Below are 144,179 nucleotides of genomic sequence, written 5' to 3' on the forward strand. Positions count from 1 at the left end.
GTGCCCGGCCGGGCCCCGTGGGCAGAGGCCCGGCCACCAGATGCTCGCGTTCGGGCCCCAACCCCAGGTCTGGCTCCAGGGTCGGGCCCCGGCTGCGCCATGCCGGGCGACGTCTCGGTCCTTGAATGTTTCACGTCCATAAGAGTCTTTTGAACTGCTCTTCGTCACGTGTCACGTGCCAAATCATATAATCAAATGAATGAATGAATAACAGAGGCCAGGAAACTGTTTATGTTGAACAAAACTTTTTAAAAGTGAGTTCAAACTAATAAAGTTTTGCGAGAAAAGAAAAAAAAAACTATGCTGCAGTGCATCATGGGTAATTTCAGCTCTCCGAGGCAGCGGAGGATCCACAGCTGTATCCTTCGTAAATGAGCCAAATGGAGGAGTCGAGCTGCGAGGGGGCGAGTGGTTCAGGTGATATGGAACACCACTTGGAGGCGCTATGATGACGTGAATGACGTCCGAAGTGGTCGAGACGCCGAGGATCCTGGCAATTGGGAAACAGCCAGCGTCTCAGACCGGACGGCATTGGCCTGTGGTTTTCCCTAAGGGTCCATTTTGGGGCCCCTCTTGTTCTATTTGTACATGCTTCCATTAGGTCAATTGATGTCCAGTAAGAACGTGTCCTATCATAATTACGCTGACGATACTCAGGTCTATGTTTCACTGACAGCGGGTGAACAAGGGTCTGTAGATACACATGTCACTGCATCAAACAGATTAGTGTGTGGATGCAAAACAACTTCCTCCAGTTAAATACAGATAAAGCACATAGCGCTTTGAGATGCACTGCGTGCGTGAATAGCGCTTTACAAATATATTGATTGATTGACTGATTGATTGATTGATTGATTGATTGATTGATAAAACAATAAAAGCAATAAAAACAACTACCTGTTTTTGGCCCAAAAAAAACAGGGAGGTTGTCATTGGTCATCTTGAAACGCTTTCACTGGGACCGAGAAGTCAAGTTACAAATCTCGAAGTAATCATGGACTCAGACGTGAATTTTAACAGTCATATTACAGGAACAGGCCACGTTTTTTCCATACTGAGATATGTTCTTACCTGAGCTTAGACGAGTTGATGCGTACCTGTCTGGTCTGTGTGCGTGCCCGTGGAAGAGCGTGGTAGCTTCCAACTTCACCCCATTTGGAGTTAGGAATACATTGGGAGAGGCCAAATGCTAACAACATCTTTGGTCGTTTTGCGTGACTGAGAGCATGCACAAAGACCAGACAGGTACGTATCAACTCGTCTCAGCTCAGGTAAAACGGTGGCCTGTTCCTTTAAGTCCATTACATCAGCAGCCTATTACCATTTAAAAACATTGCTAAAATAAAAAACATAGTGTCTAAACAAGACTTGGAAAGATTAATTCATGCTTTTGTTTCACGTAGATTAGACTACTGTAACGGCCTGTTCACTGGCCTTTCCAAACGAGCTGTTAGACAACTGCAGTACACCCAAAATGCTGCTGCCCAAGTCCTGACGAGAACCAGGAAATACGACCAGATTAGTCCAGTGCTCCGGTCTCTGCACTGGCTCCCTGTCACTCAGAGAATAGACTTTAAAACACCTCTGCTTGTGTACAAGTCTTTTCATGGTCAGGCACCAAAGTACATCTCTGTCATGTTAGAGCCGTATGAACCACTTCGGGCCCTGAGATCTTCAGGGAGGGGTCCTGGTGGTTCCCAGAGTCACCACCAAACACGGTGAGGCTGCGTTTCAGTTTCACGCAGCAAAAGTCTGGAACAGTCTCCGTGAGGACGTGAGACAGGCCTCAACTCTGACAATGTTTAAGTCCAGGCTGAGAGGACACCTTTTTACTGCTGCCTATGGCAATTGATTCTATTTCCATATATAGATATACATGTTTTTTAATGTAATTTTTAATGTATTTTATTGTGTTTTTAATGCTTTTTGTTGCATTTTTTATTGTTTTTATTGTGTTTGGGTGTCATGTACATGTACATGAAATGTGCCATACAAATAAACTTGCCTTGTCTTGCCTGCCTTGCCTAACATTAACAAACAGACTTTAATTAAGCTGCAACATCACTGACTCACTGATCCACATTGGGGCACAGCTCTTGCTCCATGTTTTCCAAACCTGTGCCTCCCTGTGGTTATACTGTAGCATGATCTATATCTTCACTTATTGTACAAGTTCAAATCATGGCAATGTAATGGTTTTACTTTTAACTTATTTTACACTGTGGTACTTTTAGTCAATAAAGAACTGAACTTTTACCAGAGTCGTTTTTACATAATTATCTGTACTTTTACTTATGTAGTGAACTACTTTTGAGTACTTTTCTAATTTTCTAATCCTCAAGTATATTGGTTACATATTGGAGTGTTGTCGAATATACATCCACACCATTTGACTCTGATGGCTGCAGAGGGTCGACGTGAACAGACAATGTGCTCAGCTGCTGAGCAGTAAGTGGGCTCTCCAGGTCTGGTACTTGGACCCTAACATTTTCCTCGAGGACCTCCCCAGTCTCGTCCCAATCAAGGTGAGGAATGTTTAAGTCCTTGAGTGGATAAGTGAGCAAAATCCATCCATACATTTTCTTCCACTTGTCCGTTCCCGGGTCGTGGGGGGAACTGCCCAAATCACAATGCACCAGCCCCTTAAGGCTCCTCCTGCAGGTGGTGGGTCCACAGAAGGACGGCCTCACGATTCAAACCGGGCCTCTTGGTCCGGTTCATAAGGGGCTTCTGAACCGCTCTTTGTCTGATCCGTCACCTAGGACATGTTTGCCATAGGAGACCCTACCAGGGGCACGAAGCCCCCGACAACAGAGCGCCTAGGATCATTCAGGTGCTCAAACCCCTCCACCACGTTAAGGTGGCGGTTCCGGGAGGGGTAGTGAGCAAAATCAGTGTTAGTACTTTAAATTTACAAAAATATTTGCATAACAGTAAATCATTCATAACACCATTGGAATTGAAATGTGGTGATGCATCTGCCCAGCCAACCACAACTGGTTAGGAGTCATGTTTTGCTCCATTCTTAAAGGAACAGGCCACCGTTTTTACATACTGAGATAGAGCTTAGACGAGTTGATGTACCTGTCTGGTCTTTGTGCGTGGCCTCGGTCACGCAAAACAACCAAAGATTAGCATTTGGCCTCTCCCAATGTTTTCCTATAGCTCCAAACGGGGGTGAAGTTAGAAGCAACCAAGCTCTTCCACTGGCACACACAAAGACCAGACAATTTGTTGTTTTTATTAAAGCTGCCCCCTAGTGCCTGGAATGACCACACTGGTTATACACATCAGGGCGGGGCAGGCAGGTAACGAGGGAAGCAAAGCAAAGTCACAAGGACAGAATACATGTCAAAATAAAAACACAGGACAAGACCAAAGACAAAACATACAAAAACAGGAGAACAAAAGACAAATCAAGACATCCGTGGTCTGGCGTTGTAGGGAGTGCATTCAGGCACGTGGAGGCCACACACACTAGTGAGGATGATACAGACTCGTTTTGAGGCTGAGAATTTGATTTCCATTTATCATTCTTATGTTATTTTGTTCTCAACACATTGCCCTACACTATGAATCAAGATTTTCATCTGAAAAACCAAATTGATTGACATCTAGGATGTGTTTTTTGAGTGTGCCCTAAGTTTTTGTGAGCAGTATATTTGGACAGTAGACGACAAACTTACATTCGATCAACACATCACGGACATTCAGAAAAGAACTCAACAAAGGCTGTCAATAATCTGGAATTTTTAACCTGTCATGTTGTACTGCTCCACCTCCTCCTTTTGTCAAACATGCACTGTGTGCGTGTGTTTAGTCGTGTGTTTGTGATGCTTTTTTTTTTTATTGTGTTACTGTTACCGCTGTTACTACTGTGACCGCACTGAAGTATTATTTCAAGTATTTTGGTGAAATCTTAGAAAGCATTTATGAGAGAGTTAACCCTGCTCATCTCCCCAGTGTGCGTGTGTGATTTGGAAGTCAAAGTGCGGCCTATATATAGATGACACATGAAATCTGAACACTTGTGATTATTTACTACTACAAACAAGCCATAAAACTTCTATGTGACTTGGGGAAATATATAAACAAAACATGCAGTTAGTGGAGGTCTGCAGGGGGGATGGATCTGTTATTAGGCACATGTCCTGAAGGAAATTAAAGGAGATATAGTCAATATACAGTAGCAAAGAGGAGTGTCAGATTCAGGTGTCGAGCCACAGTGCGGAGCGGCTCGACACCTGAAATAAGCATAAGGATATTGGGATCAGTAGCCTATAGAACGTTTTATATCAGTGAAGTGGTCATTTTATGGAACAGAAGTTTATTTGTATAGTGCTTTTCACATGCTTAGCACAGTAACAGATATTAAAAAGAACCACAGGTTCGTTCATTGAAGAGGCAAGTCGTTCCAAAAGTTTTGTACAATTTATTTCTAGGTTAATAAGTTAAGTTAATGTTTAATCTTCAGTTGTTTCAGTTCCAGTTCAGCTTGTGTCTTTTAACCAAAAAACCCCAAAGGATGGCAAACGTCTGATTGTCCCATTTCCTCGTCATTTCAGTTCACACAGACACTCTTCGGCATCACGTTCGGGTCAGCAAAGCAGCAGTGGTGGTTATTGTTATGCCGGTGCTAGATGAAAGTTTCCTAAAGATGAATGAAGCGTTAGCCTCTAAACCTACGCTGGTTTACGTTACACATGTGCAGCGCACATACTGCTTTTCCATCATTCACGCGGGGACATCATGCTTCGTGTACTGGCCCGTGGGGAACCACACCTACAGCACCGCCATCTCGCACTGCGTCTGAAGCGCACCCCAGACCCATAGCAGCTCATGAGAGCCCGAAGCTACACCACCTCCACACCTGGCAGACACACGGAAGAACAAGAGGTCAGAGGTCGAACACAGGTAGGCTGTGCCCCAGCTGATGGGCGGCGTAATACAGACAGCTCGTACTGTTACAACACAGGTCACCCAAAGCGCTTCACACACAGTAATATAAGGGGTTTTGTTCTTCATTCACTCCACACAGAAAAAAAACAGTCAGAGTTATAAGCAACAGAGGCCGGGCATGAGCGGGTCTGACTCCACATTTTACCCTCGCCTCCGCTAAACACACGCCGTCTGGAGCCTGACATTCACTACGATCAACTTTGGACGGAGCTACGATTCTCTCTTTGAACCATCGCACAGTGGAGACAAGTGCAGATCACGGTTTTACAATCCCAGAGTCGTGCGAAGTGACATCTAAAAATAACACAGTGGACACCATCTGTTGAATGATCAGTTACTAAAATTTTCTTTTTTTTAAATTGTGGTGAAAGCAACCTGAGTGCTGAAATAATCCCCACCTCAGGACAGTTACAGCTAAGTGCTTTTTGAACTCTTAAAGGAACAAGCCATCGTTTTTCCATACTGAGATATGTTCTTACCTTAGCTTAGACGAGTTGATGCGTACCTGTCTGGTCTTTACACGTGCCCTTGCTATGCCAGTAGCATAGCAAGGGTACCAAGGGGCCCCAAGCAAGAATGTCCGTAGGGGGCCCTCTGGTGGCCGCTCGGTGTACTGTGCACTGGGAAAGAGGACGCCATTTGACAACTCCCATAATGCAGTTCTCTGCATAAGTTTTCCTCAGAACAGAAGCTGAGATTCTTAAAATCATTAAGAGTGTCACAATAAACTGGTTTCACATTATAAATATAATCTGGTGGAGCCATGAGTAAAAAAGTCTGTCCACTGCTCATTATAAATTAACATTAGGGAACCATGACTCACTAAAGCAGCAGCAGGATGGGGATGAACAGTGCCACAGAGCATTGGTGGAGAGGTGATGTAACTGCATCACCAAAATCATTAGAAAGACTGCGTTTAGCGTTTAGTGCAGGTAACGGGTTTGGTCATTGGGGCCCTTGACTGTTGTGGGCCCCAGGCAGCTGCCTATCTTGCCTTATGGCAAGCTGCGTTAGCATAGCCTCTCCTCTTCTCATCTATGGATCCAAATGGAAGTCAAGTTAGAAGCGACCAAGCTCTTCCACGTTGTCCCTATTTAATATGTCTACATGAGCCTTTACACGATCCAAGTATAGTCACACAAAATTAAACATGTCCATTTAAATGAGGAAAATCAACTCATCTATAAGGTAAGAACATAACTCAGTATTTAAAAATGGTGGCCTATTCCTTTAAAACCACAACTCTGGTTATATGTTCTTGATGAAAGACTGACAAAACTAATGGCTTAATGCTATAGCTTTATTTGAAAACAGAAAAAAAAAAGATTTAATGTGAGAGTAAATATTGTAAATACTGTATATTGTTTTCTATGGCAAATAACAAAGCTGTTGGTCTGTCAGTGGGGTGCTGTAATGCCAGTGATCTGTCCCTGAAGTGGGGTTTCCTCCTCTGATGGTGCGTGTGAACTTTCCCGCCGGGACCTTGGCCTCTCTGACCTGTTTCCTGTCTATACCCTGCGGACCGCCGCTCTGTCACGAAACACACGGATCCACTCGGAAGCCAAGCGTCTGCGGCATAGCGGCACGCAAACAGCACATCACAACCCAAACTGGACTGAAAAGTCAGGAGCCGGGCAGCGTTTTAGGGGCCTCAGCTGGATTGTGAAATGTTAGCTATTTGGGATGCCTAAACTAAACATCCAAGTCTACGGGAAAGTCCAGTCGGCCGCATAGTTTCATCAAGCCAAGAAACATATTTGTGTAAATCGCACTATGATATATTGTGTAGATCGTATTATTTTATTTGGCGCATTAGTAGGCCCGTGTGATTGGTGGTGGTGCAATTTTTTTGTCCATGTCAAAAGACCAGGGGCTGAACCTACAAACCGTGGCCCAAAGTCAACAAACACTTCCAAATCCCAGTGCTGTACATCACATATGACCAAAGAGAGGCTGTGGGGTGATGTGCCCAAGGAAAGGACAGTATTTCCTTCAACTGTTATTTGAAAATACCTATACCTGCCTGCGGTGGTGTTCATGGGTGGGACACTTTACCCACGTTGCAAATTTTTGGCTTGTCACAGCAGAATGGACTTGATAAGGGATACAAATATAATGCCTAATCCGAGACTGCTCCTACGGGGGACCTCTAATGAAAAGTTTGGGGAGAGTTGCATGATATTGTGTTTGCCATAATATGAGCTTTTAATGTGTTATTCCCTCATCAAAAACATATCTAGGAGTAATTACTTTTATTAAAAGGACTGTATGGAGTTTAAAAATATTAAAACTAAGTATTTTCCTCCCCCTACATCAGGGGTAGGCAACATCAGGCCCGGGGGCCTAAAACCGGGCCTTAATCATCAAACTCTGGCCCTCGAGATGATTTTGAGAAATATTATGACCCAAATCAGAGATCAAATGCCTGTTAAAGTACTCTAGAAATGTGGAAAATACTGTTAACTCCTTAAAATGTCTCAACAGAGCACCCTTTAGGCCATAATCCTAAAAGAATAATCATCTAAAGGAAGAAATGACTTAAATCTACTTGAATTAAGAGATTAAATCTAAAGTTTGAGTAGATTTGGTCTGGCCTTAGAGCAGATAAAATCTATTCTTGCCAATGGAACAAGCACGCTTTTTTTTTTTTCACGTTTTTTCTTAATTCAGATTATTTTGTATAATTTCAAGTGATGAATAAACATTTTTAACAGTAAAAGTTAATTTGTCTGATTTCCAGTGGGATTTCTATTTGTTCCATTGGCATTAGCGTTTTGTCTGATCTTAGATTAGTTCAAACCGACTCAAATTTATTCAAGCGATTTTAAGAAATTTATTTAATTTAAAATGGACATTTTCCCAGTGTATATGATGTACAACACTGGCATATGTAGAAAGTGATGCTTTACGTCAATTGCTTCAATTGGAGGGTCTTTGGCCCTTGGTCTTTTGACGATGAAGAACACCGGCCCTTCACCGAGCAAACTTGCCGACCCCTGCCCTACATGTTCCAGCCATGTCCTAATGTGTAGAATGAGCTCAGACCTGTTCACCACAACTGTCACTCAACAAGGTATTACTTCAGGTTTGAAGTGCCGTCATGCGCAAGCTTAATATAGAAGGTGCAGTTACACATATGACCTGAGGTGGCAGTAGTGAGTATAAAATGACTAACTTGCATCTAGCCCCTTTAAAGTTTAGACTGTTTACTTTATTTAACCAGGAATGTCCCACTGCGATTTCAGTATCTGATTTTCAGTGGAGTCCTGGCCCCAGAGGTCTCTGCAAAAGAAACGTTTAATAGAGATTTAGCTACAATAGCAACAAACAAATATGACAAACTATGCACATTTATAAATAATCCATTGACCATCACAAGGACGATGCAAATAACACCCATCCCCTCCCTAACTACGCCCCAATCCTTCCTGTGACATAATGAGAAATGCAGCATTAGATAGTGCTAATCACAGCACCATTGATGTGCTAGCCTTTGGTGGCTATCTACCATAATCTACCATAATCAGTTCAGTGATTGATTGCTTATTCCCAGTTCAATGTGAGTCGTAATAGGGCTGCGTACATTTTTACTGTTTTCTGAACACTGTTTTCGATACCGATACCTGAACGAAACCTTTTGAAATACCTGTAACAAGATATTTTCCATCTAGAACCAGAAAAAAAGTGTGTGGAAGATCTGAACATTTACAATATCGGGTTCATCTCTAAAGTCAGGAAATGTGTGAAAAATGGGGAATCATTTGGGGAAAAAATGGGAGGAGATTTGGAGAAATTGTGGCAAAATAATGAAAATGTGTGTTAAAAAAAAAACAAATGAGGGGAAAATGGGGCAAAAATAGGGGGGAAAATTGTGAATAATTAAAATGGGGGAAAATTGGAAAAAATGGGGGTAAACAAGGAAAATATAAATTAATAAAAATGAGCAAAAATAAATAGGGAAAAATTTTAAAAAGTTGAAAAAAAAAACCCCCGCCTTAACCAAGTGCATTTTCTCCAGTTCAGCTTTACCCAAATCTAAAGGGTTACAGCCTACAGGCCAGTGTAACGCCTCATTTGAAATTTCCATCGCTTTTTTGTTATGTTTTCATCAAATCTTTCTCACATATTCATCGCCTTTTGATTTGTTGCTCTTTTGTTGCATTTCATTCTTGTTTTTGTTGATATTTTAACACTTTTTTCAAGACGTTTTTAGATTTGGGTACTGCCAAACTGGAGAAAATGTGCTTGGTTCAGGTGCCGTCCCTGGACCAACAGCCTCAAAACTTGGACCAAAAGATTGAAGATATTTTTCCGTACCTGCATTTGATATTTTTTTTCCCCGATACCATACTGATATTGTTTCACGGTACACAGCCCGAACCCTAAAAGCTGTAGAGTTGTATTATCCTCGATCCCCTTTTGCCCAGTGCGTGCCGCCCCACGCTTAAACCATCCCCTCCTGACCTGACCGTCTGTAGATGACCACAGCGATACGGCGCAGTCACGCTTTTCAAAAATGCCCCACGTCACAGCTTGTCCGCGCCACGTTAGCGGGATGACGTCAAAGTTTTCGTTATCGTGTTTACTCTCTCAGCACGGGGACGGTGTATTTATTGACAGTGCCTGAGGCGGCGGGGGACCGTATCAAAACAAACCATTTAGCATTCTGCTGGTCCCATACACACAACAATAGAGCAGTAATACGGCACATGTTTTTACTGGGATCTGCTGTGAGGAGGCCATTTATGTGCACTTCAGAGTTTTATAGTGAGGAGGCGGATCCCAGGAGATACATTTTTGCAACAGATTTTAAATGAGTCGAGTTGCCTCTGTGATCTTTTGATATATTGCATTAACTAACAAATTTGGCAATGTATTATAACAGCAGTAATTCAAACCTCTCACCAGAAAACCTACAAAACAATTGACCCTGGAGCGTTGTAGAGACCACTGTGATGGAAAGTAAAGGCGCCATGCTGACCACTCATACAGCCACTGGGTCAATACGCACAAATATCAACTTTTTTTTTTTAAAAGGTGGAGCAGCAGCGGAGTCATTTGTGTATTGTGTATCAGAAAGCATTTTCTTATTTGCATGTTAGATTTGTGTGATATATTTCAAATGTTAAATCAGGAAATTATTTTTGACCCCCTAAAAGTATTACAAATGAAGTAGAATGTATATAATTGACCTATATTTATGTATTAGCTAATAGTGTAACGTGAAATCATATTTTTTCCAAAGTCTTTCTCTTTGCTGATCTCAGCAACTAATCTGAGTCTGGCAGGATTCACACGGACCAATGAGACGAGCTTTCTTGTGCACAGGGAATGAAGAGGGGCTTTCATGTCCAATCAAAGGGGAGGGAGCCTGCTCTTTACTTTTTAAATTTCTCTCTCTTGCCTCATTTTGCAATCTTACAGACTATCGCTCTAACCAAGGGTTGATAGACAAAGCAAAAAGTCATATTTAAATCTTTTTAATATCTTGTGGAAACCCTGTTCACTTTAAAATGTTACTGTAGTACAAGTAAAAAGTAGTCTTGCAAATATATTTTAAGATTTGTTTGGCCTGGAGGGTTTGTGAGGCAATACAAATCTACAACCCTGGCATACTTTGGCATCGCCAACATTTTTAATCAAGTAAGAGCACTGTTAATATAATATAAGGGTATAATGTGCAAAAACTACTCTCAGAAGAACAATTTGTTTAAAAAGATACTTCAACTACATCTGTTTATGACGGTGCCGCCCACAGTCTGCTGTTAAGAGCCATTTGTGGGCACTTCTTAGTGTTATTGTGGTCATAATCTGAATCACAATCAATTAGATGTAATGAGAAACAGGAGCTTTTTATTACATAGGGACATGGGGGCGGTGGAGCCGTAAATCTTCTTCCATTGAAATAACTGTCTGCAATAGATTTGTTATGAGCTTATTTTCCTACTCTTTCCTTGTTACTTCCAAAGCAGATTATTATTATTATTTTTTAATCTATTCCAAAACATTTCTGATTTTTATTTTATTATATATTGTAAAAGTAAAAATCTTTACTGACCCCCTCAGTCCTTCTGTGGCCCAATCAGATTCCAGTGGTGACCTGTCCCCTTCGTCAACGTTTACTTTAACATCGCCCCGTTTACATGTAATGGCTAACTTTCTCTCCAAATTTCACCTGTTTTCAAACCATTTTCATTCAAAGTCGAGTGAAATCCCTTTGTTCCTTTTTCTGTTTATTGTGTTTGCAAAAGCTAAAAGCTTCTTAAACAAAGCGTCAAAATAGCGACAAACACAGGCATGAAATTACAACAAAAAAAGTGGTGAAAAGCCCCACGATAAACATGCGACAAAAACACCATTAAAACGTGAAATGTTCTTATAAACTCCTCAAGAATCTTGTTTGGATTGTGTTAGGAAATTTAGGAATGAGTTTGGACAACAACTAACTATTTAAAGATAAGTAGTTCCCTTTTTTGGGTTTGAAAACAAGGCCTTGCAAGATTGACACACCTGAAGTTGTTTATCAATAACACGTGTCGCTCCTGCTATATCCATCCTTAGCATGAGGAAAGATGCTAGCTTCTCCCATTTGCAGCTAATCCTCCACTGGTATTCGTCTTCTATCTTCTTTTACTTCCTAGAAAAATGAGTTTTTAGGGCGAATGACAAGTAGCTTTTTAGTGAACATTAGATATAAAACAACCACCTGCTGCTGTTTTTGCTAACAGTAAACACTGTTCCCAGTTGAAAGCCTTATTAGGCCCTCTCCATGGCTGCGTGTTTACAGGCGAGTAATCTGTTTTTGGCCTTTCCTTATCATTTATTGTAAATGGTTTTGGAATGCTTTGAAGAGGCCCCAAAATTCCACTAAATACAGTGTAAACATTAGCATAACTTCCTCGTTATTATTTCATGTGAACAAAAGCCCTGGTGTTCCTTGTAATTGGTATTTGTAGACACTGATGCAACATTGACGTCACTGCCATGTGCCAAAAGCAGATTTGGAAGTCTTGCACATGACGGCGCTGACCCTCTAATGGTTATGTACTGCTGAACGAGGAACTGTTTCGGTTTGGTTTCTGGATTTCCTCTCGCATTCCGTAATAATAAACCAATGGAGACTTTAACACTTTAACTGGTGTACTGAGCAGTCAGAAATGTGTTTCGGAAAGTACATGAATGTAAACTCAAACTTTTCAAATTAGAAAGGGTGAAGGGTGCCTCTCTGCCTTCTGAGCATCATAACTGTTATTTGTTTTCTTTAACCTCTTACCCCCCGTCTGAACCGAGTGCATTTTCTCAAGATCGGCTTTACACAAATCTAAAAGCGTCTTGACTGGAGAGCAACAGTGTAATGCCTCATTTGAAAGCTAAGACCTAACTTAAGATTTTTTTGTTGCGTTTTAGTGACTTTTTATTACATTCTTGTTGTTTATTTCATTTCATTTTTTGTTGCTTTGTACATCAATTTTTTGACACCTTTTTTGTTGCATTTTCATCCTCATTTACATCTTATTTTTCTTTTAGAATTGGGTAATGCTGAACTGGAGAAAATGTGCTCGGTTAAGGGATTAACCTGAAACCAGGAGGAGCAATTTATATTTTTTTATTGTTTGGGTTTGTTCACAATGTATGAGGAAACAAATATACCTGTCACTATCCATTTCATTTTACTCACTCTTTAAAATCAGTTCAAGATAGGTCAAGGAAAAAGACTCGCACAATATCAAAATGTAAAAAAAAAAAAAGAAGAAGAAGAAAAAGAAGGGAAAAGCTCCCAAGCCTGGAGTGGAAAGAATCCAGCTCAATCGTCAGACAACAGTGACACCAAGTGGTTCGGCTTTGTTACTGCACAACAGTGCTCTTGAAGAAATGCAACAAATGATGATGAATTGTTTTCTCCAGTACAAAAGTGAGTCATTTCGGGCTTGGCGTGAAGCTAATACTGGCTAAATTTTCCAATTACATGTGAGACAGTAATTTGAATTAATTAATTTTCTGTCTTTTGTACTTTAGCAAAATCAGAATACTTTAATAAATCCCCATGGGAAATTCATCAGTTGCTGCTGCTCCAATAAATATCAATACTATTAATACTACTTATACTTTAAGTTTATATATATTTAATTCATATTCTCGTCCAGTCAGCATGTTTTGTATCCAGTTTCTCTGTCGCATATCAATCTGCACTCAGACTGAAGACCTGAACCTTGGACCAAACTGGGTTCAGTTGGAACAAACAGGTTATGAACATTGAGAGGATATTTGTACCAAATTTTACGCTTATACAGTGTCACCAAGTGAACAATTTTTGGTCAAACAGTAACACCTCTCCAGATTTTAAGACCTTTTCCAATTTTTTCTCTAGTCTGTGAACTTAATCTTGAAAGTAAAATTACATATCAAATATATTTAATATTTTTCAGAATCTTCGCAACAGTATACATTCTAAATAAGTAGCAATACAAGCACAAAGCACAGAGTCCATTGCTGATGAGATGTTTTAATGTCCGATGCAGTCACACTTGTCCATTTCTTCACAGTATTGCATTTTGCACAGTGTTCTAAAACAGACGACTGGGTTTTCAAGTGAAGGCACACAACTAGAGATGATTCGGAACCAAACTGGACAAAACATGGAAGAAACCCAGGATACACACCTGACCAAACACAATGCAAAAATCGAATCTCATCTCTACCCACCAGTACTGTTCCACATTTATCTAGTAACACTTCAGCACAAAACACCGCCGCTTCTCAGTCTGTGGGGCTTTTCTGGTGCAGTCCAGTAAGGTCTATTTTGGTCAATGTAGTCTTCATGTTTTAGTCACATTTAGGACTTTGGTCAGACTAGGTTTTATCCTCTTTTCGACCTGATTGATTGATTTTGTGAAGCGCCTCATGGTCATTTTTAGTACAAATCGTTCACTTTGTAATACGAGTTTGGTTTGAATGTTGCTGAGGACCTTCTGTTTCAGAAAAGCTCTTCACCCCCAAATATATTATATATATTTTCAAATATGGTTTCCTATGATACCTGTGCTGTAAATAGGCCAGGAGAAAGACACCTAATAATGGCAATTCACTTTTCTTTTGTAATTTATAGTTTGAGTTGACCACAGTCTTGCTAGCCTGGCCTCCAGCCGTAAACTCCGCTCTATTATAATTTCCCTACATGTACGTCTGGGCTTTATCTCAGTGGCTGTGTTGCATCGGTTGACTTTCTACCTACTATTCAGTGAGCGGGGGAAGCGGGTGTTGTAGGTGACCTCAAGCATTTGCGCCGATTTGCTGGTTGCAGTTTGGCAAAGGCAGCGGATACGAAAGTAATGGAAGCTCTTCAATCCGTCCAGGCTCGGCTCCCAAATATCCAGAAAATAAAATTGAAGCCTTGGAATGTGCAAAGAATGCCCCCAAGAGTTATGAAGAGCTCGCTTAACTCACTCGGGCACATTACACACGTCACGACCAAACGCTAGTGAAAATCAGATCCAATCGTTTCAAAGGAGTTCACCCCTCGCACCTGATAACGGAGCTCAATTGAGAAGTTCCAGACCCTTATACAAAACTAAGTAAGTACGAGGGTGTGGTAAAACCAGGCTACAGTCTTGTAATCTTGTCCCTGTTTATTTTCAGGACCCAAAAACCTTTTCTCCTGGACCTTTTCTGAAAGAGTAGAACCCAAATGATATTAATTCCAATTTTGGGACTTAAGTCATACTTCTACTTTATACTTGTGTCACCAAGTGAACAACTTTTGGTCTAAGTCTTAGTCCATAAATCGTCTTTTACTTTAGTCCTGCTGTTTCAATGTTGGTTAATTTCTCATTTAGTCTTGGTTATGACCTGGTTTAGACGGTTCTGGCTCAGTCTTGGTTATATCCTGGTTTAGACGGTTCTGGTTCAGTCTTGGTTATGTCCTAGTTTAGACGGTTCTGGTTCAGTCTTGGTTATGTCCTAGTTTAGACGGTTCTGGTTCAGTCTTGGTTATGTCCTGGTTTAGACGGTTCTGGTTCAGTCTTGGTTATGTCCTGGTTTAGACGGTTCTGGTTCAGTCTTGGTTATGTCCTAGTTTAGACGGTTCTGGTTCAGTCTTGGTTATGTCCTGGTTTAGACGGTTCTGGTTCAGTCTTGGTTATGTCCTGGTTTAGACGGTTCTGGTTCAGTCTTGGTTATGTCCTGGTTTAGACAGTTCTGGTTCAGTCTTGGTTATGTCCTGGTTTAGACGGTTCTGGTTCAGTCTTGGTTAGGTCCTAGTTTAGACGGTTCTGGTTCAATCTTGGTTATGTCCTGGTTTAGACGATTCTGGTTCAGTCTTGGTTATGTCCTGGTTTAGACGGTTCTGGTTCAGTCTTGGTTATGTCCTAGTTTAGACGGTTCTGGTTCAGTCTTGGTTATGTCCTGGTTTAGACAGTTCTGGTTCAATCTTGGTTATGTCCTGGTTTAGACGGTTCTGGTTCAGTCTTGGTTATGACCTGGTTTAGACGGTTCTGGTTCAGTCTTGGTTATGTCCTGGTTTAGACGGTTCTGGTTCAGTCTTGGTTATGTCCTGGTTTAGACGGTTCTGGTTCAGTCTTGGTTATGTCCTGGTTTAGACAGTTCTGGTTCAGTCTTGGTTATGTCCTGGTTCAGAATGGTTCAGTCTTGGTTATGTCCTGGTTTAGACGGTTCTGGTTCAGTCTTGGTTATGTCCTGGTTTAGACAGTTCTGGTTCAGTCTTGGTTATGTCCTGGTTCAGAATGGTTCAGTCTTGGTTATGTCCTAGTTTAGAAGGTTCTGGTTCAGTCTTGTTTATGTCCTAGTTTAGACGGTTCTGGTTCAGTCTTGGTTATGTCCTGGTTTAGACAGTTCTGGTTCAGTCTTGGTTATGTCCTGGTTCAGAATGGTTCAGTCTTCAGTCAATTGTGATTTAGACCATTTTCAGTGCTGGTTTTTCTTCATCTAGTCTTCATTTAGTCCTGTTGTAGCCCTCACAGAGAAGCACATTTTTTAAAGTTGGTGTTCAAAAACCTTTACAACCACTGTTTCAAACTCTCAAAAAGATTGTCCACTAGTACTTTTGTCAAACTTCAAGTGCTCTGAAATATAGTGCAACTCTACCAAATACCTTGAAAAAGTCCTTCCTCTGCTACAAAGGTACACACAGGAGTACAAGATAACAGGAGAGTATATTTGCTACATATGAAGCATGCTTCCACAGTAACACAATAGCTACATACAGTATGTAGTAGGAGTGGAAGTAGTAGTAGTAGTAGTAGTAGTAGTAGTAGTAGTAGTAGCAGCAGTGGTGGTAGGTGTAGGGCTGCCACATGCATCATTATTCTAATTTGGGAACAAACCATGAGCAGGACACACTTGCTGCTGCAGTGTCATAAAATATCAATGCTTTATCAACTTTGGGACATCTTAAGATATCTTTGTTTCTATAGCTGAAAGATTAAAGCTGCACTAAGCTGTCTTTAAAAAGAAATATATCAGTAGGTGTCAGTAGTGAACCCTGCTCACCTGACTTCCCTCCCTGACCCACACCCCTCACTTCCCTCCACACATTGTGAGGGGCAGGTGAGGGTGAGGCGTGTGGTGGGGTGTGTGCTGTTAGGGAGGTCTCCTTCTGCAGCACAAAGTTGCCTCCCTGTTTGTGACAGTAAGTGATGCGATGTGGGAATGCAACCATGCCGGTCCGGCAAAACGGGATCTCTTAAGAGTAGCTTTAAGCGGTATTATTGGATATAAAAATTTGGAATGCTAGTAAAAGTAACTCTTTTTGTCCATATTTCTATCAATAATCGTCACACTAAAGTTAGACAGTGAAGCGTCTCCAGATAAAATAAAGCAGTGTGTCTCACAGAAATATAATCCTGTGTAGCTTTCACACGCTTTACGTTTTAAGCTCAGTCTAGACTCTAGACCAGGGGTGGGCAGTTCATTTTCATAAGGGGCCACATGAGGAGCCTGAATTGAGTCGGAGGGCCGCACCAACAATAACTCAAACTTATATCGGGATATAAGTATAATATATCGGGAGTGTATCGCCGGGGTCCATAAACAAAAGCTCCAAAATAAAAATAAAATGTTTTGATTGGGAAAATACATTGAGGACTTTTTTTCAATAAATCTACAATGATGAGTCTGGCAGGACTGTAGCCTCATTAAAACGGCTTACACTTTACAAGCCTGTGTCACAAGTCTCTGCTACATTGTAGTCAATATTCATTCACTCCGCACTACGTGGTAGTAAGCTACTATTGTAGCCACAGCTGCCCAGGGGCAGACTGTCCATTTCCCACTTGTCTACAATGTGTTGTTTATATCCTTATATCTTATTATGCCCGTGCCCTTTGCTGGACACCTGTGGAATTCTTTACTTTTAATCTTATTTACTCTGCCCCCTAGTGGCTGGAGTGAGCATTCTGGTAATAAAAAAAAAAATCATAACTCCGCACAGGAATGAGCTAGAGACTTACTTTTTTTTTTGACATGCTTATGATTTTATGTCCTACAAGTTATGGGCCGGACTGAATCATCTCGCGGGCCGGATGTGGCCCGCGGGCCGTACTTTGCCCAGGTCTGCTCTAGACTGAGCTTAAAACACAAAGCGTGGTTGTGTCTGGCTGTCCATTTTAAGTCCATTAGCAGGATGAGGCTTTCTCTAACCATGAGAGAAAGTGTTTTATTTCTTTTAGTAGCATCCTGCAGTTGCTATATATAAACTGCTGGTTGACTCCAGTAACATGACTAATTTTGGGCTAATGTGTGTTACCATGGCAACAGCCACCAGTTGGGTAATGGGCCTGATTTCATTTGACCAGTTTTCTGTGCAGCACCTGCACCTGATCAGTCAGTGATCAGAGCTTGTAGCTGCGAGTAGCCAGACAATGATTTTATCATGTACTATCGCTGTGGTTTGTGCAAAAAAGTATTTTTCTAGTTTTCTGTAAAGTCTGCATGAATAAGTATGGGATAGTATTGCTGTTAATATTTCCAAACCACCTGCTGCTGGCTGCTTATTTAGACATTATATTGGTTATTGTTTCACTGTTTGGTGCAGCCCTGTGAGGAGACTACTGTTGTGATATGCCAAAATGAAAAACTTAATTAACATTTCTGGATTTAGATGGCCAATGTTTCGAGAACATTACATAGATGTAATTGTGGTTTGCCTGTGTACTGGTATGTGTCATGCCAACTCTACAATTTGGTGAGACTTAACATCTCTGGTCCTGTGAAGAAACGGTGTTTTCTCAAAAGGTTGGCCGTCTATCGTTGGCCGTATCGATCAAATGGACTCATCATACTGGATGATTTAGTATTCTTGTTTGAATAACAACAAATAATAACATTATTAAATCTATTTGCCTGATTATGTTACACGTTTTTCAAGATGGTTCAGCTCAGACTTCCAATTAAAATAAAGGCAAACTCCAGGTTCTGCAAATGAGCCCTGCTCGAGTTTGTATCACCGCTGAGGGCCGATAGCACAGGCAGTTACTGCTTACACACTCAATGTTATCAGAGTTGGGATATTTGGGATGCATAAATCGTCCGCACCAAATAAAACGCCAACATTTTCAATTATTCTATATTGATACCATTTTCAAAATAACCCTTAACCGTCACATTCAAATAAAAGGTGGATCATGCTTTTTAGTGCACCCGGTTGAAAATATTTCACGCTCTTATCGTTTAACACTGTTCCAAGAGTTACGTGGGACTACTACTTCCACATGACATATAGAATAGATTTGTATACAAAATATCTATTAACACTGTCCACAAACCTAAGCCAACGACACAAACACAGCCTCGCACATGTACATTCAGATCGTAAATGAGTGCAAAGATGAGGTGTTCACTGTCCCACGCGCCATGGAGTTTACTGCAGAGAACTTCAGTCACTGTGTCCAAGGGCATTTGTGTATGATCGGAGAATCTCCACCCGTTTTGTGTCACAAGAGCCATGCCGGGTCCGGACCAAGGACTTCGGCCGTGGCTCTCTTCGGCAAGCTCGAGGTCAAGCTCAGAGTTACATTCTTTAAGTGTGGCGCGAGCTGCAGACCCGGACCAGACCTGGTCTAGTTTCACAACCAACCGTGCCTGCTTTTACTGCGCACAAAACGACACAAGGAAACCATTGTACAGTACAGGTATGAATGTTAGTTTTGCTGTACGATTCGAGGCGGCTTCTTGTATTTTTGAGCGTTCAACCTTGTTATAACGTCTTCTCATCAAAAACAGTGGGGAACATTTGAGTAATCCTGTTGCATGTCTGGTCCCTTTCTTCCTACAGAGCTCATAACGATGACCACATATCGACAAACATTGATCGATCGAGTTTTTCGAGAGCGGGTCTCTCCAAACTCTTTTAAATCCAAATTGATGCAATTGGTACAAAGCGGTGGTGGTTGCAGTTGTTTCACCTAAGATGTATTTTGTCTTATCTTTGCTGTGAAGAGTTTTATGCTTACACCATTAACCGACTTTGAACGTTGAACTTTCCTGCGCGATACAACTTGGTGTTTAACTTAGTATAAAGTGCACTTAAACCTTAACCTGACTTTGTTTTTAGATTCTTCCAAATCCAACTTTCATCTGGACTAGTTTTGTAAATAAAATGGTCTCCTCTGCTGGTGATTCCCAGAATACAGACCATACTATGGAGAGGCTTCATTTTCCTTCTACGCTTCCCAATTGACCTTTCGCAAAAGCCCTGCCCACTTAGTTACTGTTGCTAGGTTTGTCAAACTTTCTGATGCCAATGCTGGCGTGACTCGTGTTTGTGACTATTATTGGAGCGATACCTGCACGATATCCTCCAGGCAAAAGGGTTTGCAATATGCAGCAGAGTGATATCTTCAAGGTATTAGAATATCAAACGAAGAGGACAGTACAGAGGAATATATTTAAGATCTTAAACTATCTAACGATGGGTACAACTACAGGTCTCATGCGAAATCAGAGAAACCTCATGATTTCTTCCTTAAATGCAACCAGCACAGCGGTGTGCTCTTGCACCGCCAGGTAAGCACTCTCTTATTTTGGTTGTATTGTTCAAAATATGAGCATTGCTTCTGTTTGCTAAAGTTAGCTAACACTAGCTAAACCTACAGGTGCCCAATGATAATAAGCTGCAGCCAGTTATTGTTAAAACTGTGACAAAATGCACAGTATATTCATCATAAAGGGAGACAGCTAAACGTTTGACAAAAAAAAAGAAGTGTACGATGGACATTTTAGGACATTTGTTTAACACCACTGTAAGATGTAGACTCAGGCTTGTAAATGTTCACCGGCGCAGTTAAAGTTAAGCCAAACAGCTCCGGTTTGTGTAACTTTATGTGACTGTCAGTAGTTAGTTAGTTAGCTAGCTAAGGTGTTAGCCTAGCATTACCTTAGAGTAGACGTATGGACAGTATGCTTGTTTATTTTTGAGACATTTAGCTGGGCGTAGGCTGTCTACATTGTTTGATCCTTTGTAGGCAGTGCTCCAGTTGTGTTTTCGGCTTTGGGAAAGAACTCGACTCCCTCATATCTTGTTGTGCCCATTGTCTGATTTATATACTCCATAGGCAGATCACGTCAACATTTTTCTTGTTCTTCTTTGTCTGGTAGGGTTTTTGGAAGTTGGCAGCAAAAAAAAGTGCTTCTGCTCAGTGCTGGTATGTATTGTACCATTGTTTTGCAGTGGAGTCTGCAGCTTTATGGAGCTAGCTTTGTGAAAGGTCAATTATGGCAGGTTTATCTAGATCCATGAAACTCATTTATGGAATTGTTACTTGAAATGTCTCTGAGGACTTCTGCATACAAGGCCATAGGACTTGTCCTACACACTTACACATTATTCTAAACTCCAAATCCAAGTTGTCTGAAAGTGTTGTGGTTTTATGTTTTGGATATGGCCCTTAAAGCAGTAAATGTAGGCGCGATGTGAGGTTTGGCCCAGGTCCGAGCTCGACCTTTTCTGTCTGTGCTCGCAAAGACATCTGATTTCGTTCATTATATTTACAGTATGATGGTTTTAAATATGTTCTTCGTGGTTCAGTGCAGAGAGGAGGATGTAAGTGGCTGGCTTGCTCGATGGAGCTCAGCAGTCCCGTCCACCTTGAAGCCCACTCTGTCTTCAAAGCACAAATTAGCATGGATTGCAAAAATAACAATATATAGCCTATATAACAAGCAATACTATATATAAAAAAAGTATATATATATATATATATATATATATATATATATATATATATATATAGGATAAAACCCAGAATATAAGCTAAATGAATAAAAAAAAAAAAGCAAATGGATGTAAAACTGAAACAACTAAGAATTTTAAACAAGCCTTACAAGCATCAACAGAGGAGGCTGTTTTTTTGTTTGTCCCAATAAAGTCTACATTAGAAAAGTGCATGGAAGGTTTACTTCTGGGAACAGAGCTGGAGTGTGGAGGGCGTGCAATGCTGAGCTCCTTCTTCACCTGTCTACAAACTTGAAAATCAGTCCATGACTTAGAAACACCTTCCCCATTGCCTCTCCTCTCGTGGCCTGAAATTTAACCATGTTTTTTTTTTTTAAATGCCACTTTTTCCTTGTGAAAGTCCTGAGGCCCAGAGACCAGTAAGCGCTCCAAACCTCCAGCTATCACAGAGACATCTTTCCGACAGAATCAAAGCTCTCGGTTGTCTTTGAAAGCGCAGACAGGTCCTACAGAGTCCGGAGCAGATGTGCCAGTTTACTCACGCCACGCTGCAGTCAGACCTGCAGCACACAGTGACGCCGCTCCGCTCTACGCCTCGTACCCGGTAGAGCGCCGCCTCTGGTAGTTCCAGATGTCGTCTCTGTGTTCCGGTCTGCAGAAGAGTCTGGAGGAGTGTGCCAGCCTCTCCCTGTGCTCCCGCTCCAGGTCCCGCTCGACACACGCTTTACTCAGCCCCGGCCCCCGAAACATGTGGCACTGGCTCCTGTGCTCGTAGAAACCAGAGCACAGCGGACCCCCGGCCGACCTGACGGACGGTTCCAAAATGGGCAGAATAATCAGAGATGATAATGATGAGTGATGGTCTGATCAGCCAAATTCAAACTGAAAGTAATTTAGAAGGAGGGGCATAAATTGAATTGAAGGTTAAAAAAATAAATCAGATGCAGTGGTTATTTAAGCAGTCCTAATAACACATTTTTATTTAGTTTTAGTCTTCGCCATTTGACGAAAATGCCATTTTAAATTTAGTCAAGATTTTGTCAAATAATACTTTTCAATTTTAACATAGTTTTAGTCGACTAAAATTGCGAAGACATTTTGTCGACTAAATCTAAGATTAATTTGGTCAACTTAATATTTATAACATTTAGTATAATGTTTCACAGAGCTGTTCCTTTGACAGAATGAAAATGACACAAGGGTTTTTCAAACTGTCACTGCATGTTTTGATTTTTATTTAGGTAGTTAGAAATATATTTTGACATAATATCTGTACATTTTAGTCACCGTTTTAGTGTCATAAACAACTTTTAATTTAGTTCATCAAATTTTATTCAGCAAAAATATTACTTTGACTAAAATTATGACAATAAATTAAGATATTTTAGTCGACAAAATGAACACTGCAACACATCCAACATAATTCGATACATTTACTTTATGATTAGTAAAATTCTATAATATTAATTCCCAAATTTTCCATCATGAACGCAAATCACCCGAGTCAAATAAAAGAAATCCCAAAAATTAACAGAAACATGAGTTCTTGAGTAGAATAGACAATCACAATCAACATACAGTAATATTAAGAATTATAATATTATTAATGATACATTTTTTATATTATTATTTTATATAGCGCTGGACACTCAAAGACGCTTTACATTGCATTATTCATTCACTCCATAATTGGTGGTGGTAAGCTACTATTGTAGCCACAGCTGCCCTGGGGTAGACTGATGGAAGCGAGGTAACCAGTCTGTGCCATCGGCCCCTCCGCCCACCACCAACCACTCACTCACTCACAAACTACATTCACCCAGGCTTCCTGGTGTTCCCAAACCGTCTCCCATCCAAGCACCAACTGGGCCCTTGCTGAGCTTCCGAGGTCTGGCGGGATCGGGCACCTGCTACAACTGCTGCCGTATAGTTTAAAGGACCAATATTATGTAAATCGTTACTACTTTGGTCACATCTCGTGGTTTCGTAAGCATTTTTACCATGCGTTGCCTGTTTGTACTTAGCTTTCATTGAGGTGGATCGAAAGTTAGAATCCGCCCTAAGCTTTGGGAGATACACGGGATGTGTGGCCCTGGCCTAAGAAGAAGTCCGCCCTCTACTGGTGTTGTAGTATAATTGCATATAACTACACCTGTAAACCTAGGCCAATTTTCTACACATACTTCAAGTTATATTCCAAAAATACTCAGGCAAAGGAATCTCAAGCACACCATGTCATTCAAGGCTGTTTTAAATGTCTTGGTCCTTCTTATCTTTCAGAATTGCTTTTACCTTATAAGCCTTCACAGTCCCTGCGCTCATCCGGTGGGCATCTCTTAGTTATTCCGAAAGTCAACAGAAAGACCATCAGAGAAACTTATGGGGCCCGATCTTGTGTCTCAAAACGCAGATGATTGCATACCATTAGGAGGAGCGTACTTTGTGATCTTGCCACTCCAGACTTAGCACATTTGGGAAGTACAGGGGTGGAGACACTTTTTTTCCTCCAACCAGATCGACTCCGCGGCCTGGCGAGGGGTTGTAGGGGAGTGGAGGGTGAACATGTTTTGTTTTGCGTTGGCCACCATGGATGGCTGTAGCTCTTTCTCTCTCGAGACATGCAGAGAGCGGATGCTTCGCACATCTGTTCCAGTAACAGGTGCGTTGGAGAGGTCGTGTAACATGTGACAATTTGAATCTCCCGCGCACTGTGAATCTTGCAAATAATGACGCCCTCTCACAAGTGGCGAAGGTGCAAAGCACATAGCTCTGCCATTTGGAAAATAATTGGCCCAGAGCCTGCGCCCCTCCGAGCGCCAGCACAAGATCTGGCCCATGGTGTGTCCGTATCTAGACTAGTATGGATTACGCAAGTTATAGAGAATGAATAAAAAAGCTATCTCGTGGTACTTACTTGCTTTTAGTAATTCTGTGAGGTCCATTATCAGTCGGCGGTTGGTGCTGCTGAAAGGTAAACAGGTAAGTTGAGACGACGCCCACTCGTTTGTTTGCCGTTTACGTGTGAAGCCTGTGTTTGTACCTTGTAGAGGTTGCTCTGTGGTGGGCTGCCGTTCACCTGGTAATACTCCACCAGCTTCTCCGCCAGAGCGATGCGGCTCAGCAGGTTCTCGATAAAGTGCTGTATCCGAACTTTGCCGCTCGTCTCCTGCCTCGCCGCGGCTTCCAGGAACTTCTGAATGGTGATCACCTCTCTGCAAGAAAAGGGATGTGCAAAGGAGGCTTATAGTTCAATTCGCCTTTGATGGGGAAGGAGGAGCGCACTTTGAAAGGTCACAATTAGCAATCTGTAAAGCCTACAAAAGCTGTACTTTAGACTCCTACAAACATGTTCTGTAAAGACAACTGATCCTTGTGAATGCTTCTGGACATATTTAGGATGTGTGTACTGAAAATTGCATTTTGATTTAAAAAACATCAATTGCTGATTTGGGATCTTTTCTATGATAAATCGAAATAAAAGTCGCATTTCTTGAAAAGACTTGTGAAATTACAGAAATCTTCCGCACACTGTCTGACTCTTTTGTGATATTTATTGTAGTGTTTTGGTCCCACTTTCACAAGACAATGTCAAAAAGGAGTCGTGCAGGAGTTTTTCTTGTATGTCTCCTGTTACATATCCTTGTCTGGTAAAGTAAGTAATCTTGTAATATATATATATATTTAAATAGATATACACCAACTTCCTGCTTATATGGCTTAAGGGAATACTGAGGCAATAGTTATCTAACTGTGTCTACTTAATATACTGACTGACACTTAAAAAAGAAAGATAGCTATCGCTTGGGACCGCTGTCTCACTGTTTGAACCTGCAGACTTCATTGAAATTGATAAAAAGATATAAATCCCCATCCCTCGTCTCATTCTCGTGGACTCAATGGACAGTCTCGCTCACGGAATTTGAATCTCAGACCACCCCTAGGGATTATTTATGAAGACAGGAGCTAAATCGTGAGTGCAATTTGGGAAATGGCAAATTCGCTATTTGTGAGGCTGTTGCACCTAATATACAGTACTATTTCAAATCACATACATTTGGTTGTTTTTATGCCTTCTCAGGAGTTTTATAACCCTAACAAAATCAGGAAAACAACTCGTAGAAAAAGCTTGTGCTGGTCTGCGTTAGGGATTGTGAGTCATGATGGCCAGATGATAACCTCAAAGGGTGTGTCACACACTTTCAAAATTGTGTCACCCTGTTCCACACAGTGTTGGTAGGCTTCATTGTATCGGCGCCATCTGTTGGTGAAAAAGCATTGCAGCAGTGAGCCTGAAAAAAAGCGAACTCAACACCAAATAGTCAGGATTGACCATGCTTTAGAAAGAGGAAAACTGCTCACATAGTTTTGTTTAACCGTGGATGTCAAGTCAAATGACCAGGCAGATTCGTCTGGTGTCCAAAGATTTGGATGGCCCGGGGCGGGCACTCGAGCACAGCAGCACCTATGGGATTGGCGCCCGGTGCATAAGTCCCAAATGACAAAATGAGCCAGGTGTTGCTCTTGCTCACCTGGCACCCCCTGCTGCTCACTGCTGCACGTTGCGTATGACACTACATGATACTACATGACACAGTGAAAGTGCTGGTCATGTGACTTTTCTTAAAATGATACACACATGACACAGCTCAGCCGAGGTGTCGCTTTCTGTGCTTGACACGTGTGTCGATACCTCGACTGATTTAGCCTAGAGCTGTAACAACTAATCGATTAATCAACGACTAATCGATTATTGAAAGAGTCAACAACTATTTTAGTAATCAATTAATTGTTTTCTGGTTCATACAGACTTAAATAGAGCAAAAATGACATGAAAATGTAGTATTTTTGATGAAAACTTACTTTGTTTTTATAGTTAGAGTATGTAGTGTTTTGTTCATTGTAAATTCCATAAATATCTGTCTGTGTCTCATCCAGTCAGAGCCACTAAGAGCCCTCAACAAACATTTACTTTAAGTTTACTCCATCAACACGTCCTCAAGCGGCGCCACTGTAGCTTTATGTGATAAAATATATATATATATAATTTTCATTTCCAATTTACAGCCAAGCGATTAATCGTAAAATCGCTAAATCACTAATTGTGAGTTAAGAGCTGCTCATGGCAAGAATTAACATATAGGTATTTATGACGTAACAATAGCCGGATTATATTGTTGCATAATAGTTCTAGATTTGTGTAAAGTAGTTGTTATGTCTCGCTGTAAAAGGAAAATCATCCTCAATCATTTGCAATTTGGTTTCTTTTTGTTCATGGTAATCTCTACTTCTTATTGTGCAAATATTTAAAACATCATGATGTTTTTTATCTTATACAAGCTCATTTATGAACTACAACACTGATAATTGATGAACAGAGCAAGAAGGTCACACAGTTTGGTTGTAGATGATGTGTTCTCAAACAAAGTAGAGTTTACATCAGCAATACCTCTCTCTCCTCTCCAGCTCGTTCTCCGAGGCGTTGAGCTGTTCCCTCAGCGCCGCGATGACCATGACGGCCACGTCCACCTGCCTGCTGAGGGAGCGCTCCCTCTGGGCCACCTCACGCCTCTCCTGGGCCAGGTGCTGGGAGTGGGCCCTCTCGCACAGCAGCTCTGTGTCGGTCTGGGCCAGCTCCGTGCTCACTTTGGCCAGGCGCCGCTGCATAGTGCTGTCTGCGGCCCGCAGGAAGTGGGCCAGGCGTCGGCGCACGGCCGCTGAGGCCGCGGCTGTCTCCAAACCGCAGTATGAGGTCTGATCTGAGGGGACAGACAATATCCAGGTCTACGGTTAGGCAAGGATCTGACCTGAGGTGATCTCGATAATGCTTTAGGCTGATTAAGTAGCTATTCAAAACAATTCATAAAAGACTTTCTGCATTTCTACACACGCTCGATAAGTCACATTTCAGAAGCATCTACCGTTTATTCTGAAAACGTTGATCTGCAAGCATCTACAGTAGGTAAATAGAGTCATGTATAACGACAACGTCAAAAATTGTAAAAAAAAATATATAATTTGCATGGTTGGATCTTAATGAAGAAATTGGAGCGAGACAAAAAAACGGCTCCAGTAACAGCCTTCATTTGGGTCGAGGATCCTCCGGCTCAGTGCTGGGGACATTTTTGGGGGTTTTCCACTTCTTGACTTTTTTGTTCCATAACCCTCAGGATCTTTTAAGAAATTCAAAATGACTGTTTTACTGTGTCCCCCCTCAGCATCGATGGTGTACTGCGAGAGGCTCTGCTTTTGCAGCTCAAGAACCTGACCACAATCTAAACAAGATTTTTTTTGCCTTTACCATTGGGACGTCATGATTTGGAACCTTTACTATATTAACTGCTTGCACATTTCCTGTCTATTTTGCACACCCTGAGTGATCTTATTGAATGCCGAATGTAGTGAATTTCTCCGTTGTGAGCTCAATAAAGGATTATCTTATCTTATCTAACCATGCAAAATGCGATTTTTTAACAATTTTTCAACTGGTCTTAAACTTTTGATCGGGAGAGTATCATCTTGGCTACAAACTCTCAGTAAAATAACACCACCTAAGGCTCATAAGTAAAAGAAGTGCACAGGGTCATTCTGAATACGTGGAAAAGGAATAAATAATAGAACTCTTTCAATCTAAAAAGTTGCGACTGACCCATGATCCAAAAGAAATCTCTCCATCAAAAGACAAATATAACCCGCCCTGAACCCTACTTTTCTTTTCCAAGAGACTTTCTCCAGCTCTTCGGGGGATTGGTGCAACACATGGTAATGATGATGTCCAAGCTCAGTGTGACCTAGAAAAAGTCTGCGTAGCTTAGAGGAGCAGAGACAATATTTCAGCTCTTACACCAAATTAGTCATGACATGCTACATATGAGTCTACCACAGTGTGGTACTTGTACTCCTGGTGGTACATGGGCTTCTACAGGTGGGACTCTGCACCATCGGCAATTTTAAACTTTCATTCATTCATTTATTTTAATTAAAGATGATTTTGTTTAAACTTTAGTGATAAGAAAAGAAACAGTAAGGTGTTTTTTTCTGTTTCAGACCCAGTTAAGACATATTTTATTTCAATTATGGATGGATGGATGGATGGATGGATGGAAATTGAGTTAAAAATCCTCATCAGTATCAATGATGCACATGAACTGTATTTGCTCATCAGCGTGTGTTCTAGGCTCGAAACAGCTATTTAATTAGCTATTTAACTCTTTTACAAATCTATTCGTCATTTACTGGTAAGTACAGACTCAAAAAGAGCAAAAATGACATGAAAATGTTGAAAAAATACTTTTTAAAGTGAGGGTCTGTGGAGTATTTCGTACATTGTAAATGTCATAAATATGATCTGTCTGCAAGCAGCAACTACCCGCTCTGTTGGTACAGCAGTGTTTTTTTATGGATCTGTTGCTTTTGTGTTGTTTTACTGGATACTTTTGTACATCTTTGCTGTGTTTTTGTGTTTTTGTGTGTGTGTGCATGTGCGTGCATGTGTGTATCTTGAAGAGGCCCCCACGTCTGCAGTACACTGGAGGCGTCACAAGGGGCGCTGCAGGAAACCAAAACCAACAAACGAAGAGGTATCTGGGCAAAACTTGCAGGTAAGCCACACATGCCTTCCATCCCTACTATTGTTCTGACTAATGTACGTTCACTGGAGAATAAGACAATAGAAGATTATTACTTAACTCATAAAAGTGTGTTATGGCGAGTGGACAATTGTTTTTCATGTCTTTGTAAAATGTCTTAAATTTGTATTTTCTGTTAATACAGAGCTGCTAAACTGCAAAACAGATCCTTGCATCTGACAATTACGTATTCATCATTCATCACCATTATATTTGTCTGCTACACACTTCCCAGAAGATGGTGAAAGACAGTTATGGAGCGGAGGGAGCTGCGCAGGAGGAAAGGGAAGTAGGAGGTGGAGGAGCTGACCAGTGCAGGACACCACGCTCACACACGCAAACCAAGAGCCATTGCCAAAATAAGTGTTTGTTGCAGCCCTAGTCTGGACAGTAAAGGATTCCTGACATATATTGCAATGTTAGCAATGCTTCTACATTTATCCACCCTTTATCCATTTGTTTGCCGTCCCAACTTTTATTCACAGGCAATTTTGAGTTCATTTGTACGCACCGATGAGCTCCAGGTCATGGTCGGGGTCCGGCGGCGGTCCCAGTGGAGAGGGCGGGGGGTACAGGATGTGCCGGTGGTTGTAGTGATGGTGGTGCTTCCTGTGCGTCTCTGGCTCCTCCTCCTCTTCCTCCTCTGCGCCCTCCTCCTCCGAGGCTCCGTCCTCCTCGTCCTCCTCGTCCTCCTCTCCCTCGTCTGCGTGAGTGCCCACTCCCACACTCTGGGTTCTCCTCCTGACAGAAGGGCATCATTTACAAGAAATACTGTCATTAGGGCTGTGCAAAGAATCACAATTGTATTGAAACTGCGATTGTAATGGACGCAATTAGCAAATCACAGGGGAGATCATTTATTAGCGTTGGGGCATTGGCCTGATTCCCTCGGCATCGGCCTTAGAAAAACCTGTATCAGTCGACCTCTAATGCCTACTTTACATGATTTTTAGTGAGAGGGAAAGTGGGAGGACCTGTCTACACAGAAACAACCGCAAACCATAGGGTTTCCTCCATGACCCTTAACAAAATTACAAAAACTCCATAAACGCATTATTGTCATCATTTTAGCTTGCATAGCTGTGCAGGGAGCCCACGAAGAAGGGACGCCAAATCACTGCCTAATTTAAGGACTCCTACATACGTTTCTTCAAATTCCAAAACTTTTCAATGACAAATTCCATGAGTTTAGTGTCTAGGTCAGATAAAACATAACATAAAAATGATATTTACAACAAAAACACCTAAGAAATAGATTTAAGAAACAATTCTTCTAATAACCCAACAGAAATAATTATATAAAATTTGTATTTTATCCACTTTAAAGCAGTATTACGTAACTTGTTTACCTCAACAAATCCTCTCCGTAGTCCCTCTGGGGATAATACAAGTGTTAATGGGATGAGTGGGGGTCTTTCATCTCCCCCTGTTGTCTCTGGCCAGAAAACCACAATTGCAACTCTCCTGCCTCCCGGTCGGAGGCCCCAATACACACTGATGGAATCATTAAGAAGAAGCTAACAGGCTAACGGGCAAAGCTAACTGCGGGCTAGCACCACTTTAGCAGTATTTACAGCCAAGTTTGAGTGAAAAAAAATATCTCCATTGTGTAATTGGATGTACACAATGGTACACAAAAGCAGTACACGTTACTTAGTACTACTTTAAAAGCAAATTTGAAATGCTGTATGTTGTTATGTAATTATGACATACAGTATAAAATGTGAGATGACTGATATTGTTTTGTAGGTATTTCTTGAAGATTATAGAAAGATAATTGAGGCTCAATCAGTACTTTGGAAAAAATCATCCTTGACACAAAATAATAATGTCTATGTAAAATAATCACAATAAGGACTGAGAGATTGGGCTGATTATGATTTTGAATCTGTGTAGCACCCTCTGCAGGCAGCTGTGAGAATGACACGCTATAAAACAACAGGCTTTCACATTTAGCACACGGCATGTTAACAAATCGATTTGAGCTCAGAGCGAGTCTGGTAACGGATTATGTGCTTTAATAATGCGGAGGAGTTTTGACTTCAGCAGTACAAGAAAAAACTACCTCCAGGTAACGCTGCAACATGGCTAAAACCTAAATATTGTAGCTTCAAGCAACCCAAATGCCTACCTGACGGAGCCGTAGGAGTGTGGGTACCCGCTGTCCCGGCTGTCGCTGAGGGAGCGGATGTGAGGGGGCCGCCCGGTGCAGCTCGCGGGCCCTCTGCGCGTGGGGAGGCTCATATCGTACCAGGGGATGGCGGCGGTGGTGACGGGGTCGGGCAGTTTCCCGGTGATGCTGAAGTTGCTCAGAGAAGTGTCCTCTGGAGAGCAGTAGGAGTGTCGGGCGTAGGCCGGCTCACATGGCGGGACAGGGGCGGGGTCAGCGAGGGCCTGACCGCTCCTGTCCGAGAAGAAGGAGCCAACGCCGCGGGAACACAACTTCTGCTGCATCACCACTCAGCTGCAGAGAGGGAAGAGAACTGTTATAACAGTAAGTGTCTTTTTATAGCAGTGCTTTTCTATTAATAGGAAGTTATTTTGGGAAACGTTATGTTCTCCTCTGGGTTGGAGAATTCAGGTTCATATGGGAAAATTACAATAACGGTGCCATTTTTAGGGATGCAAAGATAAACAATATGCAGTTGTTTGATTGCAGAGAACTGTCTCTCCAAGACCAGTGGAGGAACAAGCAGTTCTTATTTAAAAGAATAAATAAAATTGAGTAAAAACTAAAAACCTCTCATCTTTAATCTGTAAATCAGTTGATTATATTTGAAACTAGGGCGGCACAATTTGGGAAACAATAATAACACAAATTATAATTGAAATCACCATCACCAAAAGACCTTCACTTGTGCATTAATTTAGTTCAGTTTAGTTTAGTTTATTGAAAGGACAGTCTGCAGTTACATTAAAACGAAGGCTGCACCAGATTTAGCTCTATGCTAATTTCCATCTATCGTCCTACACAATTAAAATTACATATCACAGGCAATTTACAACTACAAGTGCAATAAACAAATGCAAAGTGCAAGTTACAAGGTGCAATATTGGCAAGTTACAAATCGTAACGTGCAGAATTATAAAGTGCAACAGTTTTTTAGTCTATACAACACATACACAAGATAACATTAAGACACTAGTAAACTAGTAGCCATCAGACAATACCCGCGACGAGGGTGTCATCTGATGGCCAAATACCCGTCTGGTACTTTTAGTGTGGACAGGACTGGTGGTCTAGAAGCCAGTCTTTGGCTACCTAGTAAATGTGCTTAAAGCAGACTTTAAAGCTACTATAAGCAACCCCTTTTTGCCGGACCGGCATACTTGCATTCCCACATGGTATTGCTAGATGCACCACATTCACAAAGAATGAGCTCCCTGCCTCACTGCACACCGCGCACCACACGCCTCACCATTTAAACACAATCATGTGGAGAGACAGCACATGTTTGAAGCAGCAGAAGCAACAGTAAGGGGCTAACACAGTCAGAGTTTCATAATGACAGAAATTTACAAAAGTAACATCTGAGGGTCCTGCTCTGGTGCAGCTGAAATCCTCATCATATGTCCGTTTGTTTAATAGTCAAACATCTACAGGAGCTGTCAGCTCTTCTTTCTCCTCATGATTACGGAAGGCAATTTTTTTTGTTCTGCCGGTGTGTATGTTGAGGTAGTGTGGCGTTCAAGGGTTGCAGGGAAAAAAAAGTTCTGGATTGCAAACTTAATTCTAAATTTGTGGTCTAATGCCAAAAAAGTTGAAAGTTGCAGTTTAGCAAATAATAACATGTCTTAAAAGTTTACTTTGCTACATATTTTTTTATGCTGATAAATGTGTGTTTCACACAAGATTAATGAGATTTCCGTATTGAATGCAATCAGAGCAGCGTATGGTCTATGGTGGAGGGGAGTGAGGGGCGTGGGTGAGGAAAGCCAGGTGAGGATGGGAGGAGGGGCAGAGCAGGGCTCACTACAGACACCTACTGACAAAACTAATTCAAAAAGACATCACTTAGGGCAGCTTAAACTAAATGTGTTTTTTAATGCAATTTTAGCTGATAGTTGATATGTATTTAAAAGAGTATGTGGCAATGTAGTCCCCTCTATTCTCGGGAAACAATATTGCCGTTCACAATTACAGGTTAGCGCAACAAGCATAGCCACATCAGGCAGCAGGCCCTCATTTGAAACCTTTGAGTGACTGTTCATGTCACTGACTTGCGACAAGGAAGGTTTGCGTTGCCCTACTGGTGGTGGATTTGAGCGTCATCTTTCTGTTTTTGAAGACGCAAAGTTTTATTCACAGCGCTTACAGGTATTTATAATGATTCATACATTTTACTTACGTATTACTATTACAAGTATTATACTGTACAGCAAATACTTCAGTACTTTAACTTTAGTAATAATTTGCCCGAGCGGTTTTTACTTTTATCAGAGTACTGTTTGATCAGTCTTTACTCAAGTCATAAAATGAAGTACTTTGACCACCACTGCTTATAACCAGGAACATGGCAGTTCCATTCCAGCTGTCTTTGTGTCCATGGGCAAGACACTTCACCCACAGTCTTCAGTCTACCTCGGGGCAATAGTAGCTTCAGCACTGGGTGTAGGGAATCTATGAACGATGCAATGTAATGCGTATGAATTAGAGGTCGACCGATAGGGTTTTTTCTAAGGCCAATGCTAATTATTTTGGATTTTTATTGGCCAAAGCTGATATGCACAGCCAATATTTTTGACTATTTTTTTCAAATGTCTGGTCGATAATCCTGTAAAAACATAAATACTTTATTTTATTACTGTACGTCAGGAGTAGGCAACATCAGGCCCGGGAGCCAAAACTGGCCCTCCATCATCAAACTCTGGCCCTCGAGATGATTTTGAGAAATATTTAGACCCAAATCAGAGATGAAATGCCTGTTAAAGTACTCTAGAAATGTTAAAAATACTGTCAATTCCTTAAAATGTCTTAGCAGAGCACCCTTTTAGGCCATAATCCTAAAAGAATGCTCTAAGAATACTAAGAAATGACTTAAATCAACTTGAATTAAGAGATTTAATCTAAAGAGCGAGTAGATTTGGTCTGGCCTTAAAGCAGATATAACCTATTCTTGCCAATGGAACAAGCACAAGTTTTTTTTTAATTCAGATTATTTTGTATAATTTCCAGTGAAAAATTAAAAAAAAATTACAGTAAACGTTAATTTGGGGGATTTCTATTTGTTCCATTGGCATTGGTGTTTTTATCTGATCTTAGATTAGTTCAAACAGACTCAAATGTAAAAAAAAATTAAAAAAAAACTTTATTCAAGCGAATTTTAATAATTTATCTAATTTAAGATGGACATTTTTCCACTGTATATGATGTACAACACTGGCATATGTAGAAAGTGATGCTTTACTTCAATTGCTTTAATTGGAGGGTCCGGCCCTTGGTCTTTTGACGATGAAGAAACCCGGCCTTCCACCGAGAGAACTTGCCGACCCCTGCTGTACGTGATTCAATCATAGTTTCTGTCCCAGCTTTTATTAGCTGCCGTTAGCATTAGCATACTGTTGCTAGCTGAGGCATTTTGCGCAGCGATCAAAAATACAATTGCGGAAGTTACAACTAAAAATGATTCTGTGCTTCAAAATAACGTACAGCATGCTGGAGGAGGTGTGTGTGGATCGGGAAGTTTGGGCATCTCTGCTGAGACTGCTGCCCCCACGACCCGGCCCCGGATAAAGCGGAAGAAAATGGATGGATGGATGGATGTTCATATTGACTGACATTTAGTGAATATACCTAAATGGGAGGACTCGTTTTAAAGCCCTGACTTCGCTCTTTCCAATGCAAAAACTAGAAGTCTCTATCACCTTCGGACCCGGAGATATCGGCTTTCAGTGATGCAAGATCGGCCGATAGGCAACATTGTAAAATCCCCAAATATCAGCCCGATATATCGACCGGCCGATATATCAGTCGACCTCTTCTCTGAATACAAAAAAGGCACCATGCATCCATTGCCTGCTACTAGTATTGAACGAGTTATTTCACAGAATGTCCTCTCTGCTGGGTGGAATTGCCAAGCCAACAATACATCCACCAACGAGGCAAAGTCAAGCCAGCTTCAAGATTTGAACTGGGGCAAAGGTCAAACCTGAAAAAGAGGAGTGAAAATAACAGCACGTATTGACTTTTTGATCTTGCCATTTTGATCTAGCATGAAGAGCTAGCGCAGCCCGAAATAACATATACACATTTTATGATTTGCAATTAAGGCTATTTAACATGCTCCCTCATAATAATATATATCTTCAGCTTGAGAAGAATAGCTTGACAGCGAATGATTTAGCATTGACATCAGCCTTTATGTGGGACTAATACATCCACGGAGCAATGTTACATAAATGGTCATGCAATAATAAAAGGCACAACATAATAGGCAAATGGCCGTGTGACTCATCTCTGCACGCACCAGGTAAAACGAACACGGCTGTCATGTCCTCCTAAAATGACTCCCTTGAACCTATCTGTAGATGTAATGACGGAGTAACAGGTCCATTTAGCGCGTATTAACCGTCTGCGTTGGCCCACTAGCTGCACCTGCACACGGGCTACGGTTAGCTGCAGCAGGAGCACCTTGTTCTTCTATTGTTGTGTTGTTTTGTTTGAAGCTCGTGCTTGTACGGCTAAAGGGCTCACGTGCAGGTGTTGTGCAGGGGGCTCGTGCGGAGGGACCGTGACTCACCGTGAGGAGCAGGGGGACATGGCCGCAGCTGGATCCCGGGCGGAGAGGCACATACACGGGGTGGGAAGAAGGAGGAGGATCACACACGGCTCACACACACGGGCTCGTACACAGCAGCAGACCGCATGATGTCATTCATTCAGCTCAATGGGAACCGCTCAGGCTCAGGACCAGCAGCGGTGAAGCCATTGGTGAAGCGAACGCGACCGAAGCAACTGCGTTTCGCGGCGTTTCCGTAAGGTTTTCAAATTAAAGGCATGGGCGTGACAGTGACTTCCGGTTGCGAGTTTTAAAGGGGGGTATTATGCAAAATCGACTTTTTCAAGCTTTACATCATGTTATTATGTCATTCCCTCATAAAAAACATGCCTGAAGTGTTGCCATGGCACATTCACGTATTTTTGAGTAATCTGTAAAAACTCTGATGGCAGCCATTTTAGGGATAGGTTTGCCTGAGTCCTCCTAGGAACGCCCCCACCTCCTGGAGACGCCTCCGAGCTTTTGTCACCAGCCGAGTAACCAACCACTGCTCCTCAGCAGAGCCCCCTCCCCACTGATGCCACAGACAGCGTGTGGAGGGGGCGTGTCGGAAAGGGTCAGAGGTTCTTAAAGAGACAGAGGTCTATTTCAAGACATTCACTACAGCCATTTTGAGAGAGCAATTTTATACAAGGCAGTTGTTTTAATTTACTGCATTTACAGACCAACAGAAGGTTTCGTCATCATTGTAGTGTGATATAGACTGGTGCTATGTGATTGAAAAAAACATAATACCCCCGCTTTAACACCAATAAATGAAGCTCATAGGTTTTTTGTATATAATTCTATGTTTTTTATGTCCTTACTCTTAACCCCCACTTTAACCGAGCGCATTTTCTCCAGTTCGGTTTAACCCAAATCTAAAAGCTTCTCGACTGGAGTTAATTAAAGTGTAAATGAACTGTTACTTGCCGCCATCAGGGGACTACGGTTAGGATTAGGGTTATGATTGGAAAATGTGATGTCAATTGTGTTTCACTCACAGAGATCTTACACATTTTAGGAACTAGAAGGTCTTGGCTCTCAAATGAGACATCACACTGGCATGAAGGCTGCTAGGTCTCAAGTCAATGCGCTTTGAGATATGCACAATTGATAACTCTAACCCTAAACCAACCCGAACCCTAAGGTAGCAGGTAACAGGTTGAATTATTTGTTTAATATACATGGGACTCATGCATGTTGACATGCCACGCTGGAGTGTAGCCATGGGCCAATTTCCATCCCTCATCGCCCACTCTCAAACACGCTCTCAGTCAACTTGCCCTGTTGTACATGTTTTAAGTGGTTGTGGAAACCGGATGAAACTGACCCAGACACGAGGAGAACATGCAAACTCCCCATAGAATGGCCCCACTTGGCCTGGGGATCGATGCTGTTACATTTACTCAAGTACATGTACCTGAGTAGCTTTTTGAAGAATTTGTACTCCTTATGTATGCAGTACTTTTACTTCTCCTTGAGCAAAATTATAATTAAGTATTTTTACTATTATTAGTAGAGCTAGATTAAAAATAATTGTTACTTTTTCCACTGTGAGTAAATATTTCAGCGGCAAAGACTTTTGATCGATAAGATGTCGATCGTCTCATGCACCTTATTCATGAGAATTATTTAGTTTTTCTGTATTTTTTGACATTTCTTTGGAATTTTCTTTGTAAATATCACAATTTCCACAGGATTTTATGTTTCTTTACACAATTTATGGCGTCATTGATGGGAAGGAAGGCACTGTAAGGAAATCTTATTTTTATCAATTTTGCTATTTCTTTTATTTTTTATTCTCGCTCTTTTCTAGAGAATGGAGATAAACCCAGCCAAATTGCTGGCATGAACAAGCTTCAGTCAGCCCGAGCTAAAGGCCTGACACAGACAGTGAAAGGGGGAAAAAATTGCCATGAATCTATATGAATAAAACATGGTAACCAACAAAAAAACTGTAGGCTATGTAACATGTATTTATCCCGTTCTCCATTAATACCAAAACCAAATGATGAAATAAAATATCACGTAGACCCAGTCAACCTGAGAAAGAGTGTCAAATCTTTATTGTTATCGGCTGTAACATACAAACACATCACAAAACATAAGGCCTGTTTTTCACAGAATGAGCTCAACTAGCTGCCGGTTCAAGCAGTTTCAAGTATTGGTTGTAAAAACGTGACCGTTCTTTTTGTCTGAATTAGCACTTCGTAGTCTGTATATTTCCAACACAAAGCCTACGTAAAAAACTGATGCATGGTTGTTCCTTGACCACCAGATGGCAGCATAGTGCGTGGAAGCAAACTGTACAACATGACGTTTTTTCCAGTGAGTACCTGAGCCAAAAAAAAAAGTCCCTTCACCAAGAAAGAAATGTAGAACTGTGAAATCCATTTATGTTTGTATTGATATTGCCAGCAGAAATTTTGACAATGATTGGCCGTCTTGACAACATAAAATAAAATGATGCATGCTTTATTTTGTTAACATGAAATGGTGATTGAGTAAAGCCCTGTAAAACTTCCCTCCTGCATCCTACACGCAGTGCTCCTGGTACTTCAGCAGGGCTCCGATTCGGGTTCCCTCCAGGTGCTTTTTGAAGGCCTCGTCCATCTCCTGGCTCTGCTGCTCTGTGAAGTGATTCTTCCAGTCTCCAACTAGACCTGAACACAGAAGTTTCCCCTTTAGAATGCATATGCAAATTCATATTTTAAATGGATTTCTGCACAGTGTAGGGGAGACCGGGGCTATTTGTCATACGGGGTTAAACGCATTGCTTTTTATATCCACACTAGAGGGCGCTGTATGCTGGTACTGATATACAGTATAATACTTGTATTGGTATCTGATCTAGAAGACACAGACGTTCAGAGCTAACATGTATGCTAAAGCCGTTTGTGAGCTAGCTTACATTGTTCGAAAAGTGGACACTCGGGGTTATTTGTCACACAGACTGAGGGGTTATTTGTCACATGGGGTTATAAATGGTGGGACATGTTTTCTTTTGTGTCTTGTATGTTTGTATGATCACTTATTTTAACATTATCTTTTGTAGACGCCATGTTTGGGTTATTTAGTGAATTTGTACATTTTACACCACACCGTAGAGCATTTTGCTAAAGATCTACAGTTAGTTGAAATTAGTGCCGTGAACACATTTGGCATTGCATTTTAAAACTTATTTTGTCCTTACAAAGGTTTATCAAATGTCATGTTCCATTAAAAACAATAGTGACAATCAACCTCAAGCATTGTGACAAACAGCCCTGCACATGGGGCACATTGTCAGAGTCAATTTTCTTGTGCTTGACGGTTATAATAACTAATAACTAGTAACTATTCATTGCAGTATGATATTTCTATTTCAAGTTGAGGGTTCAAGCTTTAACTTAATGCAGGTCGGACTCTTGAGGGATTTTCTGTTGATGAGCCGTGAACAGTGTGACAAATAGCCCTGGTCTCCCCTATTTCGTGTGGGTCTACAAGTTAATGTGCCATACTCAATTCTCCACTAGGGTAGCATAGTCTCTAGTGGCTAGATACTATGTGGCTATGAGGCCACCGTTTTTACATACCGAAATATGTTCTTGCCTGAGCTTAAACGAGTTGATGCGTACCTGTCTGGTCTTTGTGCGCGTGCTCAGTCACACAAAACGACCAAAGATGTTGTTAGCATTTGACCTCTCCCAATGAAGTTGGAAGCTACCACGCTCTGCCATGGGCACGCAGAAAGACTAGACAGGTATGTATCAACTCGTCTAAGCTCAAGGAAGAACATATCACAGTATGGAAGAACTGTGCGCCCTCAGTCATGCAAAACGACCAAAGATGCTGTTTGCTGCATTTGGCCTCTCCCCGTATATTCCTATAGCTCCAAACGGGTGAGTCTATCTTGCTTTTAATTAGCGTCCGGACTGTGCGTTACAAATAAATATTTAATGGTAATTGCCAAATGCTGTCACCAGGTCTGATTGAAAGTATTAGTTAGTCCCCGGGGTAGGGGCTGAAACAGTCAATCTAGATGTGGCCCAGCATCCCACTTCTCCCCCGTCCGAAAGGCATGTCAAAGGGGGGGAGGGTATTGAAACAACACCGAGAACGGCAGAGCATTCCTGCCTTGTGGAAATGCCTGACATGTCCTGAAGCATGAGCAAAAACGTTTCCCCCAAAACATCTATCCAGCTCTAAACTTCAACCATTATAGAACCAAGTTGGAAAAATGAAGTGAAGCTGTTCTTCAGGTCTTGACCCATAATTGCAGGGGGTGAGAAAGTCCGTTAAAAGTGAGTTTTGCCAATTCAGGACGCTAACCTTTCCTGAAGATGACGTTGCCCATGCCGCCGTGGGAGTTGGCAGACTTTTCCTTCATGGCGTTGAAGGTGCTCCCCTGTGAGATCTGCTCCACCTGGGCATCAGTCAGAGAGAAGCCGAAGAAAGTGGAGATCTGACGGACGCCTTGGCTCAGGTTCTACATCCCAAAGAAAGAGAAAAAAAACTTGCAGTTGGAGTCATTTGAAGTCCATGCAGCCCAGCAGTCCTACACACCTGTTTGATATCCTCGTAGGTTACTATCATTACATTGGGATCGTCCATCTTTTTCTCCCAGGCTTTAGCGTGTTCGAAGTATGAGCCCCATCCCACTGTGAAGAAATAAATACACACATACCACAAAGTTAGAATTATTATTTTTGTTTGTAGTTTTTACTGAAGTTAGAACTGACGATTAGGACTAGGACTACGAAGATTCGGTCATCTTTAACTTTATTTTGTTGAACAGAACGTAACAATGGCATGGAACAAAATGGAGAGGAGCCAAGACTGATCCCTGGGGCACTCCCTTAAGACATGTATAAAGCTCTGGACTCCAGGATGCAGTAAGATTATCCAGGCCACTTTGCTGTTTCAAGTAAAAATGCAGAAAGATTTATACAACTGTACGGAGAAAAATGTTTCATGCTGACCGTGGAGGAATATTACATACTCTTTGGCTTCTGTGGTTCATCAATAGTAAAAGTCTCGTAAAAACTGCATAAACGCATTTCAAAACGTACTAATTTAGCTTCACGGAATGTACGTGAATCATTTGTTTGGTTATATCCAATTTCCCTTGGACAGCACGGACCCTGTTTAATGTTCCCACTAGCATAAATCCGGTACTTTTGGCTGAAGAATCACTGTGGTCTGGGTTAGCTCACTCCTGTCTCCTGACATGTATGTATAGTTTCATCGAGCTTCAAAGGTGCACCCCAGGGACCTGTCTTGGCTCCACTCCATGTCTATGAAAACAAATGTGTGCAAATGACTCTCGACTAGTAAAAAATAAAGTTGAAGGAAATACAAAAACAATGAAAGGCTTTTAACATAAGTTGAGCTTATTACTTGTGAAGCACTTTGGGCTGCTAAAAGGTGCATTATGCAACTTTTTATGAAACAAGAAATGTTTTTTTTGTGCGTATTTGACCTTGTAGTGACCCAGGTGGTCATCATGGCACCTTTACTTTCGAAATGAACGAAACATTGAATGAAACAGGGTTGCTTCACCAAGGCTTTAGGCGTAATCCTGACATCAAGTTAACATAGCAAAGGTGCCTTGAGGCCCAGGAATTCTGTGTTTTTGGTTGAGGTCTGGCAGGTTCTCCTGGTGTGAAGCTTTTCTAGACACTGGGCCAGATGCATTCACTGAGTGGGACACTCTTTTTACAGCCTTGTACATTCAGCCCCTTTGTGATTTACAAGCAGTCTGCCTGAGGTTAGCTCAGTATGTGTAGTCGACCGACTCTAGACATACTTCTGCTCAGGGTTTAGCAATTACCTGTGCCCACACAGCCAGCATCTCAAGTGAGCTGTGGTTTCCGGAAGGAGTTATTCCGAAAGTATCTGCAACATGTTTTATTTTGGCAAACCTATCATTTATCAGCGTACTATCCCGCAAATCTCAAGTCACAGGGGGTATTTTCCAGACATCTACAGTTTCAGTTTCAAGTTGTAACCCCCAAAAAATAATCATACAAAAAGTTGTTTTTTTTGTCTATTTGACAACTGACACTCTGCACTATTCCTGTTTTTGACTTGCAGTGACTTTTTCTTGTTCTTTTCTATATTTTTTGGGGGGGATCGTGGAAGAAATGGAACTGTCAACCCTCCTCATGGTAAATGGTCTCAACTTATACCGTGCTTTTCTCCCTTTATCAGGCCCAAAGCGCTTTACAGGAAAGAAACCAGTTGATCATTGACACCAATGTACACATACCATAGACATATTATCAATAGACCATCAGTACGCATTCTCCCCGTTTGACAAAATAACTACGTTCGAGGGGGAAATCATGGCAAGTTTACTCCCCAGCTCTAGTGAAGCATGTTCCTAAAAAGGGCATAAAGGCGGGATCATCACTGGAGACTCCGCCCTTGCGTAACGTGTAGTTCACGAAGTTCCAATGCTAACAGTCCTGTCCTCATTAGTACGAGATTTTGAATTTTTTTCTTACGAAAACCAGCCTGGTTTTAATTGTGACTAACCCAGCTTTATCACAGGAGGAATATCTAGCTGTAGAAAGTTTAAGAAAATTAGGGACCAGGATCTAAAGTTGTTTTCCCATGGGAGACTAGTGGCTTTACAGAGGTACTTCACCAATGGCAGAGCAATGGAAAGATAAAAACAAAAATGCCCCAAAAAAGTAGGCAGAATCATTTTGCTCATGTACACCTTCCCCTTTCCATAAGTGTGAGGCTCATTCTTTTTCTCATCGAATACAATATAAACCAAATACCTCTCATCTACTTTTTTGGCATTGTGTAAAATTTCCACCATTTTTATCAGTAGACTTGATATTCAATCTGAACATATTTACTTTTATTGAAGTTTTATATAGGTCTTTCAGGTCATGGTGTACTTTACCTTTAATAACCTTAATAAAGGTTTGCTTGGCTTCCATAAATTATTAGTAGATATTTGAAGTTGCTAGGCCACCTGATAAAAGACCGGAGATAACAACGGGAACATTAGCAGGGTAATATTTGCCCAGGCTTTGAATGAGGTGATAAGATATTAGGGAGTGCCAAAATAACTGCTTTGGTACTGTGCTGAGTTTGGTGTTTAAGCGATAGCCAGACCTAATTATTGCCAAGTAAGGCAACCTCCCACATGGCCTGTTACACAATACAGAATGTTTGCTCTTTATACAAACACACACCCTGTAATACAACAGATGAACAAAATTTTAATCAGGGGATCAAATCTGTAATCCTTTGAAACAGAAAAACGTAGGATCGTGTATCGTTGCCACACTATAGACAAATATTTGGACCATACTTGTATGTAGCACGAGTAAGATTTGTGCGTGTTAGGTGTATAAATCAATTTGGAAGGGAAAGTGTGCACATTATCTTTCGGGCAAGCGTAATTAGATTTGTAATAAATGTAATAAATGCTAATAGATACAGACGGCATCTCTGGAATCGCCCATATATGGTCATGTTTGAAGCAGTCAGAGAGGGAAAACAAAGAGGAGAAAAATCCAAACTTTCTATAATAACTCCAAAGCAAATGCTGAATTATGAATATGGTTTCTACCTAATAAACATACAAAGACATGGAGAGGAGCAAAGTGGTTCAACAGCCCATAATTACATATAAATAATAGAGAACGCTAGCATGATGCTTCAGGTCAGCATCATGCTACATGCTAACGCGAGCTACGACTGCCGTTTTTCCGCAACATCCATATGGACCCGATTTAGACTTGACTTTATTTTATGTGATAAATAAGAAAACGGCTAAAAAGAGTGTAAAATTGTGTCTCATATGACGCAATGCTGCCTGTATCTGTCACCAAAGCAAAACACCTACTACTGCCCTCTACTGGTGAGCCCTGGCCTGTAAGTTGAAACATACTCAACAACGATGCAAATTTGCGATGGCAGGACTGGGGCAAATATTTTGTGTGATTACAGATTTGAGCATAGGACCATTTTAGTCAGTCTGTTTCTACAACATAGCAATTTTATTTCACACAGATGAGCCTTATTATGCAGGGACAAAATGAGTACACACACACGCCCAGATACTATAGTCTGAATGGTACAAAAACAAACCAAAAAAAATCTGCGCATGAATAATTGATGCTTAACTGTCTGGTCTTTGTGCCTGCGCTCAGTCATGCAAATGGACCAAAGACGTTGTTAGCATTTAGCCTCTCCCAGCATATTCCTATAGCTCCAAACTGGGGTGAAGTTTGAAGCGACCATGCTCTTCCATGTTTTCCCTGTTTAAATACGGTTACACGAGCGTTCCAACATGATCCAAGTATAGCTATAAAAAATATAACATTTTTCTAAGCGGATAAAAAGGGGTACTATATTGTAAGGCGCAAGAACACCTTAGGAGCACTTCGACGTCACAGGGTGGACGTCGTTGTGTAACTAGACTTGGATCGCGTAACTAGTACTCACGTATTTAAATCAATTCAACTGTATTTAAATAGGGAAAACGTGGAAGAGCATGGTCGCTTCAAACGTCACCCCAGTTTGGAGCTATAGGAATATGCTGGGAGAGGCTAAATGCTAGCAACGTCTTTGGTCTATTTGTGTGACTGAGCACACGCACACAGACCAGACAGGTACGCATCAACTCGTCTAAGCTCAGGCAAGAACATACTATGTCAGTGTGTAAAAACGGTAGCCTGTTCCTTTAAGTCGTTCACATAAATGTACTTTCTCTCTCTAATAACCAGTCATTACACCTTGTCCCTTAGCCCCAAACACTCTTACCATCTCCAGACATGAAGTCATTGAAGAAAGAGTCCCAGGACTTGAGAGTGGGCAGCACTGGGTTGTTGTTGCAGAAGTGGTAGTAGGAGACCAGGGTGTCTTTAGGATTTCTGAAGATCACCATGATCTGAGCACACACATCACACCATAAACACCAAAGCACTTTTAGATGACGGCCTACATGTCTAGGCTGATCAATGCGTCCCCTTCAAGTCAGTCAAGTGTAGTGTGTGTTTCATTCTTCGGTCAACTATCAAAAAACGTACCTTAGCCTTTTTTTCATAGAAGGTGGCAGGGATGTTGTCCGGGTGCAAGTGCGTTCCCAGGAATCTCGGAGAGGGCGCAGCTTCAACATTCTGCAGAATAAAAGCACAAGTCGTCATGATTTTGTTCAATTTTCCCCAGATTTAGTTTTGTTGTGACACAGTTTTACATCGAGTACATCTCGAGTATAGTCACTCCTTTGGTAATGTTTCTGTTGGGTGTTTCCCGCAGCTTTTGCACAATTTTGTTCCACAACATTAGACTGTGTATTCATTCTTTATACTTGTTTGCTGTACCCCATGTTTTCCATGTCTAACAGGTTAACTGTACGGACAGCACTTGCCTTGTGTTGCCAGTGAGTCTTGGGATGCAGTAGTAGCACCTCATCTATCAGGCTTACGAAAACACACACATGTCCACTTTGTAATTTGATGTGACTGATGATGTGAGGCCAAAGCAGGTCTGTATGAACTGACAACGTAACAACGGCCGATAACTTAATCATTCTTTTGAGCCAATAACATAATAACGATTTACCGGCTGCTGCTGATGTAATAATTATGACATTATTTTAAACATAGTTTTTCTGCTATTTTGTCTTCAGCTTTTTATTTTACTGCTTTTAGTTTGTTTTTTCACTGTCTGTTTTCACTGAAAGTAACTTGTGGCAGCTCATTTGCATCTGACCACGATGGTGGCCCAAACGGTAAAGTGGTTCATTTTGTGACTGAAAGGGTGTTGGTTCCAATCCCTGCTCCCACAAGCATGACGTCATAGTGTCCTTGGGCAAGGCACTTCCTCCCCCTCGCCTGTGTATGAATGTGGAGCATGTGAGAGTGAGCGGCCTGTGGTTGGTCCAAGTGGCTGATGGGACTAATAGAAGTTCCCCACTCCTGTCTCCAGTATCTGAGACTTCCACTGCTGACCGAAACACAGGTCTGGTACAATGATAAAAACATTTATTTGACCTTTATTTAACCAAGAAAGTCCCACTGAGATTAAGACTCTCTGTTACAGGGGTGTCCTGGCCCCAGAGGGAGAGCTTTTTGTGGTAGGGGAAACCGGAGTACCCAGGGGAAACCTACGCAGACACGAGGACGAGGAGAACATGCAAACTCCACACAGAAAGACCAGTCCAGGTGGGAATCAAACCCGGGAACTTCTGGCTGTGAAGCACAAGCGCTAACCACTGTGCCGCCAAAAAGGATAATGATAAATAATAATAATAATAATAATATAATAATGCTATTACTCTTGACAAAACCTCTTAATTTCTGCTGCAGACTACTATTGCAGCCACAGCTGCCCTGGGCAGGCTGCCAAACTGTGCCATTGGCCTCTCCGACCACCACCAAGCACTCACTCACACATGTCCCACATTCATACATCTGAAATGAGAGTGAAGTGCCTTGCCCAAGGACACAGCAACGTCATGCACTTGCACCTCTCCGTTTTAAGAACACACTTTATGCTCTGAGGAAAATCCATGTGCGCTGCCACAAAATAAAACAGTAAAATAAAACAGTAAAATACAAAATGTATTTTATTACATTTGTGAATGATTTTCATCTTGCCAGCCAATAATGTAATAATTATTAATTGTTATTACGTTATTGCCTCAACAGAATTTTTTACGTTATCGGCTTATTACATTTTGAAACTGGCCAAATGATTACGTTTTCAATTCCTACAAGGTCTAAGGCGCATTCTGCTCTGGCTGAAAAGATTGATGGAATTTTAGGTTTCAGTTGTGCTGGTATGTCGTATCATTACTATATTTTTTTCTTGAAAGATTTGAAGGAGGTGAATTGTCAATACAGGGAGATTCAAGCACACAGTCGGCTCCACGTTTAAAAAAAAAAGTCATAAAGTTAGAGTTACAAGTGTTTACATGCCTGCTAACCAAACAAACAAAAAGGAAAGTGTATGTCACCGTTACTCCAGCATATGCCCCATTTCAGTTTACTCCCCTGTTATTTTTGGCTTACATTTTCTCTCTGGTCCATTCAAAGGAGCATACCAGTGTGTTTAGAAACGGGACTAGACCAACAATTATTGCCAAATGTGCAAGCAGTCTGCTGGGAGAGGCCCCTGGAAGTCATGCAGGCGAACAATCACTCGTCGTGGGGGAAACATTAGATCAGAGCTCAAAATCGCCGGTCGCATAGTGAGACAAGGATTTAAAACAAAAACCGTTGAATGGCCAAAGATGAGCTGCAACTGACATGAGGCAGTGTCTGATACTTTGGAAGGCTAATCGCAGAGTGAGCCATCCTCTCGCTACGAGGATCTTTGTCAAGATCCAGTCAACACCGCACACCGCACTATTCCACAGAAATAAACCCTGCCAACATGCCCCTAGACGCCATAAGCGCCACTGCAGGTGTCATTGCATGTTGACATTTTTTTTACTTATTAATTGTTCATGAGAGTAAATACTGCACTGACAGAAAAGACAAAGGGATAGAGGGATGTTGTACAACCAATTACACAATGGAAATATTTTTTTCACTCAAACTTGGCTGTGATTACTGTTTAAGTAGCACTAGCCCGCAGTTCGCTTTGCCCATTAGCCTGTTAGCTTCTTCGTAATTCCATTAGTGTGTATTGGTGACACCTACCCGGAGGCAGCAAAGTTGCAATTGTGGTTTTCCGGCCAGAGACACCAGTGGGAGATGAAAGACCCCCCAATCATCCCATAACACTTTTATTACCCCCAGAGGGACTACGAAGGTAAACAAGTTACTTAGTGCTGCTTTAAACTAATGTTTTACATACATTTTCTACATTTTGTAGAAAAATTGGCAAATCTTTCTCCTGAGCCATTAGTGCGCCACCATGTTTGATTCTTTTGTCACGCCCTCTGATTGGCTACAAGTTATAAGTCCCACCTCCACTTTAAGCTGCTTCACCTGGCTTCATGTCCAGGCTACTCTCCCGTTTAGAATAAATGGAGGAGAGTAGTCTGACTGGACAGGCTACATTCACTGCAGAGTCATAAAAGTTTAGGTCTGAGGGAACAGAAGAAGAAGAAGAAGAAGAAGAAGAAGATCTTTATTTATATAGCGCCTTTCACAGACATATAGTCACAAAGCGCTTTACATGAGACAAGAGGTTGAATCCCTCCAAAATTCACTGTAGGAACACCCCAAGGAGACTTTGTGGTTTCCCAAATGGGACCATGCAGCCTTGCTGCCCTAAAACGCTGTACCTTCATGATGTCTGGTCCAAAGAACTCGATGAGCGGGGGGCCCTGGGGCTCTGAGGCCACTCCTTTCGCCTCAGCGATGATCTGCCGCACCACGCCCACCATCCAGTTAAAGCCTGAACACATAGAACCAATAACAATGTAATATTTCGCATTAAAGGAAGCAATTCTGTGCCGTTGTGATTCGTTATCGTGCCATTAGCCAAAAATTGAAGCTTGTAATTTCATTTGAAGACAGAAAAGAGGTTGCATTCATGTGGCGCCACAACATTCTACAGAGCTATCTCTGTCATTATTGGGGCAATCCATATGAAAAACCAGCCCCAGTGTTCAGTGTCTTCTCTGTCCAAAAGTCGTGACAATATTCACAAACAGGTGTGAAGTAGTTTCAGCCATAACGTTGATATTTCAGGTTTGCAAATCCAATGACTACCAAGCAGAGATCAATATCAACAGTTGTCTGTCATTAAAATTGCTTCTCTCTATTGCTCTCTATTTATTGGTAGGACATCATCAAATTCTATATTTACGGTTTGAATTTTCCCCCCCAAAATGATTCCCCATTGTTTACACATTCGTTGACATTGGAGATGAACCCAATATTTTCTGGTTCTAGTCGACAAATATTTTTGTATAGGTATCAGAAAAAGTATTTTTCAGGTATCGGCATCGCTAGCCACACTTCTATCTGCCCATCTCTGCTATACAAAACATGTCACATTCCCACAGCGCACCGCGGGCCTGTCCCCTCTGTCCGCCTGAAGACACGCCCCCTCTGGTCCTTCAAAACAATGAAACTGACGACGGGCTGAATGAAGCCGAGCGATACATCTACGGGCCGATGTGGTAAATTCCTGCGGGTTGCTGTCAATGAATGGGTCGCGGTTTCCATGAGCGAGTGAGCGAGTGAGCGAGCCGTGCTGATTAGAAAGCAAGTCAGGAGCCGGGGCCACATGTGGTTTGTGTAACGGTCACAGGTGCAAGCCAGGCATTTTACGGCTTACCTATAAAGGGATTTAACAATGTTGTGAAGCTGAATCTACTGCCAGGGGAGTGTCAGCTCGATACGCTCAACACTGGAGGAGCTGGAGCTTCTTCTGACTGTTCAGCACGGCACAAATATTGCAAATAAGTTGCGTTCGCAGAGTGGAATTTGATGATGCCCTGATTCCAGATAGAGAATAGGTGCTAATGCAACTCTTTTTTTTTTTTTTAGAGAGAAATCTGTTAATGAACTAGGCCATATTCATCGATATTTGAATATTGTCACCCCTTTTGGACTCTTTTCCAGGAAATAATTGAGCCTTCGTTGACGCGTGCTGATAGAAAAGACATTTAACTTTGTGCCAGTTTTTGTTTCATATGAATATGATAGAGATAAGCCAAGCAAATATAGCTGCATTTGGATGGTTGCCAGATCTGCGGTCTTCCTGTAGAAGTGGCTTTTTTAACCTCCCAACACCCACCTAGACCGAGTAACCCAGTTAAGCTTTTCAGCCTCATTTTGTCTCATTTTTGTTGCTGTTTTGCCACTTTTTTTTCGAGAAGCTTTTAGTTTTGGATAATGCCCAACTGAAATTGTGCTCAGTTCAGGTGTGTGTTAAGGGGTTAAGGACCATAATCAGCCCAAGATTTCAGTCCAGGGGAAAAGTTTTTTTTTTTTCCACAGTTGAATTAAGAATTTCCTAAAAAAAAAAAAATATATATATATATATATATATATATATATATATATGACTTCGAAAAAATGATGCCTGTAAGTGCAAAAAAAAGTGATGGTGGGATTTATGGCTCTTTTCTGGCAGCCGGGTCTTTGCTTTGCTTTTAGTTTGAGTCTGATACCAGTCACACTGAAATGTTACTCAAACTAAAATGGCTGCTCTTTGAAGGGCAGTGCCTTTGTTTTCTTGTTAAAAGAAAGAGCTGTTGACGGGTCTTTTGTCCCGCTTTCTGTCATGGTCCGGCCCTGGTGTTTGCACTGTGGCACGACTACAACAGGTCATTGTCGATGTTTGAGGAGGGCGGGGCCAGACAAGTCTTGATTGATATCAAACGCACCCATAATGTAAACAGATTTTGGACCCAACAGGTCCGACAGATCTTTAACATCTCTAACCTTAGTGTCTGACAAAACGAACCTAAAAAGTGATACTAGAACACAAGTAGACACAATGAACTAGGGATGGGCTGATCGATACCACAGTATCGATATATAGATACCAAACAGCTACTTTTTAAGTATCGATATTGGCCAAAAAGTATTGATACTAATTTGCATATGTAAAAAATAGGCGTGTCAGCAATTTTAAACATAAAAGGACAATTTACATCTTTGTTCTGAGCCAAAACAGTCCACAGGAGCAGGGGATTGAATTAAGCCAGCCATATCATTCTGGTTTAGATTCTGTTTGTCATTAAAGTATTACTTTTAAACTTTGTTTATGTATTTAATTTCACATTAACATTAAATATATTAAATATATAAAAGAACCAGTTTTAGAAATGTACAGTGCCTCTCGTTAGTATTCATACACCTTGAACTTTTGCACATTTTGTCATGTTTACAACCCTAAACATGAAGATTTTATTTTGATTTTTTTACTGAACGTTCACACACAAGTAACCGACAACTGTGAAGTGAAAGCAAAATGATACATGATTCTGTTAATTTTCAAAAAGTAGAAAAGTGAAAAGTGGGGCTTGCATAAGTATTCATACAGCATTTTCTGAGTGCATTAAATTGCCTTTAAAACATTTCTAATGACTCCAGAATGTTCATACCTTGGCCTAAATTAAATAGAGGCCACCTGTGTGTAATCTACTCTCAGTATAATTTCAGCTGTGTTTTTAGGCCCTCAGAGCTGTGGTCGGAGTGTATTGGTCACTAAACAGCATAATGAAGGTCAAGGAGCTCACCAGAGAGGTCAGGGATAAAGTTGTGGAGAAGTTTAAAGCAGCCTTAAGTTATACAAAGATTTCCCAAGATTTGAACATTTCCCGGAGCAACTGTTCAATCCATTGTTCGGAAATGGAAAGAGTATAGCACCACTGCCAACTTACCAAGGCGTGGTCATCCACCTAAAATATCAGAGCGAACAAGGAGATGGTCAGAAAGGCAACCAAGTGCCCCATGATAACTCTGGAGGAACTGCGAAGTGCTGCTGCTGAGCTGAGGGAAACTGTACATGGGACAACTATAAGTCGTGCTCTTCACAAATCTGGCCTTCATGGACGAGTGGAAGAAGAAAGCCATTATTGAAAGGAGGCCATAAAAAATCCCGTTTTAAGTTTGCTAGAGGTCATATAGAGGACACAGCTCCATGTGGAAGAAGGTGCTTTGGTCAGATGAGACAAAAATTGAACTTTTTGGCCCAAATGCAAAACGTTATGTATGGAGCAAACCTAACACTGCTCATGGTCCTGAGTGCACCATCCCCAGTGTCAAATATACGGGGGGGGACATCATGCTGTGGGGCTGCTTTTCCTCAGCGGGGACAGGGGAGATTGTGAGAATAGTTGGGAACATGGATGGAGCCAAATACGGAGACATTTTGGAGGAAAACCTGCTGGAGTCAGCAAGAGAACTGAGGCTGGGGCGGAGATTCACCTTCCAGCAGGACAATGAGCACAAAGCTAAATCTACAATGGAATGGTTTAAAGACAAACATATTAATGTGTTAGAATGGCCCAGTCAAAGTCCTGACCAAAATCCTATTGAAAATCTGTGGAAAGAATTGAAAACTGCTGTTCACAAACGCTCTCCTTCAAATCTGACAGAGCTGGAGTTGTTTTGTAAAGAGGAATGGGCTAAAATTTCAGTTTCTAGATGTGCAAATCTTGTACAGTCATACCCCAAAAGACTTGTGCTGTTATTGCAGCAAAAGGGGGTTCCACAAAGTATTCATTCATGCTGTATGAATACTTATGCAAGTCCCACTTTTCACTTTTCTATTTTAAAGAAAATAACAGAATCATGTATCATTTTGCTTTCACTTCACAGTTGTCTGTTACTTGTGTGTGAACATTCAGTAAAAAAATCAAAATAAAATCTTCATGTTTAGGGTTGTAAACATGACAAAATGTGCAAAAGTTCAAGGTGTATGAATACTAACGAGAGGCACTGTATATGGATTGAAATACATTCACCCAGATAAAAATGACCAGTATCGGTGTCGGTATTGGTATCGAGAAAAATGACCCTAAAAGTATCGGTATCGTATCGATTCCAAAAAATGTGGTATCGCCCATCCCTACAATGAACGTTACGAAGTTCATAAAAAGTCCAAGTTACCACAGCTCATATGTATCGTACACCGGAACAAATATAATTTTCAATATACCCCAATGAATGGTTACCTTTGGCCACTTTTACAGATATAAATAAATGTATATTGCCGAATTTTCAAGATTTGCTTCGATTCTGGATGCACACTCGTGACAATTGTTGAAAAGGAGAGGCCAAAAAGGAAACTGCTCTGTGGATTCTGGAGACTCTCCTGTGACTTTTATCATGCTGTCAGTTTGGGTAAATAAAGGCTTTAAGAACTACTTTGCTTCCCAGCATTTGTGTAAGTTATAACATCCACAGCGGATAGAGCAAGAATGCTGTAGATCATGACAAACCGAATGTGACAGTGTGAATATTGCGTGTGCCCCGCACACTATAAAAGGGGTTCAGTTTCCTTACTCCGCCCCACCTACCTCTGACCCCTGACGTCACGCGCTGCGAGCCGGTGTCATGGCGGCACTACAGCTGTCCACTCTACGACTAGGCGCACTGTCGCTGTTTGTAAAAGCGTCAAGCTCAGCGATGTCATAGTGTTGTTTCCTGTGAACATTCACTGACTTGCGTGTGGCTAATGCGGGTTTGTTTATAGCTTCTGGGTGGCTCGGCGTGAGGGCTTGTGTTGGTGCGGGGAACACAAGGGGCGCGCCATGACCTCGGTATGTCGCTAAATCTACCTGGTTACGATTATTATCTTTAAAATGTACAAAATGCAGTTGTTTATAATTTGTCTGTTTATTTAGGCTCCTGCTGGGCCTAAATAAACACTACTCACCCGATACTCGCAACACTATGACATCGCTGAGCTTGACGCTTTTACAAACAGCGACAGTGCGCCTAGTCGTAGAGTGGACAGCTGTAGTGCCGCCATGACACCGGCTCGCAGCGCGTGACGTCAGGGGTCAGAGGTAGGTGGGGCGGAGTAAGGAAACTGAACCCCTTTTATAGTCTGCGGGGCGCACGCAATTTTCACACTGCCACACCATATTATAGGCATTTTGTGTACCAAAGGGTCAAAATGAAAGGTGGTTAAAATCAACAAATACTATAGGAAATAAAAATCAGTGTTTTGAACTACAGTAGGGGAAGTTCCCATGTCTGTAGGTGTTACTTAGAGTGTAAGGAAAAAATGTCTTTGAGAAAAGTCAATCTATCAATCAATCAATCAATCAATCAAAGGAGGAAGGTTCTTTGAGCTCTATGACCCAGAACCTGAAAAGTGCCTGCAGCGTCTCACTTTAATCCTTCCTTATTGTCAGTGCACGGGAGTTGCCTGTGTGACATAACGTGTCTTCACTTTGGGAAATGGAATGTGGTAGCGTGCAAAGGGACACGGCTGCCTAATGCTTACTGTATCTTGATTAGTTTGACATGAATCAACAACTTTTGTGAAATGTGCTTTTTTTTTTATGAAAGCCCCTGTGATTAATTACTGAGAAAAGAGGAAATGCTAAAAATGATACAATATTTACATTTTTTTCAACTACAGTTTGATTACAAAACGCATTCATTGTTTACGGGGCGTCTCATCTAATATCTTTACTATAATTATATGGCAGTTGCAACAAAGCCCTGCTAACCAAAGCAAGCTGCTTTGGCTGCTGGCCATGCTCACCTGCAGTCACCTCTGCACGTACTGCATGTTGCATCATCATTTTATTATATGAACTATTAAACCTGGCCAACAAATCCCTTTTGTTGTTTCTAAGCTTTGGTTACAAGAATTTCAAACATTAGAGGAGGAAGGAATCAGCGGCACGAGTGGAAACCTACATGTAAGTATTTTGCAAAGATAATGATAAGACAAGTAAGCAATTGATGACATTCCTCTTACTGCTACCTCTTACGGTTCTGACTGCTGCAGCTACTACTACTACTACTACTACTACTACTACTACTACTACTACTACTACTACTACTACTACTACTACTACAGATTAGTCAGCCAATACATTGCAGTCAATGAGGTCACACTGACCTAAGTCGGCTTTCAAGAACAGATTTCAAAGGAGCCATGCAATCATTAACGCCAATATCCCCGCCTCAAGGCAAAGGTCAACAGCTGTCTGGCTTTATAGGGCTGGAAATCTTCCTCTGGACAAAATGGAGATATGAAAATTCCTCACTTCCAAAATACGTGCTTGGTCAGTGTTGAGTTACGCATGCCCAAACAAGAGAGAAAGTTAGCACTAGCCGAGTTAGCGCCTAGTGATTAGCCTATTCACCTTATTCCGGAGGTTCGCGTGGGCGCCACCATTAAGTGTGCCCGCCCCTTTTCTCCTATCTGTTAACATGGGACTGGAGAAGTCCACATAAAATCAGTCACTACACGAAAACAAAGCCGTTTTTCGCCTGCGCTGAGAAACGGTGCAGTGTTGACATGTTGGTGCAAATGAACATTGGCCATTTTACACAAATCAATCGATTTAAATGAATTCCGTTTAAATAAACGGGCTTCGCGCTCGGCCGGAAGTGTCTGTACAACGGAAGTGCCGAGACAAAGCAAAAAGAGGCAAAAGTGGGCGGGGCGGAATAAGGTGAATTCATTTATTTTGGAATCAATGACTGTAAATACAGTAAATGGTATGGCCTTTTACAGCATGACCCAATATGATAAATAACCATCCTTTTAGACAGTGATTCCTCCGTACCGAAAATATTTCTACATTTACACCGTTCGACTGACATTTATGCTAACTTGCGGCCTTTCTCCAGCGTTTGCCCATGCGCAGCTCGACTCAACTGTGACCCAGCCTGTATTTCAAATAAAAGAGCTATCACCTACCTTGTACTGTATTACCCTAAGCAAAAAATGTTTCATATCAAATGTGTGCCAGAGGCATGTTTAGTGCCAACCCATTCAGAGGGGCCGTGTATAAGATCTGCAGTTGCATGTAGCTAACGTCAAAACAAAACAAAACACAGAGAATGGGGGAAAGTGAGGGAAAAGGAAATCTCGGACTGTGCTTTTACTCAGTGACATTATTACTATTACAAGTATATATTTTGCCAAAAGTAACTCAAGAGTCAGAGCAGAATGTATTACTCTTAGAATATATTACAGTATTTAAATGACTTGCCCAACACTGATCGCCTACTTCCAAAATCCATACAATAAAATAATACAAAGGAACATAGTACAAAAGGAAAAAACAACAAGGAAACAACAGCCAAAAGAATAGATTATATACACTACACATTTACATGAGTCAGTGTGATTACATGACTGAAACTCATGTACTTTATACATTCTCCAATAGGGAGTAACACAATAGTGCTATAAGGAACCGTATGGAACCAAACTGACAAACAATTATTTGAAATATTCATGTAATATAGCAGGAACTAAGCACAACTACAACTGTCTCATTTCATGTACGATTTCTAGTACAAAGCAAGTAACAAAAGGCGATCATTAACACATTTCTTTCAGATGATTACCAATGCCAAACACTGTTAACATTACTGAAAGTCACTAGTTTTATGTTAAAAAGGCACATTAATATACATATTGTACTATACATATTATACCCCATGATCTTGCTACCTCCCAGTTGTATTACCATCCTCAGTACAATATTTATTTGTGTATAATTTTCTTTCCTTTATTTATTTATTCCTTTTTTTTTTATGTGCAATGTATGATGTCAGCCTTACATAGTGTAGTGGGTTAAAAGGCCAGGGTGTAGAGTGGGCCAGTTGAAAAAAGGGCAGTAGTTCCAAATCACAGCAGCAGCTTCGCGCACAATGCTGATCTTTTTTTCACTTTTAACTGTAATATATCACCAAACTATTACAGATTAGATTAGATTAGGTCAGGTTAGTTTTCTAGCATTTATGTGACATTTACCCCGAAAAGTGACCCAGCAAGCTGTGTTCCTATAAACCTGTCCGCTTTCAACATTTGTGTAATAAAAAACTGCTATAGAAGACAAGTATAGCATGCATTTCACTCACCGCACTTTGGATAAGCCACCAGCATGACGTCGTCCCCCCTGGCGCTGATGCTGCCCAGCGCCTTCATGTTCTCCTCGGGACACATGATGGTCGGGTACAGCACCCCGTTGTAGCGGTACAGCTTCTCCTCATCCTTCATGGACTTGGCCTGCTCCATGCGCGCCTGCATTTTGGCAACTAACTGAAGGTTTGCGCTCATACTGAGAGTCCTTTATATACCTGCCCCTCGGATTTGTCAACATCAGGTGTGGCATGCAGGCAGGGCAGGCAGGAGCACAGCCCGCGGGGGTGTTGCGTAAGCTTTTGAGTCCATCTGAGAGAGAGAGAGAGAGAGAGAGAGAGACAGAGAGAGAGAGAGAGAGAGAGAGAGAGAGAGAGAGAGTGTGTGTGTGTGAGAGAGTGAGGGAGTATGGGAGGAGGGACAGGCATGCGGGAAGGGGGGGGCAACTTAGAAATAGAGATCCATCATGTGGACAGCCACTTTCTCCCTGGTTTATGCCCTTTTCTTAGTTCTTATCCAGTGGTTCCCAAACTGGGGTCCGGTGCCCCAAAACTTTTTCAAAACACATAAAATATATATTTTTTTTGGAATGGAAATATGTATTTGCTCAAATGTAATACTTTATTTCAGCAGCTTACAGTCATTGGTACATTTTGCTTTTGCTCTTCTGAATGGAGTCAATCATTTTCAGGGGGGGCTAATTATTAACCCTTTTGATGCGGAAAAGTGACCTGCTATGAATATTAACTATATCTAAAATGGCCCAGTGCAATTTATTTTCTTTGTTCAAAAGTGAATCAAGTTTTCATTGTGTAATAAATGGTAAATGGTCCCATTTATACAAGTAAGTAAATGCTTTATCTGTCATTGTACAATAAGCCGAATGCCCATCTCGACTGTGTATGCGAATCAGGCTCCTAATGACAAGACAAACCACTCCGCCATTGAAATGAGTTCATGTAGTGGGAGGGGGGGGGGGGGGGGGGGGGCGACAGGACCTGGGATCAGCCCGACACAGACACCGCCACTTTTTAAATCATTTGAATTCATCTTGGAATCACAGGGGAAAGTTTCCAAACGGTGTTGATGTTTGATATACTGTAGTGGGTAAATTTCCGTCTGTCAAATTAGTGATCGATTAGCCATGTTGTTCACCATCAGATCACTTGTAAAAAAAATTATTTAAGTAAATTTAGATGGCCTAGCCTATATGTGTACGTGGATCTCTGGTCACAATAATAAAAAATAAAAGATTTCGTTTACTGTCCACCTCCTTATTGACAAAAAAAAAAAAAAAAAAAAAAACGTGTTTATTTCTCATTCCAGTTTACATGTCCTGAATATGTCCTGAGATGAGGCCACAGTTTCAGACCCCAGACTTTCTCCAACAGTCGCTTTCAAGGGTCAGAAATGTTTTTCCCACAGAGTTATTCCAACTATGTGAACAAGGACTGGTCGTCACTTTGACAGCAGCTCTACATATGAACGGCCGTTCAGTTCTTTCAGTTTCTGTCTATCTCCGTACACAGCCCTGGTTGTAAAAATAGACTTCAAGCTAATATTGTAACAAGCTCCACGGCGACGACAAAAACACTTTATATCATCAACTTTCCAGTGGTTAAAACGGTCCAAATCAGAGCTTTCTTCGTTGCTTTACGCTAACTATCAATTCTGTTTGGTAGCCAAAGAAATTCCATTACCCATAATGCAACGGGCGACCCGAGATGGGCATTCGGCCTGTTGTACAATGAAATAGTGTTCAGATGTTGGGTCAATCCTGAGCCGCTGCGACTGAGCGCGCCCGCTATTGTGGGCCGACCTGACCAGCAGGATTTTGGAGGTCAGGGAAACTCCTCTGAAATGGTGCACCGCCTTCTGGGTTTGTCCCTGTTCCAGAGCATGGTGTCCTGCACTGATCAGCTCCACCTCCTCCTTACTCTTCCTACTGCGCAGCTCCCTCCGCTCCACAACAGTCTTTCACCATCTCCTCCTTTTGTCCCCTTTTTGTTTCCTGTAGCGCCTCTTGTGACGCCTCCACTGGTGCCTCGTCAATGTTTCACAAGAAGAAATTTGCTCATACGCTGCTGTTTACTTTTAAAAGCTGAGCTCTTCATGGCTCTCTGCAGTAAAACATAATCACAGGACATACACACAAAAACACACCAAAGACGTACAAAAGTATCCAGTCCAGTCTACCCTCTGAAGAAAAGTTGTGAATGAGTTTGGGCCACAGCTGATTTTAATTTAGCGGCTTCCTCTTAACTTCCTCTAAACCTAAACAGTCTTTGCTTAGTCCACATGTATGAAAGCAAAAATACTACGAGATCAGGAAGTACACGACAGGACTGGGGGTTGAGGGGAGCGTGAAGGATGCCAATGTCTGGATTTACTGAGCTAATTACAAAGGCCTGCTCCGTAAACCCGATAAGTCTTAAAAGGGGTTTTGGGCGGACTGCGCGACGTACCGCAACCACAGAGTCCGACTGACAGCGGGAGGGGGGGACACGAGCGCAAGTGTGGCCCCAGAGTAAAGGAGAGAGGGGAACTGCAGGGAGTTGCTTGAAAATTGCTCTAAATTAACATAAAACAATTCATCTTTATCAGTTTAGCCACTGTCTGGGAGTGGCCAAACAAACAGGTTCGTTCCATCTGTCCATGAAAGGGTATGTCTGTTTGACTGATGACTTTGTGGTGAAAAAAATACTTTTTTTTCCTGTTGCAGAGCCATTGTGCAGTGATGAATGTGTGGGTGTGGAGCCTAACCAACATAAATGAAACAAGACATTAAGAGGGATCAGCATTAAAGGATCTATATCATGCTATTTTAGCCATTCCAAAGTTAAGTATAGACATTTATATGATATATTGTACCTCTACTATGGAGCACTCATTTTTGTGATAAATATAAGTGTTTTCTGGAGGTATTTTTCGAACCCGGAAGACACAACGCTTCGATTCAGTTAACTCCGCCCCCTCTCTCCGCACATACAACTTTACCGTAATATAAATAAACAGCAATAAGTGAAGTTACTTCACAATGCAGTTATAAGGAGTTGACATCTGCAACACAGCTTCATAAATGGCTAACACACATGCTAATATGCTAACACACAAGCTAACACGCGTTTGGATTGACTCACCCTCTGGTCCATCGCTGTTTACATTATGGGACTCGCGTTGGTTATAAAAGTTAATCCACTTTGATTCAGGTGAAGGTTCACCAAACATCCATCAAGAGACCGTTACAGAAAAACACTATTTTGCTGATAGTCGCTGAATCCCGGAGAAAAAAACAGCTTCTGAGGAGTGGTCTCTTCTTGAAAAAGGTTGAATAAACTCCCGTCCTCAAACGCTCTTCTTTTTCTCCGTGACATGATCGTTAGGTAAGAATAAATAAATAAATAAGAATAAAGAACAGGTGTGTCCAGAATAGGTGACAACGAGCTCCATCTTCACAGCTGCAGCGCAAACATGACGTCTGTTCAGACGCTCAGGGGTGTTTGTTTTGGCCTCAGCTGACCTGGAAGCACCTCGGGCACATCCTTTTTTATTATTTTTTATTATTATTTTTTCCTTTTTTTCCCTCTTTGTTTCTCTCGTACGACAGAAATAATGAAAAGGCTATTTTACAAATTAAAATCAGGCTGTAAGACATTGCATTACAGACGTCGAGCACTTCCGTTCCGCTGTGACGACACAACTGAACACTCAGTCGTTCACCAGCAGAGGGCGGAGCAGCTGCTCAGAGAGCACGATTCAGGAGGATTGCTGAGAGCTGCGTGAATGAAGCCACAAACCACTCTGGGGGTGTTTTTGATAAGGAAATAGCATTACAACATGGCTAAAAGCTCTAAAAAGTCGATTTTGCATGATATAGGACCTTTAAAACCCACTAACAGTCAATTCTGCGGGTCTCTAACATGTGCCCCATGTATTCTTGTCTTGTGATGTACCGTGCTCATGCTTCACAGTTTGAAAGTCCCAGGGTCTCTTGTTCTCCTTGTGTCTGCTCCAGATTCCCCGACCACAAAAAATATGAGTGTTTGCCCGTGTGAGTGAGTGGTGGAGATCAGAGGCGCAGACTGACAGCCTCTCTTTCATCAGTCTGCCCCATAGGCAGTGATGGCGTGAATGAACAATAACAGTGTGGTGAGAAACTTGGTAACACAACCCCATAAAGCGCAATACAAGACATTATTATTACCATCAGCCAATCAGACACACCCGAGTGGCACCTGCACCTTCAGAGGCCAAAGCAGAGCGACCTCACCGTTTACCCGTTGTCCTCTTTAGTTGTTTTTATGTATAAGTTCAGTATTCAGTTTTGTCAATTTCAACTTTCAACAAAACACACAAAACCAACCACCTCTCCACTCGTCTTTGTCCACGCCAGCATCACATGGATATCGTGCCAGCTCTGAGACCCACGGGACGTAACAGACGGTTTGACTCTCAACTTAAGAGGCTTCATCAGCAACAGTCGTTTAGCAGAGGGCTGAACTTAATGTGCACTCATCTAGAAGAGTGATTTACCTCCTTACAAGATTACCATATTTTTTTTAATAAGCCGCACTGGTCTATAAGTTGCAGCCGTTCCTGCAGGACTTACCTCTTCGTGCATCGTCTTTGTCAAATATTTCAAGAGTACAGTGGCCTACATGTACATTTATAAAAGTGTGACTGTGTGTTGAGTCACACCAAAGCGCTGCCTGCACAGTGACTCCTCCTCGGGAGTGTGACTGTGTTTAGAGCCGCTCTCCTCGGCCTGTCTATGCACACGGCCCCGGGAGTTCCCTGGTGTTTGAAGCTGCTCTGGGCCGGTGGTGTATCGCTCGAGGCTGACTTTAGATGAATTTCACACGCACTTTGCTTAAAGGATCTATATCATGCTATTTTAGCCATTCCAAAGTTAAGTATAGGCATTTATATGATATATTGTACCTCTACCACTATGGAGCTTCACGATGCAGTTATACGGAGTTGACATCTGCAACACAGCTTCATAAATGGCTAACACACATGCTAATATGCTAACACACAAGCTAACCCGCGTTTGGATTGACTCACCGCTCTGGTCCATCGCTGTTTACATTATGGGACTAGCGTTGGTTATAAAAGTTAATCCACTTTGATTCTGGCGAAGGTTCACCAAACATCCATCAGTGACAGTCACAGAAAAACAATATTTTGCTGACAGTCGCTGAATCCCGGAGAAAAAAACAGCTGAGTGGCCTCTTCCTGAAAAAGGTTGAATAAACTCCATAGCCAAACGCGCTTCTTCTTCTCCGTGACATTATCGTTAGTTAAGAATAAAGAACAGATGTCCAGAATAGATGACAGCGAGCTCCATCTTCACAGCTGCAGCGCAAACATGACGTCTGTTCAGACGCTCAGGGAATGTGTTTGTTTTGGCCTCAGCTGACCTGGAAGCACCTCGGGCACATCCTTTTTTATTTTTTTTATTAAAAAAAAAAAAAAAATCTCTTTGTTTCTCTCTTTAGACAGAAATAATGAAAACGCTGTTTTACAAATTAAAATCAGGCCGTAAGCATAGAATTAAGACATTACATTACAGACATCGAGCACTTCCGTTCCGCTGTTACGACACAACTGAACACTCAGTCGTTCACCAGGAGAGGGAGGAGCAGCTGCTCAGAGAGCAGGATTCAGGAGGATTACTGAGAGCTGCGTGAATGAAGCCACAAACCACTCTGGGGGTGTTTTTGATAAGGAAATAGCATTACAACATGGTTAAAAGCTCCAAAAAGTCGATTTTGCATGATATAGGACCTTTAATATTTCAGTGGCGAGAGAATTAAACACATTTATTTTGCACTAGGAGCCATGTTACAGCATCCTGCTGCCCTCGCCCCAGTGTGCATGTAAACACCACAGACAGAGGTGGAGGAAGACAGTGATAGGGTTTGCACCTGTCTGAGTTTTTGTAGATGAGTGGGGAACATCCCAGAGGAACCACGTGAGCTCTCCAGCGTCTCCATGCCACAACTGTATGTTTGGATTTGGAGCTGATATTGCATCTGTCTCACGTCAGAATTCTTTCATCAGAAATAAACCAAGTGTTTGTGGACCCAGGTGCATTGATATTGATCACACAATATTCTGTATGACCATGAACATCTAGAAATTAGCCGCATTGTTCTATGAGCCACAAGGTTCAAAGCGTGGGGGAAAAAAGTAGCTGATAAAAGATGTTTTTCAGATGATTTGCTGATGAAGTGCTTTTAGGTGAGAGGGCCAATGTTCTCAACAACCAAGAGGACATTTGTCTACAATCGCCTCTTCAAACAGCAAAACATCCAGTCTCCCTGGGGTCTTTCCTATTATATACAAAACCTGGAAACCCTTAGAGTCTAAACCATGGGGGTTTTCCAACCAAAGGTACGGGGGACCCCTGAGCACTTAGCTGGGGATTGAAATTACCTCAGATTCAAAGAGGCTGAAACTGAGTTGAATTTCAAAATGCCCCTCAAGTAAAAGTTGAAGCTGACTGTTAACTGTTAACAGTATCGGTTTAGCATATCTTCTCTCAAATTCTCATGTAGCCTATGTCTTAACACTGTGAACTAAATTGGGATTTCAATCTAATCGTGATTGTTGTAAATTACATTATACATTATACTCCAAAAGCAGCGCTCCAACAGATGTCTTGTATTATCACTCACTCCAAAAATGCCCATGTAGCACTGATTAAAAAGCACTTCCTTGGTCTGCTTGAGTTCTGTGGACCAGATGGGCTAAATGCCTGCCCGACACAGATCTCCGTCTCGAGGGGCCCCCTCTAATAGAAGCGTGGGGCCTCTCTGTGTCACTTGATGAACTACCGAGAACAAAAATGCCCATTCACGGCCGTTCCAGTGAGTGACTGCATACGCCGCACTCTCACGCTGACTTGACTTTTTACCCGAATGTCCAGCATGGGGCCTCAGACACAATGAGCATATCTGCGCGCCTCCATCCGTCACCCGGAGTTCTCCTGTACAGAAAAAAAAGAGGGGAGAAAGAGACGATTCATTAATCTCGCCTTTCCACTGTCTGTCGAAAACCCTTTCATGTGTTACGATTGGAGCTTTGCAACACTGACAAGGCTGCGATGGAATTTAAAAGTCACCATGTGCGTTGCAATTTGTTTTCTTGCCACCAGGCGTCGCCAAAGTGTAACGAAATGTTTGCAGTCCAAGCAGTAAAAAAAAAAAAAAAAAAAAGGAAACATGAACTTTGATTATACGGGCACTTTCCATAGGTAACAGATTGTTATTACAGTGTGACAATTAATACCAACAAGGGTAAGACAACATACATCATCAATGGTATAAACAATACGCTAAGGAAGGAAACAAAAGCACTAGTAGAAAAAATATGAACTCATATAACCCACTGTCTCTATATATTGTGACCAGAGCTGATGTTTGTATAACACTTTAAAGCTGTAGTTTGGCATTACTTGAGATGTATATCCAGGTTCTTCCAAAGATTTACTCCGCATTTAGACACACAAAGATAATAATAGTGATAGTAATATCAAAATACAGTATCCAAACTAACATCCTTAAACAGAATTTATTTTGCACCTTTAATGATTATAAATGCAACTTAACAATTTATAGAAAGAGGTCTTGAGTTTTTCATTGAGTGATTTTCGGAGTCGCGGCCTGAAAAGTTTGGGAACCCCTGATCTAGACCAAGGGTTCCCAAACCATTCAGGCTGATTCAAGATATATACAAAAAGAAACATATTGATGATGTATTATTGTATTTAAAGGCACACTGCGTAACATTTTGACTATGCTGTTGTCATCAATCCAAAACTTGCTCCTCATGACCAGTTTAACACAGAAAATGCTCTTACTACAGTGGATAATCAAAGAAAAAATTTGGATGAGGAGCTGTAACCTATATTTAAATCTCAAATTCTGCTGCCTTTAGTCCACATCTCCATGGAGACGAGCTGGAGACGTACCCACACCCGGTCATGTCTGAGGAGAGTTGAGCCGCTCATAGCAAAAGCACATATTTGCTTGTACATTTATGAGGTTTTATTCAATTGTGAAAATATCTCTCATAAAATAAATACTTGTATTTCAATTTCATTTACTGGGTAAAATTGTACACGGTGTTGCTTATATATGACTGCAAAAGGAAAACTATGTGGTCAACATGGTAAACAAAGAAACCAAACCAGAAGGGGGATTTTAAAGGCCTTATACATGTTTTTTTTTGCCATCACAATTCTTAATGAATTCGATGTTACTAGGTACGTTTCGAAACTCGCAGGGTCACTTTTCAGGGTCATGTCACAAAAATGCTCTAAAAGTAATTTGCAAGTACATGAAATTGGTACAAATGCTTTGTAATTAGATGTGCTGTATTTTCCCTACAAATATCACAATGTACTGGAGGAGGACAAAACCTACTTTGTTCCACTAGAGAAAAACAAACAAACATTTTTCACATTTACGATCTATCGGGCACATATATCTTTATTTATTTTTTCCCAATTCACCTATTTCTAACCATAAACAAACAAAATCACTAGTACACAGGCTATTTTCACCAAATATCCTAGCTTTTTTTGGTTTAGGGCGTTTTTTTCTCAGAGCGATGATGTGGAGTTGTGAACGTACGCATGCGCACACCGCACCTGGACTTATGGTGAGGAAAAGGAAGTTGGTGGGAGAAAAATGGCGATGGACGGGATGATGTCCACGTCCTCGGGTTTATCCTACCACAATGTCGGAGACTATTACCCCCGAAAGTTTGGGGCCAAGCCGGACGTGGTGCCTACGGGGGTCACGGAGAGGAAGGTGGGCCCGCTGGACAAGCCTGACATGGTGTCGGTGGACGTGCTCAACATCCAGGAGCCAGGTTTGTTATGCTAACATGCTAACAGCTAACACCGGGGCTAGCACAGCATTCCCCACAGGTATTAACACATTCTTCCAGGCGATGCTGCTGCTAGCTACCAGCTGTTCATCCGAAGACAACATGTTTTGCGGGTTTAAGACGCTTCCCAGATATATTTACGTATTTTTTTTGGTAAACGAGAGTACATTGTCAGTCCTGTGTTTACAATTTGTAATATAACCCTGGCTAGCATGTAGCACAAAGTCAGCTGTTGTTATTAAAGGTTAATTAAGGTGTCAGCTGTTCTGCGTTTGAAGCGCGTGCACTGAGCGTATCACTGTAAGTATTATGTGTGTGCACAAACATGTGGAATTAACTATAAACTTCTGATCATTTTAACTGTCACAGTTATGGACAGTTTGGAGCCTGTGTTCTGTGTACACATGTGTTGATGAAGACGAAACAAATGTGTTCAAGCACAATACAATAAGAAAATAAATAAAGTTTGGTAAATTCCCCAGTGTGAAACGATAGAAAAAACATGACTTGCAGAACTTGTTTTGCCAGTGCTATGGCCCATAAACATTCCTGTTACAGAAACTACATTTAACCCTCGACTATTCAATTCAAGTTTCAATGATCCATTGGAAAATCAATTGTAATATTTTTAACACATGACCTGTTTTAGAAGCACTACTGCTCACACATGACACTGAACTGCAAAGGTTTGGCCCTTTTGAGCAGTTTTCACTAATGTCTAGGGATGCTCAATTATTATCCTAATATTAAAGGTGCATTATGCAACTTTGATATTTAAAAAAGTTTATATTTGTGTGTATTTGACCTTGTAGTGACTCAGCGGCTGTATGAGTGGTCAGCCTGGCGCCTTTATTTTCGATCACGGTGGTCTCTTCAACGCTCCAGGGTCAATTGTTTTGTAGGTTTTCTGGTGAGAGGGTTCGTCAGCAGTGAAAACCTGATCCTGGAGCGTCATAGAGACCACTGTGATGGAAAGTAAAGGTGCCACGTTGACCACTCATACAGTCGCAATCACAAAATACTGCAATTTCCCCCTCATGTTGTTTCCTCCCAGTGTAGTTTTCCTAGTTTATTTGCAGGGTGAAGGTTCTTGTGCAGAAATGTCACCAAGCTGGTCTGAGCAGTTGTCCTGTCGCCTTACGCTGCACCGCATTTACCCTCCATCCGTCCATACTTGATGAACAGAGTTGTTAAAGGAATAGGCCACCGTTTTTACATACTGAGTTATGTTCTTACCTAACCTTAGTCGACTTAATATATCCCCGTCTGGTCTTTGTCCGTGCGCTCTGTCACGCAAACGGAGCACATACGCAGCCTCTCCCACATGTCATATAGCTCCAAAAAAGCTCACGATAGAAGCTACCAAGCTCTTCCACGTGTTCCCTATTTAAATAAAGTTACGTGAAGTGTTTTCATGCGAAGTATATTTACACAGAAATGTAACATGTCGATTTTATAAGCAGATAAAAAGGGGTACTATATTGTGAGGCGTAATGGTACGAGGAGCAAAACGTCCGCGCAGTAACTCCCCCGCTCACTTCTGTCAATAGAAGCTGCGTGACTTGTAGAGAGCCTTTTACAACAAGCAGAAAATATATTTTCGGAAAGTGCTTGCGCATTCCTACCTGATGGTCGAGGTCCTGAGTCCTGTGTCGTCGTCCGGGGTGAGTTGGAAATCTGTGAAACATTACTACACTATATACTTTCTGCTTGTTATCACAGCCCGGTACGATGCACGTTAAAGGCATTGTTCACAAGTTATCGTGCTTGACCCTTCTTCAACTGTTCTCTGCTAGCTCTCTACACGTCACGCAGCTTCTATTGACAGAAGTGAGCGGGGGAAGTCTTTAGGAGTTACTGCGCGGACGTTTTGCTCCACGTATCATTACGCCTCACAATATAGTACCCCTTTTTATCTGCTTATAAAATCGACATGCTACATTTTTGTGTAAATATACTTCGCATGAAAACACTTCACGTAACTTTATTTAAATAGGGAACACGTGGAAGAGCTTGGTAGCTTCTATCGTGAGCTTTTTTGGAGCTATATGACATGTGGGAGAGGCTGCGTATGTGCTCCGTTTGCGTGACAGAGCGCACGGACAAAGACCAGACGGGGATATATTAACTCGGCTACGGTTAGGTAAGAACATATCTCAGTATGTAAAAACGGTGGCCTATTCCTTTAAGAAGAGCTGAAATAGACGTCGCTGCCGGTGGAAACATCAACGTCACACAGTGGTCAATGTTGAGATTTGTAGTTCATGTCTGATCCAGAGTTATTGGGTCTTGTTATCGTTCATGAGTCTGATGGCGGAGGGCGGGAGGTACGGGTAGCCTCCTGCCTGAGAGGAGAGGGGTGAATCGTCCGTGTCCAGGGTGAGAAGGGTCAGTTGTGATCCGACCCACACGCCTCTGGGTCCTGGAGGTGAACAGGTCCTGGAGAGATGGGAGCTCATAGCCAATCACCTTCTCAGCAGCAGAACAATGCACTGCAGTCTTATTTAGCTGTTAACCACAAAACCCTGAGCAAAATAAAACATTTTTACATTACAACATTTACTCAAGTAGAAAAAGATTTCCATCAAATGGTCACTTAAGTAAAAGTTGAAAAGTATATACAGTGTACTGAGTATAAAAATCTTGTATTAGTGGTGGTATAATTATACTTATAAGCGTGAAATATTGTAAATATTCTGATCCTTAACTGGAGATACTTGAGGGTAGGTTTATTGTGCCTTATCACAAGATATTATTTAGGTCACTCTTTTTTTGTCTGCTGGAGAAATACCATTCTGAAGTTGCACCTCAAGGCAGCCAAAGCTAAACATTTTCAATGTTCAGATTTTGGGCCAGCCTTAATTACAACACTCTTGACGTAATCTTTATCTGAGAACTTTGTTTGTGCTTCTTTCACAGATGTTCCTAACGTGCACCGGAAGAAACATGAGCATGACACCTATATACTGGTGAGGGACCTACCTTCCTTTAGTAAAGCTTAAACCATCTTCTGTAAGAACAAGATCTGCTTTTCCTTTGAACTGTAATTGGACTCAGTGGCCACTAGATGGATCTGTCGACCAAAGCATTAACCACAAATATGATCATGGATGAGCAGAGTTTCTTCTTTTGATTGAAAAAAATATGTTCTGACAAATTAGGAGTTCCTGTTTCTGCTGTGGCTGTGGTTTGAAAGATTGCTGTTCTGTTTGTCCCCAACAGGGCACCATCCATCCGTTCAGGAAAACCCACAGGTCCATATTTGGGAAGCTGACGCAGGAGTTCACCCTCGTGGCCTCGGATCGAAGGGTTAGTGTCCGAACAAACTTTCATCAGTGTTCATTTGGACTGAAATCTTTCACCTTTGAGTCAAAGCAATGCTCTGCCCTGCTTTAATCTCATCATTAATGCCAAAACATGTATGTTTCAGGCCTTTTAACGTTTTATCTGCTGCTGCCTCATATACTTGATAATAGAACAGACAGACTAAATACTACTACCTCTTACCCCACGCCTTAACCCAGTGCATTTTCTCCGGTTCAACTTGACACAAATCTAATAACTTCTCGACTGGATCTTACAGGCTCGAGGCCAGAGTAACGCCTTATTTAAAAGCAAAGACCTTGAAAACTGATCTAAGATTTTTCCTTGCACTGTCGCCGCGTTTGTCGCTTTTGCACAGTTTTTTTTTTTAAATCCTTATTTGTGTCTCGTTTTGGTCACTGTTTTGACGCCTTTTTCAAGAAGCTGTTAGATTTGAGTAATGCCAAACTGGAGAACCTGTGCTCGGTTCAGGCGGAGGTTAAACTAATGTCTGTGTCTGCTGTAATTTGAAACACAATGAAAAAGTGGTCATTCCAGTCGTTTTGGAGAGGTAGAAGACTTGACAGTGTAAAGTGTTCTAGAAAACAACGAACCCAGCTTGTTTGGACTGGACACCGGCCTCCTCAGTCATCCAGCAGGGGGCAGCAGAGTCCTGGCTGTACTGTCGAAGTGAAGGGGGGCTGGGGATGTTTTGGTGGAGCCGCGCTATCTATGTTTGCACACACAGACCCCCACACACACACTTACACACTCGCGGAGGGTCTGTCGCCGACTAGTGCTGTCACCAAACGCCCCAGCGCTGTCATAACACACACACCACAGTAATTGTAGATTTCACAGCACCGGGATATGAGTCCGATCACAAGTGACAGGCCCTGGCGCACACACACACACACACGCTCTCCATCAGTCCTTCCACGTACAGCACAAAAACTCATTACTCATCATGCACTTAGCCATGGTCCACGACTTTAGCTGCTCTTAAACCCTGTCACAATCTGTCATCAGGAAGCCTTATTTTGACTTTTGAAACCACGAATTTGCCCTTGATTGGTGTTTACATTTATCAGAACGCACTGTGCACCTCAGCAAAATCCTCAGTTTGTATTCCCATTTTTCCCCCCCGAATGTGCAGCCGCATTCTCATACTGTGAGCGCCTTTTCCGCTTTGATCGCACGACCTCCCCCTGAGCTGGACTGAATCAGGCTGCGCACAGGCACTATGACAGACAGTAAGTCACCGACGCGCCACAGCCCAGGAGCGCAGTCGGCTGGTGCTCAAACCTGCTCCTCCTCACTCAACTGTCCACAAGAGCATCTCACGGCCTTCACAAACGCTGCAAAAAGTTATTAGCTAGATTAGTGTCTCAGTTTGAGCGGGATTATCCAAATGTGAGTTGTTTTGACGAGTTAAGATGTAGTTGGGCTTTTTACCTAGATTTCACTTGTTCTCAAATGTTTCTGACTCGTTTCAATTCATTTCATCTTACATTTCATACAGGGATGGGACGATAATGACATTTTGCGTCACACAATATTTGCCAGTGGCTAAAAAATTACTGAAACTTGCAGAAATGACAGAATGATGGGAATTGGGAAATGAAATATTCCTTTTCATTGTCTGCTATAAGTGTCATCATGAGTGAGACTGACATGAAGAAAATATTTAAACAAATTGACCTCAAAACTCGCACGTTGGTTTATTGTTTCAGAAAGAACAATACAGTAGAGCCATGGGGTGTTACTAGCTAACATTAATCAATCAATCAACTTTGCTGCCTGGTAAAGATGACAAAGTTTGAAAAAGCTTCTGACTGAAGCATGTTTAAATCAGCCTGTTATGTTACACTGAGTTTGTTTGTCTGTAGCTTTGCAAACGATGCAGGTGGTTTCTCTCAGACGGGTGTGCAGCGTTAGCTCTCGGCGCAGACTCTTCAATCTAAAAGCTTTTTGACTGGAGAGCAACAGTGTAACGCCTCATTTGAAGGCTGAAGGCATAAAAAACTGGACCTAACTTTTTTTGTTGTATTGTCTCCGTGTGTTTTTTGTTGCTTTTTCATACTTTTTTTCCGTTGCTTTTTTTTTTGCTGCTTTTTTGTCGCTCTTTTGTCACTTTTTGGTTGTGTTATAGTTGCTTTCATGGCTCGCTTTTGTCACTTTGTCACTCCTCTCACTTCCCTCACTTTTTTGTTGCTTTTTCGTTGCATTTTTGTTACATTTTGTTATGTTTTTCATCCTCATTTTCATTGCTGTTTCAACGCTTTTTTCAAGTAGCTTTTAGATTTGTGAACAGGTGGGCGTTTAGAGATTAAATTACTTGAATTGAGAGTATTCATTTTGTTTTGAATCTCATTTACACTTTTTTTCCTGTTGACCAAGTTTACTTTGCGAGATTAACTTAGAACCGGTTTGAAATGTCAACAAACAAGCAAGGTCATCTTGGTCTGATCAGGAAAGCCTAAATTAGTGGAAACTGCTCAAAACAAGATACATTTCCTTATTTCAAGTCATTCAATCCCTTGCGTGACATTTCTTTTTGTAGTGTAGGCATTCAGTGTGGATCACAGGAGCTGGCCATGGTCCTGATTCCTATGAACCGGTCAGGTCTAAACGTGGCCATTCAAACTCTCACACAGCGATCAATATGGAGATTTTTAACCTGTTTTCTGCTCAACTTGTTACTTTTAATGTAAAAGGGAAAAAAAACAAGGCCAAACACTTTTACGATGCTCAAGTACAACATTGATATCTCTACTCTTAAGTTCTTTTCCCTATTCACCTGCAGCGTCTCACATTAAAGGAGACGGCCTGCAAAATAGACTTTTTTGAACTTTAAATCTAAAACACTCCTGAAGTAGTATTTTACTAAAGTCACAGTTTTGTGTAATCTTGTCTACTTCAGTTGTTTCTTCTTTTACTTCTAAAGCGCCCGATCTGTTTTTTTCCCCCTAGATTTTGTTGCGTCAGAGGGAACTGTAAAAAGCGGATATGGAAACAGACCAAACAGTGGAGCTGAAACTGTGTCTCAGCCTGAGGGTTTGTTTGTCGTAGTAAAACGTGTGTGTCATGTTTTTTTTTTTGTCCTGTTGTCATCTTCAGTCATGGAGGGTCCTGCTGTTCGGAGCTCTCAACCTGCTGTGTACCGGCTGTCTGCTGATGTGGTGCAGCTCCACCAACAGTATGGGTCAGTACGTACACACACACACACACACACACACACACACACACACACACACACACACACACACACACACACACACACACACACGCACACACACACTCCTGCACAGGACTGACCGTGAGAGAACACAGAGACAGAGGTGCTTTAGGGCCCACAAAAGTTCCACAATGCTCCTCCTCCTCATGATGAGCTGGACCGTGTAGTGGCTCATTTCTGCTCCCATATTGTATGTAGAAACGTCAAACCATGAAGTTCTTGTTTGGGTGAGTCAGATCGGAGCTCTGAGTCCACTGCCGGCCTGCACGTTCCGAAAGCAGAACACTGAGGTTTGTGCAGACACATGCAGCTCAGATTGTTTATGGTCGCTGCGGCTTGTGTCTGCCACCAACATGAAATCCTCTCAGGGACCCCATCACTCAGGAAGAGGGCAACAGGCAACCCTAGCCGGCTCCTCGAGTGTCGCGCAGACAGGAAGCGGCGCGCGCACGGATCGAACGGGCAAGCGCAAGGCTACACCTCCATCAATATCAGGCACGCGGGCCGCACCTCATTTTGGACAATGTCAAAGCCGCGCGCACAAAGTGAAGTCCACAAACAAAGCGAGGAGCTGAGCAGACACTTTGATGTGAAGATTGTGTAGAAAGGTAAGCCTCCTGTAGAACCGAAGTGGTGTTTCCTAACATGCCTCTGTTATGACACTGTTTCCCAGCAGTTGGCTCTCCATATTCTCATATCCCAGCTGACTGTGTGTTTGTGGACGCTCATAGCTGTTGGCTAAAGACCGTCATGTTTGTCTTCCACCTCAATGGGCTGCATGCGCACAGGCATGTAGCATGTTCACTGTGCACCTGTGGCTTTGTCAGCTGAACTTATGGATGCTTTAGAACAGGGGTTTTCAACGCTGGGGTTGTGACCTATTGAGTGGTCTTGACACTGTCACGTGTCCCGTTTTGGCCCGAGAAACGACCGTGTTTTACCCCTCTTTCCTGCTGTCCTCCTGTATTAGTATTATCCTGGCTGTAAATCACCTGTATTATTATTATAATAAATGCATAATAATAAACTTAACTCTGCCCCTAGCCTCGCGAGAAATGTGTCCTGGGTGGCAGTTGTCCAGAGGTTACATAGTTGCCAAGTGTCCCATTTTAGCCGGGAAGCTACCGTATTTTTGCCCCATCTTGGAGCTTGGGTTGTAAATTATTGTATTATTTTCAAATACAAAACTTGACTGTTATGGGTCTTGGATGTAAAATGGAAAGTCAGAAAATCGGTCAGTTTTTTTTTTTTACATGCTACTTTTTTTTAAACGATTTGCCCATAGAAATAAATAGGAGAAGCTGCGTTTGGTTGTAACGTAGCTCACGGTTAGCAAGTCAGTTAGTTAGATTATGAATGATCCAGATGTTTTAAGCAGTTGTCAACCCATCGACAACATTTAGGTGAGGTCTTAGCCTAGTTAAAAATCACAACAAAAGTACAGACCTTTTGAGATTTACTTTACATAAGAATTCGTAGGTAAAAGTGTTAATGATTTGTATGGGGATAGAACTCTCAGAACAGGTCTGGGAAGCCGTTGGTTAAAAGATGTATGGATCTATAGGTACAGACTTAGATAGCTAACGATTTTTCTATTAATTTGACCCTAAACACATTTAATCCTTCATAAAACACAAATCTTTTCCCAGTTTTTCCAACAGTCTTCTCACGAGTTTGAGAAATGTGTTCCTTAACTTGCGAGTTAGGTCCGTTCAGTGTCAAGTAAAGACGCTTTGCCGAGCGTTAAATTTGTCTTAAATGTCGCCGTGGACTTTGTGTTGCAGAAAAGCCCGTTTCCAATTCATATACTGTAAATGGGATTATATGATGAGGTCGCACACATGCTTTGTCACAAGGTTATGAAATTTGGTTCAAAATATCCTGAGATGATGAGGATGTTGACTAAGTAGCATTATGGGGTCGGTCATGAAGAAAAAGAAATAGTAAAATAAAACATTGGCATAATCTGCTAGTGATGGAGGGATTGTGAATGGTGTGAGAAAAGTAAACAAGCGTTTGACTCTAGTATGGACAGGCACTCGGTACAGTGTGTGAGTCGAGTGGATGTCGGTCAATTGGAAGCGATGTGGCATTGGGAATGTGTACATTGGACGCCTCCAGTGCATTTTCCCTTTAATTCAAGTGAAGCATAACCCGCATGGAAACAGCCCCTCCACTCACACTGCAGCACACACCACACACAACGACCCCTGACCCTTCTCTGCAAGCCTAATACCATGTTCCAGAGCCAACGCAAAGCCCTCCCATGTACCAACTTTGCATGGCTGGAACACATGCATGACCGGCGCTCATACACACACACACGCTGCCTATATGGCCCCATTAGCTCATGAATAACGGCTTAACAGACATACTACACAGTGCAATCTGGCGCTTGCAATCTGCGCTGTGTGTGGAGCCGTGCATGTGAAGTTATATGGAGTCGATGAGGTTCTTTAGCCCCAGTCGACCCCAGAGTGATAGAGTGATAGAGTGAGATAGAGCTTATCTATACCCTCCTCAGCTCATGTGCCTGTGTGTATGTGCACGTCTGTGAAGGGCTCAATCAAGGCAACATGATTAGACCATTACTGAACATTGAGCCAATGGTTTACTCACTACTGAGCGCCCAGCTTCTTGAATGCACTCGCCATTGTTCCCCTGAAGTGAACACATTACACATAATTGTGATATGTAAACTTTCTTTCTCAGCTTTGCTCATGGCTATGTTAACAAACTAGCACCTGACTATGTTAACAAACTATTACATGGCTATGCAAAGAAACAACACATGGCTAATGGAAAAAAACGCACATGGCTACGTAAACAAACTAGCACATGGCTACATACATTTTGCCAAAGATCTGATTCCAAACAGAAAACGTTTCTCGATGCACTCTGTACACTGCATTAACAATTATAATGCAAATTGTGTCTCTGTGCCAAAAAGGTAAAAAAAAAAAAAAAATCTGTTAGACTCAGGGATGGCTCTTTGAATCACTGACATCAATCTCAGATGCCTGGGATGATTAGTTGTCAGGTTAAGCCCGGTTAAGGGAAAAACTACTGGAAAAAGACGTTCCACATTATCAAGCAGACCAACATTTTCAAGCAATAAGGGAAAGAAAAAGGATCTCTCTGTTGATGGAAAGAGTGAAATAGTTTAATGCCGTTGGACTAGGTATGAAAACCTTCTATATTTCATGAAAGGTTAAGCTTAATCATCGTACTGTTAAGAGATTTGTGACTGATTCAGAGCACACACGGGTTTGAGCAGATAAAGGCACAATGCAGACGGCTCTGCCAGACAAATACATCAGATTAAGAGAACAGCTGCTACAAAGCAGCAAACAGGTATTTGAAGCTGCTGGTGCCTCTGGAGGATCCTACACCTTGATGTTCAGGAGACTCCAGAGTTTTACAGTTGTGCATAAATCGTCTATCCGGCCTCCCCTAAACTGTTATTCGAATGCTCAGCAGTGGGTCCAGTAACTCTCCAGTTTATAATCTTCAATTCCTAGGTTTTCAGTTTTCTTTGAGTATGAAAAGACATACTAATGTGTGAGAGACTAGTCAGGGTTTCAACTTGGCCTGGAGCGCACCTTCTTCAGACAGCAGATGGAATTACACTCGATTAAACAGTTGATTTACGAGCGTTTTATTGGCAAATGCTAACAAATCAATGGCACCTTTATTTTCATTTTGGTTATTTTAGGAGGATAGTTGATGAAGAGGCTGTTAGCTTTACCTTACATTTTTTCTTTACCTTCGTCAGAGGCGCCATTGTCTCTGTTGATTGCTCTTGTGGCTTGCTTCCTGATTTCAATCATCTCCTGGATCCAGCACTCGTGTTTGTGTTCTTCTGTCCCCACGATCTTTGCCCTTTCCAGGGTCCATTGCATGATTTTCCCCTTTGCAGTTGTCCGATATTGCACATTTGAGCTTATTCTTTCTTAAAAAAACTGCCAAGTTTGCTGCCAAGTTTGCTTTTTCTTGTTCCAGCTATACTAAATAGAACTCAAATTCTCTGACTTTGAAAGAATGACTACTGTGGATAATGAAGAATATTACTTGTAGAATCGACAGCCCTGCATGTATTGACCTGGCGAGGTGCAGGACTGTTTGCTGTTAAAGCACATTAGTTGTCGCTGTAACTGAGCCCTGTGATGATTCCACAGAAGAGCTGCTGCACCGTCAGGCCTGCGGCTCCTGGATCAAATTGTGCAGTGGAACGACTGGATCAGCTTTCACCTTTTAACAAACCAAAGACATCAGCTATTTGTCTTTGGAGCCAAACGCGTCCCTCGCTGTTCGACTCTGTCCATCTCACTTTGTTGCAGAGAGCGAACGCTTCACTTTACTCACCTCGGTGTCCAACTACTGCTTTTAATGCCCTTACATCATCTCGACGCGCTGTGACAGTACACAGCAAGTACACAAGCTCACTTCTATTGTAGAGCAATCGGTGAAGGTGAGTGCTTCAGTGAGTCCAGTTAGATTCAATGACCAAACATGTGGTTCATTCACAAGAAGGACACTGGCTCAGACATAAGTCCTTTATTAAGACTTACAGGTGAAATGCTGCAGGTGAAACATTGATTTGTTCTCGTGGTAGCTACTTTTCTCTCTCAACAACTTTGTTCTAATGTTAGTTAAAATAGATCAAACTCACCCTTTGCAACGCTTATTTTATGATGTTTTTTTCCACTAGCGAGCTGGACGTTTCCAGGGCATAACAGTGCGGCGTCTCGACTTGGACTAGGGCTGTGTACCGTTCGATAGTATGGTATCGGAAAAGAAAGTTGAAGTACTACTTGTATTGAAAGAAATGAAAGTATTGAAATTAGTGTCAAAGTTTTAAGTATAAAAGAAGTAACTTGATTAATTATGCAAATTTAAAAGGAATTGTCTTTTTTGGAATAAATTAATATTATTGCTCTGTTTTCTGGTTCTAGATATTAGTATAGGTGTCAAAAAAAGATATCGGTATTGTAAACCAAGTATTGTTATAGTACTGGTATTTAAAAAAGTAACAGTACCCAGCCCTTACTTTGACATAGGATTTTGGGGGGGGAAAAATAATCACAATTATTTTCTCCATATTGATCGATCTCGATTTTCAATTCGATTTTATTTTTTCATAATAAATTAAATACATCTTGCTGATTCATAAAATTAGATGCATATTTTATTCAAACCTCAGCTCAAACCAAAACAGATGCTTTCATCAAGTCTCATTTAATGCACAAAAGTCTTCCTCTGTCTCATCCCGAACTAGATTCTGAAACAGCTGTAAACCTGTCGATTATAAAGTCCTATGACGATTATTGAGGTTGACCAAAGTAGAGATCGCGATTTCAATTAAATTTGGATCAATTGCCCAGCCCTGCTTTGACACGTGTATTCTGTCACAAAGATTGACATGTGTGGTATCCACGTGTATCACGAGATGACGCTGTAATCCAAATGTGTCATTTCCTTTCTGGGAGACAGCAGCGGCAATAAAATCAGATATTTATAAGCAAGCTTAGACGTTGCAACATTAGTAGCTCCTACAGACCCCAAACTATCCCACTAACCCCAATGTAAACCTGGCTCTATCCATTATTTTGATTTCATGATATTTATTTAATGAATCTACAGTAAATTGACCTGTTGCCTCTCGCCTATGACCCCCCAGGCACCATTCTTTAAACCTATAAGTGTGAATGGACCAGGCTTAATGTTCTCATTCTCAACTAAATGACAAAATGAGGCCACTCCACACTATGGCTTCATGTCTTAAAAGTCCCCAGCTGCGGTTTGCTCTTCCTCTCAAACCAGGTCAAGTGTCTGCCCCATTTTTTTTTTTTGTCAAATTTTTTGGGGGCTTTACACATACATTTGAGGCTCTGGATGTAAACTTGAGCGCGTCTCTCCAGATGTGCTCTTGTTTACGTCTCTGTTTGTGTTTGCGCCTCCTCACTTGGAGATATGGAGTGGGTCCATGTGATCTGTGTGTGCTGTCCCCAGGCCCTTGGTGTTCTGTATGTCGGAACACAGCTGGTGAAGCGCCTCATCCCACGGGGGGAAACACACACACGTACGCCGCTGCTGGCTGTGTGCGCCGCTCGCAAACTGCCACCACATTTGTGCCACTCTTATCATTCATACACTGTAACCTTATCATATTCTCACTATAGGGAATATCATGAAGCTCAAGGTTAGTGTGTTTGTAGGGAGGCTCATAAGAAATATGCAAAATTCCCTTTTTTTCCCTCCATAGCTTTGAACCATTTATAAAGTCCTTTTTCCTACTTTGTGCTTAAGTCATGTTGAACTACAATTAACTACATATAGTCACGTTGAAGGAGGAAAAAGACCAACTCTTTCACCAGGTATTGACAGTTTTTGGATATTATTCTTTAGGTCTTCTGTGCCTGTGGATGATTGTTTTAAACCAGGGATTTTAGGTGACCCCGCAGGAAATAATCAGACCAGTTTACGTCCCATCTCAGGGCGATCAGTCAGAAGGCTTCTCCTAACTGTGGGTTAGGGCTATGGTTAGGGCAATCAGAAACACAGCCTTGTGGGGAAAATACACCTCTTCGTTAAAAGCGCACTGCTCCCTCGACCACCACATGTTTGCGACTGAAACTGGTGTGGAAAAGGGGCCCAGCCCTTTCCATTAGGCTGACACGCTTTTCAAATACGTAAGTTCCCATACCCCACCTTGTACCAAATAAAGAGACATGGAGGGGAACAAAGTGGGTCAGCGGCCCACATTTTCTACATATAACAGCGGATGCTAATCATACTTCATGGTGCATGCTAACGGCTAGCTTCGAGTGCACTTTTTTCACTTTTGCTGGACAAAGTTGTGTCAAAACATTCATAAGGGCCCAATTTTGGCTTTTGTGTGCTAAAAAGGGTTATTGCCTGCCAGAAAATGTTAAAATTAGTTGTAAATAAGAGCAGAGCCCACGCCCCCAGTATCTCCTTCGCAAGAGCTCAAAACACCTGCCCCCTTTTGTGTTTAACATTTCAGCGGTCAAATTACCTCCACAAATCATTTTCAAGCATTATGTTCTATGTGTATAAGGGAGAAATTGCTAATGTGTCAGAGAAGAAGTAAAAAAAAAAATCTCGAATAAAGCGTAATCTAAGACTAGACTAAAATGGTGGAACAGCAAATGTGAGTGAACAGATGACGCCCATTGATTCCCCCTGCCTCCAGCTCACAGGGTCAGGACATCAGACCACCGTGATGGGCCCGAGGACGGCTTAACGCGGCCCAATCCCACACGGACTCGCACACTGCACTTTAGCGTGGTTTCAAATGGTCACGTCTGAAGATGACAGGATGTCTACAGGGAGCGGCTTGTGCTGCTGGTTAACCTGATAGACATGAACGGCTGTGTGCGGTCTCTGCGAGGATCATGTGTTGCTGAGAGAAGATATTTGGATAACAAACATGACCTGCACTTCATTTACTCAAATATTGTGTTACATTGACTACTATTCCCTTCACATACTCTTAACTGATGCGTAATGCTTCTGATTACACCGATAGCTGCGACTGGAGATCTGCCGAGGGCCTTTGCGCGGATTGTAGGGCGCAGATTTTTTACAAAAAGATTAGGTAACGTGGTTTTAATGTAATACCGACATGTCAGATTTCCAGCATCTGTGAGTTGAAGTTTTTGCTCACTGGCTTTTTACCAGCCAGTCACATCCAAACATGTTGTTCCCTCATCAAATCTGTCTTTTTCTGAAACTGATACGAATACGAGAAATTTTTTTCAACATACTTTTTTAAAGTGTATTGAGGCGTTATGGACAGACTTTTTCACAGCCGATTGGCTTGTAATTAGTTACTCATTTACATTTCCTTGAGTAAAGTAGGCTATACAATGAGAGAATTTTAATTCTGCTCTTTGATTTATATTAATTTCGATTGCATATAATTTAATTATCATTGTTTTCCAAGGCTTTAAGGGACTATACGGAGTTTAAAAATGTTAAAACTAAGTATTTTCCTCCCCCTACATGTTTCAGCCATGTCCTAATGTGTAGAATGAGCTCAGACCTGTTCACCACAACTGCCTCTAAAATCCTGCACTGTCACTCAGAAAGGTGTTGATTTGGGTCCGAAGTGCCGTCATGCACGAGCTTAATATAGAAGCTGCAGTTACGCATAAGACCAGAGGTGGCAGTAGTGAGTATAAAATGACTAACTTTCATCTAGCCTCTTTAATGTTGTTAAATGGAGATGTTTAATGCCTGTTGCATGTGCTGCATTCATTTATTTTTTATTCAATATTACTATTGAGTATTGAGGTTACTTACTACTAATTGGCCCCTTTTTGCATTTGCCGAACTACTACAACTCCATGTGGTTTTTTCCCATGTGTTTACATGTAGCAACGTAGCAAGAAGCCTTTTGATTATTTTTGCTGCAGCCAAATTTTGCTCAATATGGATTATGCTATATCTCTTTATTTAGCATTTTCTGAGTACTATTTAGACACTGGGTTTTACAGATTAATTAAGCCCCTAAGAATCAAGCAGCTTCAGAATCGCCAGAGCCAGTTGCCGCTAGCTAGTTAGCGACATTAGCAGCTGGTCTTGTAAACACTGCAGACCCAGCATTGAGGCACAATGATGATCACATTTAGCACTGGTTAAATCCGGCACAGACTCTGATTTAGGGAGTGTAGTCTGTGATAAAGTCAGCTCTATGTGGAGGAGAGGAGCGCCGCACGTCATCTGGTATTGTTTTTTGATTTCTCACGCTGATCATTTCTTCTTGCAATGTGTTCATCGCAGGCTGTAGATTTGTTAACATGCCGTTTGTTTTTCACAAATCCTGGCCAGCGGTAATTCTTCCTCTCTTTTCTTCACGTGGACATTTGAAATGTTCAAATCAATAATAACCCTCTGTTGGCCTGTGAAATGCGCCCTCATACACTGTTTCATAAAGCAGTTGTCCGGCATCTCTGTGGCCGCCTGTTTGTATAGCGCCATAGGAGGATCATGTCGAGCAGGATCAGTATATTGACCCAGTATGGCGTGTTTCGAGTTTTGCCCAGCATGCGTTATTAATGAATGGTGTTGTGATTACTTGTGTCCATATGCTTTTAGCGCTGGGCTGTGTGGTCCCCGCGCTCCCGGCTCCAGTTTCCTCCTCCTCATCTTCATCAGTCTTTTTGTCGGTGGGCTTCAGCGGAGACAGATCTTGGGGACACCTTACCCCTGCTCACCCTGCCCGTCCCGCACCCATGGGAGCCACCCCTCACCGCAGCAGTTGAAGCGCTCGATACAAGCTTTTAGTTTACATGCGACAGCGCTGGCCTGTGTGTGTGTGTGTGTGTTTTCTGCGGCTCACTTTACCGCTTACCGGAACCACACCAAGCTGCTCTGCTGCGGTTAGCACATCTTCATATAGATATGTTTATGTGCACAACACACTTTTCCCTGAAACATTAGAGCGTCCAAGCTAAAGCCAATGTTTTCTGATATGACTGCTCATCAATTCTAAGCTACATCACTATCAACAACATCCTCCCGCATCCACAACAAAGCTGCCTTTTCATCTATTTTAGGTCCAGCAAGTATGGGTGTCGGACTGGGAGGGCGAAGGGGTAAATACTGCGCACCCAGGGCCCTGAGCACCCTGCTGCGGCCCTCATTTAAATAATGATGGATGATATCTCAGGGCCCTAGTTTTAAACCCTCTCAGACCTGGTTTTATCCGATGCCAAATTGTGTGTTTTGGGCTCTGCAGACTATAAAACCCCTAATAATCACATTTGTGTTGTCTTTTTTTCCTCAAATGTACCATCAAGCCGCATCAGTCACAGTGCACAGACTTTGCTTTATCTGCACAATGAACCATGGGCTGTAGGTTTTGGCATATTTTTAGCAGGCTTTGACATTGTTTTTATTCACTTGCTGCGGTATTGGGCTGGTACTTGGTCTCAGCGACTACTCGGAACTCAAGTATTGGAAAAATGGTATAGGAACAACACATTTTAGATCAGAGCCTAGAGGACGAGCACACAGAACGTTGCCATGCATCTTCCTCTGACACGATGGATGAATCACCAATTCACCACAAGAGTCATTAGTTGGGTAATGTAAACTATGTGCCCAGAAAACCACAAATAGTTGTGCCGCAATAGTAATAAGTTTCCCTCAGTACGTCATGTTGTATAACAAGTTGAACCAAGCCCGCGCGTGTGTGAAAGGTTAGTTTAAGGCGCACTGAAGTGAGGCGAGTGTTGGGTCTGCTCCTCTGCAGACGGCATTAATAATAGATGCTCCTCTCATATTCCCCTCTCTCGTCTGTCTCCACTCCTGTACCCAGCCCCTGCTCAGTGTGCTGCTAAAGCCTGTTAAATGTTCATGTCAACGTGTGCCCTCAACTGTGCTCACCTCTCTTCAAGTCTGTGCTCTGACCACTCACAGATGCAAAAGGTAGAATGATACAGTCAGTTAAATACTTGAATTAAGGATACAACAACAGAACATTAAACGGAGTAGATTATTTTAGCTCTTTTTCTTTTAGCTGAGGTAATGGACTTGTTTTCTTTTAGTAGCTAAAATGTTTTGTGCCGTCAAAGGCCTGTATCGTAAATGATCGGGTTGTCTGGGAGGGATAGTGAGAGCTGGAAACGACTTGGGGCAGCCCTAGCGAACGGTTTACGCTCAACTACCTCTGACTTCCAAGGTTTGAAACGTGTTCACATCGTGTCTTTTTTGGCACATTTGTCTAACCATCATAGTTTTACTTTTAGCTCTCTATTCTTTCCACTCGTATTCACCTTGACACCTCTGAATATTCTCTATATATACTCTATTTGTCCTGGGTGTTCTCAACGCGGCTCACGAAACCTTTCCTCGCCTTTCTGTTGTTCCTTCAGTAATATAACGTGTGTTCCAGAGTACCTCACCCCACAACTACTAATGGAAACTTTTTTTTTTTTGCCCAAACCTAACCCCTTTTTTTCCTGATCTAATGTTTCCCGAATTTTTGCCTTACATTTGATTTGGTGCAACAAACATAAACCTTGATCCACACTGTTTAAAATGTACAATATTAAGTGTCCCATATTTCTGGATTGGAATAGTTTGTGACCTATTGCTGTCTCTATGTGAGCTTTGAGGCCAAATTAGCGAATGATTCACTTTGACGCTGATTTTCATGAATTATTACGTTTTGACAACATCTCACATCAACTGCCATTGAAGGTGGTCACCCTACTTTCGTATTGTTTGGAAAAATATCGGTTCATTATTGCTTCCAAGAATCCTGTCTTAACTCCTCACGACAAAATAGAAATTACTAGAACGATAATCAAAGGCCCTGTACCTGATTTTTTTCCTGTATATAGACCCCCCTTCAGTAAATGGGAAAAGTAGACATTTGTGACACATGTGACACCATCCATCAAGTACAATGCAGAGAAAGTCCCCCCACATTTTTGGTTAATTATTCACCCTCAACAAGAATTTCCATGGCTTGTGTTTATTCATCATGTATTTTTAATTGTTTTTTTTTATTTATTTTTTTTATCTTGTCCCTTGTTTTTGCTGATATCAGGTGCAGCGCTGTGAGACATGACTTATCGGTATCGCATGCACTCGTCCTCTGGGTGTCAGTGTTTGTAAGCAGCACATTTCCAGAGTCCATCGAGCGTCTGCCTTTCTTTTTCTTTACTGTGTGTGTGTGTGAGAGTGTGTGTGTGTGTGTGTGTGAGTGTGCGCGACATGTAAACCTAGCCGCAACGCTCGGGCCGGGGGAAATTTCAGCCCGCCCATCGATCGCGTCCGGGCCCCCGCCGCTCCAGCCGGGGTCACTGTGATGTCAGCGTTTGTATTATTATTGCTTTTATCGTCTGCAGCTTTTAATTCGACACAACACGGTGACATCAAACCGCATCGATCGCGCGGGGAAGAGGAGCCGCCGCGGATCAAAATAACTCCGGCCCGAACCAGAACAAACATCCAAACAATAGTGCGCTGCGGACTCTGGAGTCGGATCGGTCAGGGAGAGGCGCTTGGTTTCAGAATGAGACGCTTCATTTACAAAAAATAGCCCCTGATTGGTCGACGCACCACCAATTTTGCCAAAAGTTCAACAATCCCAAATCTAGCGTTGGCCGTGTTGGAGGCACAGGACACGTGTCAAAAGCTTGGAACACGCTGCACATCTCTTGATGCTCCTAGAGCTACAGTATATACTTTTCATTTGGACGCATTCGGTGGGAATGTGCCATAAGAGAAGCAGAGCCGAGAGAAGCTGGTCACGAGTCAATTTAGTTATTACTATAAGTCCAATGAAGAGAGAATATCTCAAACGTCAATCTCTTTAATTCTGTAAAGTATTAGGAATCCTCCAGAAACCGATTGAAACAAAACAAGTGTGATGTAATATTGGAGATAACAGCCTTTTCCCCCTAAAATCTATTGTAGATGGCTCAGGGAATTTGAAAATGTTTTAATTTGGCTACTTTAGAAAGTACAATAACGAATTAACAGCACATTTCTGGATAAAACTTAATTCAGTCTTACAAATTTGGTGAGGCTCCTTCTGGAACCGCCACCTTTACGTAGTGGTGGGGTTTGAGCACCCGAATGATCCTGGGAGCTCTGTTGTCGGGGGCTTCGTGCCCCTGGTAGGGTCTCCCATGGCAAACAGGTCCTAGGTGACAAAGAGCGATTCAGGAGCCTCTTATGGGAGACCAACAGGCCCGTTTAATCGTGAGGCCGTCCTTCTGTGGACCCACCACCTGCAGGACGAGCCATAAGGGGCTGGTGCAATGTGATTTGGGCAACTCCAACAGCTGCCCTCACGACCCGGAAACGGACAAGTGGAAGAAAATGGATGGATGAATGGATGGAAATTTCGTGAGGGTGGTAAAGTTTAGCTGTCTCAAACGGCTTCACTCTGCGATATAAAAAATTAACCTTTTTGAACTAACTAATGCAGAGTTGACCTGACTTTGATCTCTACTCGGTGAGTGAGAGTAGTTGTAAAGTGTTTAAGTCCTTCGAGCATCTCCCATTCACTCCCTGTCCACCTGTCCGTTCACTTGTCTCGCCTGCAGCCCGTCCATCCTGTCCATCTCCTGGCTCCCCCCATCCCATCACCCTGCCCCGCTCCCCCACAGAGAGACTGTGTGTGCTCCCTGAGCCTCTGTCAGGATTACACGGCGTCAGGTTGGCCAACACGGACCGGGCTGCTGGGGAAACAAAATGTTCCTCTCCACACAAAGCCATGCTAATCCGCTCGGCTGGCCCCCACGGCACAGGCTGATTACAGAAAGCTGGTTTGGTGGGGCTTAGAGGCAGACAGACGGACAGACATGGCAGGTAGACTGGTTCACTGCGCCTCTGCGGACGACCTGAGCAACTCTTTGTGGGCTAAAGTGGGTAATTGACCCCGTTTAGTCATTGGCCACTGGCTGGGGAAAGTTATTGGCTGAGTGAACAAACACCCAACCGACGAACGAAATGACCTTAATGACATGATGCATTCGATCTCACATAATCCCACTTTTTGTTGCGTTGTGGAACTGGGCTGTTCACATTTTGGTCTCTTGACACCAATTTGTAGGTAGTAATTTAGCACGTAAGAAAAACGAAACAGACAAATGATCAAGCACACAGTTCCACTTGTGTTTATCATGTGTGGTAACAGTTTAATGTGTCCTTTGTCTTCACAGCCCTAACCGCCTATACGTACCTCACCATCTTCGACCTGTTCAGGTGAGTGTGCTGCGCTCTGCACGCCATAGTTACTAACCCAATTACTTTTGTTCAGGGCTGGGTACCGTCATTTTTTTCTCTCGATATCAGTACTTTCAAGATTCTTGGTTTTCAATACCGATACCTGAACGATGCTCTCTCCGATACCTATGCTAAAATATTTGTCGTCTAGAATCAGGAAACAGAACAATCATGTTTGGAAGATCTGCAAAGTTACAATATCGGGTTCATCTCCAATGTCAAGAAATGTGTGGAATATGGGGTATCATTTGGGGGAAAAATGGGAGAAATTGTGGCAAAAATAAGGAAAAATTGTGAAGGAAGGATGTTTGTAAAAGAAAATGGGCAAAAATGAGGGGGAAATAATTGTGTAAACGAGAAAAAAATGTTGGAAAAAATTGGGCAAACATTGGGCAAAACATATATGGAAAAATAGAGACAAATACAAATACATTTTTTGTATTATTTGAGCTGAAGCAACAAAGTCACTTCCTTTAATGCTGTCCATGGACCAACAGCATCAAAACTTGGATCTTAAGAGATTTTTTTCTGTACCTGCTTTCGATATATCAGAACCTAAACTTTTTTTCTGATACCAAACTGGTATCGTTTACAAGTATCCAGCCCTACTTTTGATAGCCCTGCAACTACTGATGTGTAACATAAATTTGATCACTTTATTTAGGGTTGTGTCATGAAACAACATTTTCAAAGCTCCTGAAAAGGCAACTGTTAACCGGTACCTCAGAGCGTTTCAGCAGAATAAACTCATTTGTTAACCAAACACCTGATGCTATAACTGCCAGTTAATGAAATGCTAACAGTATATGAATGTCGTGTCTCACACCCAGGATTAGAGATCAGACATTTTTTAAAGTCAAAAATACTGCCAGTGCATCGGCCAATCTTCATCCCCAAAAATTGGTATCAGCCTCAGAAAAACAATATCAGGCGACCTGCAGTGGTTAAGTTAAAGTTTTCTTTCAGCTACACTTCTCATCTCCACTGCCATTGTTGTTTTGAGCTCATGCCTGAACTTGGGCCACAGTGATACGTCCAAGTTTACAACATGTAAGGATAAGTTCGAGTGGCGTTCCAAGCCACTTCCTAATCGGACATCTGAAATGTACCAGTTGCTAGTTGCCTGGACCAAAACATGATTTCCAGCCTGTACAGTCGTAAACTGTGGGCCTGTTTGGATATTTCGTACAGTAGGGACCCAGGATTCAGCCCAATTAGCCACGTTGTCTTCATCTTTTTACAAGCCCCGCTGTTGTTCAATTTTACTCGCACACATGTATCAGGCTTGTTGGTGAATTTCCTTGAATGTGTTCCTGAAGTGATGAACTGCCGTTGACCCTGAGCCTGTTTGTGTTCCTGATGGCTCGCTGTCACTGATCTGCCTGTCTCTGTCTGTCTCCCGCTGTCTTCTCCCCGTCCTCGCCCTGTCCCTCGCCCTGTCCGCGCCCCACAGCCTGATCACCTGTCTCATCAGCTCCTGGGTGGCCATGAAGAAGCCCAGTCAGGTCTACTCGTTTGGGTGAGTCCAGTGTCACACTCCGGCGTGCGCTTCAACACGTCCAGGCGACAGGGCGCCAACATCTGACGGTGTCCCTTGAATGGCTAAGACGCTGTTGTAACTGTGTAGGCTCTCAGAGTGCTTTATTTCACATTTATTTGACTTGTCAAGGGTAATGAATGTCCACACACGAGGACTCGTACGGGACCCAGTCAACCTGAGAACCAGAGATGATGATTCATTACATACCACACATTTTAAGTTATACGTTATTCATCTCTGTAGAGAAATTAGTTCTCTGAATTTGACCCATCCTCAAGCCACATCATGGGGATGGTCCATTTCACACGGATGCTATTGAGTGATGGACCTCTCCTTGGACATGTTTTGGTTTATTTTTCTTCAGCGCTGCATTTTGAGTGGTGGCATTGATTATACTAATACATTTTTGAACTATCCGAAGTCTTTAAACGCTGCAGAAAGCGAGTGTGTAGGTCGGGTGTGTCCAAACTATGGCCAATTGCGGCCAGCGACCACTTTTTGGCCTGCTGCATTTTCTAAAAATGCTATTTTGTTATATGTATATAATTGAATATATAAAAAATAAACGAAAATCCATTAATAGAAAGTGATGAAGGCTGATTTCTATCTATCTATCTAAAAACAGAACTGAGTCTGTTTGAGCCATTAAAATATACAATTATTCAGACGGGGCATTAAAACCTAATCTACTCTACAACAGGTGTCACTCGTAGATCAGGGACATAATGACAACACGAGCCTCACCGTGACTCTTCCATATCTGTTTGTGTTAGCAGTTGTACACAAAGAAGCCAAGGGGAAACTGAATACAGAAGGCTCTTGTTAAATTTGTGTCGTAGTAGTGCAGTGGCGAGAAATGCCACAGCACTACTACGACACATGTTTAACATGAGCTGCTGCATTTAGTTTCCCCTCGGCTTCGTTATATTCCTTAATTATATGCTACGAAGACTGGACCAAAGCAATTCAGTAATTCCTGTGTATCATTACACCCCTATGATAAGCCCATACAAATGTATTTATAATATTGTACTCTCATTGATGCACGGTTCAGTTTTTGATTCAACGGGTGAATGAAAAGTGCAAACTTAAAACAAAAAATACACTAATTTGTCGTAAATCAAGCTATTCTTTTGTACAAAGATATCACTTTACAGGCTAAGAGCAGTGAGGTAAGGTTTAAAAATGTCTTTTTGTTTGTAAGATTTTAGATTTCGAAGAATTTTTCTTCCCAACCTAGATGTGGTGTCAGCCTCAGCAGCGGCTCAGCGCTATCGTTTACTCCCTCTGGCTGTTTGTGTGCGCTCAAAGAGAGAGACAACTGGCCAACAGTGTATTTGCAGCTGACCCCTGACCGTGAGGCGTTGAGGAGCGATGATCGAGTGCAAATCTCTTGTTTAGCGTCAGTTGGCCAGAAAGTATTTGTGTGCCATCATCTGTTGGACATATAGAACAGTACAGTAGATGTACAGTGTGGAGAACGGGCTCAGCCGAGCGTGTGCTTCCTACTGAACTCACGGGAGCGAGACGGATATAGCGCAATGAGTGTGCCTTTAATCAGACAGCCTAGTTTATGTTTACAGTTAGTTCTAAACTCACATCGTTTATATGAACAGTAAGTTACCCAATTGGACTGTTGGTAGTCAGACTCCACTTGTGTACATACACTGTTCCAAATGAGTATGCAAATTGTATTTCAGTGCCATGAAGGTTAAAAAAAAGGCTTTCAATTAACCTCATGGATGGTGTCTCAAGCTCCTTTTTCACAATAGTTAAAGGTGCAGTATGGAACTTTTCTTGCAGACAAGAAAAACTAGATTTTTTTTATTTCATGTAGCGGCTGTGTGAATGGTCAGCATGGTGCCTTTATATTGGCTCACAGTGGTTTCAAGGACAGGTCCGTCAGCAGAGAAAAACTTCCAATTAATTGATCCTGTTGCGTCCTAGAGACCACTGTGATGGAAAGTGAAGGCGCCATGCTGACCACTCATACATCGGCTAGGTCTGCAGTTCCCAAATCTTTCAGGCGGCAACCCATAAAACAACCCCGGGACCCCCTTCTGTAAAATGTAATTGGCATTTAGAATAATTTATGGTGCAAAACATTGAAAATCTAGTTTAATGTTGTTTTTTTTAAGTTGATATTTGGCTTGATTCCACTCTGGAAGCTGCGCTAGATCACTACAAGGTCAAATACGCACAAATATCAACTCTTTTTCACATAAAAAGTTACATAAAGCACCTTTAAGAAGTCATTAAATAATACTTGTTAAATGAGTTAAATATTAAAGCCTTGCAGCATTGAGTGTGAATCCCGCAGGCATCATTTTTTGTTTTAAATCATGGAACTGCTTGCTTGTTTTTTTAAATGTATCAGTTTGATAAAAAAAAAAAAAGAACAGAAAAGTACGGTCCAAAGCACGCTCCACAAAAGTTTCCTCAAGAGTTCCAATGTACTCTTAAATATCCAAATTAGGAATCCTTGAATATGGCGTCTTACATTTTACTTGTTGCTGTACCTGTAGAAATATACTGAAGGGCAAAACAAAAATATTCCACCAGAAATAAACACACTAATCACGTATCTGTCTTTAATGAGCATTAAGCCTGAATATTCTGCTATAACAGGTGGTTTTCTGTCCCTATAGAAGGCGCGGCGTGGTGGGATTTACATGCGCGTACATCTCATTAGCAGTAATCCATAATGCACTTGAGCGAGTGCACACACACAGCATTATGTTTGGCCATCAGATCACTGACAGCCCACATCAGCTTTAACCTCTATATGACCAGTGAGCCACTAATGCCGTCCAGCTGATGGGATCGACCCCCGGACCTCGGCGTCGAGTCACGGGGTCAGCAACAGTGCAATATTCAGCATACACTTCCCGTAGTATGTTAGTGCTCCATGACGTACACAGGAGATCAGAGTGTGTCCTTCTGCACCATGAGTCGACGTCAAGGCTGATGGGAAGACATTTGGGGCGTATGGGTACCGTAAAAAAAAGTACTTAAACAATACTTGGTTTTCGATACTAATACCTGAACGATACTCATTCCGATACCTATACAGAAATATTTGTCATGTAGGACAAGAATAATGTGTGGAAGATCTGCAGATTTACAATATCGGGTTCATCTCCAATGTCAAGAAATGCGAGGAATAATTTTGGAAAAAATGGGGAGAAATTGTGGTGAAATTAAGGGAAAAGTTGGGGGGAAAAAATCAACCAAGTCACTTCCTTTAATGCTGTCCCTGGACCAACAGCATAAAAACTTTGATCTAAAGATTTTTTTTTTTCGGTACCTGCTTTCAATATTCGATACCGGTGATACCTAAAAAAAATTATCGATACCATACTGGTATCGTATAATGGTACCCAGCTCTAGTCATTACTTGGTTTGCACAATTTTGTTTAGTGATAGATGTTTTTAAAATCAGCATGTCAGATATTGAAATTCTGTCTCCCAATTATCTTAAATAATTACAATTAACCATATTATCACAATCATTATTGAACAATTTATTATTACCTGTTTTTGCTTTGCCATATATATTTGACTAAATATTGGCATTCAATGTGTTCATAATTTAAAACATCCCAGAAAAGAACCCCATGCATTTGAAACATGTGTAGAAGTCTTCAGGGTCAGCAGGGTTTCATACATAAATCAAAATAAACTTAATTGTCTTTCATACGCTTCATACTGGTCCACACTGGCCTTATCTTTTGTGTCTCTATCAGCTAAAACGACACGGTCCTGATGCTAACGTCCAACAGCTAGCTTGTCTGGCTGAAGTAAATGAATATTTAAACGGCACGTGGCAGAAAAATGCAGTTACTCACACCATGTGGTATTCAAAACTTCACAAATTAAGCCATCTGTATTTATAGATGTAGGTGTTTTAGCATTGAAGCTAAAGGCTAGCATTACGTTGGTGCTCGTGGTTTATATAAATTGTTTGTCTTTTTTGGCTTAATTTATTCTTAATTTACGTTTAGCATAGTGGACAGGAAGTAGTTGTTAGCATACACTGGCCTACAGGAAGTTAGCCACAGTGCACATTAACATTAGAACATTGAGCATGAGCATTAGAGTAACTCCCATTATAGGATAAGTGTTAAATCATGCTTTATTTTTTATGAATAGCTTGTGAAAGCTAAGAATGAGAATGAGGAAAAATAAGAGGGGAAAAGAAAGTATAAAGTAATGCACGTTGTATAAGAGTGTTGTGTGTGTGCTTGTAGGTTCGAGCGGCTGGAGGTCCTGGCGGTGTTTGCCTCCACGGTGCTGGTGCAGCTGGGGGCCCTGTTCATTTTAAAGGAGAGGTGAGGCACTGTACTGCACATGCTGAGTCAGTCAAGAGACACTTCGTTTAGTCCTCATCAACAGGAACACCAAGTTCTTGCGCCACAATCATCACAGTTATTCTGTCTACATTCATCAGCGATACAATCATCTTAATTGGTACTGCACCTTAAAGTTAAAGGTCTGCACTGGTACTGGAACAGTGTTTTATTTTTTTGGTATTTTTCATTCATTTCTAGATTTGGCATGTTCAAAATAAGAACATCTGGTCACTGAGTTTTAACTATTGGGGTAGAAGTTGTGAGGCACTTTGATAGAGCTGCTCATTACAATTGCAGGAAAAAATATATTTTGTTCCATTCGAATAAGCGTGGGAGGCAAGTAAACATTTATTCTATCCCACCCCTTTTTGCCACAAAAACAAACTTAAAATGTGAACATAAACAACTTCTACATCATGTAAAAAAAGAAATCATCAATCAATCAAGCATGCTTTTTCCCCTCCAAAAGCCGAAAACATAACACAAGCATTGGCTGATAGCTTGTATGCCGATGTAAGACCACAGACCGTAAAAAACAATGACACAATGACTACGCTCGAGGGGGAAATCATGGCAGGTTTACAGACTGCCCCTCCTCAGCTCTGATGAAGCCTGTTCCTAAAAAGGGCATGAGGGCGGGATCTTCACTGTCGACTCGGCCCTTGCGTGACGTGTAGTTCGTGCAGCTCCAATGCTAACAGTCCGACCCTCATCAGTACTAGATTTCTAAAAAAAAAAAAAATGAAAATCAGCATTATCACAGGAGGAATATCTAGCTGTAGAAAGTTTAAGAAATTTAGAAACCAGGCTTTAAAGTTGTTTTTAATGCGTCAAAAGCGTAATGCATTCCAATGGGGGACTAGTGGCCATTGGGTAAGACTTGTTTACAATCCGCTTTGTCATTTGCCAAGAGTTTCATGAGCATTTCATGACAATGTCACAAAAAGCTGTTTCTGCCGTCGTGATATCTGGTTTACCTGTTAGATAAGGGCGCACAAGAAAACAAAAGAAGAGAACTTGATAGTTGTAGCGTCCCCTTCCTTGGATATTTTAGATACACTGTACTTTGCAACCAATTTCCTGTCACATAGTTGGTAGGATTGGATGACACCATAGAATAAGTTTGTTTCCTCGACATGTATCGCACTTGTCGCCGCCCCAACAACGAGAGCTGTCTCAGTTCTCGTACCTTGGAAAGTGGCTCCACAAACACCTGCCTGTTTGTGTGTCTGTCTGTGAAAATCTGTTAACGGCCTTGTCTTGTTCTATCGGAGGAGCTTTAAAGGGGGCGCTGACGGCTTTACTCTTGAAGTAGGAGTGTGTGGGAAAGTTGCTGTCTCGGGCCCGTCCATCACACAGCAGACCCACACATCCACAGAGCTGGGGTGGGAGCGACGTGTGGGGTTGTCCTGCGGTCAGTGCTCGGGGAAAGGAGGGGTGCTCCCCACGTGCAGGTCAAACAGTCAGTGTGCCACGTTAGCACCTGCTACTACCATCACTACTACTGCTAATACTACTGAAACATGAAGGTCCAAGCTATGTGCTATCTACTATACTTCATTTGAAAGGCTGTTGAGAAACTCCAAAGGGAGATTGTCATTCTGTCAGACTTTTTGTGGGGTTGTATTTGTTTTATTATTGGCTATATTTGCTTGATGTCAGTGTAGCACGTGAATCCCAGCGGAGGTGAAGGAGAGAGTCCCACCAGGCCTGTTGTTGACGGTGTTTGTGTTTGCAGTGTGGAGCGCTTCATGGAGCAGCCCGAGGTCCACACGTAAGTATACCCCACACACACACACACACACGCACGCACGCACGCACGCACACACGCACACACACACACACACACACACACACACACACTCACACCCAATGCTCATAACGCCAGCTGTCGTCAGGACTGCAATATTTGGGTCAGCCTCTTCTCATAGATCCATACACAGGCAGCTACTTCAAAATATTGATGCTGATTGTTGAGCTACATGAAATACAAACCGGAGAGCTGCATGGTCATCCGATCCTTGGGTTTCAAGTGACGTGATGTAAGGACTGTGGTCATATCAAACATATTCTCTTTTGAACTTCAAGTACTCCATATGTCGAGATGGCGGCTAGTTATTTTGAAAATGATCAACTAAAGCTCTGATTTTTTTAGTTGAAAGACAATGGGCCTCATTCACGGCACATTCTTATGTACACATTTGTTATTCTTCTTCAACTTCGACTAAGGACTCTTTCCCTTGAAAAACATTTCATATACAGTTTGAACTTCTTTATATCTTAATCGTCGTCCTCCAAACTCCAAACCAGGTGCTGTTACTGCCACATAGTTGGGCTGAACGTTAATAAGCCCCATTACCGTGTCTGGATTTGAACAAAGCTTAAATCGCGACCTTTATTTAAAACCAGATAATGTAGACATGTTTGTTGGTGGACACTGTTGGAAAGATTTTAGATCTATGGCATTTTTCTGCAAACCTCTGCAACATCAAACAGAGAACAACCAGTCTTTCTAGTGACAAGATTACCCGCCCGCCCTCTGACCAAATGTGATTGGACGCTGGCAGCCACGGCAGCTGACCAGGGGGACAGGCCTGGTTCGGACAGACAGGCTCTGGATAATCCCTTTTTGGGACGGAGGGGCTGCGGGTTTATCATCCCGTTATCGGAGCTCAAGGTCGAGTCACCTCTCCACTCCCGCTGGTTCTTTGCACTGAATTTGTTTTAGGCCCCTAACTGGATTTTCCCACTGCGATTAGTGTATCGTACATCTGCTTATGGGCTAGGAGCCTGCGAGGGAGCGAAAACACGGGTGACGAGTAGCAAAACAAGTGTTCCAAAATTTAAATGCAGTTTAGGAGATGGGATTACAGGGAAGACGAGGAAATACATATATTGTGCTGTATAAATGCCTGTTTTTGTTTTGCAGCTTCAGTCTATTTAAGTTTCACATACTTAAATGCCTTGGAAATGTATCTTCCCTGTTCAGTCAGTTCTGTCTTGTATTTTCTTAAACTTTATGAATGGAGAAAAAAATCACTTTTCTTTTTTGTTGTAACAGTTGTAACTAATAATTAAGAGAAGTTTCTCCAAGTTTTCTTTTCATACAGTTTATGAAAAGGAAACTTGTAGAAACTTATTTTCTAGAGTTAGGCTTAAGAATTTTTCAAATGTCTGGTCTATAATCCTGTGTATGAAGCTTCTAAAACTGTAGACTGTGTCAGTATTGAACTGTGACTGCCTAGAGATGCATCGATCTCTAGTAGGTTTTCTACTTCCAATACCGGATTTGAGGGTTTGGATACCAAGAACCCTGTCTTAAAAGTGGCTATCTTGCAAACGAGATTCATCAATTAATAGACTCATGTTAAGACATTGAACAAGGATCACTGGACTTTTCTACACTAAATATCCTTCACTAGGTGACAGGCTTTTAGGTTGCATTACATATTAACAACTCACATAAAGTGATCAGTACAAATATGTTTAAAATAAAAACAAGCATAGTTTCTGACCAAGCCTTAATTAGTTGCCGTTAGCATTAGCATGGGCCCACTAGGTTTGGCATACTGTTGCTAGTCGCAGCATTTTGCGCGGCGATCAAAAATAAGTTTGCGATTGATTTCTCCAGGTTTTGGGCTTCAAAATGACACACAGCATGTCCATATTGACTGAGTTTTAGTGAAAGTTTTAGTTTTAGCTAGCTAATTTTCATTACGATGTTTCTCAGTTCCCCTGAGGCCTAGGAAGTTGTGGGAGGACCCACGGGAAGTCTGTCACTTTTGGTCCTGGCGATATCAACTTCTATAGGTGTTATATCGGCTGGCTTTGGAAAAATGGCCAAATATCGGTCCAATACATCGGTCGACCTCTAGTGTTAATACAAACAAAACAAAAATGACAATATTAATTCCAAGACATATTCCAGATCTATTCCATGGGTACAATTATAAAGATCTATTCATGTTTACATGCTTTATACATGGAAAGGTGTGATGACGTCTCAGTTTCAGAGGAATGACCCAATTGGCCCATTTTACCAAAAAATGATGGTTTGTTTGTTTGTGCCTTTTAAAATCAGTATGTTTATTTTACTTAATGTCTCTATAGAGGCCGTCTGTTGGTGGGAACATTTGTGGCACTCTTCTTCAACCTGTTGACGCTGCTGTCGGTCAGGAACAAACCGTTTGCCTACGTCTCAGAAGGTATGTATTTCCTAAGAGGCAGTTGCTGCTGCAAATTATGAGCCCGGAAAGAACCCGGAAGTAGCACCGATGCTAAAAGCAATTGGCCTGATGCTAGCTAATCCTGGACGCAATACTGGCTGTGAAACGTACTTAAAAACCCATCCTCATGAAGAATTGGAATTTAAGATTTAGTATGTGTCTGTAACAATATCAAAACTGCAAACATGTTTAGGTATTATTGAAATCCTTTATATTTTGAGATTTGGGAACAGGCAGTATGTGATAAAGTTAATGTTTTAAATACATTTATGTACCAACTTATAAACAGTGACAATTATCTTCTTTTTATGAGCTTTTTATTACATTCACCACAAGGTTCTATAAGAGATGTTGACAATTTGAGTAGAAATGCCTATAAATTGTATCCTTAGCATCCCTAAATGACAATGTTTAAATATTTGACTACTTTAATATTGCAGTATAAAAACAAAATGTACAGTTTACAGAAAAAAAATCTGCAAATCTACCATTATATTTAGGTGAGGGCTGTAAAGTTTTGGAGAATATCTATTTGTCTAATTTTTTATTTTTTTGGGTCACACACTGCCCAATTCGTTTTAAAATCAAGATTATTGGAGATTTTAGTGTTTGCGATAACAGTTCCTCAAATAAATGCAGCTTTTTCAAATTTGTTTTGATTGCATTCCATTGCGTTTGCTGCAGTTTTGGAGCTAGTGTTCTCCGGTTCAAGCCCTTCTCTGAGTCACTTTGTGCATGAGCGGGCTGACAAAAGAGGTCACTGCACCCGCGCGTGTGTGTAAGTGCATGTTTGTGCGTGGCAAGAGGTTCTTACTCATTTTCGACCTTTGCCTCTTAATCTATAAAGTCAAAGCCTCATCAATAACACCCCGAATAACTGCACGTGATGTGTTACTGTATTAGCTTTTGAATTTGAACAGGTTTTATTGGAAGTCCTCGCAGAGATAGCGATCCATGGCGCGTGTGTGTGCGTCTCCAGTGTGTGTTTGCACTGGCTGTCTGCTGTAGCGTTCAGCGCAGTCTCAACATCACTTAACATCTGACATTTTGGGATTGGGGGAGGAGGCACACGCACGTACAGCACACATCTCATTACACACACTCCGCTCTCTCGCTCTCTCTCTCTCTCTCTCTCTCTCTCTCTGACGGAGTGAGTCCAAAAGTGCATTACGCAACCATGTTCCAGACAGTGGTAATGTAGTGTGCCAAAGGGGGCCAGGCGGGCACACACAGACATGCCAACGCACACACACACACACGGGCATCATAAATAAGTCAGTCCATTAAAATGTTTGTTTGGATTGACTCAGCCTGCTAGCAAAACAAACAGTGGAACACACACACACATGCGCAGGTCTGCGGGAGCGCGGGGACGTGACGGGCCGCTGACCTGACACCAAGCCCGCAGGGGGAGCGGAGGCAGCACACCGGATTTTTAGTGACCAAAAAAAAATTGCATGCACGCACGTCGTGGTTTAATTACGCCACGGGTCACTAAATATTATACAACACTGTCGGATATACTTGCCTCAAAAGCGGAGTGAGCACTTTGGAGTGGAAGCTCAAGTAGGCAGAAGAAATGAGAGCTGCGCAATATGTCGGAAGACCAAACGCTGGAGTTTGGAGAAATGTCCAATCGCAATTGGCTCTGTGCATGGAATGTTTCTGGCTAACTTCCTGTTGGGCAGTGTAGGGTGAAGACTACTTCCTGTCCACATTTTACAGTCAATTGAAAATGAAATAAGATTTTAAAAAAAAGAAGAAAACTTAAATAACTGCCATTGTCTGTGAGTGATTCACAAAAATTTGTTCCGGGGGGGTGAAGCTATTTTATCATTTGTAAGCTCTTAATTAGCGTTAGCCTTTAGCTTCAAGGCTAAAACACATACAGTTATAAACACAGTCTCCTCTGTTCAAGTTTTTGCATCCTGAGTAAGGTTTTGTAAGTGATTATCCAACAGCTGCATGCTTTCTGCGAAATGTACCATGTACTGTTTAAATGCTTATTTATTCTAACAAGATGCGGCTAACTCTCGATAGGAATAAAAGAAAGCCAGGAAACAGTCATTTCAAACAGGTGCAGTAACATTTTGGTGAAGGCTGAAATCAGAATCACTAAACTACGGTGTACGCAAATGAGAATCATATAGAATGGCAACTGACCAAATGTCCGGTCACCGTTGTGTTTTGAGTTGAGTAGTTTGGCGATATTTATCACACAACCAAAATAAAAAGGTATTTTTGTACCACCTTAAAGGGACTATACAGAGTTTAAAAATGTTAAAATTAAGTATTTTCCTCCCCCTACATGTTTCAACAATGTCCTAATGTGTAGAATGAGCCCAGGCATATTCACCACAACTGCCTCTAAAATCCTGCACTGTCACTCAAAAAGGTGTTAATTCGGGTCCGAAGTGCCGTCATGCACGAGCTTAATATAGAATGTGCAGTTACACGTATGACCTGAGGTGGCAGTAGTGAGTATAAAATGGCTAACTTGCATCTAGCCCCTTTAAAGAAATTACAAATCCATGTGAATTCCCCAAAACTTTAAACAAGTATTAAGTTGTTGAACATTGCACTGTGTTTGAGAACAACTTCTGCTGCTGTAGTAAAGCTGCTGGGATCAGCTGTGTCGTCAAACAGCTGTGTCTAAATATTTAATGCTGCACTCATCTAGAATAAGGAACAGTGCAAACTTCTTAGTCTTGGGTCATGTTGTGTCGGTTTCACTTGTGAGAACACACTGATGCTTCTTCTGCACATTTTCCAAGTCAGATGGGTCCAGATATCCCCAGATTCTTGCTTTCTAAAATAAACATTGTCAACACTGAATTCTGCACAGTCTGTGGCAGTGGCCTCTCCAAACACTGGCCACATTCTTATAAAGGTAAAGTGGGGGAAGGGTCTTTTCTTTAGGAAACACCTGTGTCTGCTTAGCTTTCACCTCCCAGTAAAACTTGTTCTGACTGACAAAGACAACATCTATATTAACCAGTACTTTTGCCTCAGTAGCACAATCCTAGGGCCTTACAGTTCTCAGAGTTGGTGCTCAGACTTTGTTCATGGTCTGTGTTAAAGTGCTCTCTGTACAGGTGAAAAAGTTTGTAATACGTTTGTAATACAACTTAAAATGTGAAACTAATATATGATATAGACTCATAAGATAAGATAAGATAAGATAATCCTTTATTGATCTCACAAAGGAGACATGACATGCAAAGTGACATTTAATTTTGATGATTCTGACTTACAGACCATTTTCAAAATATTCTAGTTTTCTGAGTGTGATTATTTGGGTTTTTTACAATCTGTGAGCCATAATTATCCAAATTATAACAAATAAAGGCTTGATATATCTCACTTTGCATGATTATTTTGGCTTACAGCTTGTAAAAAACACATTCAAAATCTCAGAAAATTTGAATACTGTGAAAAGGGACTATATTGTAGCTCAAAGTGTTACCCTTTCATCAGCTAATGAATCCAAAACACCTGCAAAGGGGTCCGGGGGACTTTAAATGGCGTCTCAATAGAATTCACCATCATGGGGAAGACTGCTGACAGTTGTGCAGAAAACTCATTGGCAAAAGCCTCAATAAGTAATAGCAAAAGAAGTTTGATGTTCTCAGTGCTGTATCAAAGCACATTAATATCAAATTAAGAGGAAGGGAAAAGTGTGGGAGAAAAGGTGCACAAGCTGCAGGGATGACCTCAGTCTGGAGAGGACTGTCAGGAAAAGGCCATTCAAAAGTGTGGGGGACCTTCACAAGGGGTGGACGCAGCAAGAGCCTCCACAACACAGACGGATCCTGGACATGGGCTTCAGATGTCGTATTCCTCTGATTGAAGCATCCTGGTCTTCCATAACACCTCAGCAATGCCACAGGCTGAGAGCTTCCATGCCACGCAACCACATTAAGGCAGTCATTACTAAGTACATATGCATGATAATAGTTTTCAGAGGGCCTACAAACTTCTGTTTAAAATCATTTTTTCATTGATTACATATAATATTCTAATCCTCTGAGATTTTGAATTTGGGGTTTTTACAAGCTGTAAGCCATAATCATCAAAATGATAACAAAAAAGACTTGACATATGTCACTTTGCATGTTATGAGTCTATATCATATATTAGATTCACATTTTAAGTTGGATTAAAGAAATAAATTATCTTTTTCACGATATTCTAATTTTCTGAGTTTCACCTGTATATAAAAAGTTCATTAATAGGATGTGGAGTGTTTGAAAGGAGACTTATGCATAATCAACATGTTCAAACTCTTACGTATTTCACGTTTTTTGAGTAACCCTCAGGTAATCCTGTTCACTTTGGTCATTTCTTCTTTTACTTTGGTCGTTCCATTCTGTACTTCCTGGGTTATAGCTTTGGTAATGCCCCTTAAAGTGTCTTTTATTGTGGCCGATTTGAAAATTAAATGTCCGGTTAATAAAAAGATAAAAAGTCTGAAGAAAAATGGAAAATAGGCTACATACAATATTTTTATACTAAGCTATTCCCACTGTTGCCTGTGGGGGGAGTTCTTGGCAGCTTAGAGCCATAGACACATTATTTCAAATGATCAAATGTGTTTAAGTCTGTTTTTTTGAAGCCCCATATGCAGGATTTTAAACTCGATGTGTTTGTGTGTCTGTGTGCAGCGGCCAGCAGCAGTTGGCTCCAGGAGCACGTGGCGGACCTGAGCAGAAGGTAAGCAGCCCCCCCCCACCCCCACTCCCCTCTTTCACCCTCCGTTGTTCATCAGCACTAAATGTGAAGGCAAGCAGGAAGGGATCCTCTTACCCTGAGTCAACACGCGCTCCAGCCCCAGCCCTGACACTGGTAAAACAATCTCCTCCGTCAGCAGCACGCACCGCACTTACCGCCACAGCGACCACCCCAGAGGTCAGAGATCAGCGCAGGTCAGGCACGCACACACTGCTCTAGCCCCAGCCCAATGTCCCATCGATCCACATTCTGCGGAACGCACGTATTCAGCTCGCTTTCCTAAAATGTGCGTTAAATATCCAGGCCACTGGTCTCACCCCGGCTGTAAAAGGTCACGGGTCAGTGCCCTGCTGCGGAGCGAGGCCCGCAGGAAATGCTGTGGACTTGACTTTCCTGAAGATGGGATTCTGTAAATGCAACTTTTTAGTGCAACCAGAGCTAAATGTTTTTGTGGATATCTGATATATGTGGCTGCAAGCTGAAACTTTGCTCCCAAACTAGTGTCAGAAAGAATGGAGCGTCTTGCAAAACATTTATTTCCCTGACGAAAGACAAACGAGCTAAAAAGTGAACATTGCACTTCTAGTTTTGTTTTATTACATGTTTAATAAGCATTTTACTTAAGTTTGCTTATTGGGATAGTTACTACCTTGATGTCATTTTGAACAATTTCAAAAACTTTGCTTAATTTCCAGACTCCACTTTTAAAGTCTACATTGTTTAAAGCAGGGGTAGGCAAGTTTGCGTCGCAGAGGGCCGATTTTCATCATTGCCAAAACACCCAGGGCCGAACCTCACCATTGTAGCCTAAAGTTATGAACCATTTTCTACAAATACCAATGCTTTACATCTGTGGTTTTAAAGTGGCCCGGCTCCGAGACCCGCCATTACCTGAATGACTATCTGCGACCCAAATAAAACTATAATTTGTCATATATTGCATTAAATATTGTATTTACCGCATGTGTTGTTATTGAACAAGCCATAGATTTGCTTTTAAGACTGAAATTATGATAAAAATAATTATTATTAATTGATTGATTAATTAATTTAAACAGACTCCAGTTTCAGGTGGAAAATATTGAAAAAAAAAGTTCCCTATAGGCCCACGACCCACTTTTGAGTCCCAACCCAGCAGTTGAGAATCACTGTTTTACATTATATATGACTAAGTGGGATGTTCTGGAAGGACATTTAAAAACCACACTATAAAAGACACTAATTCTCACAATTTTAGAGTACATTAACCGGTATTTGATCCCTTATTTGCATAATATTGTTTCTCAAAATCCAGAGGTTGGCGGGGTTAGGGGGTGGGGTAGGCCTGATGTTGCCTACCCCTGGTTTAAAGTTAAAGAAGTTAGAGTTCAGTGCATTATGTGCCTGAATGTTTTCCTTTTCACACACATATGATTTACTTGAAGAATCTAAAACTATTGATCGCAGCACCGGCAGAAGCAGGTGTAACAGTGCATTGTGCCATCATACATCGTGATCAATGTGTGCCAAGAGGCATTTAACCTTTTTCCACCGAGGTGCTGGTTCAGAGCAGGTTCTTGACTTCTCGACTGGTTCTGGGCTGGTTTGGAGCCGGTTCAGGGCTGTTGGATAAAACATGTATGGCAACATCTTACTACTGCTGCTTCTGTTTATATACATACACAAACAAACATGCATTTTGTTGTTTTTTTCTATCAGTTAAGCTCCTGTGATATCCAGCTGTTACCATTTCGTTGAATTTCTTTACAGTCTGGTTTGGTCCTAACTGCTCTCATTTTTGCTATTTCTCACTCAAAGAGCACAAAGAAAGACGCTTAGATTCCTACACCGAGACTGTTGTGGATTTACAGACGTTAGCACTTACTAAACTTTCTCTTCAAAATGCTGGGTGACACCTCCGGTTTAACTGGCTTAAACCTTTCTTGTAATAATCATTATCATCCTAGTAAAAGAATGACGCAAGTCTTGTGATAGTGTTCATGAGTTACATCGTCATGCACTAAATGGCAGGTCTGGCGTCCTGGATTGAACATAGTGATGAGATTTCTCCCCAAGGAACAAGCTTTATTAACTGTAGCCGTCATAGGTTTGCACATTTCCAACATTATGTTCCAACCGTATTATTATTGAAAAGTGGAATCTGACTGCAGTGTGTGCTTCTTCGTAGTTGTACTCTGGGGTTGGTGATCTTGCGTATGTTGTCCTAGAAGTGCTTGACAAAAGCAGACTGCGGCTGTGTCTGTATCTCTGTGGTGATGAATATTACATCCTTTGTGTAATCCCACATCTACACTCACACATACTAACACACCCCCAAACGCACGCGCGTCGGGAGTCAGCCGCTCAGGCGGGGCAGGTTACTCGGGGCGACAGCCCGGAGAGCTCCACGGCATTACTGCACTCTGATTGGCCGAGGGAGCAGAGATGAACAGGACGTCCCAGCCTAGTTTCTCTGTGCGAGTGTGTGAGAGTGTGCATGGTTTAATTGAAAGTGTGTGTCTGTCCCCACTTAACCTCCTCTGGTCTGAGGGCAGCGGGGTTATATAAATCTGCTGCTGTGTCAGCCGCGCCGCCACGAGCATCAACACCACACACCATCGCAGCTCAAAAGGTTCAACACTAGCATATGCCAAACTATGGACAACTTCCAAACAAACTGACCACACTACAAGGCCTTACCTTTTTATTAGGGTTCTATCTATTTGCCTGACTCTGGTTGAATTGTGTCTGAAGGTGTTTTTCTGGTCAGACGGACAGAGCTAAATGAAACTAGACTCGATCCCAGGCTGCACTGGGGAGTATTGATGACCGCTTTACATTTACAGCTCAAATCAAAATCAAAACCCGATATCTTTCCATGACCACTTCCGCGCGTATGCCCGCACTTCCGTCCGCTGAATGATGCCCGTGACCTGATTGCAGCGGCATGTTTGCCCGTGTTTACCTTCTAAACATTATCTTATGACAACAGCTCCAGGCCGTGCCCCCGCTCCGCCTCTGTTCATGTGTGTCACAGCACTTTTACACAGCTCCCTCGGCCGCGCATGTATCGGAAATTCAATCTGACACGCAGTGGAGCCGCTCTGCCGCCAGCGCTCCACATTGACCTGCTCACCAGCACAGTCCACTCTTCTTGGAAAAAATAAGCTCTGAGTTTCCTGCGTGTAGCTTGCGAACAATCCCTCTGGTATTTTACTGCACGTGAATTGGGGAAAATATTAAGGAATTGGATGTCAACAAATATAAATCTTATAGTTTTGTTATTGGCAAAGAAACAGCCTTTGACCTGATTAATGGGTATTCAAAGTATTCTAACGTTGTGTTTTTGCTTTTCCCCAGCCTGTGTGGCATCATCCCGGGCCTGAGCAGCATGCTGCTGCCTCGTATGAATCCCTTCGTCCTGATCAACCTGGCGGGAGCGCTGTCCCTCTGCATCACCTACATGCTCATAGAGATCAAGTAAGAGTTTCAGAATATGGAGCGAGTTCACCGTCACCAACGCACCAACTAGTCCGAAAGCATCAGCGGGTTCACGATCCGTAAAAATGATTCATAATGCTGCACAGAGTGTACGCACTGGTCTTTTTTTTTCAGCGTTAAATTGATTCTTTTGCAATATGCTCTACGAGGAAGGATTTTACTCTACTCTACTATGTTAGAAACATGCCCTCAAAGCCATACAGGTGTTAGGTTCATGTTTAGTTTGGCCTGTTCATGTTTTTAAGTTTAATATAATCTGGAACAATCCATAGTGTTAATTACGAGGGTTAAAGGATTTTGGAAAACAATCTAATAGCCCCACCATTTACCATTTTTTAATGAATCACTTTTTGTTGCATATAACTAGATAACTAGACCATTTTATTGCTGTTCAGAACTGACTTATTATGCACTGAGTAAAAATAATGAATTAGGCGGACTAACAGTCACCTTTTTAGTCCCTTATAATCATTTTAAATATCATAAAAAAGTAACCCACGTGGTAATTTATAGAATTCACAATAATCCTATACTGCAATATCTTTTGTAAATAGCCTAAATAATTTCTTTCTATTTGCTCTTAATTGTGAGATAGGTTGTTTTCTTTGTCCAAAACATACCCAAATATAGGCCGACACACCATACATGTGAATGGAGCGGCAAGAAACCGCGACTTCACCGTGTGCTTTTGTTTACAGTTAAGGTGCGAGGTGGATCGTTCATGTGCAGTGAACATATCAGTGGACTAAGCCATGTTTCTCTGCTAGCTTTAAGTTAGCCCAGACCCAGAGGTCCTAAAACATCCTAAAACAACTCTTTACTGTATACAAGCAACACATGGCTGCATTATAAATTCTCAGCACATGCATGATCTACCGCCCACCTAAACTAGACTGAGAAGTAAACATGAGCACATGGTGGAGCGTGTCATCGTCTCTCAGCGCCACATTCACGTCTCAGGACAACGATTAATTACTGTGTGAAATGTGACGTAACAGAAGCTTAAGCCTTGAGCACAATGAACCATCTGATTCTACAGCGTAAACGAAACCTCTTTTCTGATTTCCCAGTTGTATGTTTTGATCCAGCTGTGTTATTGCTGTTTATGTGCAGTAACTACAACGCGGTGGACACGGCGTCAGCGGCGGCCATCGCTCTCATGACGTTCGGGACCATGTATCCCATGAGCGTTTACAGCGGGAAGGTGCTGCTTCAGGTGGGACAGACATTTATCTTAGCGCTCCACTGTGCACTTAAACGTACTGATGTATGTGTGTGTGTGTGTCGTCCTCAGACCACTCCGTCTCACATCATCGGGCAGCTGGACAAACTGCTCAGAGAGGTGAGATTGTGCTGTGCTCATTAGTCCTGTTGGCATCTAAAGGCCCTCCCAGCTCTATTGTTATACTGTGAAGGTGTGACTCGCACCCGGAGCACATGGCTACTTAACCTCTTAACTCCCGCCTGAACCGAGAGGATCTTTTTCCTCACGTCATCAGATTTTTTTTTTGGGGGGGTATTCAACTCATTTTTGTCACATTTTTGTCATTTTTTGGTAATTTTTTTTTATCACATTTTTGTCATTTTTTTCGTCAATTTTTTATCACATTTTTGTCACATTTTGTCACATTTTTGTCCATTTTTTGTTGATTTTTGTCATTTTTTTGTCACATTTTTGTCATTTTTTTGTCACATTTTTGTCATTTTTTCATACATTTTTTGTCAATTTCTTGTCAAACTCTTGTGACATTTTTGCCACTTTTTCATCAATTTTTCGTCCCTTTTTTGTCAATGTTTTCTCACTTTTTTCCCCCCACATTTTCATCCTTGTTTTCGTCTCAGTTTTGTTGCTTTTTTCCAGAAGCTTTTGGATTGGGGTAAAGCCAAACTGGAGAAAATGTGCTCGGTTCAGGTGGGAGTTCAGGGGTTAATACGCGTAAACGAAAGGATGTAATGATTCTTCTAGAGCTCTGACTCTGCTCTAAAGGTGACATGAAGCACTGCAGAGGTCATTCCTTACTAACAATAATGAGAGTGAGAGTATTTAAGCTGCTATTGACGTATTAGCGAGTGTGTTTTGATTCGCCTCTTTATTTATCTATTATGGAGCCAAGGTTACGGCTGTCCTACAAAGATGTGTAAGTGATGTGTATGTCCCAACTTCCGCTGTCTCTCTCGCCCATGTTTGCCAATGACATTGACTTGGCACGTATTTGGAAACTGAGAAATTACCGCGCTTGTACTTTTGTGACAGCTTCATGTCTCACGTTTGTTCCTGTGGCCCACTCAGGTGTCGACTCTGGAGGGAGTGCTGGAGGTCAGGAACGAGCACTTCTGGACGGTCGGGTTTGGCTCTCTGGTATGTTTCCACACGCACATAAACACACACACGCTGAGGCTGGATTGTCCGTGTAGAGAACATGCCTGACCCGGTATTGCATCAGGTTTGTGCGGTCCCCAGCCCTAACACACAGTCAGACAAAAAATTCATTGGTTACGACTACTTCAAAATGTAGGTCACAGTGTGGTCGCAATCTCATCGACTAAAATATTTCATCGCGATCTTAGTCAGTCATATTTTTGTGACTAAAATGAGAAAGTATTCAATGAGACTAAAAGCTGCCCATAGGTGGCGCTGCTCTGTTTGTTCGTGTGCGTTCCATGGCGAGTTATTTGTGCTATCAGTAGTGCCCCTGTTGTTTTCCCGGCCTGAGTGTCGCTTGTTGGCCCACTGCTCACGGAGGCCTGTCCAAACTGATTTGACCCTGTGAGTGCACCCTGGCCCCGGGGAGCTCTCCGCGAACAGGGAGAGCAGAGGTTTAACCTAGTGTGACCCACAACAACAGACTGTGTGTGTGTGTGCGCTAGAGCTTTAGCACACAAGAGTCTGCGGTTCGTAACGTTTGTGTCGGCACTCTGTTTCCATCGCAGTAGAGCTACGTATCAGTGTTTCAATCTCTGCCAATATCCAATACCAGGAGACGGTGGGTAAAAGTGTTTGTTTGATCATTTGTTGTAATGCAGTGATGCTTTAGTCTCATTTCTGCATATTAGTCATTCACTCCATACTCTGTGGTGGTAAGCTCCAAATATTCCTTTTTATTTTGATTTTGATTAAACAGTAGAAGCAGTGGAGTTCCTTGCTGGATATTTGGAGTATTTTTCTGTAATTGTACCGATATCCATTCAACTATAAAGGCGTCCCCTGCACGAGCCCATGGGATGGACAGTGATGGATTTTAAAACTTTTCACCAACCCCCAATTCCTGTTTGACTTCTAAAAATACTCAACTTATGGGCTCACTTCCTGCCCGTTAAAGGTGAAAGCCAAACTCAGAGTGAAGTAGTTTTATTTTCTTCATTTGGACCAGCATGAGTTCCTGCAGTGTCCATGTCCTTTGTTCATCCATGTTCACAACTTTTGTCTCCATGTCGTCCCACCTGACCCCTCTCCCCTTCCCCAGGCTGGCTCCGCCCACGTCCGGATCCGGCGCGACGCCAACGAGCAGCTGGTCCTGGCTCACGTGACCAACCGCCTGCTGCCGCTGGTGTCCACTCTGACCGTGCAGATCTTTAAGGACGACTGGACCAGGCCGCTGCTCACGGGGGCTCTGTCCGCCTCCCCCGCCTCCGCGCCCCCGCCCTCTGTCGGCCCTCTGGAGCTAGACCCTCTGACCTCCACCCCGGCCAAACCCAGCAGCCCCCCGCCCGAGTTCTCCTTCAACACTCCGGGCAAGAACGCTCCGCCCGTGCTGCTGCCCGCCCCGGGACACCACACACACAGGCCGTACGCTTTGGGGATGGGTTACACGGGACCGCAGGGGACGGGCTTTGGACTGGGGGTGTCCTCCACTCAGACATATAGGACTGCATATGGAGGGCCCCCAGGAGCGCTGAGGTTCAGTGGTGCTAACCCTCTGGGCTCACAGACTGCATACAGACCATACCGACCCTGAAGGGGCTTTTTGCACAACGAAAGACTCCACACGACGGACTGCTTTGGTATTTATTTGGGTGCGACGGGATCCGGAAATCAGCTGTGTCTGGATTAGTATTCTTCATTTTTTTATAGGATATTGTGGGGTGACTCTTTAGGAGAAGGTCTGACAAAAAAAAAGCAGCGTTACACGATATTTGTTAAAAATGTTTTTCTGGCGAGACACAGCAGGTGAAAAATAGACCAAATATGCCCTTTTTGACACCGCCAGTTTCCCACACGCATCAATTCACAAATACTGCCATGTTTGGTGTTCATGTGATGCACGGAATCCCCCCACCAACACTGTATAATCAAAATATGGTTATGTCCTTTCTGTAAGACATCATCTGTGAAAGTCTGTGTGGATAATATAGTCCGCACATGTGCAGAATGTCCATAATCTATATATGTTCATTCCACATTGTCAACCAAATGTCATAGCTCCTACAGACCTCCAGACTCTCCTGTCTTGTACTAGATTTTTACATATCACATAACGTTTATGTCAACCATAAACTATGGCTCAATCCATTATTAACATTCAGTCATTGAAAGAATAGGCCATTTTGGCCATTTTGAAACAGCCTTATTTTTTATATGAAAACATAAAATGACAAAAAACTTGCAACACATTTTTGTCATATTTGCGTCAGTATACTACGGCAAACGTTTCAGATTGATGTCTCTACATTCACGGTTTCCCTCCATTCACCTGCAGTGTCTCGCCGACAGTGACATAACTTGGCTACATTCCCTGTGAGAAGACCTTCCTCTTGATAAAATACTGTACACAATGATTCCATCAGGACTGGTCAGTTCATAGGCTCATTCATGTGTGTTCCATAAACAGGGTTTTTGTGACCAAAGGACGGCGAAGCACGCACAAAAGGCCTCTTGTTGTAGAGAGACTGTAACGACCTGTTCATATCACAATAATGTGCAAATCCAAACATGTTTTTGTAACTAAAGCTTTCTGTTCACTCTTATACTTCTGTCATTATTAACCCACATATACACAGACATGTTCTATGGTCAGCAACAACAAACATTTAACAGCCTTGTTCTTAGATTGAAGACTTTAAAAGGATGTTTCTCACCCGTCGTTCGACCGATTTTGACCACTTAGTAACTCAGAGAAATGTTAAAATCTCAACTGTTTGGATCTTTCCATGTGAAGCCGCTCTGCTTTGTCAAACGTGCTCCAGAGAGCGAGAGACAAGCGTCGGCTTTACAGCTGTTCGCTACGCAACACCACTCCCCCTCAGACTAAAAAAAAAAGAGAAAAGAAACGCAATAATATATATGAAATGTCCAGGTAGTAAGTCTTCACAACTTTTTGATCGTCATTTATTTCACTTCTGTTCATCACAGAGCTACCAAAATCACAGATAAGGCGTATTAGAGTGTCTAGTTTATAATTTAAAAATAAAATGCAAAAACGACTTTTTCTGTTTTTGCCACTCAATGTGTTCACAAGAATATATCTGCTTCATCTTCTCTTAGAGGATTTTCTTCTTGTTTTCATCTATCGAAAGTTTTTTAATCCCGTTCCAAACGTACATAGATAGAAACAGCCTTTGTGTTGAAATCTCCTACATTTAAAATCTGAACCGAGTCGCTAATGACTCCTTGCATCCATACGTTTTTGTGGCAAAACGACGTAGATCGTTCACATTTGTCTCCGCCCTTTTGGTCGATGCTCTGTAAAACCACTCATTTCCTCGTTTACAGAACACACCGCATGATGTTCGTTCATGATGATCATCATATCCAGCTTTTCTCTGATTGGTTAATACACTTGTCAATCACGGCCATCAGGAATTCGAAGAAGTCACCCCTAATCTCAGACTACATGTCTTTGTAAAGAATAGGAAAGGCCTGTATTTGGTAATAATGTTAAACACATCTTATCTTAAACTTTGTTGTTTAGAAAATGCAATATTGATCTACAGCAGCTGAAACAAAATCCCCAAACATTTTCCTAAATCCAAATATACAAGCCCTGCCTCCCTCCAATCAAATGTGCGCGACACGTCGCCCTTTGTTCCGGTCCGGAGACGCATCTTTGGGCAAACAACCCCAGACTAAACAATGTTCCCCCTCTCTCACGCTTGCGTAACCATCCCGGGACTCGCTTTAGCAACTTCGCCGTGTCTGGTCATTATTCTGTCCGTTCTGTCTGACCGGACGCGCTTTCTTCTTTTTTTTCCTCCTCCTCTCCATCGGCCCAGAAAGCGCCCAGACCGAGCGAGCGTAGCTGAGGGCGCGCGTGTGACAGTGAGCGGAGCAGACAGGCTGGGCTAACCATGTGTTGGAAGGCTAACAGACTCCTGACCCCCACACCAACGCAGCCGCCTGGTTTCCGAAGGCCTCCAACAAGTTCCCCCCCCTCGGTCCCCTTTCCACGCCGATTCTCGAGTCGCTGAGGGAGAGGATTCCAAATGTGTTTCTGAAGGCATTGTTGGCGCTGTTTCCATAAGCTTCAGCTACGTCAAAAGATCCAGTGTGTAACCAATATCTTGTGTTGATGATGGATGACCAGTGCGCAAAGCCCTGTCCAGCACGTCCCGAAGATCCTCACTGAGGTTGTTTACGCTACGTTTTACCAGTACCTGTTGAAAATTCTCACAGCTGAGAAAAGTGGCGACATGTCCAACTCTTACCGACGAGGATATTTTCTATTTTGTACAAGCTTAGTTGTTGAAAAAAGGAGTAAGACCGACCAGACATTGGCGCCAACGGACCCTCGGACCATCACCACCACTGACCTCTCCCACAGGCTGCCTGGTCTTCCTTCACAGTCTCCCACTGACAAACTGTACTAAGTCTCGTTGGGTCGTCATTGTGGCTTCATTCAAAGAGAAAGGTATATAAGTTTACTGTGTATTCAAAAAGTTCAGATCCATTCGCAGACAAAAAACCAAGCTAATTCTTTACTTAACTTAGCAAAGGCTATCTGAGAACCAAAATGAATGAAGTTCTACAGTCCCGATCAACAGTTTAAGACTTTGCGTGATTGGATCTTAACAAGGTTCTAAGAAGGACTTCAATATGTAACAAGAAGAAGAACATTGAGTAAAGCTCTAATTGAAAACAACAATTCAACTGAAATAGTCCAAGCTAGTCAAAATCTGTGCTTCAATGTCATTTTCTGTCAGGTATTCACACTGTCATGAGGTCCTGATGGCAAAGGCAAAAAAAAATCGTGTTTTACTGGGACGCAGTAAAACAGTCATTTTGAATGTCTTCAAAGATCCTGAGGGTTATGGAACAAACAAGTCAATGGAAGGGAATCTTATTTGTATAGAGCTTTTCATAAGTCACACAAAGTGCTTCAAAGGGAGGGGGGTTCATTCACGCCACGCTGATGGTGGTAAACTACATTTGTAGCCGCAGTTTCCCCTGGGGCAGACTGACAGAAGCGAGGCTGTCCACATCTGCGCCAACGCTCCTTCCGACCACCACCAACCACTCACACATAGGCATTGGGTGAAGTCAAGTGGAAATCCCCAAATATGTCCCCAGCGCTGAGCTGGAGGATCCTTGACCCGGATGAATGACTGGAGTCGACTGCAGCTCATTGGCTGATGGACAGCTGACTGGATCCTTCTCTTTGCCATCAGGACGTCGTGTGAAATCCTTACAGAAAGTGACACTGAGTCCACAGATTTGTACAGATTTGGCCTTTGAAAGACAGGTTCTAAACTTTTGATCAGCTTCAAAAACAGGCTATTTTTATTCATCTTATTATTGTTTCATGCTTTACTCAAAACATGTTTTTGTCTCACTCCCTTATACTTGGAACCTTGTTAAGATCAAACCATGCAAAGTGTGAATTTCTGCCATTTTCCAACTGGTCTTAAACTTTTGAGAAACAAAACTCTCGAGACTGTAGAATAGATTACAGCAGGCAAAACGAGTGGTTAATGGTGTTGCAAACAGAACATTTTCAAACGCTTTTGAAGCAGATTTTTCCCATTTTCAAACCTTCAAAGTCGTAGGCAGTTGAATATAAACCGTAAGTTAAGCCTGTTTTCATAATCCCGGTCATCTGTGCACCTTTCGGGCTTATGGAGCAGAGGCTATACCAACTTAGAAATAAATTTGGCTAAAATATAAAATTGTGTTGAAGTCTTGTGACAAATTTAATTTCCTCTCCCACCAGCAGATAATCGCTCGTGTGTTTTTGTCCGCTGGCTATTGGGAAGAAGAGATTTGAAACAATCAAAGAAGTACTTTGGCCCTGCGGCTTACCCGGGCCGGGAGGATGTGTGCTCAACTGGCCCTAAGCCTCTAAAAAGGTCTCCCTGGCATTTCCAAGTGCGCTCCGCTTAGTGTCGGCCCCACATGATTGTTACAAAACAAATGGGGTAGAGGCTGTGTAATCTGCCTTCAAATCCCCGTCAAATGAATGAGATCTGGGCAGGGTCGGAGCTTTCTGGGTCAGCGAGACAGCCGCTTCACACAGCACGGGGCCAACACAAACAAACTGCACCCATGGGTCTCAGAGTGGCATCAAACTGTCTGTCTACACACACGCGCACGCGCACGCACACGCACACGCACGCGCACACACACACACACACATACATACACACACTGTTGGCTAAATGAGAGACGGGGTAATTCTTTCTGCAGTTTTAGTTAGACGTGTTCATAATATTAAAGGAACAGGCCGCTGTTTTTCCATACTGAGATATGTTCTTGCCTGAGCTTAGACGAGTTGATATGTACCTGTACCTGTACCTGTCTGGTCTTTGTGTCCGTGGAAGAGCTTGGTCGCTTCTAACTTCACCCTGTTTGGAGCCATAGGAATACACTGGGAGAGGCCAAATGCTAATGTTTGAGGGCACACACAAAGACCAGACAGGTACGTATCAACTCGTCTAAGCTCAGGTAAGAACATATGTGACCCATCACGTGAACGAGAACAATCGGTTTGTTCTCGTAACACATGGAAATCTGATCATATTTGGAGAAGATGTGGGAAGTTGAATTTATGAACAGGAAATATGTCAAAGAGAAGAATCGGCCTCTAAACTTTTGGGCTGTTCTCACCTCTCTGGGAGTGACAACAGGGCAAAATCCACCGTAATAAAAAGATACAAAACTTACTGTTTGTTGCTTTTGCTGCAGTGTTAATTTCGTCGACTAAAATATTTTGTCTCAATTTTAGTCAAAGTGATATTTTTGTCGACTAAAATTGGACTAAAACTAAATTAAAAGTTTCTCATGAGACTAAAACTATGACTAAAATGTCCAGATATTTTAGTCGACTAAAATAACACTAAATGAAAATGAAAAGGAGAGACAAAAATCATCCAAACTTCTATTGACAGTCTGAAAGAGCCTCATATCATTTAAATTCTCTGCCAAATGAACAGGTTTGTGCTTTATTCATGTGGAAGCAGCTCCATGAAGTTGAGGACCTTGATTAAATATGATTATAATGAATATTATAAATGCAAAGTTGACTAAATTAGTCTTAAATTTAGTCGACTAAATTGACATGCAATTTCCGTTGACTAAAACTAGACTAAAATTAAATTGCATTTTAGTCAAAAGACTAAGACTAAAACTAAAATAAAATATGTTGTCAAAATTAACACTGTTTTGCTGAAGCATTTTTTAACGCTGAAGCTGCTGTGGCCAAAGTGTGGTCCTGTCTGTGGAGCAAAGCAGCGTCTCTGTCCCGCTGTGGCTGCTTTGCTCTCAAGGCTCTTCATGAGGAAGCAGCGCCACATAATCCGTGATGAATAAATCCACTTCCAAACATGTTGGTTGTAACGTCCACGGTTCAGCTCGTCTGATACAATCTTTGTCCGTCCAACACAACCGCTGTTTACCCAGGATGTAAATACACACTAAGTCACGCCCCGACTGCACGCTCCCAAATTAACTAGCCGGTTTGAGCCAAAAAGTTTTCGTTTTAAATACTACTGTAGCTTAAACGTGGAGAGGCTTCTTCGTGGCTTCAACTGAACGATTCTGCAAAAAAGTGAAAATCACCAATTTAAAAGAAAAAAGACACATTTCTTGAAACTTGGGCTGACTTGTGTTCCTGGAATCCGAAGACGGGGCACAAATCTCAGTATGTAAAAACGGTGGCCTGTTCCTTTAAGGCAGTTAGCGTTTTTTTTGTCAGTGAAAATGCTGTTGCAATATATGTTCTTTCACATTTCAATGCCTCAGTCATGTACAAAATGAAAATGTACAAAATTGTACATTTTCAGTATCAGACTGGCATAAATAGAGTGTGAAAACTTCCTGAAGCCCCTTTAAAATCTGAAAAACAAAATTCAGGACATTTTAGGACCACTTGTGAACCACTTGGAAAATTGAATTCAGATTGTTTCAATAACACTGATGAGACACTGTGCACTATCATCCACAGCTGACCGTTTGGATCATGTTTATTTACGTGCCCGTGTTTGGCCATAGTGGAGTTGCTCTTGTGATGTTCCACCTGGAATGTTTTCAGTGCTTTACCTGCTGATTCTTGACATTTGTTACCACATGTTTTCTGTTCTGTCCAGAGCTGCTCAGGAGTGTGTGTAATCAAAGCTCTTTAATACAACTCTAGATAGGACATGGTCATAGTCACACATTGGAACGACTGGTCCTTCTAACCCAGTGCAATGTCATCAAATGTTTTGATCTATTTTGAGTTATTCCATGACTCTTTGATCACTGTGACTGACTTTATTTCATATCTGCAACAAAATCAAGTTTACAGTTTTTTTTAAATGTTATTCCAGTTGGACAGGAGGCACAGACTTTAGTTATGTTTTCCTCTGTCAAACACTTTAAATCATTCACTTCTATTAATGCCAAATTTTAAAAAAAATGTTTCCTACTTTAAAACAGTATCTCTGTACATTGTATCAGGTTTTTCTGCAAAATATCTTGATAAACTTGTGAATTAATTTCTCTATTGATGACATCACATTGTCCAGGCCCTGAGGCAACAAAGTGCTCTTTCGCAAACCAAAGTTGAATAGTTTGGGAGGAACACACAATGTCATGTGTGGAGGACAAATGCAACAGCACCAACATCAAAACCCTCTCCTCACTGTGACGTCTGGAGTCATGGTGTGGGGCTGTTTTGTTGCCTCAGGGCCTGGACAACATGATATCATCAATAGAAGATATTTTGCAGATTAACCTGAGACATTCACAACAGCATGTGAATAAGTAAGTGAACCCCTGTATTAAATATCTGCTGACTCTTCTTTTGCAGCAGTAACTGTTTTTCTGTTGTTGCAGATCAGACGCTCACAACGATCAGGATGAATCTTGGACCATTCCTCTTTACAAAACTGCTGCAGTTCAGTGAGATTCAGGGGGTGCACTTACTTATTCCACGCTCTCCTGTGAATGTTTACATGTTATGGCCAATAAGAATATGATCAAATGTAAATGTTTGGTATTGAACAGTCTTTTTGAGTATTGTGAATTGAAGGTGATTTGAAAACAGCAGCTCACTTGCCATATTTCCAAAACAGTTATTTCGGACGAGAGTATCTAAATTCAAAGCCCTGACTTGGCGAACAGTGCGTGAATGCTAACCTGCTAACCTTCCTAGTAAGCACTAACATGCTAGTGTTTTGACCACAAGAGCGTCCCATGAACACGTACCCATTACCGACCAACTACAAAGGACTGACACACTTTTAAGAGGTTTTATTTTTTACTCTAGCCGAAGCTGCCATAGAAATCTTCCTCCGAAGCCCCCTGTCTGTGGATTGGTTGGAATGGCTCTTCCCCCAAACACACACTGAGCGCTGCATAACTCCCCACGTGCACGTTAATCTCTCGCGCCGGTGCAGTGAGGTCATGTCGGAGGGCGCCTGAGGTCGAGGCGTCTGCCTCAGCTGCGCTAAGTAGAGCAGAAAACCGCGTGGGCGGGGCTTAGCACAGCAGTCGCAGTATAAGTACATCTCCGTTCAGGGACGTTTCCTCGTATGAGCATGGATTTCAACTTCAGTGAAGTCTTTATTTATTTCATGTTGTGGCAGTTTCTAATGGTCAAAGTTCAGTAGTTCATAACTTTTTCTTTCTCTAATCTTCTCTTAAAGTACATATTGATACATTAGACAACATTTTTTCCTAAAACGTATACTTAAAACAACATTTAAGATTTTTCTAAAAGTTTTGCACTTTTTGTGATATTTATAGTTTCTTTTTTTTTCTTTTTTTTCTTGTTTCACTTCCTTATTGGAAACTGACAGAAAGTGACATAGATAGAGGCAAACAATGTTATGTCTGTGTGTTGTTGTTGTGAAGCTATGATGTCATCGCTCCACTTCCAGGTCTAACAGAACTTTAGCCCTATTCTCTACAGTGGGGTTCAGCTGATTCTAACCTGCTGTAGAGCGACTACAGGCTCTTTGCAGGCTCTCAGTGCAGCGCCTCTTGGCTTTGTCCCTCTTTCAGAGCATGGTGTCCTGCACTGGTCAGCACAAAAACACGGCAAAGACAAACGTATCCAGTAAAACAATGTAGAGCACAGAAACCACAAATGCAGCTTGCAAAAGAAAGTGCAGTTGTTAACTTTAATGTAATCAATATATTCTTGTTTGTCACATATATACTACACCAACATAAAACACTCATTTAAAGCCTTTGTTCATTCAACTTGTCACACACACACAAAAAAAACTTGATTTTCGTGTGTATTTGACCTTTTAGTGACCCGGGGCCTGTGAGGTCAGTGATGGTGCCTTTACTTCCCCTCACATCGGCCTCTATGACGCTCCAGGATCAGTTGTTTTCTGAGGTTTCTTGTAGGTCTCCAACCCCTTCACTTGCCAAAGACTTTCTTGACAGGTCACATTCGAGGCATTTTCTTGTTTGTTCTGAACATGTTGATCAAAATCTGCAAACATTCAGGTAAATAAAGGTAAGTCTAAGGCCAGAATTCAATCACTTTCCTTCAGTGGTGTTTTAAACTCCTCCTAAGTGGCCTGGTTTCGACACTTGTTCTGGATGGAACATTTGCAGCGCTGGTGTGGGTCCAAAAGGGGGAGCCACTTACCTGCCCTCTCTGTGTCTCTTTCTCTCTCAATTAACCTGAGATCGCCACCTCATTTCTAGAAACTGGCTTTTTCAGAAATTTAGTACAAATCAAAAGTCATAGAATGGATTGAGCCAAAATGAAGGTCAGACATGTCATTTTAAAGCATTCAATCTGCTTCAAGCTGGTTTTAAATGTATTTTTGGGGGGGAAATATGACATCACTGAATAAACTTTACCGCATAAGATCGTCAAATGAAAAGAACATGTTTCTAATTAGATTTTTTCCTCTGTTTGAGGGTGAAAGGTGAAACTTTTGATTACTGATATAAATATGAGGGGGAAATGTAATGCCATGTAAGTGCCATTATTGCCTATATTTTCAGCAACAAACTCTAAATAATGGATAGAGGTTTAGAAGCAGTGCTAAGCAACTCATGCCCCTAGAGGCAGACACCGGGGGAGATGAAAGACCCCCCAATCATCCCATAACACTTGTATTACCCCCAGAGGGACTACGGAAAGGATTTATTAAGGTAAACACGTTGCTAGTTCTGCTTTAAAGTGGAGATATTGTTGTATGAGTGAACCTTTTGTATTGGATACTAAATGTGCCAATATTGCAGAATGAATAAGACCGGGAAAACGTCCTGTAAATCTCCAACTCACTCGCGACAAAGCATTGTAACACAAGCACCGGAAATTGTGAGTTTTGTCTTTCTTTTTTTTTGCTCTGACATTAAAACTAAGACGTTGACAGATAAAGCTAGCTAAAACTCTAAACATGAATGCGTGTGAAATCAGTGTTTTCTCAGACCGACACACAAACTCTAGTGACCTACTTCTGCTGTTTCTGCGTATTATTTCTGTGTTTCTTACAATTCTCATATTTCATCACATTTGGATCAATAAGTAATTTCAACTTCCCTTACTTGCCTGTGAGTGTTGTGACATGCGCTCGAGTCAAAGCGTTTATGTCTCAGGGGCCCCGCACAGCTCTGGCACCAGCCCTGCCGCACCGGCCCTGCCGCACCGGCCCCGCTGCAGCGGCCCTGCTGCAGCGCGTCCTGCCTCTCGCCTGTGTACAGTGTGTCCACAGCGGCCAGGATCAGTGTGACTGTTTACAGCGACCCGCGGATTAGATGGGCCTTCACACTTTAAACAGAGACTAATCCACACACACATACATACACACACTCACGCGGCAGGTTCATGGGACTTGCGGGGACTGTACTTAGACTTGCATCATTTTAAAGGGTGCATTCAGTATTCTGCTCATGACTTTTTGTACTTTGAAAAGAGTACATTTTTACAGCTATTCCTTTGTGAAATTTTCATCTGGTGGTGTGTTTTGCTTTTTTCAGACATGTGTCAGTTCGCTCTAAAAATGTTGGCACCAACTCCAATGTACGTCACGTGTGTTCCACAATCTAGACTCCTTGACCAAACTGGTTCTGATCCCGTCCATGTGGAACATCGCACTGATTAGCATGTTAGCCACTACATAGCTCTTTAAATATCAAGGCTAAGGGGTATACAGTAGTTGTCAATAAGTTGTTATAACTTGTCAATAATAATTTCTGTGGTTGCTCTATCATTAAAGGGACTATACAGAGTGTAAAAATGTTAAAATTTTGTATTTTCCTCCCCCTACATGTTCCAGCAATGTCGTAATGTGTAGAATGAGCTCAGACCTGTTCACCACAACTACCTCTACACGAGCTTAATATAGAAGCTGCAGTTACACATAAGGCCTGAGATGGCAGCAGTGAGTATAAAATCACCAACTTGCATCTAGCCCCTTTAACATATTATAAGAGGAGCTTCAATGGCCACTTGATGCGTGTCCGCCTGGCAAAGAGCAGAAACTTGTCTTATATTAATAATAGAGTTCGGGAAATTCCACAGTCACCATGGAGATCCGCCATCTTCTCAGCTGTTAGCATACATTTCCATTGACTAACGTTAGCTAAAAACAGTATAGAAAGTGGAGAAAATAGCCGTGGAACAACTCCGTTAGCTGCTGAGTTACTGCTGGTAAATACATCTAACACACTGTGGTGTTCAAGTGTTTTAATGTGAACAATAACTCCAGTATTTTAACTTTTAAAATCTCCATTAGTTTACAATTGCTCCTAATCCCATAATGCTTAGCGATATGACATCACATTCCCGAACTTTATAAGACTTAGCATTTAGCTCAGAGGCCACTTTTTGAAACTAGTCTTATCTAAAATTAAAAAGGTCTGTGCATTAATGATTTCTAACTAGCCTTTGACCTCACCTAAATATGGTCGAGGGGTTGACAACAACTGAAAACATCTGGATCTTTCATAATCTGAGATTTTTGATGGCTAGTGCTAACAGCTACAGGCTAACGAAGGCTGGAAAAGTCTCCCGGAAAATGTTTGCTAAGTGGTGACGTCACAGCTGTACTTCCGGGTCCACAGGTGTACGAGAAACTACAAAAAACTTTTTAATACAACAATCAATATTTCTGAAACTCAGAGTTACTGAACATACTTATTTATCAGGACTGTTAGCCAAATATGCTGAACCTACTGCTATAAAAGTAATATTGACCAAAATCGGTACATCTGGGTTAGCGGAGAAAAATGCTAAAGGCGCAGCAGCTACGCTAACCCCGGAAGTAGTGACTTTAGTAAATATTGCTTTTTTAGCAGTTGGTGCTAATGAGTCTGAGAAAATATGTAGGTTCAGTAGCTCTCCATATATATATATATATATTTTTCTATTATTTGCTGGTCTGCTAGTACCTGGAAGCGGAAGTCTTGATGTCACACTTAACAAACGTATAGCCTACTTGCTAACTGTCTGCATACGTTAGGATCGAACACCTCTTCTTTTTATTTCCATGAATTCGAGCTCTACTTTGAACCTATAACTATGGACAAGTGCTTCAATTTTGTTATTGATTAAAATCTGTAAGATCTGGCTGCCCAAAGTGTCTGCTTTTAGATTGGATAGTTGGCACAAGAACCAAAACAGGACTTGTGTGTATGAAGGACTATTTAATAATGAAGCAATTAAAATGGAAAAGATATATATATATAAAAAAAAAAAAAAAAATAGCAGTTTTCCATACTATCATGTATTAGGGGAGACCGGGGCTATTTGTCACACTTTTTTGTCTAGAGTTTGCTGCTCATCAACAGAAAATCCCACAAGAGTCAGACAATAAATAGTTATTAACCGACCATCAAACACAACAAAATCTACTGTGACAACTTGCCCCTTATGCGGTTCTGGGGGTTGCTTGTCACTATTGTTTTTAATGGAGTTTTTTATGTTGAAATTTGATAAACCTTTGTAACTCTCTCTCTTTTTGAGATAAAATGGCTAAATAAGTTTTAAAACAGTCGCGATGCCATAAAACAGTCGCGATGCCAGAGGTGTTCAAAACACACATGTGAAATAACTGTTGATTTTTATGTTAAATTCTCTATGAGGCGTAAAATGTACAAATTCACTAAAATGACACAAACATACAGCCTTTATAAAAGCTAATGTTAAAATAAAGTGATCAGAAAAACATATCCCACCAAAAAATGTCCCACCATGTTATACCATGTGACAACTAACCCCTCAGTATTTGTGACAAATAACCCAGAGCGTCCACTTTACCAACAATGTAAACTAGCTAGCAAACAGCTTTAGCATGCTAGCTCTAAAACGACTCAAATCGAAGCTAACATCTGTGTCTTTCAGGTCAGCGTCGTTTGTTTTAGGCACTAATTAAAGGAAAGCTTTCATTACAGAATTTGTCCTCATGTCATCAGCCCATATGAGATTATTATATTATTATTGGAAGAGAAGAAGAATACCAATACATATATTATATATCAGTACCAGCATACAGCGCCCTCTAGTGTGGCTATAAAAAGCAATGTGACAAATTACCCCGAGTGACAAATAGCCCCGGTCTCCCCTACATTTTTCAAAAAAGTATACGTTGAAAAAAGAGTAGGAACTTCGAGACGTGGTTTTAAGGTTGATCACCAGCCATAACAATGCTACACTTTATCATGTTGACCTCACATATGGGGACACGGTCATGTTCATCAACGGTTTAACCCCTGTGTCTTTCCCAGTGGATGATTTCTTCTTGTAGGTCCCTCCGGGGAGGAGGGTGGGTGAGGGTGTGCGGTGGCGGCGGCAGTGGCAGCAGGGTGGCGCTGTGGAGCTTGGCGTGAAACTGTACGCCGCGTTTTGACGGAGATGTTGTTTGACAAGAGGCTGCTCCCGTTCAGCCTCCGCCAAACACCGAGCCGCACTCGCATTAACTATTTACTCTGCAGACTGAGAGAGAGGGAGAGAGAGAGGGAGAGAGAGGGGGAGAGAGAGAGAGGGGGGGAGAGAGGGGGAGAGAGGGGGGGAGAGAGGGAGAGAGAGGGAGAGAGAGGGGGAGAGAGAGGGAGAGAGAGGGGGGAGAGGGAGAGAGAGGGGAGAGAAGGGGGAGAGAGGGCGAGAGAGGGAGAGAGAGAGGGAGAGAGAGGGGGAGAGAGAGAGGGAGAGAGAGGGGGAGAGAGTGGGGAGAGAAAGAGGGAGAGAGAGGGGAGAGAGAGAGAGATAGAGAGGGGGAGACGGAGAGAGAGAGAGGGATAGAGAGGGGGGAGGGCAAAGAGCAGGGACATATCGTACAGTGTGACAGGAATACACATACAGTGGGTTCAGACAGTCTCGGGCCTCTTAAACGATGCTATTGTAGTATTTGATTTGATGACCGTATAAGCAGAAAGTACTGCACAACAAAACTATTCCTACAAATCAGAATCATACATATTTTTTTAAGATTAAGCGAAGCTAAACTCGTGGTAAATATACATGAACTTGCAAAACAAAGCAGTTAGAGGTGGATGTACTCTTAAAAGGGTTCTATGGTTCTATTCTGAATGAGTGGTTCTATAAACACAGACAGGTAGAACCATTTGTCTTTGAAATAGAACCCTCAGAATGTTGTACTTCAGTCTCCACAGCAGTGATCCAGACTGACCGCTGAGCTGCAAAACGTGATGGAGAAAGTGTTTTTGCCCTCAATTTGAAGGATATGTGGCATCAGTTTGAGAATATTAACAAAAATAAAAAGTATTTTGCACTTGAATTAAAGCGAAAACATCTTGTTGCACTTAAAATTCGATAACAAATCTCAAATGATTCTTTATTAAGTTCAAAAATACTATTTTTTAAGCTAAAGATATAACCCTTTGTCTTGGAAATAGAACTGCAACTGTATCAGAGATGAGTCTTGACCTATTTTTACATGAATAGCTGAAAGCATTAGTCACATATAGATGAAGACATTCTCACCTGTTTTTACAGTCATTTCTATCTTAAAGGAACAGGCCACTGTTTTTACATACTGAGATATATTCTTACCTCAGCTTAGACGAATTAATTTGTACCTGTCTGGTCTTCACGCGTGTCCTCAGTCACGCAAACACAGGTTGGTTACGTGAAGTGTTACACTACAAAGTTACACAACAATGTGGATTTTCTAAGCGGATAAAAAGGGGAACTATATTGTGAGGCGTAATAATACTAGGAGTACTTCGGCGTCCACACAGTAGAGTCAAGATATTACTGCGTGGATGTCGAAGTACTCCTGGTGTTATCACGCCTTACAATATAGTTCCCCTTTTTGGTAGCTTGGTAGCTTCTATCTTCACCTGGTTTGGAGCTATAGAGGAGGAGAGGAGAGGCTAAATGCTAACGCCATCTGTGCTGTGTTTATGCGACTGAGGGCACGCGTGAAGACCAGACAGGTACAAATGAACTCGTCTAAGCTGAGGTAAGAACATATCTCAGTATGTAAAATCAGTGGCCTGCTCCTTTAAAGGCAGACACAGCAGGTGAAAACATGGATTTTCCCGCAGTGGTCGATGTTGAGATTTTTAGCTCGTTTTCTCATATAAAAGTTTTAATGTCAGAGTAAAAAAAAAGGTGCAACTTACCCTTTACGATACGCTACATTATTCAGTCATAAATACTGACATGTTTGGTATCCACGTGTAGCAAGAGACGAGAGAATGTGCCCGTTTTCTCCAAATGAGGTTTTCATTACACTCTTGCAACACAACATCCACTTTAATAGCTCCTACAAGTTTTTTTCAGAAGGATTTTGTGATATCCAATTCCTAGCTTGATTTATTGAAATAAGACTTTTTTTTTCCACAACAGTTTAACCAACAGTTGCCCAATGTCTGGAGGAAGCCTCTCGCCCTGATGACCTCTGAACTCCTATAGCTGAGATCATATTTTCAGGACCCCCAGACCACAGCCTGATCAATAGCAGCCTCCCCTATATGCTAGCATGTGCACCCCCACCCCCCCTTCTACAACAGGCCTATATGGAGCTTAAACCGATGCGGGCTCAGTTTGGTCGGAACACCAAGAGGGCACCGAGGTTAGCAGTGTTTCCATACAAGCAGCAATAACCGCTGAGGGCTGAGAACACGCTCCGAAAAACCAGGCTAAACAAGGTCAGTGAACTTGGCACACGTGACCTCCATGTGCCGCGCAGCTGCATGGGGGGGGGGGCGCTGCAGACAATGGGGCTGTGCATGTTCGGGAGCTCCATATATTCGGAATGAAGTCAACGGTAAAGGGAGTTTTGGTGAAGACTGTACTGTACCCCCGACTGAACCGCTTCATCCACCAGGCTTTGTCAGGAAGCTGAGCTCTCTCCCTTCCCTTCCCTACCATTTTTGAAAACTAAATATTACAATTGTATGCATTTTTATTGTTATTTTATCGCTTGGGAGCGCTCAGCATAGACTAACACAAACTCTTTGGTCATTTTCAGGTGTTGGGACGGTCCTCGTTGGTCCGTTATGTCTTTGGACACATTCCAGGTTTCCAGAGTGGCCATTTTGAAATTATTTAAATTTGCTGAGGAATCACAGAAGCGTCCAAACGGTGTTGAGGGTAAATCTATCTAATTAGCGGTCGCTGTGTCGTACTCCATCAGAACACTTGGTGGATCTCATCTGGCCACAATTTTTGGTTTCCTGTCCGCCTCCCTATTGACAACAAAGGATTAATATGTCGTGTTTTTTTCTCATCTCTGTTTAAATATTCTGAATGTGGGCGTCATGAGGCCACACCCTTCCATCAGTCGCCTTCGAGGGTCAGAAATGTTTGTCTCCAACTACGTGAACAAGGACTGGTAGTCACTTCAGACAGCATCTCTCTTCTCTCTACAGCAGTTCACTTCTTCTTTCTGTTCGTTTCTGTCGCTTTACCCCAGGGGTGTCGGACTAGTTTGTGTCGAGGGCCGAAATTCAGCCCCCACGGTGGATCGCGGGGCCCCATATATAAGGACTGTGGTCTCATAAATAACAGCTTACACTTTTTGCTCATTTACCACGTGGCTATAATATGCTGTTTATATCCTGATCTCTTATTAGGTCAGTGCCCTCTGCTGGACACGTGTGGAATTCTTTCCTTTAATTTAAGCTGCCCCCTAGTGGCTGGAGTGAGCAAACTGGTTATGTCATTAAAAATCCATAACTCCGCACAGGAATGGGCTAGTGACTTCCTTTTTTTTTCATAACATACTCACAAATTCATGCTCCTCAAAGCCTCGGGCCTTGACCTTGACACATGTGCTTTACGCCATATACTTTAGGCTCATAGCGTAACAGGCTACAAGGCCACTACAAAGATACCTTGAATCGTCAACTCTCCAAGAGGGTCTAGGTCAAGGTCAAGTTTATTTCTATAGCACATTTACAACAACCACGGCTGCCCAAAGTGCTCCACAACACAAACAAATGATAAAAACTAGGAATACAAATACAAACAAGGCATAATAAACATTGCATCAATTAAACAAAAAATACAATGGCGAAACAGTGTGATCAATGGAGCTCCTCACCTCCAGGGTTAGGCTTAGGTTTAAGGTTAGTTTGGATTAGTTTAAGTGTTGTCCTGTGGAGGTGACATCATTTCTTGGGGAGGTGTGTTTAGATTCTTCTTCAACTTTCCAACTGCTGAAATGGTCCAGATCATAGCTGTCTTTGTTGCTTTACGCTAACTATCAATATTGTTTGGTAGCCCAAAAAAAATCCCTTACCCATAATGCATTGTGTGGCCTGAGATGTGCACTATTGCCTTACATACCATGCTTTATAAACAGATTTTAATCACTTTCCTTTTGTTTGCAAAGAGAATCTGGACTGAAAGTTGATGACACGAAAGACTCTAAGACCCAGAGTATTTGTCTCTAACTTGTCACATTTGGACGTCGGCGCAGTCGCAGCGCGGTTATGGTCCAAAAGGGGGAGCCACTGACCTGCCCTCCCTCCTGGGGTCTTCTCCCAACCCCTCTGGCCGGCCCGACGAGTTCCCGTGAGCCTAACGTCCCCTGACAGGCCCCGGGCCCCATGGGTTACTCCGTCTCCTGGACGCCTGCCAAGCTGTCTCCGTCCCCCCTGTCCCCCTTTATCCCCCCCCACTGTCCCACACACAGCTGTATTGAGGACTGGCAGTGTCCTTTACATTGACGAAGGATATTTTGAGTTCCCAACAGTCCACAGCTGTATTTACGCTGGACAATGCCAGCGCAGACGGTGAAGGGAGACGTTTTGGGGGCAGTGAGTGAAGTTGACACAGCGGTATTATCGTATCAAATAAATGGTCCCCAGAGGCCAAAATATTCCCCAGAATCCCTGCTGGATGAGAGCTGGGTACTGTTAAACTATTCCAGTGTGGTACCGGAAAATAGTTTCGCTTTTACTGGTATCAAAAGTAGTGTCGAAAGCAGGTACCGAAAAAAAATCGTATCTCTTTAGAAACAAGTGTTGATGCTGTTGGTCCAGAGATGGCATTAAAGGAAGTTTCAGCTCAGATAAATGATTGATGAAAAAATAATGACATTTTTTTTTATTTTTCTAATTTTTCTATTTTTGTCAAAAATATTTACCCAATGTTTTCCCAATTTTTCCCACTTTTTATTTTTTTGTTTTTAGGTTTAGGTTTATTAAACTTTGACATAGCAGAAAGAACAAAATGTTTAACCTGAAATGTGTCATATACAATAGAATGAAATACAATAGCAATATATATATTTAAAAATAAAATAAAACATCTACAAAAAAAAAAAAATTACAAACATCTTTTGCCCCAATTTTTCCTAATTTCCCAATTTGTCCCATTTTTTTAATTAACATTTTCCTTATTTTCCCCCCAATCATCTCCAATGTCAAACTCTTTGGACATTGGAGATGAGCCCGATATTGTAAATTTGCATAATCTTCCACACACTATTGTTCTGTTTTAGCATCGGTATCGAAACAAATGTAAGGGTACCCGGCCCTGTGCTGGATACCGGCATAAGCTTTCATGTCCAAAACTGAAAAATTCAGTCTGGGTAATTTGATTTAAATTACAATCATCTAATTAAAAAAAGCTTATTATTATTAGCAAACTGGCAAAATAAATCTTTCATGGGGCAGTGCAATTACATTGTTAAAAAAGGTTGACAACAAAATGGTTCATCTCATGGGGCTTTCCCTCTTGAAAATAAATGAATGGATTTTTCTGGCCTGTTGTGATTTTTAGATTATTGTTGTAACGTCTTGTTCTATTGTCGGAGTGAAACAAATAAACCAAGCTCTGCCTCTGCGATGCTTATTTCATGACGTTTTGACTGTTCTGACTGTGCTACAATATCATGTTCCCCCCTCATCTTTCCCACACGCTCATTCATTCGCAAAATATCGACAGGTTTGGTATCCACGTGTAGCAAGATGCGACGCTATAATCCAAATATGGACATTCCCTTTCTGGGAGACACATCTTCACTTTAGTCACTTCTACAGACTCCACACTTTACAAAAAAATTATCCAAGATCCAAAATCCTCATCTCATTCTGCTTTCCGATTGGACAGTTGTCTGAATATATGTATCTGAGAAATGTTTAGGAAATATTGCCGAGAATATTTGTGAAAAATAGACATAGACCTCATTTAACTTGGATAATGGTTGTGAAGGAGCTTGTGTGGCTCATGTTGGTTTGAGGAGTAACCAGAAGGGGGCAGTAGAGCAGCTGCTCCAGAGAGAGTGTGTTTTGTTCCCCAAAATGTGGACGTTTAGATGATTGTGTCATGGTTTTATGTGAACAGTCATTGATTTAAGCCACATTGAAAACACCTCAGACTCACAAGTTAAACTCTCAGACTTTTAATATTTGCAACATGGCTGATTTTGTACAACCAATGTCTTTATTTGGGTGTTTTATCTTTATTTGCTTTGTACAAATACTGAACTCTAAACAAAGATATTGAAATATGACATTGAAAGTGAGACTCTGTAGGTGAATAGCACTTTCTCTCCAGTTTGGCTTTACCCAAATCTAAAGCTAAAACGTCAATATAGCAACGAAAATGGGGATGAAAACACAACACAAAAAAGGCACAGAAAAGGTGACAAGAAAAACACAACAAATAAAGCGAGAAATAAGCAAAAAAAAAGAGCAACAAAAAGGCGCCAGAAAAGCAACAATAATACGAAAAAAAAGTGACTGAAGAGCGACAGAAAGGTGACAAACAAAAATATAAAAATGTCACAAAAAGCGACAAAAAACAAGAAAACAGAAAAACAAAAAAGCCAGGGAAAAAGGCCACGACAAAGTGACAAAAACAAAGCAAAAAAGTGACAAAAAAAAGAGCGAGAAAAACGTGCCAGAAAAGCAACAATCATACAACAAAAGAGCAACAAGAAAACTAGGATCAGTTTTTTCTTAAAAGCCAAAGCCGTACTTGAGTATGTGCACTCGGTTAAGGCGGGGCTTAAGAGGCTAAATACAGAGATGTCCATCTGAAACCTCTGCTGTGGATCATACCCACATAAATATGAAGAAATAATGTGTTATTAGTCATTTCATGTTTTTACATTCAAAATAAGACATATTATGCCGAAAACAATCAAATCTAAATAATGGACAGAGCCAGGTTTAAAGGTCCTGATACCTGATTTATTTTTATTACTAACATTGACAGATGAAGCCACTGTCTGAAAATGTCTCAGTCCTAACATTCCCAACAAAAATCCAATGGTTTCACAGTTTGCAGAGTCACTTTTCTGGATCACTGTCACAGAAATGTGAGCAAACCAGCTGGTCAGTTTATGAAACTGATACAAATGTCATTCCACTGCTGGCAAAAATCAGGTATTGCTGGGTTACAGGTTCTAGAATATGATGACCGTGTCACCGGACCCAGCAGGAGCCAATTTTTCCTATTAACACTTTCACAAGTCGTAGCTACAAAGAAAATGTATGGAATAGAAAAATGATCATTCATATCAGTCACTGGGTTCATGATCTCTTTTTACAAGACCAAAAATGTCCTCAAAGACAAAATATTTTTTCCTCTATATAATAGTATAGGCCTTTAGAACGCTGTGGTGTCGTCTGCAACCCAGCAATAGTCCCTTTAAATGTGTGCTTTTGTTTTGTTGATATATCAGTCACGGAGCTTTTCTCAGAGGGGATTTTGTGTCTTGTATAGTTTAGGTTTATGGGGAGCATTAAAAAGCATTAAAAGCCATTTAAATCATTAAATTAAAATTTCAAAAATCAAGGCCTTAAATGTTATTAAACAGCATTACATTTGAGTCAAACTGGCTTTAAGTTCAAATTTATTGGAAAATGATAACATTGCTCAACAGTTTTTTTTTACTGTATAAGTTCATCGAAACCAAAATTAAGAAAAATTCTGCATTTGTGTCATTACTATAGTGTTTGGGCATTTCAAAGCATTAAATCTGACTTATTTCTGCCTGTATAAACCCTGTAGTTTTAAAGCTATTCATTAGTAAAAAATAAATAAAAAATTTAAAAAAGGAAATCAAATTAAATCAAATGAAAGTAAGTCGCAATATAAATCTTTCATGGTGCAGTGTATTTACATAAAAAAGACAAAGAAATGGTTCATCCCACAGGAAAATAAATCAATACATGGATTATTCAGTGATGTTTTATGTTGTTTTTTAGTTTTTCTCCTTAACGTCTGAGTTCTAATGTCAGAGTTACAAAAACAAACTCACCCTTTGCGACATTTTGTCTGATATAGCGAGATTTCCCGATGTTTGGTATCCACGTGTAGCACGAAAGGCGACCGAGGTGACCTTGTAATTTTTAATAATAATGGGAAAAAACCCCTCAATAAATCAGGCTGGGAATGAGATATTAAAAAAATATCCTTCTGAAAAAGAGCTGCTAAAGGGAGATGTCGCTACAAAAATGTATTTGAGAAAATGGCCCTTGAAGCAACAGGTAAATTACAATAAATTACAATCTATGGAGTAAATCTGTCCGTGCCATAATTGAACATATTGCTGTGATTCAGGTGAAAGTTTCCATGTTAAGAAAATTGGCCCAAAACCTGAACATTGAATCAAGTGAGTTTTTTCTGTAGAGTCTCTTTTATAATAATAATAATCATGCATTTTATTTCGTAGGCGCCTTTCTAGACACTCAAGGTCACCTCACATCCAGTATAGTGTAATTACACAACAATTTTGAAGACGGATAAACTGGCATTGATTAAAACAGCAGATTAGAAACGTGCACTCTAACCCATGCCGATGTTTATTGAAATCAAACTGCAACAGTGTTGTTTAAAACCATAATTACTGTCACACTTGATCAAATGGATCAAAAATAATGACATTATAATAAAGAAAAATATGCCCACATCCAGCCCTTACTCCTGCCTCTCCCGTCCCGGGACGCTGGGTGGTGCAGGGCCAGTCAATCCGTCTGAGTCGAGTTGACAATAAATTACAGCGAGTGGAAACATGGCGGCCATGTTGTCACCACAGACATGATCCCCAACTGTCCCGGAGCGCTCCAGCTCATTACCAGCAAACTAATATCAACAACCTCTGTCTATGTCCATGGAGTCGCTCATTTTAAACCCCTGTGCACCGCCCACTTCAGCAGAGTCACCGACCTGGAGAAGTGATTTGGTGAGTCGCGACATCTTCTCATTCTTCCGTAAACATTTGTATGAACTGAAAACATTCGCTCTATACTCACAGGTCACACGCATGCATAAGAGTGTGCACGCGTATGTTTTATGTTATTTGATTTTTCACTTTCTGTGCTTGATGTGTTTTTGCACCATGAGGAGCAGAATGATTGGGTCAGTGTATGATTACAGGTGGACACTGTTACATTTTTTACTTTAACCATACCTGGTTTATGACACTGATATCTGAATGATAGTGTTTTCCGACAACTGTACTAAAATATAGAAATATTTGGAACCAGAAAACAGAACAATAATGTTCATTTATTCCAAGAAAGACTATTGGCATGTTCACACCAGACGTGTCCAAAGCGTCTGGTTTACATATAAGTATATGGTGGACACGTCAAGGAGCGTCGAGAGATCCCGCAGCACGTCTTTCAAGCTTTTCGCAAGTCGGACGCTGCGCATTTTGAGAGTCCAAGCTTTTGACACGTGTCCAGCGCCTCCAAAGCGGCCAAAGCTACAGTTGGGATTGATGAACTTTTGGCAAAATTGTTGGTGCATCGCCCAGTCACGAGTTCTCTCCAACAGTGGCGGAGCTCCTTTATCAGGTGGGAGGGGCTAACTCCTTTGAAACCATTGGAAATGATTTCCTCTAGTGTTTGGTCGCCCCAGGTGAGTGAAGCAGCTATCAAAACTCTATCATAACTCTATCACAACTCTATCACAACTCTATCATTACTCTTATCACTATTATTATCATTAATCTTTCGTATCCGCTACCATTGCCAAACTACAACAAGCAAATCCGGCGCAAATGCTTGACGTCACCTACAAGCCCCGCCTCCCCCGCTCGCTGAATGGTAGGTAGAAATTCAACCGATGTAACGCGGCCACTGAGATCAGACCCAGACGTACATGTAGGGATATGATAATTGACCCGAGTTTACGGACGGCTAAGGCCAGGCTAGGTCTGAGCATTCCCATCAGAGAAAGTTAATGCTACAAGCTAATCGATCATGTGAAAACAAGAAAAATGCACAACTGCAATAAACACGTCATATTTCTATGATAGATAAAGGTACCGTAACATTTGCCCGTCCTCCCTCTCGCCGCGTGACCTCGTTCCTTTCATTCCCGTGGTTTTTTTGCGCCTCGCCTTGCCCCGGCCGACCTCTGTGTTTACACTTGCGCGGCCGCCATCTTGTTCGATTAGTCTCGGGGGCGGGCGTCCCCATTGTCTCGCGGCCCGTCGGTGGTCGTTAATGGGCGGCCAGCGGGAGAGGGGGTGAGGGCAGATTCTGGCACAGGGCCACGGGGCTGGGGCTGGGGGGGGGAGTGGACATGCAGCGCTAGCGGGTAGCGTTTGGTCAGCGCAGCGGCACCGGGAGGCTAAGTGGGATCAGTTTAAAGGAGCTAGCAGACATTGTACATAAACTAATGTAACGCTGCTATGGGCTGGATACAAACTAGTAACATGTAGCTGAGGCTCCTCCCACATGCCCACAGGAACAACCCCATTCAAAATCTCCTTCAAATATTTACATATATAAGCACGACAGAGGCTAACCAGCTACGAGCTAACTTCTGACCACAGAAATTGAATAAAGTGGTTTTGTAACTTTTAGATTTTTTTTCCTAGTTTCAAATACAAAAAAGACTTTTCATGCACAACATTGCCTACATTTCAGCAACAAAATGTAAATAATGGATCAAGGGTTTAAAATGATGTTTTTATATTAGAGACTAGCAGAGGCCGGGCCACGTTTGATGTTTTGAGATTATGAGTTATATCCACTCTAGTCCCTAACCCCTCATTCACTACAGACCTGCAGTGGCTCCCAACGTTTTTCCTTGAGGCCCCCCTGCACATGCTGTAGTCGGGCTGCGCCCCCCATGCCAAACTCTGGCCACTACAAATGTATCAAAACATGACAATAATTGCTAATAATTGCTTATTTCAAACTTGAATTGGAGTGTTTGATGCACCTGTAGCCCTTTCTCTGTCATATTTGATGATATAATTGGCTCAAATAATACATATTACTTATGACATGACATGACCCTCTGACCAGACAAAGCTCTGGGCCCTCAGGAGCTGCAGGCGCCCCCCAGGTTTGGAAGCACCATAGTAGACTATATCGTCAAGTGAAATGTTGCTACTCGCTGTGTGTCGTCACGTGCGCTGTGGCTGCAGAAAGGATTGAGCCTGGTGTCCAGAACACCAGCAGAATGAATAACCACATCTACAACAAGTCACTGAACTCCGCGAATAATGTATTTGTGCGATAAAGACCGACCAAATTCAATATTTATAGATAAATATCAGTCAGAAGCGTTTTATTTCACATGGATTTTACATGAATGGCTTATTGCCTTGAGGAGAAGATATTCATCATTCAACAGCTCAAGCTAAAGGTCAGCAGCTAACGTTACCAACTTCATATTCATAAAAAATATGCCGCACATGATTAAAACTGCTGTTTTGATTCACTCGTGTTGTGTCGCTGCCGGCTGGGTTCTCCTCCGATGGTAGTATCACAATACATTGTGGATAATATCCACCCGTTGCTTGTGGGACGGTCAGGTGCCGCGGGCAGTGCCCATAAAACTGGTGATTTTTGCTTTCTTGCAGAATCGTTCAGTTGAAGCCACGAAGAAGCCTCTCCATGTTTAAGCTGCAGTATTGTTACATTTAAAAGTGTAACTTTTAGGCTCAAACCAGCTTGTTTATTTGGGAGCGTGCAGTCGGGGCGTGACTTTGTCTGTGTCTATTCACATACTGGGTAAACACCGGGTTGTATCAGACAAGCTGAACCGTGGACGTTACAACCAACATGTTTGGATGAACTGGCGCCGCTTCCTTATGAACAGCCTTGAGAGCAAAGCAGCGACAGCGGGACAGAGACGCTGCTTTGCTCCACAGACAGGACCACACTTTGGCCACGCAGCTTCAGCGTTAGATAAAACTTCAAAAGCACAAAAACAGTAAGTTTTGTATCTTTTTATTCTGGTGGATTTTGCTTTGTTTGAATTGATCTCTGATGTCTCGCCTGTTTCCACCTTAGAATACGCTCGTCTCCTGTTTCCTTTTTGTGGATCAGTTTCTGTGCGTTTGAGTGAGTGAACTCTGAAACCCCACACACAGGACACCACAGGGGGAGCTTTACAGCGGGATGGCTTTTCTAAATGAGATGTAAATAAGCAATATTGTCACTCCGAGAGAGGTGAGAACAGCCCAAAAGTTTAGAGGCCGATTCCTCTCTTTGACATATTTCCAGTTCCTAAATTCCACTTGCCACATCTTCTCCAAATATGATCAGATTTCCATGTGTTACACATTGTTGGAAACTTTGGAGAAGACACTTTCACAAGCTACAGTATGTCCAGCTCAAGATTCCCCAAAACCGAGTTGTGTCCCCGTTCTTGTGATGGGTTACATTTGTGTATTCTACAGTATTTTGATAAAACATATTAGTTCTACCCCCTTAACGTGGTGGAGGGGTTTGAGCCTGAATGATCCTGGGAGCTCTGTTGTTGGGGCTTCGTGCCCCTGGTGTCTCCCATGGCAAACAGGTCCTAGGAGACGGGTCAGACAAAGAGTGGTTCAGAAGCCCCTTATGAGAGACCGACAGGCCCTGTTAGAACCATGAGGCCGTCCTTCTGTGGACCCACCACCTGCAGGAGGAGCCATAAGGGGCTGGTGCACGACCAACGGAAAAGTGGAAGAAAATGCATGGATGGATGGATGGATATTAGTTCTACTACAGTATGCTTCATCGAGTTCTTGGTGACAGTCTCTATAGTTCACTGAGTACAAATATTATATTGTCAGAATGTGTCAAACCTATTCACCTTTTCCGCCCCACCCACTTTTGCCACTTTTTGCCACGGATTGGCACTTCCATTGCATTGACACTTCAGGTAGAGTCCGTTCTTTAAGCGGAGAACGACGAAAAGTGTTCGCCGAGAGAATCTGATGTACAGTAGACTGATTTGTGTAAAATGTCCAGTGTTCGTTTGCACCAACGAACGCGACCTTCAACTACTTGCAGCAAATAATGCTTTTGTTCTTCATTGTGTGTCAAGGAACTGTTGAACTCTTACATTAAAGCAATTCCACGCTCAGTAAGGTTGTTGACGCCCTCACAGACTAAGCAAGCCTTTGACTCAGTTTATGTCTCCTGATATCCCCATTCACTAGGATCAGACTGCAGGGACTCTTCTGACAGGCACAGGATCTGAAAAAATGTCCATCTTTTGTTCCAGTGTTTGCAGCTGTAGAATCAAAGCACAGGCCTCACTCATCTATGCTTTCTGCCTGTGAGATGGAAGCTGCCGTCCCATCGTGAAGTTTTGGGATTGTCTAGATTTTTGCCATCCCAGTGCAAGATCAGTGCAGTCCAGTCTCGCCATTTCCCAAATCAGCTGTAGCAATGACACCTTAATGGCTTACACTCGTATTGCACTGTACAAGCACCACTCTGTTGTCATTACAGAGTCTCTATATATAGCATCACCAAATGCCGGGTTGTAGAAAGCAACTAACGTGAAAATCCTCCATTACGGATGGGAACACCGAACTCCGCCTAAAATAGAAAAGCCTTTGTGAACGCAGTCATGAAAATAGTCTGAAAACACCCAATGATGCCACCGATTTGTGTCTCAGCCGCTCAATCTGAACCCCTGAAATATCGTCCCGTCCTCGCTGACAGATTGATTCGGAAGGGTAGACAGTGCTCTTGGCCGTGCGCGCTCTTCGAAGGGTATGAGTGTTGAATAAGTCAGTTGAATTTTGGCCTAACCCTGACCTGTATTATCTAACCCTGTGTCCCGGAGTAACCGTCTGCTCCCTCTCCCGCGCTCTCTCTTAAAAGGAGACGCAGCCTGCTGGAAGTCAAAGAGAATCCATCGTGCCGTAATCATGCTGTTACATCATCCTGTCTCCACATGTGAGCGCTTTAAAGGTGGAGAAAGGCGGAGAATATATACGGGACTTCTATGTAGTAACATTTGCATCTTTAAATTCAACATGTCCCTCCATTCACTTTTCTTTGGCAGCAGAGTTAGTTTGTGTCATAGATAGAACTCATAACTAGGGCTGAGTTTTCCACATAAAATATCATATCAAAATATCAAAAGGTATCTTCCACACACTATTGTTCTGTTTTCTGGTTCTAGACGACAAATATTTTAGTATGTCAAAATGCCCCAATCATAACTGTGCCGAGACTCATTCTGAGAGGTTCTGCGCTCAGTGTGGGCTCAACACAGCGCCGTGGATTTGTTAGCTTCTGTTTACTGTTCTGGCTCTGCTGCAGCGGGTGCTCGAGGCTGTTTTGAAATGCTGTCACGGTCATCGGTTGGAAACTGTCTTTTCCATTCAGTGATAGTTTTGCAAATTGTAAAATATATGTGAGACAGCCAAAAGAATGTTTGTAAGCCACAATTGTGCCCGGTGTATGTTGACTTTAAAGCTAAACCAACTGACAAGAAAAACGGGAGAGTCATAATATTTATTCGCAAAACAATTTATCCCTTTACCACAGCTACCACACGTGATGTATATTTGGAAAACTTTGGACGAGTCCCACATGACCAAGGTGTTCCTATTCATCTAACTGTACAAGGCCTTCACCCATTGACTCCCATTCATTTTTCTGCAATAACATGTAACCTGACGTAGGGCTGCGTACTGTTACATTTGTTTCTATGCCAGTACTTTTACCATACTGATACCTGAACTTTTTCCAATACCTATACAAAATGTTTTCAACATATATATTTTTTGTCATCTAGAACATGGTATGTGTTACTTTATTCCCTTTATGGGAACACTTTACATAACGGGCCGGTAAGTCCATGGTACTTACAGTGGTAATTGCTAGTAATGACAGAGGTACTTTTTGTGGCATTAAAAGTGGTAATTACTAGCTTTGGGGATAGGGTTAGGGAGTCACAGAGTTAGCACTTTATCTGTCATTACTAAGAGATTCAGAGGTAACTCTTAGTAATGAAGGTTGTACTTCTATTTACTATGGTACTTACTGGTAATTCAAGGAATCTACAGCAGCAATTCATAGGTAGTAAATGAGGTACTTCTACAAACAGAAGTAATTTCTAGGATTGTGTGACCATAAAGCAACATAAAACAGCATTAGGGAAAACAAGAAGTACAGCTTTCATTACTAAGAGTTACCACTGTTTCTAGAAGTACATACCTTGTAATTCTCACTATAGTATCCTTTAAGTACCACAATAAGTACCTAGAATTACCACTGTAAGTACCACCATAAGCACCACTGCAAGTACCACAATAAGTACCTCGGAGAACCACTATTATTACTAGTATTTACCACTGTAAGTACCACCATAAGTATCTAGAATTACCAAGGACTTACCGGCCCGTAATGTAAAGTGTTACCCTTTTTATTTTAAATTTGTATCTGAAACAAGGACCCAGCAGGCATCCAAACTTTGTATCTAATGTTTCTATTTTCTTTTGGTACCTATTTCCATGTTTCTTTGTTTTATATACTGGCAATGTTCAAATCTAGCCTGGTCTTACCATACCCTCGTACCTTTCGTGCAGAGGGTCTGAATCTTCACAATTGAGCGTTTGGTCGTGACGCGCCTGAGTGAATGAAGCAAGCTATCATAACTCTTGGGGACAGCAGCCTTCAATTTCAGTTTCTAGATATTTGGGAGCCGAGCCAGAACGGATAGAAGAGCTTCCAGTACTTTCGTATCCGCCGCCATTGCCAAACTACAACCAGCAAATGCGGCGCAAAGGGAGAAATGATAGGGAAATGATAATTGACCGGAGTTTACGGATGGATAAGACCAGGCTAGTTCAAAACCAAACACTTTCTATGACACAACACAATCAAAGAAAAAAAACATATTGGAGCACTTCAACTGTAAAAGAAGAAACAACCAAAATGACTTAGGATCACACAAAACTGTGTGGATGAAGTGAAATGCTATGAAGCAACCGTATAACAAGCGAAAAAGCTCATAAAAGTTTGTTCTGCATACATTTTCTTGCAAGAGCAGTGGAGGAGCACCCCCTCATGACATTAGCAGGTGGAACAGAACATTTAGAGCTCTTGAGAAGTACATGGAATTACCCGAACATGCATGATGGAACCAAAACTCCTGGATTGTGTTTCATGAGGGCCCAACGTCACAACAAATCTCTCCAAAAAGCCGCGGAATATCGACACTTTTGAGCCTGTTTCCCCACGTTGCCTAGCAGCGGCCCACATCTTCCATACTTTGTCATTTCTAACGGCTCATTATCTGTTGTGGGGATGTGATCTGATGGGGCCAAGGGGCTCACAGTCGAACGCTAACACGGTGGTTTTGCATCGTCCTGGGTTTGTCCATGACTCAGACTGGACTGAGGCTGTAATCACAGGCAGGAGTGACTTTGAAGTTTCCACCCTCGGCTGAGCTCGTCTTTCCTGCCCTGGTACAGTGGAGAGGAGCGGGAGAGGCTGGGCAGTGATTGAGAACTTCCTCACGCTGATTGTCATTGATTCCATATGCCCCGCTGAAGAGGGGGCACCTTTCATACCGTACCAGGACGACGGTAAAACTGAAAGGTTGTTGGATGGAAGCGTCCCGGGCGATGGCGAAGTTTGTAACTGTCCACGCTCTGAATCAGGTGCAGAGCTCGTATGCTGCCATTGTCCCTACACACACTGGGAATGGAAAAAAAATATCTGAAAAGTCACAAATCGTAAATAGCTCGTCAGAGGGATGCATCACTCTTCAGATTTCAAATAATTTGGGGACGGGATCACAGAAACATCAAACGTTTTGCTGCCAATCGCCAACAGTCGTAAGAAGAGAAGCGCAAAGTAACAGTCGAACGCTTAAGCAATATCAAGCATGAAGCCATCAGGAATCCATGATCTACCAGTACTGCCATTCTCAGCAGCTGTAACCGACCTGAAGTGTCCAGAAGTACAAGGCATTCAGTGCTGAGTGACATCGCCAATGTTAGAAAAGTGTTACCCCAACAACTATTAATACAATCTTGTGTTTCTAAATGCAGATTGTAGACTAGACTTTGCGTTCTATGAAAGCTCCAGCTTCATACCTGGCACAGTAAGGGGCTTTCAGACTCCCGTGACGATGATATGCACAGCAGTGGTCCCTCTCCAGGCTTTTCCTTCTGCAGACTGTACTAGACTGGAATACTTGCATGTGCTGGTGTTTTGATCTCATTTCTGAGGTGAGGAGTCTGCCCCGCGCTCTTTAATATGGCGCCAGAGCGGGACCATCGATATATCCGGGAGCTGGATAGTGTTTAACTCACAGTGGGAGAAATAGTTAGTAGTTTCTCCTGCGCGAGCTTAATAAGATGCAGGAGGCTGTGTGCGATGTTTATGTAGCAAAGTAGCCTGGCATAAAGCCAGACCGACTTTATGACAGTCTGGAATTGTGGTAATAAAACGCGATTTCTAAATCGAGACTGGAGGCGGGGGTATCAATCGCAGTTTGAACGAGAGCAAACCAATCAAACACAAAGCCACCAATGCTTTGTGTTCAGGTCCTCCGCCATGGTTGTTTGTCGTCTACACGTGCAGTTGAGTAAATGTTCCGGTCAAAGCCCTCAGCTTCTGCTGTGACTTTAACGACAAGTCCAGCTCATTTAAAACAGAAGAAAGGGCACTGGTAAAGGATTGTTGAGTCGCGGCCGCCATCTTCACTGTTTTCGTTACGTTTTTTTGGTTTTGACTGTATCCCCATGTATCTCTTAACATGGAGGATCAGTCTGGCTCGTGCCAGGCTAGTAAAGAAGAGGAGAGCAAAGGGGAAGCGCTCGTTGTAGTTGTTGTATTCATATTTATGATGAACTTTTTTTTTTATTGAAAATTGAGATCAATCAGTATTTGAAAAAATATATTATTTTTTTTCACTTCATTTTGCAGCCTGTGAAATTAAAACTTCTCTCCCAAACCTCCTTCCAGTTGTTACAGTAGTAGATGCTTCATAAAGCTGTGGTAAAGTCCATCTAGAGTCAATATCGTGCCTTGATCAATTTCAATAGTTTACTGGATGAAAAATACAGCACACGTCAAGTTTCCAAGTGTGAAAGCTTGTGAAATACGCAGATTTAAAGTACGGCTGAGGTTGTAATAAAAGCCTTCTCACTTAATAACTTAACTTAATCAATTGTATATCAATCGACATCTCTTGACAATACTGAAACAAATCCCAGCAGAACTGGACTCCTGTGCGCAGAGCTTCAGCGAAGCCTTCCAGCAAAGCGTCGGAATATGTTTTATCGAAAACGGCAGTGAGATCCAGTTCACTAAATCCCCACGGACAGATGGCCATATTAAAGCTGTCCACCACAGTAATGCTCCATCAGCCTGTGCAAACGTATACCATCCGAGCAGAAAAATTCCCCAGCGCAGATTAACGTTTGACACGTGCTCATACTGTACTGTGTACATACTGTGATCTTTGTAAACATGTCAACACACAGACTTTAGATGGTCGGATCAGCTCCGACGCAAAACATTCCCCGAGAGTAGGCGTGTTTGACAAAAGGAACGTAGAGGAAAACTTGGAATGAACCATTGTAGATACAGACAGCATTTTCTAGTTGAGTAGAACTGTCATCTTATAGTGATACAAATGGGAATGTGTGAGAGGGAAGTGAGATATACACTTAATAAAGTCAAAGAGGCAGGAAAAGGCTGGATGTCTGACATAGAAGAAGTTTATTTACCATCAGTACGGGAGTATATGAACCCTCACACAATGTGGTGGCATTGGTCATTCAAGTCAAACTATTCTTCAAAAGAAGAGGGTTTAAATGGAGTCAATATTTATTGACTAGGTTCAGGAGCAGGACCACGACTGAAGCTACAGCTAACTTGGATGACTTTGCAACATGGAATTACTGTACATTTTCTATATATTTGAGTCAAATGCGACAATAAAAAAGGACATCAAAACTCATTTGTAGCATTGAAACGTCTAGATTACTGCTGCGTTGTAAGCCTGAGTATTATAGTGCGAGGGCACCGGGTTAAGACTGCAGGAGTCCGAGTATGATGAAATCTCAGGGCAGGCACAATGTGCCACAGTCGGGAGATGGAGCTTGCACACCGCTGATCTGATAGACCTCACAGCTTACTCCTCCAGTTCAATATGCACATTTCAAATCATCACACCATTGCCACCTTCAACGTCGCCATAGTATTCGCTCTTCCTGATCCACTTTTCAGCTTAATCCCAGGATATTTTGTCAGTTTGTGCTTTCAGATTTTGTCGTAAGATCACTAAATGCAACATTGCCTTTCCTTTTGGAAAGCTCTCACCCCCCAACATCCATCCATCCATCCATCCATTTTCTTCCACTTTTCCGTTTCCGGATCGTGAGAAAATCACATTGTACCAGCCTCTATGGTTCTGCAGGTGGTGGGTCCACAGAAGGATGGGCTGTTGGTCTCTCATAAGGGGCTTCTGAACCATGGGAGACCCTACCAGGGGCACGAAGCCCCCGACAACAGAGCTCCAGGATCATTCAGGTGCTCAAACCCCTCCACCATGTTATGGTGGCGGTTCCAGAAGGGGCCACCCCCCAACATAGCGCTCAGTGTGCGTTATTCTTTTTGCAGGTATTTGGTAATATTCTCCAACACGTCTTTATCACTATCTTACACTTTGTTGGTTCAAAAATGTAATGTTGATGTTAAACAGCTGAAACAAAGCATCCAGTTGCTTCACTTCCTGATATTCAAATCATCTCCACATAAGCTCCTCCCACCCCCCTCCTCTTGCTCCCCTTCGGCACTGTTTCAATAAAGAGGAAAATAAAAACAATGGTCCGCGATGAAAGGATTAAGTTTAGCAAGAGGGGGAGAGTTAAGTTAAGCATTCCCTGAGTTTTTTGGGAGCTGCCGCTGTGTAGTACAGCCACCGAGAAGAGCTGAAGATTCCTCAAAGATGTGTGAGTGGCTCGAAACACAGCTCCAGGTCCCTTTTTGATGGGAGAATAACATTGTAACATGGTAAAAAGCTCTGCAAAGTCGATTTTGCATAAGACCCCCCCCCCCCCCCCCCCCATTTAAAGGAGACATCCATCCATCCATTTTCTTCCACTTGTCCGTTGCCTAGCTACACGAGCTACACGTCACGCAATGCGTGACGTGTAGCTCGCGCTGCTCCAATGCTAACAGTCCGAGCCTCATTAAGTACGAGATTTCAAACATTCTTTGAAACCAGCCTGGTTTCATATATTGTGATTAACCCAGCGTTATCTCAGGAGGAATATCTAGCCTAGTCTAGTGTTGAAAAAATTGAAACCAGGCGTTAAAGTTGTTTTTAAGGTATCTACACTCCAATGCTTTTCAATGGGGGCCTAGTGGCGATATGCAGGGTCGCAGGGTCCTCGCAGCCCTCGTGGCAGGCCTCTTCGCAGGCCTCCTGGCTGGCCTCTTGGCAGGCTCCTCGCTGGCTCCTGGCAGGCCTCTACGCAGGCCTCCTGGTTGGCCTCCTTGATGGCCTCCTGGCTGGCCTCCTCACGGCCAGCCTCCTCGCTGGCTCCTGGCGGGGTCCTCGCTGGCTCCTGGCGGCCTCCTGGCTGGCCTCCTGGCTGGCTCCTCGCAGGGTGCTGGCGGGGTCCTGGCAGGGTCCTGGCAGGGTCCTCGCGGGCTTCTGGCTGGCCTGGCTCCTGGCTAGCCTCTTCGCAGGCCTCCTGGCTGGCCCCTTCACTGGCCACTTCGCTGGCTCCTGGCAGGCCTCTTCGCAGGCCTCCTGGCTGGCCTCTTCGCAGGCTCCTTGCTGGCTCCTCGCAGGGTCCTGGCAGTTGCTGTGTATTTGTAACGGCAAGATTACAAATAAACTTGCCGTATTGTTAGTTTACAATAGAGCATTTATTTGTATGTTTCCAAATATCTGCCAAAACCTTTCCAAGACCAGTGCCGTGACGCTGGCTGGCCTCCTGGCTGGCCTCTTCGCAGGCCTCCTGGTTGGCCTCCTTGATGGCCTCCTGGCTGGCCTCCTCACGGCCAGCCTCCTCGCTGACTCCTGGCAGGGTCCTCGCTGGCTCCTGGCGGCCTCCTCGCTGGCCTGGCTCCTGTCTGGCCTCCTGGCAGGCCTCCTGGCTGGCCTCTTCGCAGGCCTCCTGGCTGGCCTCTTCACAGGCTCCTGGCTGGCTCCTGGCAGGGTCCTCGCAGGGTCCTCGCAGGGTCCTCGCTGGCCTCCTGGCTGGCCTGGCTCCTGGCTGGCCTCTTCGCAGGCCTCCTGGCTGGCCCCTTCGCTGGCCTCTTCGCTGGCTCCTGGCAGGCCTCTTCGCAGGCCTCCTGGCTGGCCTCTTCGCAGGCTCCTTGCTGGCTCCTCGCAGGGTCCTGGCAGGGTCCTCGCAGGCTCCTCGCTGGCTCCTGGCCATGACAATGGCACGGTGTGGTGCAGGTCACTTTTTCACTTTACTTTATTTAAAACACAAACAGACAGAGACGATCCTGCAATCAATATAAAGGGTGTAGCGGTCAGTGTTCAGCTCTCTTTAGCTGCGCATATGACAACTGATCCTATTGTGTCCTCTTTTAAATTGCTTTTTTTATACACAAAAAAACCTATTTAACCTATGCAACGTTGCTGTGTATTTGTAACGGCAAGATTACAAATAAACTTGCCGTATCGTTAGTTTACAATAGAGCATTTAGCAGTGTTTTTCCAAATATCTGCCAAAACCTTTCCAGTGCCATGACCAGTGCCATGACGATTGCACATGGTGATGATGGCTCCTGCCCACCGCCCATTGGTTGCTGGGTCGAAATCACATTGCACCAGCCCCTATGGCTCCTCCTGCAGGTGGTGGGTCCACAGAAGGACGGCCTCATGATTCTAACCGGGCCTGTTGGTCTCTCATAAGGGTCTCCTGAACCGTTCTTTGTCTGACCCGTCACCTAGGACCTGTTTGCCATTGGAGACCCTACCAGGGGCACGAAGCCCCCGACAACAGACCTCCCGGGATCATTCAGGTGCTCAAACCCCTCCACCATGTTAAGGTGGCGGTTCCAGGAGGGGTAAAGGAGACATATCATGCAAAATTGAGTTGTTGTTTTTTAGCTTTAAACCGTGTTATAAAGGTGTTCCCTCATCAAAGACTTACCTGGAGAAGTATTTGATTAATGCAGTTTTGAGTAATCCTTGCATTAATCCTGTTTTATTTAACAGTTTCTTCTTCTACGGTGTTAGCGCTTTGTTCTGTACTTCTTGGATACAATTGTGTCATTGTTAAAACCCAAAACTGTCCTCTACATTTTTGCTCAGAGTGTGTCTATCAGGACGTGCTGAAACCGTAAACCACACCGCAAATCAAAAATGTTTTTTATGAAGTTATTCCTACAGCTGCCAGCAGGAGGCAGCTAGTGCGCCTGCATTTCATTGTTACTATTCAATAGGCTCTGTGCACGCAAATGACACGTGACTCCGAGGTCGATCTCTCGCTATTTTCCCTTTAAGGATTAGCGATGTTTTGCACAAATCAACACAAATAGTTTAGGCTGTGTGTTAGAACATTACGCTAGATGTAAATTCTTGACTGTAGGAAACATCTGTGTTTATCGAGGTAGGGCTTTTTTTTAATCTCCGTTAGCCGTTAGCTTGCTTGATGAGCGCGGAAGTTTTTTTGCTCCTGATGCGATGTTTTTAACATGATGCTAATGGGGTGTGTACCTATGTTCCTTGGGTCCTATGTTCCTCCGGGTGCAAATTTTTCTAGGTAAGTGAGTTGGTGCATCAACCAATCACTAGTCATGAGAGTGAAACATCATACATATAACCCTGACTCTGCCCTATAGCCACTAACCTTAAGGATAGTGGGCTGGTGCCTAACCTTAATACATACCCCACTATTGGGACCCGGGGAACATAGGGCTGACCTCATCTTTAGCCTCATTTCGACAGCACTAGACCAGTTCGGTTCACTAGAGACTGGTTCATTTAGGGAGTCAGCGCCCGCAAGTTTGTGTTTCAAGTGTCTTTAAGGTAAAGTGGTCTGGGTCGTTATGGGAGTGGCCAAGGTCATTTATATGCATGTGACAGGCAACAACCACAGCCTGATATCACTGAGCTTTAGTCCTGCATCAAAGTGTGGCCAGTAGGAGGGTATAGAGCGCTTGTTGAACAGTTTTCAAGCGCCAGAGGAACAGTTATTGAGAACAAAGAAAAATTACAAAAATGCCCAAAACGAGTAAACCTATTATTTTTAGTTCGACAGTGAATTCTAAAATGAAAGAGGGAGATACAAGACCTCGCTCCTCTCGTTTGGGCAATAAGAAACAATGTATGGGAAAACAGTGCAAATCCATCTTGAAAACCTGAGCAGTAGACATAAATATGAGGGAAAATATATCATTTAATTGAATGATTTCACATCAGGCTGTGAGTACAGATGGCAAAAATGCCAATATTTTCTGTGAACGAGTCATGACAGAGCCTTGTGAAGAGAAAGAAACTTTGAATATGCAAGCTGACTTTTGGCCTGACCAATCAGAGTGGTGACAAGCCACCCCACCCCTTTCCCCCCAAACCTGTCTAGTTTGGTTTGGTTTTGGCTGTGGAAACACCTTCAAACCGCTCCGGTCCGTTCCGG

General features: G+C 42.2%; 3 protein-coding genes across 6 annotated transcripts; 1 reads left to right on the plus strand and 2 right to left on the minus strand.

Annotated features, from left to right (window-relative positions):
* Positions 1–21,270: 21,270 nt before the first annotated feature.
* Positions 21,271–35,723, minus strand: LOC306965486 (protein ZNF365-like). 4 transcript variants are annotated; one of them, XM_079559955.1, is made up of 7 exons: positions 35,511–35,723; positions 30,902–31,234; positions 29,282–29,511; positions 26,592–26,901; positions 24,186–24,357; positions 24,060–24,106; positions 21,271–21,950 (listed from the first exon to the last, which is right to left on the minus strand). In XM_079559955.1, exons 2-7 carry the CDS (start codon positions 31,222–31,224, stop codon positions 21,734–21,736), a joined length of 1,299 nt encoding a protein of 432 aa, XP_079416081.1. In that variant the 5' UTR covers positions 31,225–31,234; positions 35,511–35,723; the 3' UTR covers positions 21,271–21,733. The 4 variants fall into 4 exon arrangements, with proteins under 4 accessions (XP_079416081.1, XP_079416080.1, XP_079416083.1 ...); XM_079559954.1 differs by having other exon boundaries at positions 24,060–24,109; XM_079559957.1 differs by lacking the exon at positions 21,271–21,950 and adding an exon at positions 23,872–24,000.
* A 2,305-nt stretch (positions 35,724–38,028) lies between these two features.
* sult6b1 (sulfotransferase family, cytosolic, 6b, member 1) lies at positions 38,029–56,248 on the minus strand. Its single transcript, XM_079559974.1, has 7 exons — positions 56,015–56,248; positions 47,776–47,888; positions 44,567–44,656; positions 44,301–44,427; positions 40,077–40,171; positions 39,843–39,999; positions 38,029–38,194 (listed from the first exon to the last, which is right to left on the minus strand). The coding sequence occupies exons 1-7, from the start codon at positions 56,211–56,213 to the stop codon at positions 38,067–38,069; spliced, it is 909 nt and encodes a 302-aa protein (XP_079416100.1). The 5' UTR covers positions 56,214–56,248; the 3' UTR covers positions 38,029–38,066.
* Positions 56,249–64,682: 8,434 nt separating this feature from the next.
* slc30a6 (solute carrier family 30 member 6) lies at positions 64,683–107,694 on the plus strand. The gene is made up of 15 exons (XM_079559946.1): positions 64,683–64,898; positions 67,836–67,885; positions 68,139–68,225; positions 71,340–71,424; positions 85,167–85,209; positions 86,684–86,749; positions 91,021–91,101; positions 92,861–92,896; positions 95,233–95,327; positions 100,013–100,061; positions 103,419–103,538; positions 104,673–104,775; positions 104,854–104,901; positions 105,850–105,918; positions 107,024–107,694. The coding sequence occupies exons 1-15, from the start codon at positions 64,715–64,717 to the stop codon at positions 107,513–107,515; spliced, it is 1,608 nt and encodes a 535-aa protein (XP_079416072.1). The 5' UTR covers positions 64,683–64,714; the 3' UTR covers positions 107,516–107,694.
* The last annotated feature ends 36,485 nt before the right edge of the window (positions 107,695–144,179 follow it).

Source organism: Gobius niger (genome assembly GCF_951799975.1).
Source record: "Gobius niger genome assembly, chromosome: 7".
Taxonomy (NCBI): Eukaryota; Metazoa; Chordata; class Actinopteri; order Gobiiformes; family Gobiidae; genus Gobius; species Gobius niger.

Bases quoted from the DNA above. Each gene is read 5' to 3' on its own strand.
- LOC306965486 (XM_079559954.1), bottom strand. From the start codon at position 31,224: ATGCAGCAGAAGTTGTGTTCCCGCGGCGTTGGCTCCTTCTTCTCGGAC. The intron at 26,902-29,281 runs GTGCGTACAAAT...CTGTCCCCTCAG, and splicing joins CCATGACCTGGAGCTCATCG to ATCAGACCTCATACTGCGGT. The intron at 21,951-24,059 runs GTAAGTACCACG...ACCGTCCGTCAG, and splicing joins CACAGAATTACTAAAAGCAA to GTCGGCCGGGGGTCCGCTGT.
- sult6b1 (XM_079559974.1), bottom strand. From the start codon at position 56,213: ATGAGCGCAAACCTTCAGTTAGTTGCCAAAATGCAGGCGCGCATGGAG. The intron at 44,428-44,566 runs GTACGTTTTTTG...GTGTGTGCTCAG, and splicing joins TCTATGAAAAAAAGGCTAAG to ATCATGGTGATCTTCAGAAA. The intron at 40,000-40,076 runs GTGTGTAGGACT...TTTGGGATGTAG, and splicing joins CCTACGAGGATATCAAACAG to AACCTGAGCCAAGGCGTCCG.
- slc30a6 (XM_079559946.1), top strand. From the start codon at position 64,715: ATGGCGATGGACGGGATGATGTCCACGTCCTCGGGTTTATCCTACCAC. The intron at 64,899-67,835 runs GTTTGTTATGCT...CTTCTTTCACAG, and splicing joins GCTCAACATCCAGGAGCCAG to ATGTTCCTAACGTGCACCGG. The intron at 92,897-95,232 runs GTAAGTATACCC...ATGTCTCTATAG, and splicing joins GAGCAGCCCGAGGTCCACAC to AGGCCGTCTGTTGGTGGGAA.